Here is a 144179-nt window from a genome sequence, read left to right as displayed (position 1 = left end):
ATACTTCCATTAAAGCAGTGATTCTTCTCATGAGCTGAAATATATTTGATCCTCAGGAAACTACGGTTTGTGGGATCAGCAGGCTGCCATTGCTTGGGTACACAGAAACATCCGCTCATTTGGAGGCGACCCTGGCAACATCACCATCTTTGGGGAATCTGCAGGTGGAGCTAGTGTTAGCTTCCAGGTGAAAATACATTTCCACAGATATGTATATATACACACATATATCAAAATCCTTGGTTGTTCGAACCAGTGACCATATTTGGACAAGATTATAGAGTTTTGAGCTATAAACTCACACTGGCAACTTAGTTTGCAAGGAACTGAAGAAGCGAATTCCTGCACAAACTGTTTGCTAAAATAAAAACACTGTAAGCAGTACAGCAACATCACAGTCAACAGATCAAATTTAGTAATTTATGTTGAGGTGACACTTACAGCAGACCTAGACCTGGTTCTCACCCATCTGCTACAGTGGTTACAATTGTTGGCTTGCTATTTGCACTGGAAACCATAAAGTTGTTGCACAAGATCAGACTAAGTATTCTTCCTAACCTTCCACCCACAGACTCTCACTCCCCACAATAAAGGCATCATCAGGAGAGCCATCTCCCAGAGTGGAGTGGCACTTTGCCCCTGGGGAATCAACAAGAACCCTCGCAAGTTCGCTGAGGAGGTACATAGCAGCTTCTCTGGATATAATCACTCTTTCGGAACAAATAATAGGAATACAAAATCTGTGTAAACAGCTTTAACAATAGCACATAATTATTAATTTACACCCACTCTGCAGGTTGCTCAGAAGGTCAAGTGCCCAACTGATAACAGAATGGCTGCCTGTTTGAAGATGGCTGATCCTGGAGCCCTAACACTGGCAGGCACTATCAGTTTGTCCGGTTCACCCGATAGTAAGGATTACATTCCACACAGCCTACTTTACATTCTCATTTTAGACACGATGAAAGCTTTTCTGACAAGATTGCTCACAAAGTTCAATGGGATACAAGCAAATCCAACAGTTTAAACTATATGCTGGCTAACACAGTATATATAAAACAAAGTTTGTTCTGCATATAGTACATGTTCTAATTGTCTGCATTTCTCAGACCCCATTGTCTTCAACCTGATCCTGTCTCCTGTGATTGATGGGGACTTCTTGCCAGAAGATCCTTCCCACTTGTTCCACAATGCAGCTGAAATTGATTACATTGCTGGAGTCAATGACATGGACGGGCATATTTTCACTGCTTTAGATGTTCCGTCAATCAACTCAGATCTAATTAGCACCCCTATGTGAGTTTGAGCCATTTGATCAGTTGAAACAATAACAATGCCAACATGGATGTAACACTATATCAAACCTTAGGTGACAGTAAGGTGTTTTATCAGACCTTAATCCTCACTTTCGGATTTCAGTGACGATGTGAGGAGGCTCTTGGGAGCGTACACAAAGGAGAAGGGCACGGTTGGTCTGAACAATGCCTACTCCACCTATACTTCAAACTGGGGAAGCAATCCCAGCCAGGAGACCATCAAGAAAACCATTGTGGGAGTAGGAACGGACTACATCTTCCTGGTTCCTACACAGGCTGCCCTTTATCTACATGCTGACCATGCCACGTGAGAATATTATCTTGCAATACAGATGTCACAGTTTAATGAGATAATAGTGGTCTCAGTAAAATTTCATTCATATAAAGTAAATCCGTTGGGCATCTTTCTTTGCCTTTAGACAACAATTCTGAGGGCAAAAGAGCCAAACGGGACAGGCCAAAAAAAAAAAAAAAAAAAAAAAAAAAATTTCATTCATATAAATAATTACAGAAATGAAAGTCAAATAGTTTTTGTCAGTTGTGTAGTTATTGTCACATCAATGTTTTTTCTCATTAAAGAACTGGGCGCACCTACTCCTACCTCTTCTCTGAGCCCAACCGTATGGGTGGTCTTATCACACCCTACCCAAGCTGGATGGGAGCTGACCACGCTGACGACCTGCAGTACGTGTTTGGAAAGCCCTTTACCACACCACTTGGATACTGGCCAAGCCATCGCCATGTCTCCGGCGCCATGATCTCCTACTGGACCAACTTTGCCAAAACTGGGTATAATTCTGCAGACACAAACGATTGTCAGAGTATCACAGAAACCAAACAACTAAACCAAGTATTGAAATATAAATTAAGCTGCTGTATTTATGTTTTACTTTTTTCTTTTTATGTCCACAGAGATCCCAACAACGGAGGCTCAAGCGTGCCTGTTAACTGGCCAACGTTCACCAGAAGTGCACCAAAGTTCCTGGAGATCCATTCTGATATGAACAACAACTACGTGCAACAGAAAATGAGGATGCCTTACGTGAATTTCTGGACCAGGATCCTGCCCAGCCTTCCCACAGTTGTTTCAGAATAAGCATCATGTGCTGTCACCTGTGGATATGTGTAGACAAGTATTGCATCACTAGCTCATAAAAAAATAAATGGATAGCAGACAAAAATACTAATCTGTTGGGTTTATATGATCATGTGTTTGGATTTACAATATGACCAGGGGTGCACATAAGTGGTCCGCAGGTGTGCATTTTCTGTCAAAATAAAAGACGCGCACCAGATAAGAAGTTGCAACACGCGTTTGCGTACATAAGATTTTCTGGAGGAGGACAAACATTTGTTTAGAACTCTTAAAGATGTCCAAGAAGCAAGCTCCTTTACGTAATTACTTTGGTGTTCTTCCACCTCCAAAGAAATGTCAGAAGGAGTCCGAACTGCAAAAAGTATTCTCGGAAAAGGGGTTGCAGGAGGTGAGCTGGCTTCAAACAAATGATGAACGCACAGAGTTTTGGTGCAGAATATGCAGTGAAAAAACCACTCTAGCAGACAAAAACAGTGGTTATCGTTCCCACCAACTTGTACCCGAGTATACACACTATCTCACTCTGTCTCTCTCTCACACAGACACACACTGTGTAAATGCAAAAATTGTATAGTACAGGAATAATCAACAGTATTAACTGTATCATTCCAGTGCCATGAACAGCAATCTCAAACGGAAGTTGGGTGAAGTCCATTAACTACAGGTCTTCACTGTGGTCACTGTACCAAACCAGCACACTAATGAATAGAATTCCTCATTCAATAACTATTTCTAATGGACCAGCTTCTCGATATATCCTACATACATCAGTCCTTCCAAAAAACAAACTATTGTTGAATCTGAATGTCATCTTTCTGGCTTTGCACTCAGCAAAGTAATTGACAACATTACTCAAGTCCAAATTTCTAGTGGTATACTTATCTTGCACTCTTTTGTCCTATATGTAAATGTAATTTATAACTGCGCCAACAAACTACTTCATGATCCATTCACCAAAAAACAAATTGTTTCATAGTTGATGTCAAGAGGTTCATTGGGCTTTTCCACAAATGACAGTGTTAGACAGACAGTTAGGAAGTACATGTAATATACTTCCCACTATGCCCCAAACCATTAAAACTAGGGGTGTATGGCGTTATTTTTGTGCCATTATTCTGAGCGCATGTAAAAAACATTTGCAGGTGCACGTGTTGCATTTTGAGGAGAAATTTATTTTGAGTGAAGAAAAGCTAAATTTGAGTGAACAAAACTCGTTGCTGTGTGCAAAACATGTATTTCAGTGTTTGCTATTATCCATACACACAATAGCAGCCCCTCTCGCTCAGTTTTTGCATTTGCGCTCGCTCCCTTAATCGATGTAATCAACTTTAATTTAATGCAAGTGTAAAACAAATGCACAGAAATCAATTATTTTTCTACAATAATTAAATAGACTCAACATCTTTCTTCAACAGAACTGCAGACTGCACAGATGGTACCTTCCCAAAGGATAAAGTACTATAGCTTACTAGGATGTATATTAGACTTATTAGTTACTATATACAATAATGGATTTCTATACATTTAATCAGATGGCCACTTTTGTTGTAAAATTCAGATAATTATTTATTCAAAGTTTTTAAATGACATAACAAAGAAAAATATTTCTTTGTGCCCCCCTTTCCCTGTTAATGCCCAACCTGGCCCCTGCACAGTTACCAGCCGTCAGCTACGTAGAAAAGGATCCTGGTGTTATTTGTCTCTCAGAAACAGTTCATAACTTCATAACTTATCCATGTCACCTAAAAGGAAAACCTGTTTCTCCATCACCTGTTCAGCTGTGATGATTCAGTAAGGACATCTCCTGGTTTCATCTTCATGTTTCCCTCTCACCAGATGTCCAAACAGATATCATGACCAGCAGCTTTTACAGCTGTGGCTCCAGCAAACCTCAGCTGATACTAGAAAGTAATATTAAATACATTCTAACAACAGCTGATCATGCTTAAACGCGCTGCTGTTTATCCGCTGGTCTCCTCTTTCTAGCGCAAAGTGGGTGATAAACAAACAAGAAAGACGGGACTTGTGGCAGAAAAGCCGATCAGCTGATCATTGATCAGTTTCATGCTTGAAGTAATAACCGGAGAGGAAGGGGGAGTGAATGAGAGAAGTAGATGCAACTGCGCAGCAAAGACAAAAATGTCTATTTTTTAATTCTAGCTGAAGTACGGGACAAATCGCTTCCTTTTCACCTCAATACAGAACTCCGATGGCCAGTCCAGCTGGGGCTCAATATATCAGTTATCAGTTATTAAGCTTAACGTGGAAATACTATGCAAACATTCAGGGATGAACTTACACACTTGTTTTACTTCTCTGGGATAGTTTTCGCCGAGATGAAATGCCGCGTGTATGTAGCGTGTAGCGAAGCTCCAAATACTCCAACAGACCACCGACAGGTCTCGCAGACAACAGCCGCTCTATCACGTGACACATACTGCTCCGATGCGCCGAGCTGGGTTACGCCAAGTAGCGCGGTTTGTGAGGTGATTTTGTGATACTTCGGATCGGATTACATTTTTTATTTCTCTCTGATATCCGATCCAGTAATTTAGGTCAGTATCGGACCGATACCGATACGTAATATCGGATCGGTCCATCTCTATCACAAATATTAGATCTTGAAACCACATTATCAAAACAAAGATTTTTTTTTCTTTTAGGTATAACAGTTACATAATTGGTAAAATATACTATTTTGTGTTTTACCTGTCCCTTTCTCTCCTACACTACTGATAACTATTGGTCTCTCCCAGAGTCAGTGACCTAGTGGATACGGTACTTCCAGAATGAATGAAACAGGCATGACAGGAAAACAACAACAAAAAAAAAAATGGTAATGCGTACCGTATTTTTTGTACCACAAGGCACACCAGATTATAAGGTGCATTAAGCGAAACAAAACAGTCAGATAAGTCAAACTTTACTCAATTCATTCTTCTTGCTTCCTCCACTTCCGTACTATTGATTCATTAATGTTGAATTCTCTTGCAGCTGCTCTATTCCCATGTTGTTGCAGTGTATTAATGACTAACCTTGTATTGTGGATGGATTATCTCAGTTGTTCTCCCAACTGAAGTTTGGTCCGTTTACAGCATCTTACCATGCAACTGCATTTGTCCCTAACTATTGGGAACCCTTGGAACTTGGAAAAAAGTTAGCGTTCATCCTCCAGCTTTACTGTTTAGTAGAGGTGGGAATCACCATACATCCCACGATACGATATTATCACAATACTTAACGCACGATACGATATTATTGCAATTTTTAAAAATATTTTGCGATATTCAGAGTCTGTACATAAAGGTAAACTTTATCAATATTCATTTTATCTAATATCAAATTCTCGCACTCAGTCGTTCTCTCATTTCAGTAAGTTTTATTGTTGACAAACTTGAACGGTTTGTATTACAGTCTAGTCCAACTTAACTGAATGCAACCATCTGGTACAATTATAGCTATTCTGAACTATGCAATTTTGAAAACTATGCAGCCCATTCAGCAACTGAAGAATTTGAAAGTAAATTAAAACAAAATATAATTTTGCATTAAATAAAAAAGAAACTAGCAAGCTAACTTCTTGTTAACTTCTAACTCCGTTAAATTTAATAAATTCTGTTTTCATGGATCCCTGGCCTGTTAAACTTAATTGTTACACCTGGTAAAGCAGCAACGCTGATCATTTTATTAAAGGTGAAAGAATTTAGATGGTTTTTAACTCTCAGTGATGCTGCAGTGTTCGTTTGACTTTGGGACCTGAAACAGACGGAGTTTTGGACCCAGATTACTCCGCGAGGTTCCTGACTACAATAGCCGTAATGCTCCGTAGTCGTGTGCGATACTGCATATTTTGGTATTGAGCCGATACCAAGTAAATACGGACCTGTATCGCAGATACCAATACCAATACTTTTCAATAAATAAAGTGGGTGTGTTCTTGAATTGCTAAATCTCAATTAATTTTCATGACCTTCAGTGTTTTTTGTGTTTCCTTTTTATTATTAAATAGTTAAAACCCAGGACATAATTTAGACAAAGTTTATAATTGACCCTGTGCACGAGAAAATGCTAACTTCTAAATCATGTCCAAAACTCGAAAAATGGAAAGGTCGTGTTAAGTTACAAAGAGCAGAAGGTGGGAACACTCACCACTGTTGTGTCATAAAAAATCTAATGATCAATTTTGATGTTTAAAGCGTTTAGATCGATCAGTTGTTTACATCACTCAACACAAGCAGAACTGCATTACTGCAGCAGAAGACACATCATCCACATTCAGAAGCACATCTCTGTATAGTGTCAGTTATTATGATTTAAACAGGCAGCATTCAAACTACAGGTGAAGAATAGTCAAACCAGATGTTTCTCCCATTATGTCGATATCAGCTAGTCAAGTACACACCTACACAGCATGTTAACAAACCGTGAAAAAAGCCACACAAAAAATGAATGATTGCTGGTAACGGTTTCTATACATTAGTATTTACGAAGGGTATGTTGTGACTTACCTTCAAAATTACAGCGGTCCCTCGCTAATAACGCGGTTCACCTTTCACCTCGCTGTTTTGCAGTTTTTTAGTGCAAGTTTGCATGCTTACTTCTTTTCACGTCACATTGTGTCCCGCATCCTGATCGCTGCAGACGATCTCCTCCATGACGTCTCTCCTGTACAGTACAGAATCGCTGCATCGATCGCTAGCGGTGTGACTCTGAAGTGCAGTACTGTATGTCCACGATGTCCACCAAACGTTTTGCACCGTCAAAAAATAAAATTGGCTACGGGGAAAAAATATTGACAAGTCGATGAACATCATTTACGGATATATTGGGTAAATGCCCAAGACATCTATAGAAATGTAAATCGCTGTTTGATTCATTCATTTGCTTAACTTGTTTTGGACCGTAAACAGGGCGTGAATAGGACACCGGAAACAAAGCTCCCCACAGGAGTTTCCGCACCAGAAGTAGCATATGCTAACGTGCACATAGTCAATTAAATAGAAAATGCTTGTGACGGGGCGTGGCCTGCAATGCCACTGCAGGTGAGAAATACTCACCTGTACGGCATCTACAATCACGCCTTGAAGGCTTAAAACCTGTTTAAACTCAACTGAGAGCTAAAACTCAGCAGAGGGTTCAAAGCTGTGTGCCAGTGACTGAATATCAGCCGCTGATAAAGTGGGTTTGCCTATAAAGTGCTCTGTAGGGAAACAAGCACCAGCAGCTCTGCGCTCAGGAAACAAACCATATTTACATGTCTGTTTCACCTGCTCCTGTTCCATTTCTGTTTTGTCCTCATTCTCCATCTCCCTCTCTGTTCCTCTCTCTCTCCCTCTTTGTGCTGACAATCAAGCCAAACACCAACATCATCAAATATAAAGTTGAAAACAGGTTTTTAGGTTGATAAATATAAAAAAACATAATTGTTAACTTTAAGAGTAAAGAGAGAAACTATCTGTATTTCTTAATTGCACATGGCACCAAATTGTATTCAAAATTGAGCCACACTTATGGAGGTCCACAATTCTTTTCCTGGTGTTTTGGTTGACATCTCTTGATTTTCCCATGTCAAAGAAACAGGCTCTGTGTTTTGCCTTATATGCATCCACAGGTGTGCCACCAGTTTACTCACATGGACTCTACTAACCTATCAGAAGCTTCTTCAGCTCAGAATGGAATCGTCTGGAGTTTCTTATTAATTAACAACAAACTTGGTGTATATGTACTCCTACATTTGATGAAAGTGATAAAAAATAGACAGCTCTGTCTCTCTTTATTCTGACATTTAACTAATTCAAAAGATATTTCAATATTTATTTATCCAAAACAAAACAAGTTTACTCTAAATCAGGGGTCGGCAACCCTGGGCACGCGTGCCATAGTTGGCACGCAAAGGGTTAACTGATGGAACGCACAGCTGGACTGGCCATCGGGCATACCGGGCATTTGCTCGGTGGCCCGATGATTTTTATATATTTTTTGTAACGGTATAAACAATGAAAGGTGTTGGATTGGCCAGATGCTGGCCGGTGTGTAAAAATAACTCAGTTGTTTGGTAGTGGCATCGCGGAGCTTCCACAGATTCAGTAAAATTAACAAGTGGTGGAGGCCAGCACTTGGATGAGGGAGATTGGAGGCAGGAGGAGGAGAGACCCGAAGTGGGGCGGTCCGAGTGTCAGGTGAACTGAACTTCAGGTAAGAAGTTATGGCCTGCAGTCTATCTGGGTCAGATATAAACCAAGTTTAGGTGGAGTTTATTTTCGTTGTGCTGACTTTTTACAGCCAGTTACAATAACTCGTACTGCGTTCTAGCTAGCATGACGGAGTTTCTATACAGCTGGGTGGGTGCTACTATGTTACTGATAGTGAACTTTGTTTTATTCATAAGGTTAGTTAGTAGAGTTGCCAACCGTCCCGTAAAAAGACGGAATCGTCCTGCATTCAGAGAAATTATTGTGCGTTTCATGTTGAGCTGAGAGGGGACGCAGTTTGTCCCGGATTTCAGCTACAATGAAAAAAGACACAAAGGTGGAGTTATTCTTTGTCTTTGCTGCACAGCTGCCTCTTCTCCTCTCATTCTCTCCTGTTGCTACTTTAATCATGAAATTGATCAATGATCAGCTGATCAGCTTTTCTCTCTTGTTTGTTTATCGCTCACTTTGCGCCAGAAAGAGGAAATTGCTGGATGTCACGCTAAACAACAGCAGCACGTTTAAGCTTGATCAGCTGTTGTTAGAATTTATTTAATATTAATTTCTAGTATCAGCTGATGTTTGCTGGAGCCACAGCTGTAAAAGCTGCTGGTCATGATATCGGTTTGGATATGTGGTGAGAGGGAAACATGAAGATGAAACCAGGAGATGTCCTTACTGAATCATCAGAGCTGAACAGGTGATGGAGAAACAGGTTTACCTTTTAGGTGACATGGATGAGTTGAAGGGAAGTTATGAACTGTTTCTGAGAGACAAATAACACCAATATCATTTTCTAAGTAGCTGACAGCTGGTAACTGTGCAGGGGTGGGTCTAGCAAAGTTTTGCCAGGGGGCCAGGTGGGGTGGCGGCATTAACAGGGAAAGGGGGGCACAAAGAAATACAGCCCGGGCTGTTTTTTTGTCCCAGTCCAGCCCTGGGCACGACATGCACTGAATTAATCTGAGAAGGTGCATCACATCGCAAATCAGCTCGCATAGACACATTAGTTGTGCCTCTTCTTAATGACGGTATCTTAACTAACAACCCCAACTACCAGATTCAACTTGTAATTGGCTAAAAATAACTTAGCCTACTGGTGAGAGGGACGTTGCTAGCTTTCCACATTCTGACACTTCAAAGCTTCAGGAGCTTTCCGCTCAGCACAGCATCAGCACCACGGAAATACACGGATACATCCGTAGACTCGAGACACAATGCATTTTTGGGACTTTCAGGTGTATGGACCAATGTTTTATTTTCTGATCAAACCAGAAAGCTTTAATGAGCAGCTGGGTTTGTCTCGCATTAACTGGCTGGGTTAATGCCAGTTAATGCAACATCGAAGCAGCTAGAATCCACAGCTGTGCGTGTTCATGGAGCTTTCATTTTCACCTGCTGGACATCACTACCTGACAAGTTTAACTGTCTTCAGAACATTGCAGAGGCCTTATTGACAGTATTTGGCTCTACATATCTGTGTGAGCAAATTTTCTCTCACATGAGTGTCCTCAGGTCTGAATGCTGGACACTCGGAGACCTGTGTCTCTGAGTGGGAGACCAGAGATCACATTAACATGTGTGTCTCTGTATTAACAGACATGCCATATTGGCCCAGTTTATTTTTCTTATCATTCTTGGGAGGAGACCATAAATAGCATTTGTATTTTCTGTTGTACAATTCATTTGCTGTTATGGATAAAAAGTGTCTTTTTGTTTCAAAATAGCTGATAACTATTCGCTGATAACATCTTCGAACAAATATAATTCTATAAAGTAGTTCTATATAGTGTGTAAGTGCTAATATAGAGCGTTATTAAATTAATTGCTAATGCAATCATATGGCACACTGACCTCTGAGGAAAATTTAAATGGCACTCACCATCAGAAAGGTTGCCTACCCCTGCTCTAAATTGATGTTGTACAGTAAAAAAATGTTCTTGTGTTTTCCATAAAGTGTACGTAAATATCTGGTTTAAACTGTGAATATACTGCTGTGTATTGAAATTCCTCTTGTTTTGCATAGAAATATACTGAACAACATACGAAGCATAATATAGAAAATAACATCTACCAGAGTTTTTTCTTTGAAAGAAGCTCCTTATGTCCATTCTTGTATATCAGTACATTACTGAAACTGATTTATTTAGCCGTGGAGGGTAACAACTGAAAATATGAAATAAACACACGTAAGCTAAGACTCTCTAAAGAAGCAGCATTGTTGTTGATCGGCTTTTCATTTCGCCATTTGTTGATTCACTTGAACAAGTAACGTAATATGGGTCAAGTGATCAGTTTGATATCAATCTTTCGTGATACACCGTCATATTTACATTATTTGTACAGTATGAATGATTTGCTTTGGTACCTGGTCGAACTTCAGTTTTCCTCTGTCTGCCTGTCTCCACTTCTCCAACAGCAAACTCGCAGGCAGCAGCTCCCCCCGCCCCCTCGCTCAGTCGTTTAGTGTCTGAGCTCGGATCATACCAATATTAGGGGGGATTTACGCACAGTCGTAAATTCCCACAGTGTGCACTACAATATTGTGTGTAGTTTTTGTTTTATACAGTTGTCAGCCAGGCATCTAACTATGAAAAAATTACACTCCAAAAGACGCCAGGCTTCTGAAAAAACAACCCGGGCTTAAGCCCAGTAAGCCACCCCCCCCACCCCAGCTCCGCTACTGCTCCCAGCCCATTGTTCCCAGTGTTGCCTATATTTAGCGAGTTTTCAGACCCCTTTAGCGACTTTTTTTCTAAAAAGCGACTAGCAACAAATCTGGCGACATTTTCTGGTGTTATTGGAGACTTATTTATGACGACGTTTTGACGTGAAATGCTTATCGCTTTTACGCTAAATAAGCTGTGGTGCTGCCGTGGGCACCTCGCCAGTGCCAAAGCGCTCACGGACGGAGGATAGTCCTCCCCCAGCTGCTATCAGGGCACGAGACGTTCAAACCTATGCGTCCAAACTGCAAATTAAAGTGCGTATGAGTGAAGCCGCTGCTCCGCACTGACTGTAACGCAGTCAGTTCTTCTTTTACTGTGATGCTGTTTTGTGGATCACAAGGTTTAAAACTACTTATTAGTGATGTGCGATACCACTGATTTCCTTTCCGATCTGATACCAAGTAATTTTCAGGGTGGTATCGACGATACTGATCCGATACCGATACTTTGTACAAAAACGTCTTTTATTTATTGTATCTCAAATTATAGCATCATAATGATTGCAGGACATCAGATTACTTGTTCTTATCACTTAATGCAGAGTTCATCATATATAAATAAAAAAACTGAAGTTGTGGCTATCTGAACACCTTGCCTGCCTGCAGCACTAAAGGACTCCGTGAGAGACGTCTGTCTCGCCCTAGCAGCACCTGTCCCTCTCTTCTTCTTCAGTTCGCCTCAACATACGCTTGTCATATTCTGTGATATGATTTACTCTGAGGTGTTTGACAAGGTTAGTGATGTTGCCACAACCATACATGCCAACCCTCGCGATTTTTCCGGGAGAATACCGAATTTCAGTGCCCCTCCCAAAAATCTCCTGGAGCCACCATTCTCCCGAAATTTTCCCGATTTTCCACCCGGACAACAACATTGAAAAACCATATCGCAGAATTCATAGCGCGGCCCAGCCAATTCCAGTTTCCAACAACGGTGGCAGCTACTTAGTTTTAATATTACTCTTATTTCTCTTTCTGGGTCGCAAAAAACCTTTTAACATATTTACACAGAATGTAGCTGTGTAAACTTCAAATATCTGAGCCAACTGACACATTGTTTTCAATCCCCCGCGGGCTTTCGCTACTCGGGTTAAACATGATATATAAGTCACTTTGATAACTTAAAAATGTTATTGTTTGGCTTTTTCAGTGTTTTATTTGTTCGTGAGCAAATCAGTTTGGCTGAGATTAAAATTATTAGATTAGATTAAATTAAATTTAACTTTATTAATCCATCGGGTGTGTTCCTCCAGGGTTTTCACACAGCCGAATAAACATCAAACAGAAAACTAATTAAACAGAAGAGTTTACGCCAGTGTCCGGTTATATTTTAGATAGCAAGGAGCAGACGGCAGAGTTTCACTCCACCAATGGAGCCTGTGACGTACTACCCGGCTTTCTTTAGACCGCGAAGGGCGGGTCCTCAGGTGGAAGCAGCCTCTGAATTTGGACACCCCCGCTGTTTCCGGGCCGGCCAATAATAACGGTGACATTTAACATATTTTATCCGATAAATAAACCCTGTAAAAGGTACAGAAATGCCCCCCCCCCAAGCAGCCCTTTTGAATGTCTCCCTAGTATGGCCACAACACCTCACTCTTGGAGCACTTTTTTTGCCACATGTATAGCAAACCACGTCTCAGCTGTTTGTGGAGGTAAAATACGTCCGCACAATTACGCTCAGCCATTGTTGTGAGTGCGCGCCAGGGGGCGGCCAGACATTTATACAGCCGTATTTCACACATGACTATGAAAGGCGGAAGAGGAAGTAGTTCCTTTGAATGTAGACAATCCGAATGTTACAGTTTCTTTCCACTGTGTTGCTGTTAATGATAAACTACAAATTAACCCTAAATTATTCATTCAGGATCGATCCGCACACCACTACTACTTATAAACACACACACACAGTAACTCCACCAGAGTGCCAATTTCGGGTCACTTATGCCTGTCCAAGCCCGGGTAAAGGAGCAGGGTTGGAATTGTGACATTAAAAAACAATAATTGCTAAAAGAAATTTAATTTATAGTTCTAAATAAATTCTAAATGCATTTACAATGTTTTTACTCACTTCTTGTCTCTTCCACTATGTTATTTCTCTCTTCAACAACGTAGGTTAGATTAAATCACATTAGCATGACCAATTATGCAAATTAGGCAATGACGTCATTTAGCGACTTCTAGTGACTTTTAGGACAACCAATAGCAATTTTCCTTACTGAGGAGTTGGCAACACTGATTGTTCCTTCAGTGGTGCTAGTTTCAGTCATTATGAAGTTCAGCCTGTTTACAGCATCCTGCCATGCGATTGCATTTGCCCTGAACCTTCGGGAATCACGTTAACTTTTATTGAGTGGAAAAAAGTTAGCGTTCATCATCCAGCTTCACTGTTTATATTATGCTAACATAGCTATGTCGCTAGCGATCAAGTAGCACATCATTACATACCAGCTAGCCCGACTTCAGTAACCCTACAAACATCACTGCTGTTTAGTTTTCTGTCTTCATTTATGTTGGAAGTGATAGTAGAGCTGTACGTCTTAATTTGTGTGAATGTGTGGGTGAATGGGTGGATGACTGGATATGTAAAGCGATTTGGGGTCCTTAGGGACTAGTGAAGCGCTATATAAATACAGGCCATTTATCATTTACCAATTTGTTTCAGAAATCCCTCAGTAAGAACATGGTATGTTATATTTAGATGGAAACTAGCAAGCTAACTTACTGCTAACTTCTAACTCCGTTAAATTTCATAAATTCAGCTTTCATGGATGCCTAGATGTTAAACTTACTAGTTACACCTGGTAGAGCAGCAACGCGGATCATTTTATTACAGATGAAAGGATTTAGACAGTTTTTAACTCTCAGTGATGCGCTATATAAATACAGGCCATTTACCCTTTACCAATTTGTTTCAGAAATCCCTCAGTAAGAACATGGTATGTTATATTTAGATGGAAACTAGCAAGCTAACATACTGCTAACTTCTAACTCCGTTAAATGTCATAAATTCGGCTTTCATGGATGCCTAGATGTTAAACTTACTAGTTACACCTGGTAGAGCAGCAACGCGGATCATTTTATTACAGATGAAAGGATTTAAACAGTTTTTAACTCTCAGTGATGCCGCAGTGATCGAGTGACTTTGGGACCTGCAGCAGAGTTTGGGCCCAGACACGGCTAATGACATCAGACTTAACCCCTGGTTGTTCCTTAAAAAATGCACCCTTTCATGTTCCTAATGCTGGGCTTACACTGTGCGATTTTTTCAGTCGTGTTATTCAGCTTCTGCTCAAACTGTACGATTGACTTGCAGGGGTTGGAAGTTCGTAGGTCACGATGCAGGGTCTCACACTATACGGCCTGATGCGACCTGAGTGCTCACACTGTGCGTCCATAAAATGAAGGTTACAACAGAAATTCTGTCGCTTGCTCTCCCTTTCTGTCTTTCACTCACACAGACACGCACACCACCACCATCAACTTTGCTAAATTGCTAATGAAAAACATTGATCAGGCAGCTGTGATTGAGCAGCAGTGTAGATCCAACTATTTTCACAGTTGTTGTGGTCGTGATAATTTTGTGAAGCCACATCGAAAAGGCTCGGATGAGCTTGCCATAGTTCTACAAGTTGTGCCTCCATCGCTTGTGTCCAGATCACACGCTGCACTGCCGTGCTGCGCCGTCTTTTTCGCTGACATTTTTGTTTGCGTGTGCGCAGTGTGAGAAGCTGCGGTGACACCCTCACAACGGTCGCGAGGGATCAGGACCTGGTCGTGAGGTGTTAATCGCTTCTCGTTACCCCACGTATACTACACGATGCACGATGAAGGCCAAAATCGGGCCGATCGCCAAAACGACTCAAAAATCGTCTCAAAATGGGCCATAAATCGCACAGTGTAAGCCCAGCATAAGGCCACAAAACAGCCACGTTTGTGCTATAAAAATATTATATATTCATATTTTTTTCCACTTTAAATTAGTCAGTCTTTTAAAACTACTTCTCCCTGAAATATTCATATAAAGTTTAATTATATTTCGGAGGTTTTAACCCTTTAAATCCCAGTTTCGTTACATGAGCGCACTGGTTTTTTAGCTGAAAAAAGCGTAAATATTTTCCATAAAATACATTTGAAGTAATATTTGAGTGTTATTATAATTAGGCCTTAAGATGGTCCAAAGATTGGCACTAACATTCATTTTGATCCACTTTTATTTTTTTTTTTGCAGGAGCACATTTCAAAAAATGCACCCTTTCGTATCCGGTTAAGTCTGACATCACTAGCCGTGTCTGGGCCTAAACTCCGCTGCAGGTCCATATATCAAACGATCACTATGGCATTACTGAGAGTTGAAAAACTGTCTAAAGTCTTTCATCTTTAATAAAATGATCAGCGTTCTGCTCTACCAGGTGTAACAATTGAGTTTAGCATCCAGGCATCCATGAAAACGGAATTTATGACATTTAACGGAGTTAGAAGTTAGCAGGGAGTTAGCTCGCTAGCTTCTATCTAAATACAATATAGCATGTCCTGACTGCGGGGTTTTGGAAACAAATTAAAACGTACAGCTCTGTTATCACTTCCAGCATAAATGAAGACAGAAAACTAAACAGCAGTGACGTTTGTAGGGTTACTGAAGTTTGGCTAGCTGGTATATAATGATGTGCTATGTGACCGCTAGCGACACAGCTATGTTAGCATAATATAAACAAGCTAACTTTTTTCCCACTCGATAAAAGTTAACGTGAGTGTTCTCGGTGGTCAGGAACAAATGTAATCGCATGGCAGGATGCTGTAAAAGGACCAAACTTCAGCCAGGAGAACAACTGAGATAATCCATCCACAATACGAGGTTAGTCATTCATATACTGCTGCATGGACTGGGCTGTAATTACATCCTAAGGTTTTAAAAACTGAGCTTAAATAAATGATTAGCGGTAATAAAAGCAGAGGGAGGACAACAGTGATCACTGACTGTTTTAGGAGCTTTTTGAGATTAAATAGAAGAAAATACAAAACATTAAACATGTTAACAACACAAAAGCCATATTAAACGCAGATTACTTTAGGCCCGGAAGTAGGATTTGTCACGTCATCACTTAACAACCGGATTCTATAAGGCCACAAAACGGCCACGCCCCAAAAAGTGCTATAAAAATATTATATATTCATATTTTTTTCCACTTTAAATTAGTCAGTCTTTTAAAACTACTTCTCCCTGAAATATTCATATAAAGTTTTAATTATATTTCGGAGGTTTTAACCCTTTAAATCCCAGTTTCGTTACATGAGCACACTGGTTTTTTAGCTGAAAAAAAGGTAAATATTTTCCATAAAATACATTTGAAGTAATATTCGAGTGTTATTATAATTAGGCCTTAAAATGGTCCAAAGATTGGCACCAACATTCATTTTGATCCACTTTTTTTTTTTTTTTTGCAGGAGCACATTTCAAAAAATGCACCCTTTTGTGTTCCTAAGGCCACAAAACGGCCACGCCCCAAAAAGTGCTATAAAAATATTATATATTCATATTTTTTCCCACTTTAAATTAGTCAGCCTTTTAAAACTACTTCTCCCTCAAATATTCATATAAAGTTTTAATTATATTTCGGGGGATTTAACCCTTTAAATCCCAGTTTCGTTACATGAGCACACTGGTTTTTTAGCCGAAAAAAACAAAAAACCTAAATATTTTCCATAAAATAGATTTGAAGTAATATTCGATTGTTATTATAATTAGGCCTTTAGATGGTCCAAAGATTGGCACCAACCATTATTCTAACCAAGTACTGTTTTTTTCTAGGAGCACAGTAAATGTAATATAACGGTAATCATGTTTTCACATTTGCTTATGCTAACTGCTTATTACCACTTATTATTTACTTATTGCGTATTACCACTAAATGCGCGTTACATTGTTGTGTTCTAGAATAAAATATGAAAATAAAAATACAACATCACTTTGAACCAGAAAACATTTATTTTAGAACTTTAGAACAATGAACATATACTGTTTGGAATGGGGAAAGGTATGAGAGATATGAGATGTGAGAAAGAGTGAGAGATGGGAGTGTGGTGGTGGTGGGGCGGGTAGTCCTGCTCAGGTGGAACAGTTTTTGCAGATGGTCAGGCTGTGGTCCTTGCATGCGCCCTTTCCACATTTGCAGCAGGTGGTGACGACTCTTCTGTTTTCTGTGCAAAATTCGCATTGCCTCCTGCCCTTCGATTTGATGGCTGCAGAGGGGCCTGCAGAAGCAGCACCCTGCGCATGTTTGAGTAACTCTGCTAGGTGTGATGGGCGGGGAAGACGCTCTCTCTTCGCCATCTGCGGTTTAACTAACGTTTCTCCAACCTTCTCGATATACAACCTCCTCCTGTATGATTTGCCCTGCTGCCAGGCTGGGTCAACTGCGGTCCACAAGACGTAACCGTTGTAGTAAAGCGAGACGTCAATGACATGGTGGAAAAGGGCCAATGGCCACAGACTCGTTTGCCTACTACACGAGTAGGTGCCAACCACCTAATTAAAAAAAAAACAAAAAAACATTAAGCCTACGTATATTTTACACAAGAATATATGAGCAAGAATGAATAAATTCGTGCGCAACTGATGCGTAATGACACCTACCTGATCAAGTTTGTCGACACCTCCCTTGGATTTGTTATAATCCTTTATTATTTGGGGCTTTCTCTTTGGGTCACCACTTACGCCTGGAGTGCGGTGTTTTGTGCTCACCACCGTGTGCGTCATGGCAAAGGCGAAAATGGAGGAAAACACCTCTCTCTGCCTTGTCTGGAGCAGCTGTGGCGGAAACTCGGGTTTGTTTTTTCTAATGGTGCCAACCAGGGTCATTTTTCTCCTGAGCAGCTATTCTGACAGAGGAAAGGAAGTGAAAAAGTTGTCACATCTGATGACTTGTCCCTGGAGCCCCTCTGTCAGTTCCAGAACGACCCGCATCCCCTGGTTGACCTCAGCGCGTTCCCCAGCAGCTTTGCCTGTGCAGAGCTGCAGTCTCCAGGTGTATGACGTCGCAGACTGCCCATATTTTCAGACCATACTTCGCTGGCTTTTTGGGCATATACTGCCTGAAACCGCACCTCCCTTTGAACGGAACAAGTTCAAATGTCCTGGTCTGGGCAGAACATCATCTCGAGGCGGTGGGTCCACATATCCCAGATTTTACGAAATGGAGCAAATTTATTACCACGGCGTCTTGGTCTGGAAAGTTTATCATCAAATCGCAGAGCCCTGCTGATTTGATGAAATCTTTTCTGGGACATGGTAGCGCGAAAAACCATCTGCCCGGATTTCTCACTCCAGAGACTGAGCATAGATTCATTTTTGGAACGGTAAACACCGGCAAGAATCAGTAGTCCCACATAAGCGCGCAGTTCGTCTGTGTCCACATCTCTCCAGTATGCGATTGTGCGTCTCCCTTGGAGATTGGTCATTGACGCAATATGCAGCATAATTTCATCGGTAACAAACAGTGAAAAGCTGGATTGTGGGTCACTGATACGAGCGGTGGCATAATGAGTAGGTCCGGTGTGTCCCGTGGCTGCTGGAACATAGCGGAGCGTCTCGGCGTGTGTAGGAGACCACTTTATTCCGTTTTTTGCAATCCACACTGCTGGTGCTTCCTCCGTCTCTCCGCTCTCATTTTCAGACGACTCTGCTCCACATGAGTCGGAACCTGACTCCAGCTCCTCCGTTTCCTCCTCCGATGAAATCTCCGCGTCATCCCCAGAATCCTCGGCGGATGATGAGGAGCTATCCTCGGGGTCCAGGATCATTTTCAAAGCTTCCTCTGTGTTGCAGTGTCTTGCCATTGTGAAAATGACTACTCCCGCGCTTCTGCTCATTCTTATAACCACGGCTTTAGTGCAGCTGCATAAACAACCTGAGCTTGCAGACAAAATAAAGTCTAATTTGGCTTTGGGTTTTAGTGTTATATTTGATTTGTTTGTATTGCAGTGTGGACTTCAAAGGAGAAAAAAAGTTTGAAATTAGACGCACACTCTTTTATTCTGAGATTAGACACACCTTTATTTTTTTTAACACACACACATTGATAGTGACCCACGCTCATCATTTGAGCAGAAAGAAAATTTGCTGTAAATGTGGGATTTTCCAGCAGGCGCTAAATGTGAAACAATGGCGCCACCTGGTGGACATATAAAAACATTACAAGCCCGGGCTCCAAAGTGTCACCGTCACTTACAGGACTGCATTAACTTTAGTTAAAATAATCATGCAATGAAAAACAGCGTTTATAATGGTTTTCAATGGGGCACAAATCGACCACTAGGAACAATAGAGGATGTGTTTCTGTAGCTTAGCCACTGAAGCTAATTTAAGGAAATCAGACTGAAATTTTAAAAAAAAAACTTTTTTTTTTTTAGAAAATTTGGCTATATTCCATTCAACACAGTGCAAATGGCTTGGATTTGACAAATGCAAAAGCCACAAAATGGTCCCAGGAACTCTTAAAGACTGGATTTCACAGTTGCTCGCTTCCGGCCTACCCGGCTTTCGGAGGACCCGGCCCACTTAGACCGCGAAGGCCAGGTGCTCAGGTGGATGCAGCTTCTGAATTTGGGCAGCCCCGCTGTTTCCGGCTGGACAATAATAACGGTGACATTTAACTTACTTTATCCAATAAATAAAAAATGTAAAATTCAAGTTTTTGGTATATATATGTATATGTATACTACTCCCCCCCCCCCCCCCCCAACAGCCGTTTTGAATGGCTCCCTAATTCTGAGGTCTCAAGGTTGGCAAGTATGACTCAAACTAAAACTTAGCTTAGCCATAACTTAGCTTAGCTATATCTCCCACTAGGTAAAATGAGTGAACAGAAAATAACAAGAGCAATAAAATTGACAAACTATCCTTCTAAAACAGGAGATTTAATGTAACTCACCAATCTTGTGTACACACACTCTGAAAGAAACCACATCCACTGCCCCTAAGCATAATTTCTGCAAATTCACACTGATTCACACTGCCTCCATGAACACATTTCACATCCCAACAGAACATTACTCACAAAAACGACCGCGCCCTCTAGTGGCGAGGCAAACTGCATCACAGAATATCACATCTTCAGAATAACTAGTACTGGCAACGTCAGGGTCACGACATTTGTATATACTTGATATCTGATTGTACGGAAATTTGCGGAGGTGTAGACTCGAGTCACATGACTTGGACTCGAGTCAGACTCGAGTCATTAATTTTATGACTTTACTTGAAAAAAGGTTGTAAGACTTGTGACTTGACTTGGACTTTTACACCAGTGACTTGGGACTTGAATTGGACTTGAACCTGTTTACTTGAAAAGACTTGATATTTTACCCAAATCTAAAATTTAACATACATATTATATAAAAAGTGTGGACCATTAATTCACTTTATTCATTCATTCTTACCACACTCCGTATGTATGTGAGCGCGAGCTGTAGCACAGCCAATCAAATTAACCAGATTTACAAAAACAAAAACGCTCGAGCCAAAAATGCTCCCAAGAGTAATTTCTTTTGGCTACATAAACTACGAAGTAGTCAACAAAAAACGAAATGCAACATGCAAAACATGCAAGAAGAGAATTACAGACGGAGATGGAACAACTTCCAACTTTGTCCGACATTTGAAGTTGCATAAAGAACGGTAGGTGCTGCCTTTTTTTGCTACGATGAGATAGCGACTTAGCTAACTTCATCTTATTAGCAAATGTTCTCCGGGCTACGTTGATGATACTGTTTGGCTTTAACAGGTATGATATGTTTGTCATGCTATTTTAAATCCGGTCCTACAAGCGCATCCAAGAATAATATGCAACTTGTTAGCTCAGAATTGGTGAGCAGGGTCCGTTTCAGAAAGTGGGTTCTGTAGCTGTACTCAGGGAAGAGAGTTTCTCTCCGTCTCCTCCCCATCATTAACCCCGTAGATTTGACCCAGTTTAGACTGACAAATATTTATTTTACCATCACATCACAATTCAAAATCACTGTTTAATTTGCAATTAGTGTATGGTCGTGTTTAACTTTTGCAAGTCTGAGCCAGGGAAATTTTTTTTTGGTTAGAAAATCTGGCCCACCTTAGTGTGTAATTGAGTAGTCCTGCTATATATGGCCTTTTTCTTCTGTCATTTATGTCAATACATGAAATAAAATACTTTGATCTTATGTTATTAGCTGTTGTTTATTTGCAAAGGTCAGTTATTCTTAACAGGGATGCTAAACATTGCTTATTAGAACTGTATGCAGAGTTTTGAGAAAAGTGTTTTAATAAATATTGTTTATATATTTTTTATTTATATTTTTATTGTCTGAAAACTATGAGGGTTTAAGTGTTAATAGTTATTTATTATTATTAGGATCAACTTAATCAATCAATCAATCAATCAATCAGTCTTTATTTATAAAGCACTTTTCATACAAAAAATGTAGCACAAAGTGCTTTACATAGTTAAAAGCAGCCCACCCCACCCTCCAACTCACTCCCCGCACTCTCATTAACATAAATGATGTGAAAACACACATATCTCCCCCCACCCCCCCACACACACGCACACTTAAAGTCAAATGCAATTCATGAATGGCTGAAATGGAATTTCTGACATGAGTCTAATTGACTATGTGCACGAGAAAATGCTAACTTACTGGTTTGAGACCGGATGTGGGGTTGTGCATTTCCGGTAGCTTTACTTTGCGGTCAATCGCTACTGCGAAGATATACTCCAAAATCATGTCCAAAACTCGAAAACGTAAAGATTGCGTTAAGTTACAAAGACCAGAAGGTGGGAACACTCACCACTGTTGTGTCATAAAAAATCTAATGATCAATTTTGACGTCTAAAGAGTTTAGATCGATCAGTTGTTTACATCACTCAACACAAGCAGAACTGCATTACTGCAGCAGAAGACACATCATCCACATTCAGAAGCACATCTCTGTATAGTGTCAGTTATTATGATTTAAACAGGCAGCATTCAAACTACAGGTGAAGAATAGTCAAACCAGATGTTTCTCCCATTATGTCGAGATCAGCTAGTCAAGTACACACCTACACAGCATGTTAACAAACCGTGAAAAAAGCCACACAAAAAATGAATGATTGCTGGTAACGGTTTCTATACATTAGTATTTACGAAGGGTATGTTGTGACTTACCTTCAAAATTACAGCGGTCCCTCGCTAATAACGCGGTTCACCTTTCACCTCGCTGTTTCACGGATTTTTTAGTGCAAGTTTGCATGCTTATTTTTTTTTTTACGTCACATTGTTTCCTGCGTCCTGATCGCTGCAGACGATCTCCTCCGTGACGTCTCTCCTGTACAGTACAGAATCGCTGCATCGATCGCTAGCGGTGTGACTGAAGTGCAGTACTGTATGTCCACAAAACGTTTTGCACCGTCAAAAAATAAAATTGGCTACTTGATTTCACCTATCCCTGGTTATTTCTAGAACATAACACCCGCGATAAACGAGGGACAGCTGAGAAATATAACATTTGAATCCCTTTTCTCTTTTTCTCTGAGGCGCGGGGGAAAAATATCGACAAGTCGATGAACATCATTTACAGATATATTGGGTAAATGCCCAAGACATCTATAGAAATGTAAATCGCCACTTGATTCATTCGCTTAACTTGTTTTGGACCGTAAACAGGGCGCAAATAGGACACCGGAAACAAAGCTCCCCACAGGAGTTTCCGCACCGGAAGTAGCATATGCTAACGTGCACATAGTCAATATGCTTACCTCCATCAGATTTGAAGAATACCAGATGAAAAAGAGGATCACAAATGAACCTTAACAGCCTTTCATATCACAGTTTATGGACACTTGTGCCGGACAGTACAGCATGACTCATCCACAGCAGAAAGCTATCACGAATGCATTATTAAGTGACTTGATTATTGGTTGCAACCTGCCCCTTTGAATTTCAACCAGCATTCACTGTGTGCTTCCCCACTGAGCAAGGTGAGGAACATGATGATGATGGTGATCATCTTGACGACCCAGAGCTCTGGCATGACTTAACCTTGAAAGATCAGGAAACAGTAGGTGCTGCTATGGCAAAGACACAGCGCCTGCAGTGTTTTGCGCACACACTTCAGCTGGTGGTGAAAGATGGTTTGTCAGAGACCAAAGTGGCATCTCCTTCACTTTCAAAGTTATCTAAGCTCAGCTCTCTACTGCACACAAGCACAACATTCAAAGATGTGTTTGAAGCTGAATTTGGTGAACAGAAAGCGATCCCTGCAGCTGTAATCACAAGATGGAATTCAACACGGAGACAAGTGAAGGCAGTTATCCAATGTGAACATCTAAAACTCTGTGCTGTTCTTGAAATGGCTGGGCACAAGGAGTTATTATTCACAACACGAGAGTGGAACCTGTTGAAGGAGATGGTGGACATCTTGAAGCCTTTTGGAGAAGCAACAGATTTGACACAAGGTGAGAAAATAGTCACGATTAGTGCTGTTGTTCCATCCGTGCTGTCCCTCAATCACCACCTTGAGAAAGTGAAGCCTCAAGTCCGTTTCCTGAAAGGTCTGGTCAGGAGCCTTCAAGCATCTTTGAACAAAAGATTTCTTGGAATCTTTATCAATGTGCGAATGGCTAGAGCAGAAGATGGGATCACTGCCCCCTTTTCAGATCCAGTGTACCTTAAAGCAGCTGCTTTGGATCCAGCATTTTCTCTGTTGTGGGTGGAACACCATGTGTTGGGCAGTGTGACATAAAGACAGAGGTGACACAGAAAGTTAAAGGTAAAGATTGAATATAGTTTATATTTTTTCTGTATTTTTTTGTCTAAAATTGTAATAAAGGCTCTTTTGCTGTTGTTAATTTGTTTTGCCAGATCTGATCCTGCAAGATGCGGCAGATCCTGCAAAGTCAGAGCAACCTGTCACTCCTGGTGAGGAACACCAAGAGGCCTGTGAAGATGGAGGACTTTTTGCTGCTTACTGTAAGAGGCAGAAGAAGGATGTGGGGAAGAGTCCAGCTCTACAGCTAAGTCACTACCTGGATATTGCTGATGGACAGAACGCCCTCTTGTTCTGGGCAATGAACATGCAGACTCTTCCTTCTCTGTTTCATGTGGCCACCAGAGTTTTGGTAGTACCTGCATGTAGTGCTCCTGTGGAGCGAGTTTTCAGCTATGGTGGCATCATTCTACGGCCTCATCATGCACAAATGACTGACAGACTTTTGGCCAATTCGGTCTTTTGGAAATGCAATGCAGAATAGTTAATAGTTAACTGAAATAGTTAAAGTGCACATTCTTGCACATTCTTGTTCATTGTTCATATATATATATATATATATATATATATATATATATATATATATATATATATATATATATATATATATATATTAGATGAGAGAGAGAGGACAAGCTAATCACACTGCACTAAATTTACTGCGATGGTTCATTGTTTTGTACATAAGGAAATCTGCTTCTGCTTTTGCATTTTTCACTGAATGTTTGTTCTGTGAATTTGTAATTTAGAGGAAGACTGTTCTTCCAGCAAAGTTTAATTGACCTGTACAAGGTGCAATTTCAGAATTTGTTTGTGCATATTTTGTAAGTTACTTGTTTCATCAGGTGATGAGATAAATACAGATTTAAAAAAAAAGAGAGAACACATGGTCTATTATTTACACCTAACATATAACTGCAACATTGTTTTTACAAAAAAGACTTGAAAGGACTTGAAATTCAAAGTTTCGGACTTGGGACTTGACTTGAAAGTTGTCTGTCTTGACTTACGACTTGACTCTGACTTGCTTGACTTTACTTGAGACTTGACTTGTGACTTGAGGATAAAGACTTGAGACTTACTTGAGACTTGCAAAACAATGACTTGGTCCCACCTCTGGAAATTTGTATTGTCAAGGCTCCCAAATATGCTATGTCATTTCGTATATTAGATGGGAATCTGTGAGGACTGAGTAGGAACAAAGGCCCACCAACCAATACTAACAAGATCTAAGTTGTCACATATAATATAATTTGTTTTCTTGTAGTTAGTTTTAACTATAGGATCAGATCAGTGATATTTTGATTAAATCTAAAATCTTTATCATAGATGATCATCTTTAAATTATTTTCCCCAAGTCTTGGCAATGAGAGAACGTGAAAAATAATTGTTCTAAATTGCATGCATCATAAACTATTTCAGTTTATTCTTTTTTCAAAAAGCTTTTCTTCAAACTAGAACTTAACTACTGTTAAGATTGTTTGTAGCGTTGGGTCTCATCACCAGTGACGCCTCACTCAGAGGGTTAACTTGACTTTTGACATGATTCTTATTACAAAGGCCACTAGAGGGCGTTTACAACACACGAGTCTAATCATGTTTCAGATAACATTGTAGAATCCTGCCAATATAACATTTAAGTATAAATAAATTATTATTAATAAAAACATATTTAATGTTAATTATAATACACTCATACACTGGCACACATCAATTTACATAACAGAGGGGGAGATACTTTGTCTCTTGTCTTGTAGTCATGAAACATACATATATATGTACATATATGTATATGTGTTCGTGTGTGTGTGTGTGTGTGTGTGTGTGTGTGTGTGTGTGTGTGTGTGTGTGTGTAATTTTCTCATCTACACGCCAAACATAAAAAAGGATTGAAGGATTTAATGTTAAACATTAGTCCTCAAGAGAGAAAGTCGATTTCACTATGAAATGGCCATCCCACTTCTGCGTTTATGTACACTGTAGTCGGCCCGGGTGTGGCTTAAAAAAAAATGTTGGTCTGTGTCCAAAGTGCCCGGTGTTCGTTATAAAGTGACCGTGACAGTCTGCAAGTTAGAGACTCAGACATGTCCAACGCGAAGGCAGCTGCCGTCATCGGGCTGGGAGTGGGTGCAATGCTTATCACACAAGGTGGAGATCCGCTGGGCTCTGTGGACAGCTGGTACCCGATATGGAGCGAAATGGGCTTACGCGGTGCCCCAGCCCGGGCCTTCTTTTGCTTCTCCGTCGGTGTTCTTTTCTTCGCTATAGGCTGGCTGTACCGGCAGCTCTTCAGTCCTCTGGAACTGCTCAGGTCGCCCGAAGACGTGGGATACGTCGAGGAGGACGGTCGCACCAAAGCGCAGGCAGCCAACGACGCCAGGCGCAGGAGGAAAATCGGGGAGCTCCCACCGGTTTACCCAAACGGCTGGTACCGAGTCCTGGACTCACACATGCTGCAGAGGGGCGAGGTCAAAAGTGTGTCTATTCTAGGTACGATGCATAGTGGTGGTTGGATCACTGCTCTTAACAGGGAATAACAGAAGAAACACAGTTACGTTACAGTATATGGTGTGCAAATGCTAAGTAAAAGAAACAAAAAGCACCAGCAGTTGTAATTAGCAAAAAATAAATAAATCAGATGCTGGTATACGGGCAGGCTGACTAGACAACGTGTTTATTATCAGAGTTGCAGCAAGTTAAAGAGTCATTTAAAGCTGTAAACTTAAAATTAGGCTATATATGTGTTCAATAAAAGTTTGGGGGATATTAAATGTGTGCTAGCAGCTTACTTTGGACTTTGGAAATTGGACAATGATGTAATGACCCTTCGTGACTGTTAAAGTTTAACTCAAAGTTTGATTGAGTGATTAGACTGAGCTTTGTAGGCTTATATGTAGGCTTATTTTTACAGGTGTTTATTCGGCTATGCATACCTTTCAACAATATCAGAAATTCCATCTGCAGGGCTTTTCCACATAATTTATGGCTGACATAATTTTAATAATGGATAGTTGTTAATGGTTAGTTATTTTTGTCAAAACTGCATTTTTGAATGAGTAAACAAATTGCTGGTTGTTTTCTGGGTGCATGGTGAAAGTGTGGGGTACAGTATGGGGTAAAGTATAAATGCACCAAATTCAGTTTGCCCCCATCATGAGGGATAAGCTGAATTTCTTTTCAAGCAGTCAGGTAAGTGTTACAAGTGCCCGACACAGAATTATTTAAACTTTCATTCTCAGGTGTGTAAAAGAATAAGTGTGATACTTATTGAAGCACAGCAAGTAACATTATTGTCAGACCTTTTAGTTGTTTGCCACCTTTCCAGCAACCCAGATGTTTGCTATCTCATCCAGGTAGGACTGTTGCCAAGACAGACGAAACAAGCTCACATTACAATATTTTTGGAATTCAGGGAATGTAAAAGCATTTCAACACGTTGGCCAGGCCTTTGTTAAGAAAACGGTTGTGCATTATGGTGCTTAGTAACATTTTTTCTTTTACACAAAGGTTCAAGCTTCACCTGCATGTTTGGTTTGAAGGCGCCTTGGAGACACAGTGTTGCCATTACTGATGTTAATTACTTCACGGCAACATTAGTGCTTTGAAATAAGAGCTAGTTTCTTCATTAATTAATGCGTTAATAATTTTCTTGATTAGAGAATTAGAGAAGAAAACTTTAATGAATGCACATTTTCTAGAGCCTTAGGTTTGTTTTATAATTGTTTTTTATCATTCTGGTAACTTGCAAGAACTCTTCATTTGAATATCTAGTGTTTATTCTTTTTCTAATCCAACACTTGTTTATTATTACATCACATTTTATTATTAAGATCTGTCTTTAATGATAAGGTTTGATGTGTGAGCACTAGCTGACCCCTTTGATCTCCTGCATCAGGTTTTTCTGTGATCAACAACAAGACGGTCTCATCACTGATGGCCTAAAGTTTATGTGTATTGATTCAACCGCTGTTGTGTTTCACTTACAGATTTGTGCTTCTCATGTTGATATGTGGTGGGACTGTTTGATCTCTTCAGAGAGTTTCTTTGAGTTTGAGTTCAAAAGGGTTTCAAAGAGCCTGTCGGGCTTTTTAGGTTTCTGTCACATAGCTTTCAGTAAATGACAAACAAACAGTGTATGAGAGGATTTCACACCTGGAAAAGATATCCACCGGTAAAAAGTGAGACTTGCTCTTGTGGATTCAGCTCACAGTTGTAAATAACAGTCATCTTTTCATCAATTGCTCTTTAAGTGAGTTACACAAGTTAGCAACATACTGTAATCCTGTGTTCCTGCCCTGTCTGCAACACCCTTCATAAAGGAAAAGCAAACATCATCGAACAACAGTTGAGTTAGGCTGTTGTGCTACAAAAGTCTCCACCAACTGACTTCACCAAATACAACCTTTCACGTCAGTATACATTTTATTGGATCTTACAATCAGAGTTAGCAAAGCAATCTACTGGTCTTCACATCAAGGTGGAGCTGTAGTTTATTAATGCAATCTTCATTAATGTTCGTGGAGACCTTTTCATTTGTTTGTTCGTTCTGTATTTATAGAACGACTCATTTACTAGATCATTGCATTTTTAGATTTGTATGAGGGTTTGGCATTGTAGAAATACACCGTGCTCAAGGGCTAGGTATGTCCCAGGCCTGCGTGAGTGTGAAGGCAGGCGGACTGAGATGAACAAAAGAAAGCTATTTATTAAAGGCTGATGGCAGGATTGAACAAATGCAAAACACAGAGTACAAAGGAAACTGAAAACTACAACAACTTGAAACCTAAACGTGGAAACACACTAAGGCCAAGAAAACAATGAAGCTAGGAAACAAAGAGGGAGGAATAAAGCTGGAATCTCATATTTAAATGAGATTCAGATTTATTTCTCCCTCTAGAAACTAGAAAGTAAAAAAAAAAAATCAGCACCATAACAAAGCCACGTTATAGCAGCTACTATTTTCATTTCACGCCAATTTGAAACACCACCTGATATCAACCACCACAGACATTTTATACATTCCAATGCTGTCTGCTGTGATTTAACTAATCCCCTTACATCTGTTATATTTATCCTTTGTAAACATGTTTTATCAGAAGAGAGTGTCGCCTCTAGTTGAACTGCACCCAAAAGTGAACTGACATCATAGTTTCTATGACTGGCACTCTGTATATGTTTATGGGACTAGTAACTAAAAGGGATACCATAACACCAATATCAGAAATGATCAAACACGTTGTGACTGTGCAATTATTTTTTAACCCTGTCCATAACAGAGAATCACGTTACAAACTACAAGATGCATTTCCATCGCATTAGCTTGTATTGCTAGAATACTTAAATCCCAAGTCAATTTGCTGAACCAACTTAAATGCATTGCATTGCTAAAAAGATCATTAGAATTAATCCAGGTAAAGCACAAATTTGAAAAAGTTGTTGCACAAAAACAAAACGAAAATAACTGAGTTGAATGGCATTCCTTCAAAAAAGGGAATGAACTTTTATGTTTCACTGGAAAATACATCAAAACAATCATGACAGTTGAAAATAAAAATAAAACATTTTAAACTGTATAGTATAGTAAAAAAAGGCAATATTTTTAAAAACAGTATTTTGAAAAATTTTTGTTTTGAAAACACACATTGAAAGCTCACATGTCATAAGGAGCTCCATATTTTGATATTTGAATGATATAACTATAGCTTCAGATATGCTGATTCCCTAAAGCTGCCTTGAGGTTTATTTTGAAAATATTTCATTTCATTTGATTAACTGGGTGCCTTTATTTCGAAAAACAAACAACAACAACCAACACTATCTGGTACATTTAAATCATCTTTAAAAAACAAAAACACATTTTTTTCATGTCTATAACATAAGAAAAAGAAGCAATTGCAAGGTTTGCAAACATAAAGATATCAAAAAGCTGGAGGTAACGAGTGAAAGAGGCTTTGAAGAGAATTTGGAAAGTATATATGCTAAAAAAAGATAAGCAATTGAAAGGTTTTGTAGCTAAAAGTTTTCTCAAGTAGATGCATGTTGACTGATTGGTTTTTCTACACGTTGGGAATCTTACTGTGAGTACAAGTGTGGCAGGTTATTAGACCTCCTACACACTGCAAGTGTGATGCAGAGCAGTGGTTGCCAATTTGAGAAGTTGCCAGAAACCCACCAGGGTGTGTCAGCATGTTGGAAAACATAATAAGAAGCATACAGATTGTTTTTCTCTAGATAACATACACATTTCTCTACCCATAATTCACACTGGATATATTTTATTTTTCTAACTTCTCTTTTCCGCTTTCTTCCTCACTATATCTTCTAGGTTCAGTTCTCCCTGTAGCCCCTGACATTTTACTCCCCCAAATTCTTTTGACCCAAAAAAAGATTGGTACCCATTCAGGATCTGCATCCTGCTGTGTCTCCCTCCTAACTTTTCTCTGCAGTAATGCATTCACATATTAAATTCTGCTGAGTGTGTCTTTTCCACCGTGCAGTTCTCTGTAGTGTCGTTAAATTCTGCTCTCCCAACAGTCTGGGGGCAGCAGTGCAGTGCTGTGTCACCCTTCATCTGGATTATTTGGTGTCTCAGATTCTTTTAGTACCCTGACTAATCACTAGTAGAGCTTGCTCAGCTGTCACTCTATACTACAGTTGCTCAGCTTGCACCAACCTGAGTGCTGTCTGAGCACGACAGATCGAAAGCTCAGCTAAAAATCCAGCAAAGACAGTAGGAAGAGATCTTCTGATCTTGTGTCAATTTAGACATGCACCACAGGAAGCACTTTCCAAGAAGACCTCCACTAGGAACGCCATTTGACCATAATAGGTGTGCACCGTTCCATTTAAAATTTTGTGCCGCAGTAATTCTGATGCAACTGCATTTGATTTTGTTTCAACAAACAAAATAAAGCTCATCAGAATCATTTCAAAGATCATACAAATCTTCTATGGGTGGCATTAATTGTTAATGGAATAATTTAAGAAACACAAAGTTGTGCATTATAAAATGTAAAATCTGGCATAATAATTACTAATTCTGTGTATGGGTTGGGTTGTTTCTTGGAAAATTTGTGTGTTTCTTCGTTAATAAGTGCTGTCTATAATTAGCTATATTGCTCCAAGTAGGGCACTAAGGAACATACTAAGAAGCGGGGAAAAGGGAATATGCTGCAAAGAATGCACGTTTGTTTTTCCTTTCTCTTGAACTGTACAATAAATATGCAAACACTGGTCTGGTTTGGATAAAACTGTACAAAAACTACAGTTTGCACAGTACTGTTATCCACTATGGCCCATTAGTGACAGTTCACAAACCCAGTATTAAAACCTTTCTCTGCTTATAATCATAGGTGAGCAGGTGGCAGTGTTTCGGGGCCACGATGGAAAGGCCTATGTGGTGGATGCCTACTGCCCTCACCTGGGTGCCAACCTTGCTGTGGGTGGACGGGTGTTTGGGAACTGCATCGAGTGTCCATTTCATGGATGGCAGTTTCAGGGGGATAATGGTGTATGTGTGAAGATTCCCTATGCAGAAAAAGGTATTATAATATTGTTATGTCACAGTTCTAAGTAACCTTGAATGTTTGGATAATATGCTCGCTAAGAAACAAAAATCACTATTTTAGAAAACCTACATAAAGAAAGCAAGTTACTGAACATTTCATTGCGATTTGTAATGAGAAGACATTTAAAGCCTTCATAAATATTAGGTCCAAATCTGAAACTGATGGCAGTTTAATCTTCAGATGTGCATGAATATGCTTAGCCAATGGCTTAAAATATTATATAAACTTAGAAGTAAACAGACCAGGGTCAGATGTTATTGGTCAGTTATTAGTTATTGGATTGGATTGGTTATGATTATTGGTTATTGGATGTTATTGGTCAGATGTTAACTGACATGGGTGTAGGGCTGCTCGATTATGGCAAAAATGATAATCACGATTATTTTCACTGAAATTGAGATCACGATTATTTGACGATATTTATTTCGTCCGCCAGAGCTTATATTATTTTTTTACATGCTGTAGTGCCATTTGTGGGAGCATTTCAAGTTGCTATACATCAATACAACTGTTATAGCCCATATTTTAAAAATGTGTATGCATTAAGTCCATAGTAATTACATTAATTGCAAAAAAGTGCAATAAACTACAAAAAAATTGAAAATCGTTTTTGTTTTTACATATATTTCTACTTGGAGAAATTTAAGAGGCTTATCCCTCAAAACTTTAAATACAAAAAATTTGCAAAAAATAGTTTACAACAACAGGAAATTTATTTTGAGTGTCTTCATAGTTTTATTTTTGGAGATACAGCAATTTTTATATACTGCAGGAAAAACAAAAAAACAATCCTATGATGCAAATTTGCAAAGAATGTGCATGTGCATCAAAATAAACTATTTCCAGCAGTGCAATTCGAGTTCTAAGGCCTACAAGTAAAAAACTACATTTTCCGCAAAAACGACGTCACTTGCGATAGTTCGCGTTGGCGTCTTGTTCAATGTGGGAAGTTCATGATCAGATCGTCAAAGCGTGTTTCTGGAATATTATGTTTTTGTTCCTGCAAGCTCTTTTTATGCAATTTTTGCAAAGCTATATGTGGAAGGAAACCGTGACCGAGGACAAGCTGATGGCATAAGAAGTACGTACAACTCCTCTGGTTTCATATGGAAAAAAATTTATTGTGCTAGCTTAGCGTTCAGGTTCTACAGGGATTTAAAAATAGTTACACAAAATGAGCATGCTGCTCTGACCGGCTTTAAAGGTTTAACAATAACAATGTATTGAATAATGACTTTAAAAAATAATATAAAATAGTGTGCAAATACTGATAACAGCGCAAATGTTTGCAATATAAGAAATAAATGAAAAATGTGAACTTTGCAGTGTTGCTCTGTGGTGCAGCTACGACACCATAGCAAAGTTTACACACTGTGTCTACTTGATCCACGTCTGACTCCGCGAAGCCATAATGTTTCCACACCACTTAAGTTTTTTTTTTTTACCTCTCTTTTCAACCAACGGCAGTCACTCTCCTCTCCAAATAACTTCTGCTTAGCTTTCCGAGCTTCCCTCGGGTCCTCTTAATTGTTGTGACGCGTGTTCGAAATGCAGAGCAGTGCGCTTGATTTGCCACATGGAGCAGCGCGAGAGTAAAGCATGAGGGAGGGGCTAATAATCGGCTCAGTCATTTTTAATGATCGTTGAAAGCCCAGATCGTAATAGTGATTAAAATTCGATTAATTGAGCAGCCCTACATGGGTGTACAGAATAGAGTAAATCCTGATTAACCCTCTACTGCATAGCGTTGCCCTGAGGCAACAAACCACATTTACATGCCTTACGGTGGCCCTTCAAAAAAAAAAAACAACTTTTTTTTTTCAAACAATGCTACCAGGCACATCTCTTTCCAAGAAAATGATGAGTTGAAGGAGGTGTGACTTTGATTTGGGGGGGTAGGGCCCCTTTCTGCAAGCTGCACTACATGAGAGACATCTCCATTAGGAGGCAAGATAAAGATCACTATTTTACATGTTTATAGTGAAATAAATGTATATTAAAATATACTTGTATGTGCATGAATATGTTAAGAAGCATATTTGATTGTTTGTTCTATTTTTTTAAATCTATTTATACTGTAAAACTGTTCATTTTCATTCGTTGCCTCAAGGCAACACTGCGCAGTTAGCCCAATTTTTTTCAGGCAATATAATGCATTTGGATATGTGTGTAGAGATGTGTTTGTGTGCATTTATATGATCATAGTCAATGTTTTTTACTTTACAATCTACTCATAATTACAGGACATGGATGTAAAAACTTTTTATGCAAGGAAACCAAGGGAATGTGCACTTTCTGTCCTCAGAAAGTGAGGACAGTGAGCTTTCAGGGAGTGACAGTGAAGTAGAGGAGTGGATCCCTGAATGAGGTTTGAGGGACACTTAGGAGCTCAGGGGTCAGTGGTCAGTTGGTAAAGTAACTGTCTGTGTGTGTGTTAGTGCCCACATAGTAAGCAGGTCTGGCCAGGATCTGGTATCAAGCCGGCACTTTGAGTAATCTGGGAGAGTAGAAAAGCGCTACATAAAAATCAGTCCATTCACTATCTGAACAGAGTTTCGGCATGTTACTTTTGCACTGTTTTGCATGTTCTGGCACATGTTGTTATTGCATGGCTTGATTAAGGTACACATTATGCTGACATCTGGGGCCAGAGCTGAAACCGTTCTGGGCCAGCACAGGGCCAGCAGTGTGTCTACAACTGGCCCGTGGCTGCACATCACCTACAGATGGCCCACATACCGCAATGAATAACGGCCCTTTGGTGGCCCAGATCAGGTTTGCCAGAGGTAATCCACACATGGGCCAGCACAGAACGACCAGGGTGTCTGAAACTGGCCTTGTGCTGGCCCATGTGTGGGCCACCTCTGGCAAACTAGGTCTGGGCCACCAAAGGGCCGTCATTCTTTGCGGTATGTGGGCCATGTGTAAGCATATTGTGTGGGCCTGATCCCTGCCATACCAATATTGCTGTGTGGGTGTCAGTGTGTGTGGTCATGTATTACTTATTGTTGTGGGGACACAAATTTGTTTACACACTCATATTGTGAGGTCTCGCCTACTTTATGGGGACAAATTGCAAGGTAAATCATTCAATTTTAGGGTGAAGGCTTGAGTCAGGGTTAGGGTAAGGTTCAGGCAGGGACTTGTGATGGGTAGAGTCAGGATAAGTGTCCAGGAAATTAATGTAAGTTAATGTAACGTCCCCAAAAGTGATGGAAACACAACGTGTGTGCGCGCGCGCACGTGCATGGGGTTAGGGTCAAATGTTGGATGTATTTTGGTGTTTTATTGTTTTGTGAAATGTTTACATTGTTTATTTATGTGTTCATCCTTGTTGTACTAATACAACTTATTATAGAATAACTTGGCATTTTACTACCTTTGTTGCACAGTGTTGCCTTGAAGCAACAAACTAATATCTGTTTAGGGGGGGGCAGGGTGTCAAATTTTATGATTGATATATTATTAGGGATCCTAAAGCTCCCCCAAAATAGGGAGACATATTTTTTTCCCCCAAAATTAAAAAGTCATGCAGTAGAGGGTTAAAGGGGTTGTGATTTAGTCTGGGGTTTCATTTGTCCATCAGTGCCTGATTTTGCCAGCGTGCGCAGCTGGCCCAGCTGTGAGGTCAACAAGCAAATCTTGGTTTGGTTTCACTGTGATGGAGAAGGACCTCAGTGGATCGTCCCTGAGCAGCCGGAGATCACAAATGATGAGTGGGTCTATCGGGGAAGAACTGAGCATTTTATTAATGCTCATATACAGGTATGGTTCATACATCTGAGTGGAAATGTATGGAAACTTGTATCTTCTCTTGTATCTTCTCTGTTTGTCACCTATTAGAGATAGGTGACAAAAAGATATAAAGATATTAAAAATATAATGACATAATGTTTTTCAGTGGCAGAAGCAAGCTTCCATAAGGAATTCCAAGTCACTCTATAAATAAAATGTATGTTGTGACAAAAAACTAATCTATCTTCTAATGATTTGTATGTCAGTAGTGTACACTGTCTTTAGGGTAGTGTTTCTATATCCATCCGTACATCAGTTACCTTCAATTTAGCATCAGTTTCCTTTTCATGGTCACTCCTCACACACTGCAATGAACCATGCATTGTTGATATTTATTCAGATTGGTTCTGATCAGAAGCAAAGCTACAAGCTTTTCATCTCCCTAAAACAACACTTGTGCTAATACTAAGATATCTCTAGAGTATACTAAGGTGTCACGATCCTGGGTCTTATGACCCAGCGTTTTGGGTTTTAGTTCATTTTGATGTTTATAGTGTATGTTTAAGCTCATTAGGTTTTCTATGTTCATTTGCTTATTATATTCCCCTTGTGTTTTCAACCCTTGTGTTAAGTCTCCCTTATCCTTTATGTGTTTCACGTCTGTTTCTTATGTTGTTAAGTTCATGTAGTCATGTCAGTGTTTCATTGTTTCCTATTTTATTTTGAAAGAGGTCCTGTGCTTCTGTGTTTTGTTTTACTCTTCCCCTGTGGCGTCATTATGTCTACTGTGCCTTTCTGTCCCATGTTTCACGTCTCTATGGCTGTGTCCCAATTCAGGGTCTGCACGCTTGAAGTACGCGCACTACGCGTACTACGTACAGTGCGTACTATAAGTACGAGTAGTGCGGAAGTGAGAGGCTTGTGAAATGGGACGGTCTGGCCTTCGTTGCGCTGTTCAGGTTGCCTAGCAACCATGATACTAACCGCAAGAAACGCAAGATAGTATGACATAAATGAAGGAGAAAAAATGTTTTGTTGGTGATTCATTTTTGTCATGACATAACTTTGATTAGTTGAGTATCTGAGGCTGAGACCACGGGACTGTAAAACATGATTGTTGGGCTTCATTTCTGTACTGAACAGTCAGTTCAAGAGTAGTTAGTAAATAACAATTAGCTCTTGTTGTTCATGAGACTAAAGTCATCTCACTGTGGTAATGTAAATATAATATGACCAATATTATAGTATTGTCACATTATTATGATAAAAAAAAAAACACCCAGCACGCCCCTGCGGGCGGTTTATCCTTCAAGCTCGGGTCCTCTACCAGAGGCCTGGGAGCTTGAGGGTCCTGCGCAGTATCTTAGCTGTTCCCAGGACTGCGCTCTTCTGGACAGAGATCTCCGATGTTTTTCCCGGGATCTGCTGGAGCCACTCGCCTAGCTTGGGAGTCACCGCACCTAGTGCTCCGATTACCACGGGGACCACCGTTACCTTCACCCTCCACATCCTCTCGAGCTCTTCTCTGAGCCCTTGGTATTTCTCCAGCTTCTCGTGTTCCTTCTTCCTGATATTGCTGTCATTGGGAACCGCTACATTGATCACTACGGCCGTCTTCTTCTGTTTGTCTACCACCACTATGTCCGGTTGGTTAGCCACCACCATTTTGTCCGTCTGTATCTGGAAGTCCCACAGGATCTTAGCTCGGTCATTCTCCACCACCCTTGGGGGCATCTCCCATTTTGACCTCGGGACTTCTAGGTTATACTCGGCATATATATATATGTATATATATATATATATATATATATATATATATATATATATATATATATATATATAGAGGCTGAAAGTACAAACATCACTAATGTCACATAACTTTGCCGACATGTGGGCAACAGCAATGTTTTAATGTTCTTCGTTATTAAACATTCGCACATAAATAAGTGACGTCATATTGAGTACTTACTATTGACAGTTCACTCTTAGGCCGCTCCCTTCTGCCGTATTTTGCGGCAAAATTATCCACACCCACCGCCGCGCTATGAATTGTGGGATATATGGGACCACGAAGCGTGCACCGGACCACACTTGATATTTGGGGAAATCGACGGCGCATTTGAAGTATGCATTTGAAGTACACTTCGAATTGGGACAGCCGTCATTGCGTGGCGGTGACGTAATCACACTTAAAATGCGTACTTCAAGCGTGCAGACCCTGAATTGGGACACAGCCGTTGTTCTGTCTCCACAGTCGGCTAAGTTTACATGTTTTGAGTTCAGTCAGTGTGTTTCCTTTTTTACTTTTACAGTCTGTCCTATGTTAATGTTTCTAGTTTTGCTTCCCTTGTCTCATCCTGCGTAATTACTCCCAGCTGTGCTCTCCTCCTGTGGCTCATTATTTAAGCCCTGTGTTGTGTCAGTGTTACGTACTCCATCATAGCTGTGTTAGTCGCCCTGTGTTTTCATGTATGATTTAGTTGTAGTTTTCCCAATTTCTATTTGTTCTTTGTTTCCTTTCCAAGCCTGCAATAAAGCAGTGTTTTGAGTTCATTTTTGTCTCAGTGAGTTTTGCATTTGGGTCCTTCTCTTGCCTGCACACAGCCAAAACATGACAGCAAGGCATTTATGCATTTCATGCAGTATAGTCAATACATGTTCTTTCTTGCAATCTTTGAATATATTTAAGGGACTTTACATGTATCTTAGAAATCAACAGACAGAAACAATATACCACATGCTAGCATTTTATTTTTTTTGCTAATAACTAGTTGTCTTCTCTTCTGTGTAGGAGATTCCAGAAAATGCAGCGGACATAGCTCACTTGTCGCACCTTCACACTCCAAGCATGCTCAGTGGAGCAGATCTACGTTACACCAATAGCAAAATCTGGGAATTTGTGCAACATGACTGGAAGGTAAACTGGAAACACTAAACTAAATTTGATGTTCCCGTTATCCACTAAGGTGAATATGTTCGCTGTTATACCTGCAACTTTTGATTTTGACACTGTTTTTCACTGTGTGTCTTGAAGGTTGACTGGAAACCAGAGTCAGAGCCTAACAAGCATTGTTCTCAGATGTTTGTGAAACATGCACTTAGAGTGTTTGGATGCCACTGGCCTCTTCTGGATGTTTCTGTTGTGGCGAGACAGGTACAGTACACCAGGAATGCCATTTTTTAAACAATTCCCTATGATTGATTGTACATTAAACTGGCACAAATCACTGGTCTTGTCTATAAATTTTATTCAAACTAGATATAACCAAAATAAATCATGCTAGATCTGTAAGCGTCCTTTTAAATTGGATGAGAAGTACATTTCAACAATAAACATTATGTTTCACAGTGCAGTAACAGTACAGTTTGCTGTCGGCATTGTAACAAAACCGGGTTTGACAAAGCTTCCTGTAATCTCTAATGTCGAACATCACTGGCCTGATCAGCCTGAGAAAAATGGTCGTTTTTGCTTAAGCAAAAAACACAGCACAGTGTGACTTTTTGCCTTGCTGCGTGAGTAAAAAAATGATATGCAAGTGTAGCCTGAAACCACTAATTTCCCTAGGTTAACCACAAGGCTGCAGAGGGAGCTGGATCATTTACACGCAACACAAATGTTGGAAGCAGGATATGTTTACTGTGGCCAGCAGTGGGAGATCGGCAGCAATATAATATGAGAGGCAGGCATTATTGAGCTTAACCATGCATGTAAATGTGTTTTTCAAGCATTAATTTCTCATGAACAGACTGATGCTTTTTTGGCATTTAATTATCTGGAAATAAGGCTTGATGTTAAATGATGCAAAATACATTTTTACTACAGTAACTGCTAGTGAATCTGACTAAATGAATGAACCCTAAGTGTATAGATATGCTTATCAGGAAAAGTTGAAAACTTTAAATTGTGCTAATATTACATGTTTATCTTTCAGGTTGGCCCAGGAATAGTATTTCTGCTGTTTGACCAAACTTTCTTGGGCCGGGGTGTAATCATGCATTGTGTGACTCCTGTGGAGCCTCTGTTGCAGTGTGTCACTCACACCATTTTCTATCAGTCTAATATCCCACCTGTGGTGCCCAAGTTCATCCTCAAAGTGGAATGCATTCAGGTGCAGTACCATTATCTTTTATGATAACTATAACACAGGCTTGTTTACATATAATTTATGCTGCCATCATTTGACCCTTATCTATCTATCTGATAAATGGATTGGCTCTTATATGGCACTTTTCTGTTGTACTTGAGAACTCATTGAGGCTCATTTGCCCTTTAACACAAGCACTTGTTTCTATGTCAAAGTTCTTTCTATCTTACATTCATACTCCAATGAACACATCAGGAATAACATAGGTTTTAGCATTTTACTTTGGCAGGCAGACTGGAGCAACCAGGGATTCAACCACCAACCTTACAAATAGTAGATGAACTGCTCTAACTCACTAAGTTTAAGGCAGTATCATATAATGGCTTTTGCTGAAAGGCAAGCAAAGAAGATGATCCCCTCCCCCAAAATAGACACAAAACAAAACAGATCCAACACTGTTCCACTAACATGACAGATTGGAGCTGATTAAAACATATAGGATTTTTAATGATTTTGTCCTGGATGACTTTTATTATCTTCTATATCTTGCTGCACTGAGCCTTAATATCTTCAACTTTCCTCTACGTCACACATGTTAGCCAAAGTGATAAGAGACAACTTACCTGCACTTTGATTGCTTAGTAGCAAATGTTCCCTCTTGTTTTCACATGTGTGTGGACATGTGTATAATAATGTATAAGAACTAATAACTGATCTCACATCAGTGAAATGCAGCTCCTATCTCAGCTTCCCCAGCTGCAGTCTTTGATACTGGGTTACAAATCCCCCTGTGAAAATGACAGAAACTATATTTAAGTTGAGCTTCCAGAGACAGTAGGTACTTTTGGCCAAAAGATGGCAGTAACTTACAGGATGGATGCAAACAAGGAACGATTCTTTATAGGACCAAATACTAAATTGTAAGGTGAGAGATCGCTTTCCTTTTAGTTCACTTTTATTGTCCATTTTCTAGATTTCACTTGGCAAGCACTGCTTGCCTTGCATGCCCCACTTACTCTCATCTAACACCCATAGTTTGTTCAAACAAGGGTTTCCCCCCCATCTTTTAGTCAATGGGTGGGCTATTATTCACTGGTTTGTTCCATCACATTTAAACTTTTGTTGTTTATCTTTCATTTCATATATCAAAACTGCAATTTATTGCTATTTATTAGTGAGATATACCCCAGTGCTGCTCTAACTTGGAGAGATCACTGTGCACATTAACCTCCCACTCTGCCTTTGATTAAATTCAGCCTCCACATTATCACGAGAAGTAACACCACAGTCACGGATAAGGTGTGAATAATCCTCATTAAACCTGATAATTAGCTTGGTGATAAAGACACATAGTTGCACTTTAACAAGAAATAATAGTAGGCTCAAAATACTTTGGGAAAAGTTGTCTGGTTCTTAAAATGTCTAGACTTGTCCTCCATTAAGATTTTCTAAAAATATTCAGACAAAATACTTTGATTAGCTAGATACATAGTTTAATTAAAAACAAACACAAGATAAAGGAAGATGATTGCACAGTTTCATGTTCCAAGCTTATGTTTTTAGATTAAATTTTTTTTTCTCCACTTGGTATTGACAGCAGTGGAAGGGCGTTCTCACTGAAATGTCAGCAGCTGACGGAGTTACTATGGAGTGACATTTAATGAGCAGCACTTCACAAAGAAACCCCTGCTGATAAAGTATTGTAATTTAATGCAAAAAGACACCAGTATAGTTTTCATTATTTAATTCTTGTTATACTTCAGTGAAAATCTGTTCCTTTACAAATTGTATTCAGCTGGGCTGCTTCATTATCATCAAGGACAAGTTGGATATTGTTAAAAATAAAAATGTTTGAAGTAGGCTTAAAACTTTTACTGTATAAAAATCTTATAATTATGTTTGATATTTAGTGCTGTCCCGTGACTCTCTCTTGTTTTTGTTTTGTCTTCAGTTTGAGCGTGATGTGATGATCTGGAACAATAAGAAGTATGTCTCCAAGCCTCTTCTTGTAAAGGAAGATTCAGCCATCCAAAAACACAGGCGCTGGTTCAGTCAGTTCTACAGTGAGAACAGCCCACGGCTGCAGTACCAGCGTGACAAGTTGGACTTTTGACCTCCCCGAACCACAAGAGGAGATTTAAGCAGAGATTATCAGGTCAGAGTACATTAATCTGACGCTTTGGACGAAGGCGTTCACCAATCATTTGTATTTGTTGCTGATGAAAAGGGGAGCCAAGAAGCCTGGCAAGTTTAAGCAATTTAGATATGCATTTTTTTGTAAAGGACTCAAACCTTGTCTTGTTAAAGACCTCTTTTTGGGGTATTTTTGATGTGTGTAATTTTACTTTCCAGCCTTATAAAATGCCTGAAGTGCCACTGAGATTTCACAAACATCTAAACAACCAATACCCTGACACCAGAAATCCCCTATTGACTGTTTGATTGTCAAAACTGTTTTACTCTGCACCAGGCCAACTATCTATAACATAAACTGTGAAACATATACATAGATATCCCAATATTTGCTCTTGACTAAGGGACTTTCTCTGTTTTGTTGTTTTTTAGTCTGCCTGTAGTTTGAGATCATAGGAAAGGCTTCCTTCTTCTGCCTCAGAATGCAGTTATTACTTCTTCTCCCCTGTTATGCTCTTATGCCTCACACTGTAAATTTACATCTTTAATGTGTACTCAACCTTGGCTGTGTTTGACCTGCAGGTGTAAGAGCAGGCGTGTTTGTTTTTTAAATGATTTCTCAGGTTACTCAGCAGCCAGCTGACAACAGTCTCTTTGTTTCAGTGGTGTGACACGACAACTTAAAAGGACCATGCAACAATTTTTAAGTCTTATTTTATTTTATTTTATTTTTCAACCAAGAGGAAGCCTCTGAAGTTGGAGACGAAGGCAATGCAATGTGTCAACAACTGCAATACCTCTAGTGGCCACTTGAGGCTGGCTCCAAACATAATTCAATCCCTACAGACTCCTGTGTTGAAACCTTGTTTACAGCCTGATTAAAAAAAAAAAAAAGGTTTCTGCCTTTATTTTGTAGCACTTTAAGGTGTGTGCATTACACCTGTGTTGTCCATAGAAGCAACTTGCTAACCAACCTTGCTAGCATTAGCATTAAACTGAACTATCAGAGGTTCGATGAGATGACTCGAATTAGCTAAGGTGAAGCCAGGTAGACATCTAGCAGTTATGGTCACCTGTGTTCGCATAACATTAAGCCTCAGAACAAAAATATTTGCACCCTCCATACAGTTGTCATTAAGATGAATATTTGATAGAGACCAAAATAAAATTTAGCAACAGGCCAAAAGTATGTGTCATAAATCCAGGCATTTTAGCTTCAATGTCTATGGGAATCTATTTATTTTTGGAGCTCAGAATTGCAGGTTTTTACATTTTGTTCTACATTTCTTTGTCTTGGAAGCTGCTGCTTGAAAACAAATCAGTTTTTGGTCTGTGTGCTATTTCCCTTCAAAACAACACTACTTGCTCTGGCTACATATTTGCACAGTTTTCCAAGGTACTGCTTGTCCTGCTTAGTAGGACCCATGTCATCATCTGCTTGTTGGTTGTATGGCTACAAATGATTCTTTATGACTCCAGTTTTGTGAAATATTATGTCATTCATATGATGACTTGGTTCCCATAAACATCTGAGAAAACCTTACACCTACTAAATGCTCGTGCCAGAACTGCTGCTTGTTGTTTATTCCTGGACAGTTAGCATGCAGTCATTTTTTTCAGTGAGAGAGAAGAGGACAACAAACAGCTGTTAGACAAACACACGGAGGTGAAATGGAGCTCTGCAAGCAGCTCTGACCTTTTCCACCTACATGTGCTCATGTGATTCTTTGTTGATATGCAAATCATGATTATAGCAGGCATTGAAATATTCATTGTTTTTTTTTAAGAAAATAATTGTTCATATATATAATGCATTGCAAATGATGAAGTGATCATATCGGTGTGATTTGATAATTGCAATTTATAATGCACTGTCACAAATGCTTGCTGCTGCACATTTGTTTTAATGTGATAAGACACTGATGCTCAATTAAATTTAGGATATTTTTTAAGATTGTGAAAGCAGATAGCTCTAATACATAGAATGCTAATATTTATACTTATATTATATTATTATTATTATATTATATAGAATATTACACTTGGGTGTTTAATTAATCTGGGCATATGTTCCCAATGTAATCACTGATGACTGCAGTACTGTGAGGAGTCTTTACTACACACTATGGTGTTTAACTGTATAAAGGTTATAATAATGTCTTATTGCATTTGCCGATGTGGCTTTCTGCACTTTTAATTTCTGTTGGATTGCATTAGATGAGAGAAGACACATTTCAAAGCAAACAAGCAGCAATGTTAAAGCACAATAGTTGTTAAAATATCAGATAAACTGCTTCCTACCTTCTCAGTTTTAACATGTGCTTTGTGCCTGTCTAATCTGCAGATGTGATGTTTGTATAAATATGAAACTCATGCATTTGTGAACCGGCAAAAGCTTTCAGTTGCAGTGAATATGTTAGTATGTTAAATTGAGCATAATGCTGAAATGTTCACTGTTCTTCTTGGCCAGTGGCACTTCTCTGAGGTGCACATTATTTCTTAGCACTCCTTATCTGCGAATGTACTTTTCTTATCTCAGTTAGAGGTGGGAAAACTGTGTTGCTCTCCTTATACTAAAGCATTACATCAGTACTTGGCCCGCTTAGTGCAGGAAGAAAGTAGACTTGCCATAGTCGACTTTGTGCTAGAGCTGTGTTGCCTGTATTAAAATCTTATTAATGAAGGATGGCTGAAGCAAAAGTGTTTGACACTGAGGAGGAAGGTGTTATTACACTGGAAGAAGATCAACAGTCATCTACAGAGGAAGCTTATTTCAGAGAAGTATACAAATCCAACGGAGAAAAAACAGAAGATGTAAGCGACTCAGTGATAAAGCCTCTGCTTGGGTACAAACATCAGGACAGCAGTGACAAGAATCACAAAGCAGGCGCACAAACAGCGACAGATGGGACTGACCAAAAGACATCTGTTCCACAAGAGCTGGAATTGGCTGGCAGGGATCAGCCAGGCTGCAGTGAAAGTGTCAGGAGTTTGTGCAGTGACAGCAGTCGGCACGAGTGCCCCATCTGCAGCGAGCTGTTCGACTCGCGCGGCGATCACAGTGTCACCTTACTCAACTGCAACCACAAAATATGTCACCGCTGTACAGATGCCATCATGAGCCGGGCCAAGGACACCAGCCGGCTTCAGTGCCCCTTCTGTCGACAGACCACCCCTTTCCCTGAGTGGGAGATTTGGAGACTTCAGGAGGAGTCTTACAGTCACGGCACATATGAACCCGGACCGGCCCTCAGCATCAGTTCAGGTCCTGAACTTCAGCCTGCGCCAGCACCACTGTTATGTTGTTTCACTCTGGAGAGGCAGCTGGAGGCTGACACATGCAGAAATATATGCGGATACTGCTGTAACCCTTCCTGTCTGGTTGAAGTACTGAGAGCCAGGTACTTCCTGTGCTTCCTGCTCCTCCTACTGGTAATTCTGGGCTGTTTTCTGTACATGGTCCTCCCACTTAAAATGCTGTCCATATTTTAGATGAATGAGTTTTCCCACATTAACGAGGGAGCATGGACATTTATCTTTTCTTCTCCAGATTTCAGATGTCACCTGTTCCTGTTGATTGATAAACCTCACTTATTGTCTTCAAATTCATGGTGCACAGCTCTTTATTCTAAATAGATTTCCAATTTATAGATGGCACAAGTTCACTTGACTCCTAAATAATGTCAACTGGAGGTCTGCATGAAGAATTACGTTTTACCACTGTAATAGTTCATCTCAGCTTGTCAACCTCCTGACTCTTGTTTTCTTTGAAGAGTGACACAGCTTTGCAGGATTTGGTGCTACAGATAACAGAGGTTTGACTTTGAATCAAAACTCCTATCTTATCTTTCTGGGTCTCATATTGACCTATTTCTCATTACAACATCTAGGATGTTCTGTGCTGTTACTGCTGCATATTATTAGCAACAAAAAACCCAGCTTGATCTCCTTTCCAACTGCACATGAAGGAAACCTGTCCCTACAATTTAAGCCTGTTTTTCTTTTCTTTTTATTATTATGCTTTGTAGTAGATGTACTTGCACTCAAAGATTTGTTTCTATGTATCTGTGGAAAATGTGTGTATTATCTTGATTTTTCAAGTGAACTGTTAAAAAACAAAATAAAACCTTGCAGCAGTCGGTGTTTCAAACATCAGTTGTGATGTGCAAAAGTTTGTCCACCCAACTTTGTTTTTTTTAAACTTTGTACTTTTATCCTAACATTTTTTTTATCTTCCCTATCGTGTCCTGACTTTCACAGTTTCCATTACCTGGTATTTTTTCATAACATTTCAAACAGTGGAAAATGTCAGGCTGCCTCCTGAAATGGCTTTGACCCACTGAAACATGGACAGAGGGCATCTGGGGGTGTGCTGTAATGGACTGGACTGGCAGTTAAATGGAGCTTTTCTACGGTCACCACTCAAAGTAATCTAGACTACAAGCCTCATTCGATCATAGATTCATAAAGTGCTTTATTCTGTACACTTTAAGCACTTTGTCTGCCTCATATTCATGGGCACTGATGTAATGAAATGTGTAGAAGCTGGACAATTTTTGAGTCCTGTGAGTTCCCACATGGGACCAGTTGAAGAAAAACATGTTCTGCCCCAGAAGCAGGACCAGTGCTTTAGGATCTTTGTCACCACTCTGTCATATTCCTCAAAATGTTGCTCGACATTTTAAAGACGTTTTTACAGTGTGATTGGCTCATAAACTGTGTATAAAAGCTTGATGTTCCCTCTAAATCATAAAGGCAATGGCAAAGTGATTCCTTTGGTTGCAAAAAGGAAAGCAGTTTATAGATGTTTATGGAAAATTGTCCCTTCTGCTGAATAAATGTGTGATTTTATTGAAAAATGATCATTTTAGGTTATGAATTCAGTTTCTAGCTTCAAGTCTTAATTAATACAGCACGAATTTCATTTTCAAAATTATGGTACCGTATAAAGTAAATTAAATGTAGGTTATGTTTTGGAGCTACAATGTGATCAAGCATGTAATTGTGCTGTTTTTCAGTCAGATTCCCCTCTTACAAAACAGAAAAAAACTAAATTATAAGAGCTTAAATGCTCAGCTCAAGGTTTCAAAACAGGACTCACAAACCAGTAAGCACTGGCTATTTCAGATTTGTGCATGCAGTCTTTGGCTGGGCTGCAGGAGGTTGAAAGGAGTCCTTGTCATGTGGGAAGATACTTGTTATGCAGTAATTTTTAGGTGGGTGGCACATCAATAAGATTTGGCCATGATTACAAATTGCTATCCTCTTTGGGTGTCAGCCAAAATACAGTTCTCAAATGATGTCAAATGTTATAAAAAGCTACTTTCGGCTACTCCTTTTAATCATAAGGGCTTTACCACAATGGATAGCTTGACAGATAGTGTCACCTGCTTCAAAATGTATTATCATGTAATAAAGTTTTCCCTTGATTGATGTGTTTTTCCTTATAATTTACATGAAATAGCATATCTCTTTCTTCTCTTGAGTCTGTAATAACATGAATGCTTGTTTTCCTTATCCCGATTCTCTCCTGACTTGGTGGACTGTCTCCGTTTTAGAATCACAAATTTGGAGCAAGCAGGCCTCTCTAATGTGTAACAAAAACATTGATCCATATCGATCCAACTCTGAGCCCTCACACAGGGCTTTGCAGCATGTTAGGAGCAGAGCTGGAATCTAAAATTCGTAAGAGTCTCTGTGTTCTCTGCAGCATCAATGCTTCAGCTCGGCATCAGGACAAGCGAGCGAGCACCGAGTGGGCTCACACATCTATAATTTATGCAAGGACTTCACACTACATGAGAAACGCATCAGATAGGCAAGCATCCATCTGCAGATGACTCATTTAGGCGACCCATTTCAAAGGCCTCACTGGCTCTGTTTATATCAAAGAAACATCAGAGCAGGACCTATTTCACGTCTCGCTTCAATCAGATAATGTGGGCGCCATATTTAAAAGCGTCCAACTTCTACAGACAATTGTGTTCTGCAAAATGCTGCTCCATCACTTCTCATTTATGGTTCTTCGCAGCATTCAGCTTCGACATGTTCACGTCAGAGCAAATGTGTTCTGAAAAATGCTCTCGTGAAACACTGCCACACGGAGTCATGCGCTAAAGCATGTAGGAGTTCAAGTGCGACATCGGTTTCTGTCTTCCGCTTCATTTCCTCTTTATGGGTTTCATAAATGAGAGATTTGTCATTTAAAAGCACTTTGAAGATATAACGCGAGTATAGATGACACTATAGCAAGAAAGGTTCTATTCTCATAAGCGCGGCTGTAAGTGGCTGAAGATGGTCCTGGATTTGGTGTCATTTTTAGTTCTTTGTTGTATTATTGAGTTTGAGATTTTGACTGGGTTTTCTGTTATTTTAAGTGTTGATTCATATATTTGCTTGGTTGAATTGTGGGTTCAGATTTTGCTATCTTTGTAGAAATGTTGAGTTCTTGTGATGCTGTTAAGTCTTTCATTTCTCCTTTCATGTCATGGTTTTCCAGATTTTGTTTTGTAGTCTTGCATTTTGGCTCATGTTTTCATTCTTATTCTAGTACAATGAGGGTTCTGATTAAATGGAGTTGTAGATTCTTGTTTAGACTGTTTACTGTCCTAGTGTTAGTTTTCAATTTCTTGACTTTTATTTAGCTTCAGCTCCCTAAATTAAATTTTATTTCCCTCAGTTCCTTCCTCTATTTCTCTGTATGTCGCTTATTCTGATAGTTTTATCTGCAGCAATCTGTAAAAAATAAAAAATAGAAGAGGCTATGTCACACTTTGGGGCAGCAGTTCAGCCTGCGGTGCTGGTGACCTTGTCAAATTGATGCAGTTACTATATGAATGCAACACCATGAAATACCATCTAGAAAGTGTCAGATTGGCAACAGCTTCATTTTTCAACATGACAATGATCCCAAACTCGGATCACTGAATTGGTCATGGATTGGCCTCCCCAGTGGCTGGAGCTCGACATTTTTGAAGCAGTGTCCTGACAAGGCAGCCAATACCCAGAGAAGAGCTTCAATGTATTTTCGAACTTGTTAGAATTGTACAACCTGTGTCTTTCCCTTGTAAACTGTATTTCCATGTACATTTGCACGTTTCAATAAGCTGCTGCACCTATTTCCCATTTTACTTGCAAAATATACAGAAATAAGAGGTGACTCAAGACCTTTGCAGAGTATTTTACTTTGCATATTCACTTTGTATTTTACTCTCATACATAAATGAAAATGAAGTGGGAAGGTAAATAAGTAGAACATTTAATGAAAAATAAAAATGAATAAGGGATATCAACATATGTCACATTTTATTTTAATTGATGCCTAATTTATTTTACTGTTATATTTGTTGCATCTAATTAAATATTTATTTATTTATTTAGCAGTAGTTGTCCTCCTGTAACTCCTTTCGTGTATTCGTGTGATTTTAATGATAAGCATTTTTGTTTCATTCTGGCTTTAAAACAGACACATACACACACCCATATACGCACAAAATATCCTTTCCTCACAGTGCAGAGGACAGTGTTGGTGTTGTATGGGTCTGTGTTACATCTGTGTGGGTGGGTGGCTTAAAGTGTGAACTCGGGGAGTGTGTACATGTGCGTACACTTCCACGTGGATTTTCACATATGTGAGGAAAGCTTCATACTATGTTTAAACGCCTGTGATGCTCTTTGTGTGCTCGGCTGCATGCACTTCTTGCAATGGCCTCGCTGAGCTGGGGAGTCTTTATGAAACTGTGTTGAGCTGCTCCAGCAACACACAAAACAACTTGTTATATAATTGCTGCAGAGCAGACTTGTCCGGCTTTATTGATGTGTTAGCATTGTGGATGAGTGGGCTGGAAAAGAGACACAGGAGGGTTCATCTAATAAGAGGCCTTCATGCCATCAGGGCCGTACAATAAGTGGTGAGATTAACAGTAACTGGCTGTGGCAGCAACACCAAGACTGGAAGAATAATCATTAGATGTTTTGTTCAACGTTATTGTTTCTTTCAATTGTCAGTGCTTTGATCATTTGCTCTTAAATATGTGGCAGACACACTGAAAGCAGTATGCGGTCAGGCTTTTTGTTTACTCGCCTCAATTTGGAAAACGATGTCTGAAAATGGATCTGTCCAGGCTGAGCTCCAGAGGGACACTATGTACCAAAAATCCTGGACTCTAACACACTAGTCTGTCAATAATTCATAGTAATTCTCTTTTCTTGAAAGGTTTATGACTACAAAAAGATTTCTCCCTTTGGAGCTACGGTATTGATTTGTTACCTATGGGGATGTTTCCTTCCTCTGCCTCCAGTCATTTTTTTGTGGTTATTATTTTTTTTGCCACTATTTTTGTTAAAAATGTGTCACTGTTCAGTAATAACTAAAGATTTTTGGATTTTGGGAAACCCAAAGGATTTTAATTTGAAAAACATCCTATATTTTATAAAACATATATACATTGAGCTCCTGTTCTTTAAAGATTAATGTTGTTATGAAAGTTGTGTGAACTGAATAGCAACTGGGAATAGTGTGATGAAGAAACATGTTTCAAATTCGTTCAGAGTACTGCTTTGTGTGTACAGCAGTGTAAAGACTTATGTGGGTGTACATACACCTATCATCCACAACAATAAAACCACTAACAGGTAAAGATTGTAACACTAATCATGTCATTAAAAAGGCTACTGTGAATCCTTGGGTCATGGTATTTATATGGACCTTGATACATACCGCCCTTTAAACTTATTTTAAAAACCAACAAACAATATTAGAGAGAAAACCCCAAGGATCAGTCAATTCTCTACAAGCAAGCACAGGCACAGACCTCTGGCTCTGGGAGGGGCAGCCATCTGCTGTGGTTGGTGGGTGAGGGGAAAAGGAAAAGGAAAAAAAGGGACAGCACACAGGCTGACCACGAGCAACAGACTGGGTAAAATGCAAACTGCAGGAGAGAGCAGATAGAATTGAATGACATGCAATAGTGGCAGATAAATGCATACGCACTAAAACGTGGGAGTAGAGAAGAAATGCTCGGTGTATCATGGAAAGTCACCCAGCAGCCCGAGCCTGTAGCAGCATAAACAAGCTCAAGTCTAATCTTAAAAGCAGAGAGGGTCTTTCTCCTGAACCCAAACTGGATGCTGGTTCCACAGAAGGAGACATGATACCTGAAGGCTCTGCCTGCTATTTGCTATGATGACTCTAAGACATGAGGTCTCATCATTCAAGACTTTGCGCAGTAGAAGGATTTTAAAGTCAAACTGGGCTAGAGAAATGCAAAGAGACCAAAATGTTGACTTACACCATCTCAGTCTATAAAGGATCCCGTCCTCCTGCCGCCGATGTTTAACATCACGGGACGTTAGCTAATCAACAAACAAACAAAAAACACCCCCAAGGGTTAGACCAGTGGTTCCCAAACTTTTTTCGCTGGGCCCCCCTTTGTTTTACAAGAAAAATGTTCGCGCCCCCCCTCGCGCGCGTACGCACACACACGCACGCACAAATACATCCTCCAACAACACACACCCATATTTTGCTCATTTCACACCTCAAACATTTAGTAAACAATTAAGCAAATACAAGTAATCTGCAGGTAGTAAGAAAATAAACTACTAACTCTTTTACGCTATGTCCGCACCTACACCGGTATTTCTGAAAACGCAGCTGTTTAGTCCAGGGGCGATTTTAGCCATTTTGGGGGGTGCTTCAGCCAAAATTAATCAATGCACCCCCAAAGATTTCTTACTTTTTTTGACAATATTTGCTGTTTGTGTGACACACTACTAAAAATATAAAAAGCATACAGTACTGTACTTGTTTGAGACATAAGATTTTAACAACAAAAGTATAGATAACCCCCCCCCCCCTCCCAAAATGGTTTGTTCCAGCTCGCCTCTCCCCTACTCTGGCTCTAGCCTCTTGCTGCCAGAGCGATGGTGGCTTAGACGCAGCAGAGCGGAAGTGTAAGTGCCTGGCTTAAAACAGGACATATTAGCTGCATTTAACCTTCAGTTACTCTTTATATAGTTAGGTAGGAGTCAGACCATGTTTCTTTTTAGCTGAAAAACATTACACCAGGTAACCTGCAGTGTTGAAAACATGTTTTCCGACAATGTTTGCTACCCTACAATCCGTCCTGCTCTGTAGTAAATTCAGCGACATTTGACCGTCCTGTTGCTCCCATTGAAATGTATACAGCCTATTTAAAATCTAAAACTTGTCCGCAGCCTACTGTTGGTTACCACTGTCCTGTTTGAAATGGATACTAACTAGCTAACTGACTGAATGCCCCTTAACCTTATAACTCCTGTTGTGTGTGTGTTTGTGTGTAGAGACAGCCAGGTCCATAATGGATATAAGGAAGTTTTTTCAAAAAAAGGAGTCACATTCAGGTAAAAGTGTAAGATCAAATGATCCGTCAATCAAGAATAATGTTGGATCAGTGTTTCAATGTTTATATCTTTTATTAGATGTTCATGTGGTTATTTGCCTTTTGGTTGAAAGTACACTGAGAGGACTTTTAGCGATCTTAATAGAATTTTTTTCATATTAATGTAATTTTTCATCTAATTGAATACAATCTATTTGTGTATGATTGTCAGTCCAAAGAGGGAGCGAGGAAAGAGGGGAACGTGAGGACAAAGTACAAGGTCAGGAAGAACCAGGTAAGGAAACAGACAGGGAACAGTGACAGGCACAACAGAAACTATTAAACTGACAAAGAGAAAAAACCTGATTTTACTCACACAATCTGGAAGTTGTGTTCTCCCTATATTAAAGCTGCTATACAGAATCTGCAAAACAAACTGGGTTGAAACATTTTTGACCCTCTTTAACAACATTCCAACATAACATTATAATTGATTGGGGAGATTAAAATCAATGATATATTTTTATGTGGTTCAGCCACAACTCTACTAAAACCTCAGCCAGTAATAGGTAGGCCAACTTTTGGACCGTCCACTTGTCTGTATGACTGCCGCAGTACGTACGTGAGGAGCTGTAAAGAGAAGCAGAGTTCTCTGTTTATATTCTAAAAATGTTTTAAGCTTGTTTCAAAGATTCTGTACTGCAGCTTTAAATGTTTTCCAAAAGCACACACACACTTACCTTATCAGTGTTTCAGTGTGATACCACCTGAGAAAATGTCAAGCTCTCCTAAGTACCACTATGAAAGCATAAAACTCATAAATCTTACAACACAAAATTATTATTATTAAATTAGTAAAATTAGTATCTACAATAAAGATTTTTTCATACATTGTATACATTCTACCACAGGCTAAGTTGCCTCCATTTTTATAGTTTTATTAATATTTTGTAATAATTTATTTGTAATAATTTATTCTGTTTTGGGAGTTTATTTTTATGTATCTGTATTATATTATACATACACATTAAAAGTGAATCTCTGTCCAAAAAATGCACTCAGTTTACTTTTTACTCACTATGAGCATCACTCATTATTCTCCCCCAGTAATTAAGGTTAGGATTTTTTCTATTCCAATACATTCTTCTTTTGCAGCATTTAAATAACATTGATCAGATTTGATGGTTTTGTTACAGACTTTTCAAAAAAGTGTTTTGCTTTTCTTTCACAAATGTGGGGATTAAATTGTGTAAAATGTACAAAACAGTAATGTCATGTATTAAGATGAGGACCCAGGCACAGAGAGACTTGATGAATTTAAGAATCTTATGATTTAATAAAGAAATTTGCAGACTTGCACAGAAATGGTAAAATTATGATGACTGATAACGGAGATGAAGACAACAGACGATGAGGACAGGGAGGAACAGGGGTTTAAATGCACCAAGGAAACAGTCAGAGAGAACTTGGGACAACCTTTAAGGATGCAGGGACTGACAGAGACAGGTTTATCTTGCATGGCTGGGCAGCTCTCTGGGTGCTCAGCACCCCCAAAGTTCTGATCCTATAATCGCCCCTGGTTTCGTCCACACGTAAACGGCGTTTCGAATCACCGAAAACTGAGATTTTTTAAAACTCCTTTTTTGCTTTTACGTGTGGACGAGGAATACAGAGTTCGTCACGCAACGTCAAAGGTATGTGCCTTTTTTCACGTCACGTGCGCCACGTTATTGTTTACATGAGATGAATTGCAGAATGACAGATAGTCAGATTAACAGTATTTTGTCTCTATCTTCAGGTTTTACACTCTTACATATAAACACGCAGTTACTGTCCCTCCATTTAGAAAGGCAGAGGCGTCACTGTGTGATTATTTTACATGTAGTTGTTTTTTCCTGTGTAATAATATTCAACATTGCTATCAAGAAATTTTTCAAAAAATGCCTCTCTGTGCAAAATGGGTGTAAAAACATAAACAACTGTGGGATACTGTTTGTCTGTGATTTAGACAGGGGGAACAAATCGTGGCAAATAAATTATTACTGATGTTATTTGTATCCCGCTGTAACTTTACTGTATAAAGAGCTAACATCTCCAATATGTCAGGAGTAGTTAGTCGTTACAACAAGTGTTTGTGAACTAAAAATCAAGAATGTGGGATACTGTTTGTCCGTGATTTGAAGAGCCCAGCGCTGCTCCCGACAAAGGGAAAACCAATTCTGCAGGGGAGACCTACCTTGGCACTTGTGCAGGTGAAGCCAAAGGGAAGATTTGTTCCACCATATTTTCTAGTCTTTGGCTTAGAATGAAGTTGGTTTGGAAACATATTCTGCTATGCTTCATCTCCTGCTTTGCCTTTGTGTAGGCGCCCCGTGCTAGCAGTGTCCATGCCGCGCCCCCCCTGCAACGGTTCTGCGCCCCCCACACTTTGGGAAGGTCTGGGTTAGACTAATCTTTCTGTCAAACTCTTCTCTTGTTGCTCTTTTCCTCTCTTCCACTCTCTGTGTGAATGCATTTAAGTGAGTGAGCAGCTAACAACGCTTTTGTGTTTCAGGGGTGGGATTCCTCTTGGCTTCCTTCCATCCTTCGGTCCTGTTCACCCCGAGATGATGAGAACATCCATTTGTCATCGTCTCATTGTGCTGCTGATACTTAAGCTGAGGGAAGACATTCAGTTGTCGCCTGATCACTGATTAAGACCGTTAGTGATGTTAGTTCCCCATGTCCGTATTTTTGCTCTGTTTTTGACGGTGACTTACACTTGCCTGTTTTCTTCCTCTGTGCAGAAAATCCTGGTATGTTCCTGAGAAAGCATTTCAGAGAGACAATCTGTTGTGTAAAGAGTTAGTGAGGGACTTGAACCGTCACTAACTGGAAACCCTCATGTTTGCCTTTTGTTTCTGTTCATCTTGCTGTAAATAAACCTGAGTCACCCACTTTGAGTCCAACATCCTCCATAGTCCACAAAACAAATTACATTTGAAGGGTAAACCACTCTCTCTAGGGCCCAGTGGAGTTATGAATCCTCTGCAATCAATACCATGACATGAGTGACCCCTTGCTGGGCCAGAACCGTGGAGAATTTTGTGTCGTATAATGTTTATGTAAGCCAGTGTATGTAAGCCGACTACTGTAACCATTAAACTAGTTTTTTTTAACAACCCGAAACCATCAGTAGAATTAAAGAAGTTAAAGAAAATTAGAGCAGACGATGTTGTGACTTATTGCCCTTTGCCTTCTGTTGTTCAGCTGATATCTGTCCACTTATCTTCCCTAATTAAAGCAGACTAAATCATTCTCTCTTATGGCACTAGCAGCATGAAGCCTGCAGCTACAGCACACAGCTGTTTCAACTCTGCAACACAGTGTGTGGTATTGCAAGTGCTGGGTCTAATTTTGTGGTAAAAATCTACATTAGCATTCACTGTGTGCAGCTTGGAAGCGAGGATGGGCAATCAGATCCCAAAAAACTAAGTCTAGGACACATAAATGCAAAGAACTTGTCTAATATTCTTCCCCATGCCACAGCAAAAATGATGATAATAAAGACAAAAACTCTAGGAACTTCCTTCCACAGCCTTACCTTGTATGGAGTATTTCCCTCTCTTTATTGTAGCTGCATTTCCTTTTCTTTGTAGTAGTCTTCAACATTTTCCTGTCAAATGCGCAAAGCCTTTGACTTTGTGGTGACTCACAATGTCCCCTGTTGGTCATACTCTACTCTAACCTAAATGTGAGTGATGTTGACAGTCTTCTCTGCTTTCTTAGCAGCCATTGGATAAAAGTAAAGTGTCTTTACAGCAGATGCAAGTTTTCCAAACTTGAACCAATCAAAATGCGGGACACTGCCTCAGTTTGTGGGATGGGGGATGGGCAAGGGACAAATATGCAGGACAAATCCATGTAAACAGGGACACCTGCACACTCTAGGGACAGACAGCGGCTGGCAGCTTGGCTTTTACCCTACAATTGATTATCAGACTCCCAGAGGACCAATGAATATGTCTCCGTGCCTCAGGGATGTTCAGGTAGGATGATGGGAAATCTCTAATAATGGCTTTAATGTAATGGTGCATGGTCACATTCTTGGTGTATATGGGCGTTTTCAATTCAATTCAGATTTTTTTTATGTAGCACTAAATCACAACAACAGTTGCCTTAAGCTCTTTTCTACAGTAAGGCAAATAGCCTATGGTGTTCTGGAGAAAACCCCAACACTCAAAGGTCCACTGCTGCATAACTAAAGGATGATTCAGGGTTGCCTGATCCAGCCCTTACTATAAATCTTATAGAAAAGAAACGTTTTAAGTCTAATTCGAAAAGTAAGGAGGACACCTGTCTCCCAAATCTAAATAGGGAGCTTTGTGTTGCTAGTTTCATAAGCGTGTTCTGTGAATAGACCAGTATCCCGAGTGAGAGAAGCTTGATCAGAGATTGTTATGGTTGAGCGGTACATGTGAGCACCCAGAGAAAGGTGCAGCATATATATGCTGACAACATACAAGAACCTGCTCTATTAGGGTGCAGACCATCACTCTGATAAGCCCTCCAAGCTCTCAGAACAAGTTAAAGTTGGCTATAAAAGTCATCTTGTAGTTGCAACAGACTGACTAAGCTCAGCAAGCAACTGAAATGACCCACCCTGCAGTAGAGAGTAGGAATTGTGTCTGAGATGAAAGTGCGGTAGTTCAGAGACTCCATTTGATCCGACATGGACTACAACATACTTCAACTTAGCGTGGTCCCATATAGTCCCCGGAATTTCGCTGTCTAATTCCAGAACTCAGGTATCTTCATCCCGATATTCCAGGCAACAGGGTCTCATATAACCACGGCCGTGAAGCAGGATGGAGCAAGAATCAAGGTGAGGATCAGCTGTGGTGTCATGGAAGGACCTGGCTGTGGATGGACTGTGAGATGGTGCACAAGACCATGGAGAAACCAAGACCGTGGCATCTCTTGTGGAGCCAGGGTGACAGCCAGTGGGGTGGCAGGTTACATTGAGGAGCCTGGTCTAGTTAAATTGCCTCCAGTGTTCTTCAATGGAGACAGAGGCTTCTCATTAGTGCAGCAAAGTCCCAGTCAACTGGATGCTAAATTTGTTGATTAGCTGGCTGTCCTGGGAGCGCGGGCTGGAATCTGGACACTTTCTCCAGTACTTGCTCTTTCAGATTGTGGTCGCAGGCTTCACTTGCTAGGCAGTACTGCTCACTCGGTCTACTTTGGTTGTGGCATCCAGTGTGCTCCAGTTACAAGAGAGTCACCTTCTTGGTAGAGGGTGGCAAACCTTTGGTCCAGTTCGGTGACACAACAAAAATAAAACTGAGTTAAATGCCTGATTCTGTCTAGATCAGGACGCAGAACCTAATTTCCTGATTTAAAAACAACGATTGAAAAAGAAATGCTAAATTATTTATCTAGATTTAGAAAATAGAGTCCTACAAGACCCACTGTTAGACTAAAAGTACACCAACAGAACAACACACAAGCGCAGTAGTGAGACACACAATCTCTTTTTAAATTAACTTTGTGTAGGTTTGTAATACAACCTACACAAAGTTAAATTCATGCAACACCTTTCTCCATTCGTTTTTTATTAGAACTACTGGTAAACATGTGTCAGGTTTCCTGCGAAATTGAACCGTCATGCCTAATATCCCCTTTGTCAGTGCACATTGTTAAAGTTATAAAAGAAAACAGTCAGATCATACTTGAGAGGAGCTCACTTTGGAAGGAGAACAGCCTGCAGCTGATGAATGTTGATTTCTTTCAGCCTTGTGATTAATTTATCAGCTCACTGCGAGCAGAGAGACACCACAGTGTTTCAGTGATTTAGAATTCGGAGCACTGTTCAAACACTGGCCTCATTTCAAAACACCTTTTTTTTTTCCTACGTAGGAATTGTTAATACCGGGAATAAACGCATGTACTCTCAGGGGAAATATTGAAATAGTATCCAGCTTATTATGATATTAAAAATAAAATGATAAACTGATGTTTGACCATTTGAATCCTTCCGATTAAATATCCTCTTTTTAATCTTTTTCTTTTCATTTTGGTGTTAATGACCGTTTTGTTACAGAAAGATATTTTGACGTTTCCTGCAGTGATGAATAAACTCATTGTCTCACTGCTTTCCATTAAAAAAAAATTGAGAGAACATTTCCTCCGTGTGAAGCTCTCCGCTGCGTGCAAGCGCGTGTGCGTTGTAAAAGCCAGTTTCCTAGGTAACCAGGAGGTTGATTCTGCTCGTGTCTTCAGCTGCAGGGAAGCAAACAGTTTCATCAACAGAGGGGTCAGATATAATGCAACATCCACAATATCTACAGTGTGTTTCTTTTACTTCGCCTCTGCAGACACACACACACACGCACACACACACACACACTCTATCCTTTACAAACACACTTCTCTCTCTCTCTCTCACACACACACACACACACACACACACACACACACGTACAAAAATTAGAGAAACAAGACAGGCGAGTCATCTTCTGCAGAAGAGTGACGGGCTATGACTGATGATGCCGACATCCTGTGTGATTAATGAGCTGCTCACGGAGGTCGGTCCAGTTTACGAGAGAGAGCAGTATGAGAAATCAGGCTCTCTTTCCAGTTCCAGTTCCGGGGGGGCATGACTACTGTTATACTAAAAAGACAAACGCCTTCCCTCCTCCCTTCTGACCATTTCAAATTTTATGCACCAGCAAAGCCCACAACGCTGATATAATTTTTTTTGCAGCCCATTCATACTGCTCCTGCCTTTCGTGTCCTGTTATGACAAACATGATGATCGAGTGTGTTTTTAACAAGTGATTACATGTATTTTTCATAGGATTAGCTTCTTCGCCGGCATCATTAGTAGCTGAAGCAGCAGCAGCAGCACAGCACGCCAACGCGCAAAACTCCGGAGCAGGGAACCGATACAGCGGGAGCGCGCACCACAGGCGCGCATGCACAGCTGTCAGGACCAAGGACAGCAGCAGCAGCAGCAGCCGCTCAGCCCGGAGCAACCAGCGCGCCACGCATCGGTGCTGAGTTCGGAGAAAGCGCACGGGAACAGAGGCTGGAGAGAGCGATACTCGCCCCGGAGAGGAAGCCGTAAAAGCGTGGGCTATGGTTTAAGTCTTTGTGGCTGCCACTAGAAGGTTTTGCAGCTCCTCAAAGGAGAGCAAAGAAGGTGGACAATGCGGGTTAGATGTCCCCGGTTGACAGCCTGTCTCTAACATGATCATGCACATTCCTCCGCATTGCATATAACCAAACCACCTTTTTTTGGACAAAGTCTTCCTCTTCCTTTTTTGGCCTCCCTCCCTCGCTATCACCGCCCACCTGGATTGTGCCTGCAGTCGCGCATTCAACTGGCTGAGCTGTCCAGAAGCTGGTCGAGCCGACCCGCCACCGGGGAGAAAAGCGACCGGGCTGCGCTGTGCTGTTTGGTGGTCCACACGATGCGTCTGTTTCTGCTGGCGGTGCTCTTCTCGTGCTCCTGCGCGCGGGCCGGCTGCGAGCCGAAGATCGTGAACATCGGGGCCGTCCTGAGCCAGAAGAGATACGAGCAGGTCTTCAAAGATGCCGTGACCCAGGCCAACCAAGTCTATGGCAGGGACAAATTCAAGCTGACCGCCATCTCCGTAACGCATAAATCCAACGCGATCCAGATGGCTCTCTCCGTCTGCGAGGACCTCATCTCCAGTCAGGTACAGTTTACTGCCAATGGGCTCTAGTTGCCTTATTCATATCTTTTAGTATATTTGCCACGAGCTAAATGCCAAGTCCACCTACCTAAAGATAGTTGCATCCGGGTGTCTTTGAGGGACTGCTTCTTAACAGAGAAAGTTTGTGCTTTCGGTGAAATTGCTTACATTTCAGAAGCATCTTTGTTTTTTCACCTTTGCACCGTTGAAGGGATTGGTTGTCATAACTAGCTTATTAGTCTCAAATTCTGAATTAAACCTAGACAGACTATTTTATTAGATCTTCAGCTGCAGAATATCTATCAAGCAGGAACATGTTAATGTAGGGGCAGGAAGTTAGACTACATATTATGCTGGCCTTCTGTTGTTCCATTTGGCACTATTCCACACTTTAACTCACATTTTAGTTCACTTTGTATAATACACTGATCCCTCTACAGCTCCATCTGTTTTCCAGAAATCCAAAAATAGGCTGTGGTTTGGGGCAATAACTCGGATGAGAGGGCAATTGTACTTTATAGGACACCCAGCTGCAGAACAACTCAACTGCAAAGGAACCAGTCAGGAGTGAAAATGTGCAATATGTAATTTGTGATTAATGGCTTGGCTCTGACCGTGCGTGTTGCATGATGAGTGAACATTTTGGAAAAAGGAGGCTGGAATGGTTTGAGGTAACAGTTTAGTATGTTTGGTGGATAATGACCTCAGTTCCTCTGATAGTGATCCGAAGCATGGGTGGCATGAGAAACTGTCTTTGTAAGGTATACTAGGAGGAGGCGCATGTTAAGAATGACCTGAAATGTGAATTATCTTGGAGATTCACGCCATTTGTGCTGCAGATGTAGCCAGCAAAACATATGTCATAAGTAATACATGATTAGAGAGTGTGTGCCTTTGAGAGTTGAAGCATGCTGACAAATGCACCGACCATCCTCTCGTGGTGATGCTCAACACAGCTTTTAAAAAGCGCCAACATTATGTCACAGCATGTTGAGGCGTGAAGTCCCTCTTGCTCTCACTCTTCTTTCTCCCACACACATAATTAAGCTTTATAAAAAAAAAAGAAAAAAAACACCCACAGCTTCAGTGTTGCTTTCATGTCCCTGGTCCTCTGCTTAATACAACGAGTCTAAGAGACACAGGCTTGTAGGAATAAAACCATCATATTCTGTCTCTGTCATACAAAGTAAGAGTGTACAATCCACCCACACGAGATTCTAAAGACAACACCAACAATGTTCTCTGTGTCCCCCGTGAACTTAAGGGACATTAAACTGATTTACAGTGATTTATTGGGGATATTGTTTACCTTAACTACCTGCCTAGCCCCTTAAAAGACCGCATTATGTTAAAAATTTCAGGTTCACACTTGTTCACCATATACATCCTCACAATGTGAATGTGTATGAAGAGCAATAGTCACACACACACACACACACACACACACACACACACACACACACACACACACACACACACACACACCTCTTGTGAATGAGACTAAATCACACTTGAATTGGACAGAAAGTCTATCGAAGGTGTAATCTGATGAGATCCGTAGGTGCTAGCAGTCACAGAGGAGGGAAGACTGTGGCAGATGGAAGAGTAGATGCCTGGGAGCAGTCCTTGGAAGATAGACCTCATTTTTGACCCAACCATACGGACTCCTCATATCCAATAATCCATTCCCGCACAGCCATGCCAACTTTATTCCCCTTCATCCACATCTCCGGGGCATTTCTCAAATCGATTCTCACATAAATTCATCCTTTTACTTGAGTAGTTGGTCAGCTTGGGCTCACTTTTTGCAGGAATAAGACAGCACAAATTAATATTAGTCTGCCAGCCCACACAGTGAGCATCATCTCAAGGAGAAGTTTCTTTTTTGTTTTTTTGCTTCTCTCTATTTTTTGTTATAGATGTGGTTGCCCCTGGCTACAATTTATGTCTAGATTCAAGGTTCACTGAATGAATAATGAGTATATTGTATGTTAGGCACACAGAAGTTTCATTCAAGCTAAAAAAAATAAAAATAAATAAAAACCCTGATGTTGCCGCCAAGGCTTAATTGCTGGCTCTGTCTAGTGGACAGCTTCCCCAGGGCTATATATGCTCACTGGCCTCCAATGTCCTAGATTCTGTGAAGCAATCAGTTTGTGATCAGTGATTAATTCCAAATAAAAACTGAAATGAAAAGACTTTAACACAATTCCTGCATTTTAATTTAGTCTTAAAGGGAAACTGCACATCAAATTGCACAAGGATGGAGACATACACTTTTTCCTATTCAGTAACACACACACACACACACACACACACACACACACACACACACACACACACACACACACACACACACACACACACACACACAAAGCCACAAACTGAAAACACTTGTGTGGAGCTGCTTAAAGTGACAAAAACTAAATTTGAAAACTGGCCTCTTTCTAAAAACTATGACCCAGTTACTCAAAAAAAGTTTGAATGTTGGAGCTTTTTTCTTTTCACTGAACTACACTGTCAACTGCATTACTATGCAAAAGAAGGACTGCATCTCTTGCATGCTGAAAGGCTCACACTTTTGATGTCATCAGTGGCTTCCACCTGCTTTCTTTAGGTGGTTGGCGCCATTATGCTCAAGAGAAGGCAGACCCAGACCCAGAGGCTGGGCAACTCACATCTAAACAAGACCTGGGAGAAGATGTGTGTGTTTGATTTTGGAGGACACTGTGTCTTTAAGGGTCTGTAAAAATAGACTGTATATCAAAGATGGATGACGCCACCTGGACATCAACTATTGATTTTTTTTTCAAGCCTAAGTATTGGTATTTTGTGCCACAAGTATGTAACTTTAAGCCTTAATGTAATTTGAACAGGTCTCTTATTAAATATTGCGACTCAACCCCCTATCCTAAAGATTTTGGTATCTCTAAAGGCAAAGACCAAAATATTTTTTATAACAAACTGTAAAATAGTCTTTTCTCCCAGATGCACCGATTCACTTTTACTGTATAAAAAGGTGAATAAAACCATTGTGACTTCTGGCATTTGTTAGTGAAAAGATGAAGTTCATCATGAAGCTGATGGATACTGCACGCAAAAAGGAAAGACACTTACCAATCACATGATAAAACGTATCATACGTTATCCTTGTTTTTTAAACCCTTTAAGACCTAACCTAGAACCAAGTCTGCCAGAGCTTATCTTTATATTTTTACATGCTTTAGTGACATTTTTGGGAGTATTTCAAGTTACTATACATCAATACAACCATTATATCCCAAATGTTAATAATATTTATGCATTAAGTCCATAGCAACGACACAAAAAAGCAAAAAAAAAAAATGCAATAAACTATAAAAGAAAAATTGAAAATGTTTTTTTAACACATATTTCTAGTTAGAGACATTTCAGAGGGATATCCCTCAAAACTGTAAATGCAAAAAAGTTGCACAAAATAGTTTTCAACCACAGGAAATTTATTTTGAGTGTCTTCATAGTTTTATTTTTGAGATACACCCATTTTTATATACTGCAGGAAAAATGAAAATAAATATTGTAATGCAAATTTGCAAAAAACAAACATCATTTGCATCAAAATATACTATTTCCAACAGTGTAATTTGAGTTCTAAGCATCCCAGAAACTATCAGAAAGGCATAAACTCAAACAGGAATTTTAAAAACACCAGCATATCTTTGTAAATGCCATATAAGACAAAAACTACATTTTCCACAAAAATTACGTCACTTCCGGTTTTGGGCAGACATGCGATAGTTCTGTGACAGCTCTGACCTCTATTCCAACGTAGGAAGTGCTATAAACAGCTGATTGGATCGGCAAAGTGTGTTTCTGGAATATAATGTTTGTATTGCTGCAAGTGCTTTTTATGCAATTTTTGTAAAGCCATATGTGGAAGGAAACCGTGACCGGGGACAAGATGAGTGTATAAGATATAAGTACAACTCCTAAGGTTTTATATGCAAAAAAAATTATTGTGCTAGCTTATGGCTTATGAGGTTGCAATTCTACCAGGCTTTAAAAATAGCTGCGCAAAACGGAGGCTGTCCACTCTGACCAGCCATAAAGGGTTACCTGGAACCATGTTTTAAATAATTTTTTCATTGAGATATATTTAGCTTGGCTTCTTTGTACAACAGGAAGCATCACTCCCTCTTGGCCATTAAAAGATTGGAAATTTAAGACACCTGGTGTGTCTTCACTTTTCGGACCTGAAAGCTACTTCCATCTTTAATATACAGCTTTTAAAGAAAGAAAGAAAGATAGAAACTGCTGCCCCCAACATCTATCGGAGTAGGATGAGTGGTCTTAACATTTTATCTTAATGGCAGTGTCAAAATGACAAAGGGTCCTTCTTCTGTATCTCTGCAGGTCTATGCTATCCTGGTGAGTCACCCTCCCCAGTCCAATGACCACCTAACCCCGACGCCTGTCTCTTACACGGCAGGCTTCTACCGCATCCCTGTGGTGGGGCTCACCACCCGCATGTCCATCTACTCAGACAAGGTGAGTGATGGATGTGAGAGATGTAAAAGGAGACAGAGAGAAAGAGGGAAACAGGAAAAACAGGAAGAGCGTGAACACAGAGTGGAGGAATAAGAAGCTCCCCTGGGGCATCTTCAGAGGCTTCCTAGATTAAACGTCCCATCAGTGTCCATTAGGGGAGCTGTGATTAAATGGGTTTCCAGCTGAAATTTGAAAGAGCATCATTAATAATGCCTCCGACCTGACTTGTGTTTTTAAGAAGCACAAGCAACCAAAATGAAACTAAAGCAATCACATAAATGCCAAAGACATGAATTGAGTGTTTAAAGTGACACAGTCCATAATCTCCCAAAATAAGGGAAATGAGAGGCATTCAATTCAGAGATTTAGATAGGCCTGGGGGAGATGTGAGGAAGGAAGATCAAGGAAAGGGATTCCATATTGTTGTACATGATATTTATCCATTGTGTTTGCTTTTGTTCACTGCCACAAAACATCTTAAATATGTGGTGCATGATTTGTCTAGAACAGATTGAGCAGCTAAAATGAACAGCATACAAAACCATATCCCAGATCACCAAAAGTATGTGGACACTCAATTAAAGCTATCCAGATGTAGAGACTTGCAGCATCTTCAAATAATCCTGTTTTTGCATTCAAGTCTTTATTTTGATGGCTAAGGCTCTTCACTTTTATTTGTGCCCCTACTTTTAAAAAAAAATTATTTATTTGTTTAAAACTCCTGGTGCAGACTCTGGACTCTCAGCCAGAACATAGTAGTAACTTCAGACTCCACTCAGTCTCAGAGATCCTCTTTTTCCCAAGTGGCTAATTACTTCCTTTATTGATATTCTTCAAAAGAGGAGAATTTTGGGGATGCAGCGCATGTCCACTGCATACTGGATTACTTTTGGGTACACTGTGTATACTTACAGTCTTATGTTGCAATCAATGAGACCATTGGAAATTTAGCTGTTATGTAGTTCTACATGATACATTTTTTTTTATCTTGTGCACACGGGATAATTATCATGTTGTCAGAATATGATTTAATATTATTTCCACTTGATAACAAACAGATTTTAAAAAACTAATCATGCATCTTTGCTGATCACCTTATTTTCTGCTCAATGCTCCTCAGAGTATCCACCTGTCCTTTCTGCGGACAGTCCCTCCCTACTCTCACCAGGCGCACGTGTGGTTCGACCTAATGCGCGAGTTCAACTGGAACCACATCATCCTGATAGTGAGCGACGACCACGAGGGCCGGGCTGCTCAAAAGAGGCTCGAGACCCTCTTGGAGGAAAGAGAAACAAAGGTGAGATGCTCTGGCTCCCGGCCTCCTAGCCTCCTCCCCCGTCCCCTCGAGTGTATGAGCATGAGCGTGCGAGTGTTTAAGGCTTTTAAACCTCAAAGGTCTTCTATGTATGTGACTGTTTTCCTTTCTGTTGTGTGGCCACATCTCTTTCTCACCATTGTGTAAACATTGGCTAACATTCCTAGAGACATTACCAGCGTTTAATGTGGTCTAATCTTACAAAAGTTTGTATGTTTATTTGCTCATCTTCACTTTGCTTTTCTCCATAGTCCAAATTATCCAGTGTCTTTCCACATTGGGAGCCAAATAGTGGAATTTAACATGGGGCTTTGCAAACCATCACAGATTTAACTGTTTCACTGGAGTCAGGTGTTTCTTTGCAGGCTTTGTTACTGCACACAGAGGGCTTTCCTTTATTGCAACCTGCTACTTCATGTTTGGAAGATAAGAGGATTTATTTTTTTCTTTTTAGCGCTGATGCTTCCATTTTAAGTATTGCTCTGGGCTGTGTATATGGGTCAGTGAAATGCTGATCTTTGAGCCAAAACAGACTTGAGACTGTGATGATGTGTGCCCTTTGGGGCAAAGAGAGTTAGATGGCTAGAAAGATGAAGAAAAAAACAAAACAACTGCATCTATTTCATCCATTTAATAAGATGAAATCACGTTGCGATGCATTTTCTCTTTGTACTCTGCGTTGCTTGTCCCTCTCTGGGGCTCTTTTGCTGTAATTGTGTGGCAGAGTGAAATGAGTCCTGATTCGGAGACTTAATTAAATCAGAAGATGAAGAGACACTGGGTATGACACACACCCGAGGCAATTTTGCAGAAGGCAGCTACGGTTAAAGCAAAGCTGCTTAAATGAAGCGACCGGGATCGGCGTCAGACACCAATCGGAAAAAAAACACTCTCGATTGTGAAACTGCAGCTGCGCACTTTGAACCATAACCAGTGACAGTCAGATGGTGGAGATGTGACTCACATCCTGCACTGGAAAAGATAAATTTGTATATTAAAAGCCTGTGCAAGTGCAAAGTCTTCGTTTGGATCTCAGAATGAACCCATCTGTGCATTCAGCTCATTCAGTCCCATAAAGCTGAGCGAAGTGGCAGCGACTCTCTCTGCTGATGAGAGCCTCTACCGGTAATTATGAATATATTTAGTCCTCACTGCAGTGCCAGTTTGAGAGTTTCTGGGCCCTGAGAAGGATTTGTTTGAGAATCTTTCCAAAAACATGCAGAGATAATTACACTGAAACCAGTGCAGAGCAGCATAAGACAAGTCCTGTATACTGCTAATGACTGTTTTCGCCATATCCAAAGGCTGATGTATGTCTTTCAGCTGTGCCGTAGCGCTCAGCTGCTGTCGATAAACCATAAAAAATTAACGAATCCTGCTGTCACACTGGCATCATCCTTCATTACCACGAGCAAATCCTCTATAGTTTGTTTTGAGTCAGTCCAACATACACTCATCTATACACTACTGGGTAATGCCTGTTAATCCATAGCTGAAAATAGCCGTGAACAAATGGTTAATCTGGACTAACATTTTCTCAACACTACAGATTCCAGCTCTTCCACTAAATTACTGCAGCTTTTCTTTCTTAAATGAAGCATTAAATAGGAAGAAATATGCAAGAGGCTTAGAGCCACACGCATGTGGAGAAGTTGGAAAGCTTTAAAAGGCACGCTGATGTAGTTCTGGCTATGCTGAGAAAATATTAAACAACAGAAGCCTTAATATCTTAAAATGCAACATGATTTTCATAAAATGTCACAAAAGAAGAATCAAAACTTGGTCCCCAGCTGACAGGACAGTTGGGGTTTTACGCTTGGCAGTGTGACAAAATCCGGGAGTGTAACCTTCATACTCTTAAATGACGAGAAAAGAAATGTCAGAGAGCAGCTGCTCAGCTCACTTTCCCCTCGGCTCTGACATCCCGTGTGTCACTTAACAAAATAATCATGATAAAAAAATCTTTTTCACTACCAAACCAGCTTTTTCTTTATAGATTTGTCTGGATGTCATATCTCCAAATGCTTTAGGTGATGCTGAAGGATTTCATTTTGTCTCAGGTAGACCACGCTCTAATTAAAACTGAGAAATGTTGCTCTTGCTAATCACCTTGTTGTGCTGCATAAACTCAGTGACAGGCAAGATGGAGTATTTTTAGCTCCGTGGTAAGTCTTTAGCGAGGTCACACAGTCACAGGGGGGCTGTCACCACCAGTGAAAAGGCGCTGGACACAGTGGACTTAGCCAGAGAGCAAATGTGGCCAACACAAAGTGAAATATTAATGCCTGGCTGCAGATACAAAAATAGAGTGCTCAGAAAAACTCAGGGGATAAAGACAAAGTCCTTTTTTTCTGGAAGGCTTCAGAGAGGGTTTCTACTTGAATTAGATGCAAAAAATTCTCAGTTTATGATAAATTTCCAACTCGATTTTTGCCTTTATAGTTGATAGGATACAGAGAGAAATGCCACTGCCAGGAGCTGAAGATCAAACACCATTACCGTAAGGTTTCTGGGACACTTTTGTAACATTACTTTGAAATAAATTTAGTGATCTGTCACCACTGATGATAATTCCAGATATTCCAAATATTAGGTAGAAGATCCTTTTGCAAAAATACAATTTATATACACTCACTGGCCACTTTATCACATAGAACCTAACAAAGTGGCCAGTGAATACCACAATTCACCTTGATGCTGATTGTTGCAGGCAGCTCCTTTGAGTTTTTTATAAGGAACAACTTACTAGTAATGGTTTGAACCCCTTTTGTTCTTCAGAACTGCCTAAATTCTTCATGACATAGATTCAACAAGGTGTTAGAAATATGCCCAAATCATTATACCACCACTGTCAGTCTGAGCCTTTGACACAAGGCAGGATGGATCCATGCTTCCATGTTCTTTATGCCAAATTCAGACCCTACCACCTGAATGTAGCAGCAGAAATCGAGACTCCAGACCAGGCAACACATTTGATTCGCTTTCTTGATGCTCGTCTGTATAGCTTGGTTGTAATAAGCGATTGTTTGAGTTACTGTTTCCTTCTTATTAGCTTGAAGCAGTCTGGCCATTCCTCTCTGACCTCAGACATTAAAAAGGCATAAGCCCCCAGAAAACTGCTGCTCACTGGATATTTGCTCTTTGTTAGAAATGGTTGGGCGGTAAAATCTCAGTAGGTCAGCAGTTTCTGAAACACTCATTTCTTCCTCGTTCTGATGCTCAGTTTGAACTTCAGTGGGTCATCTTGACCATGTTTAGATGCCTAAATGGAGTTTCTTGATGACTGGCTGGGTAAATATTTGCTGTTGAACAGGTCTATGCAATGAAGTGGCTGGAGAAACATCTATGTGTTGTTTTTATAAAATAGAAACATTCTTTTCCTTTGTTTTTTGTTCTTATTCTCCCATTAGCATCCAACAGTTCTCATATCTATATCATATATGATAATTTTTTATGGGCTTTTTATTCTTTTGGAACACAACAGCATCCACACAGAGGTGTTTAACATTTGTTTGTTTGTTTGTTTATGTGAATAAAAGATTTACTAGGCAGCATCTGTTGTCAGTTTGCTGAATAGTGCATTGATGCACAGTCAGCCTGAACTTTGCAAACGGGGGAGTGCGGACCAGAGTGCACTGAGGTGTGAGCTCTGAATCCAGGCAGCTGTGAAAGAAACCCTGTGATGCAGAAACACGCAGTTTGCTATTTTACTGCAAAATGGCTTCTAAACTCAGCCTGGACTCCCAAGTGGCTCCTCTCGCAGGATACAGAACAGGACCAGAGTCTGAAATGGTGACACCTCAAGTGTTAGATAGCCTGAATGTAATTAAACGTGCATAGGAATCCCCTATCGGATTGCTCTGTCTCGCTTTCACAACACATTATTTTTGTTAGTACTGTGCTACATGCTTTAGGTGTCAATCAAGCTGAAAATGCCACAAAAAACAAAATGCTGCAGATGGAATGTGAATGTTTTTTGTGAAGATTTATTACTTAATTTGTAGACCAAGAGCTTTCTGGACCTGCCCTACAGCACCACCACTCACACTTTATTAACTCTGATTCAGCTCTGTGGGAAACCTTTGTTTCCTTTGTGCAATAAATTTTGAAAACAAGAGCTTGCTACAAAGTCAGACACTTTTATTGAGTGCTATATTTTTATTTTTCTAACATTCCCAGTTTAGACAGTCACCCTCAAAGACTGCCGAGAATTAGTCTGTATAGTGCCAAGTTGGGACAGAAGTTTTCCGGATTTGCTGGATTTTTACGGGGTAAAAAATGACTGCGTGTTAGCAGTTGATGTTGAATTACTGCTGTTACTGCTTGCAAACTGCAGCCAAGCTTTTAATGATTGTGTCTGAGGATGCTAAGTATAGAACGAGCTTCTGAAGATGATGTTGAATGAGCAGATGGTTTTGTGGAGTAGCAGTTTCTTTTGCAAGTGCGCCATACTGCGAAAAATTTAATGAGCTCTTTGTGTTTTTGTTAAGAGGCCAAAAAAGTGATCACAGAGAGCTGATTTTTAAGGCGTGCTGGAAATCTGATCACTCTCCTTGACACTTATGTTTGCCTATGCGGCTGGATTATCACTAATAATTGATGCATCACATGCACAGTACATGTAAATGCTGTATATACTTAATATCTGTTTTTAATAAGAGGACATAATCTCAGCATGATTGCAAGTGGTCATCTCTGATGTTTTTGCAAGCCCCACTGTTAAAGATCCCAATTTGAAGCAGAAAAGTGGAGATTTGTTGGAATGCTTTACTGCCCTCCATTTTCAACTGTTTATAATATTTTTCTGTGTCTGCATATTTTCTCTGTGCACATTACTCATCAGAATAAAAAAAGGAACTATGAAAACCTCGACCAACTGTCCTATGACAACAAGCGAGGACCTAAGGTATATTTGCATGGTCAATGCACGCCGCCCACCAACTTTCCAAACGTAGCAACTAGAAACCAGACCAAACCAGTCACCAGCCGACCCAGAAATGTCCCTCTCTTGGTAGCACGTGTTTTCTTTAATTTTTACTTTGAGACATTTCCCTATGATTTAAATGAAGAATGATTTTGTTGTGAAAAAAAATCTATAATTTTTTAACATAAAAAAAAATCAGTGGCCAGCGCCTCGCTTTTATCATTTTTCATTTTTTCCTTCAGTAAAGGAATGCATGTACTCAGAACACACACACTCACACACACAAAAAAAGTTTGCAACTCCATTCCTTTGTGGAGAACCGGTAGTGTGGGACAAAACCGTTTCCCAGATGCTACTTCCTCCTGTTCTGTAGCACTTCCCCAGTTTTCAGCAGTTTTTTTGTTGGGGGAAAACGTCCCTCTCACCCCCCTTCACCTGTTTTTAGTTACTGGTTGCATTGACCTTCTTCTTTCCCCCTACCTAACACATGCACGTCCTTCTTTGGAGCCTTGATAACCCTCAGTTTGCATGCGAACAAATGCAAAAGTTTTTTTATTTTTTTAGTTCAGCCGGTTCCCCTGGATCGCTTTCCTTTTTATATCTCTGTCTCTCGTTTTCAAACAAAATCGGCCAAGCTCAAACCAACAAGGTAAAGAGGCAGCATGGTGTCTGAGGTAGGGGAAAGTAGCTGGCTTGACCTTCCTTATGCCCCAATCACAGGCAGAGAAAGTCCTCCAGTTCAGCCAGGAGACTAACTTAACTGCTCTGCTGCTGGAGGCGAAAGAGCTGGAGGCCCGAGTCATCATCCTGTCCGCCAGGTGAGGTGTTTTAGTTATTTATTTTTTAAATAAATAACATACATATATTTATAGACCTTCTGGAGAGTGCTTCAAAGGTTTCGGCTGCACTAATATGGAAAGTTGTAGAAGTCCTGCAGCTCTATATTGAGCTTTGTATTTACTTGTACTTACATTTCTGCATTTCAGAGGAAAATAATTCAAATGTATTGTATTTTCATAGAAATGTGTCTATGAATAGAATATACACTTAGATTTCTTTTTGATGTAAGTAATCATACACGATTGATAGTGATGGATTCTGACACAGGGCATCAATGTGTCCAAAGCCTGACATCAGTTTTTGTCATTTCACTCAGTATAAGAATAATATAGCTTGAAGTAAATATTGTAAAAGTGAATGCAATATCTAAAATATGAGTGGGTTTTTTCTTTTAAATTAAAATGTGGGTAAAGTCAGCCTTAGGGTTTTTTGTCATCAAGTTACAAATATGTAAAGATCTTGTGTGTTTAGCAACTTTATGATAAACGTGTCTCCCTTATATGAAATTATGTTTTGGGGATTTTAAGAATATAAAGCAGAGGATTCTCTGCAGTACAGAGTTGTGTGTTTTGGGGCCTTTTTTAGCTTTCATAATTGGCTGCCCGGGATGATATGATGATTTCTGAAAAAATCTGGGATACCAGTTTAGCTCACGTGGTTGAACAGGTGACCATGGTTTCAAGTGTGACTCCAGGTCTTTTGCTTTCACCATTTTCCTCTCTAACTCTTCACTATTCTATCAAATAAAGACGTAAATATCCCCCCGAAAATGACAAAAAACTGAAATGATAAACCTTCATCAATAGAAAGCCATTTCTTCAGACTAAATCATAAAATGCTGTGCAGACTAGAGAGCTTCATACTGTTTTCAAGGAAAATGAACTTGCATAAGTGTCCATCCATCCATTTTCTTCCACTTATTCAATTCAGGGTTGTGAGGGAACTGGAGCCTATTGCAGCTGTCATGGAGCATGAAGTGGGGTTCACCCTTCACAGGTTGCCAGTCTGTCGCAGGGCTACAGCTAAATGTATCGTAACAATTTACTATGCGACATGTACACAATTGGAAGACAGTTATTGGCTAGATTAAGGGAGAAATGACCTAAAGATATTTATTACAAACCAGAATTACAAACTTTGTCTAAACCCTTAAAATTTAAAAGCAACAATTACATTTTCTTCGGTTTTGTCCTATAATGACTCACGATGATCTATTTTTAATGAAAAGTTTTTAATTAAAAATCCATGAGTGTCAAAACTTTAAATTAATAATCTTTTATATCATCATGGCTGACTTTGTTTCTAATGCTCGGAAAAGCCGTCAGGTTGGATTTTGTTTAGTATTTTTTGTGATTCATGTCACTGCTCCTGTTTTGGTTACTTGAAAGCCTCGACAGACTCGCATATCAGATCAGCATCATCTGCTGGTTAAAACAATCAATTGTCTTTTATTGATTTAATTTTAACAAATTCCAGTGAGGAGGACGCTGCCGCAGTGTACAGGGCTGCCCGTTTCCTCAACATGACGGGCTCCGGCTACGTGTGGCTGGTGGGCGAGCGTGAGATGTCGGGTAAAGCCCTGAGTGAGGCGCCAGACGGTACGTTCATCCAGCTTAGATCACTGGGAATGCACCAGTTTACCTCGGCTTTACTAAGAGGCCGAGCATAACACACACAGGATTAGAAAGATTAACCATTTATCGATGGGTTTATTACATGATTATTTGTATTACTGCTTGTTTCGTGTTGAGCATTTAAACGTTTAAGCATTCTTTGTTTAAAGGTTTAAATGTGGTGTGTACACTCAGTTTTTACTTTAAATGTGTGTGTATCCTGGCTCATCCAAGGCTAAATTCACTGTGCTAATCTGCCATATTAACATCCTGGTCTCTAATGAATTATAAAGGGAGAGTTTTGCAACAGATAACTGATAGAATGGTAAGCCACAACAGTCTTTTTGTATGTATTCGTGGATATTTTTGCACATGTCTCACAGGTCACGGTATTTTATCACTTTCTGGTCACAAATGTCGACCGTTTCTCCCCCAGGCACTCAAACACAAGCAATCCCCGCAGAGCATTTGTTGTCCTGTCCGTGTCCAGTCTCTTCCACCTGCACTGCAGCTTCTTTTAGGAGCCTGCAAGACTGATGGACCTGGTTGCAATCAGAAAACTTAGCTGAAGTTGGATTGTTGCTTGGTTTAAAAGTAGGCCTGGTGGTATTTTTGTTTAGCGAGAACACAAATAATATGTGTGCCTGTGCTGAGTCCTCAAACTTTTGCCAGAAGGGCTGAAAAATATAAATCCAACTTCAAGGGACTCCTTGCACATGCTGCGAAAAGGTCATCGGTGACAACATCAGAAAAATGATCCACTTATTTCTGCTGTCTTTTATGAGACACTCTTATTGAACTTACCCCTCCCAGTGGATCAGAGCTGGATCAAGCAGCTGATGTCTGACCTTTTTTCAGGATGTTTAAACTGGAGGCCCTATAAGTTTTTTTCCACTTTGTGCATTGCAAAAGGCTCCTGAGAGAGTGTGCCTTGCTCAGGAAGGTGATTATCTTTATGTTGTTGGAATGCTCTCAGGTCTAATCGGCCTCCAGCTCATCAACGGGAAGAATGAGTCTGCCCACATCAATGACGCAGTGGCTGTGGTAGCTCAGTCCATACAGGAGCTATTTGAGAAGGAGAATATCACAGAGCCTCCAAGGGGATGTGTGGGCAACACTAACATTTGGAAAACAGGACCCCTTTTTAAACGGTAAGCTTGGCACAGAAGCTTTGCATGTTTCATGGTTTTAAAATAATCCTTTTTTTAATCTTATACAATATATGGCCCAAATGTTTCGGCTCCTCTACCACTTCCATCTAAAGCAAATTACAACTGATTGGCTTTCCCTTTGTAAACAAAAGGTTTGAACAGCAGGTGGTGGGGCTTTTAGGATACCATACAAACCTATTTAGTTAAAAAAAACTTTTTTTTAAACTAAATAGGTTTTAATCATAAATACTGTGGCTTCTTCATTAGAAATCTTTAATATGAGCAGCTATTATTACAACAGTGTAGACATATGACAGAAAATGTCATATAAAAAATGTCTCAATTAAAAATAATTGGAAAATTAAGATATGTTAGAATTTCCATTATTGTGATAAAGGGCAAAAACATATTAGACATGCTCAGGTTTAATTACTGAAACAGGCCTGCAATATAAATAAGTTGTATGCTGCATTGCAGTCATTTCCCCCCCATTGTTGACAGTTTTAACAGATTCATCAGATTTATCAGGTTTTCCTGAATGTACCATAAACCTTGTATTTGTTATTTCCAAACGAAGCCAGTGAGTTTCAGCTGACCCACTTAGAGCAGCTTCGAGGCAGCATAACAAAATATAAAGCGCTGCTTCCAAACAAATGCAACAGCAAGTATTGTCAGCACTCAGCAACCACAGCTCTGCCTTTCGTTAACAAGAGATGTGGTGAATCAATTTTATTTATTTTTTGCTTCGTGCACTGAATTAAGAGCCCTACACTGAGCAATTTACAATAAAATACACTGTTACACTAACATGAGATGACGCACAATGGCCTTACATGGGCACATTTGCACTGATTCACACAGATAACAGTTTTCATGTGCTTGCCACAGGGTGCTGATGTCATCTAAATATCCCGAGGGTCTCACAGGGCGTGTGGAGTTCAATGACGACGGAGATAGAAAATACGCCCACTACAGTATACTGAACTATCAGAAGTCCAGACTCATCCAAGTTGGCATATACAATGGGACGCAGGTACACAAAGGCACCTACAGATGTCCATTCCCTGTTTTATACTCACAAACCATGTGTGGATTTTGTCTTGCCCACATACAGAATCATCTGTTTTTTATTTATTGTGGGTGGGTGGGAGTCAGTTTTCTATCTATACCACATACCAGGTAATGTACATCTACTCCGCATATCTGTGAGCCTTTGCATAAAAAAGGCAGTTCAACAAATGCTCTTTTCTATTAGAGGGATATTTCAGATTCTTTTACTCATCATATGATGACAATATTGGTAAATGTAGCACAAATGTCATTCAGAACTCCTGGATGCAATGAGGGCAAGAAGAGAAAGTGGCAAGATTATAAAATCAGTCTTTCTTTTTTTCAATCCTGCTTGCATTGCATGAAATGGGAAATACAACCAATCATGAACCCCAAGTATGCAACAGAAACCGATAAAGAGGAAATATTTCACTCATTTACCATTTTGCAAAGCACACAATAAACTTCCAAGTACATTTTTTAGCGCTGGCTGCTCATTTACTCACCATGAAAATAAAGGTTTTAGTACATTTTATTAAACTTTAGTGAGGAAATTAAACAAACACAGCCCTTGTTTTGGCTCTAAATGTACTCTTCAATCTTCCACTGATCCAGTTTGGGTTCACGGGTGAGCAGGAGCCTACACCAGCTGTCACAGGGCAACAGGCAGGTTACCAGTCTATTGCAGGGCTAACACAGAGAGACAGGCAACCATTCACATTTTTGGCAATATTAGAGTTGTCAATTAACCGAACATGGATGTCTCTGGACTATAGGAAGAAGCCAAGTACCCATAGAGAACAATCTCCATTTAGAAAGGCACTAGGCGGCACATTCAAGCTCAGGACCTTCATGCTGTGAGTCAATGGTGCTAACCACCAAACCACCATCCTGCTCTGGTCCACTAACGATGTATCCATCTGCGAGAGTGCCAGCCTCACTAATATCACCAGAATAGAGCTGTTGTGCAGTTTTAATCAAATCCAAGCCCAATCAGAGTGTACTAAATGTAACAAATTCAGTTTCTGATTCTAATTTTACTGCTTGTTCTTTGAAAATCCCTGCAGTTTGTAGCAAGTAGACTAAGGTGTAGCATGTGACTTACTTCCCATTACCGCTAATCCAACCCTTCTGTAAAATGGAAGCTGTTTTATAAGCCTTGCTTCCATCCCACTCTATTTTAGCTAATGGTGGATATTCAACTCAGCCAGGCAGCCGATAAAGGCTGCAAGGATCAGCTCTTCTAAGCTCTTCAGTTATTTGGCGACAGGTGGAAAAGTAATAATTTCATGAAACCCTGTATCATACAAAAGTCAGAGGTTGATGCAATAAATAAACTGCTGAGCTGTGGTTATGTAAAGCTGACTCATTAGTGATGCTCACCCACAGTGCTGAAGCCTCATCAGCAGCAGGCCTTCTGTCAGCACTCACCTATAATACTGTATATGTGTGTGTGGCATCGCTACAGGTGGTAATGAACAATCAGCGGAAGATTATCTGGCCCGGAGGAGAGACTGAGAAACCACAGGGCTTCCAGATGTCCACTCGACTAAAAGTAAGACACCTTCACTTTGCTGCTGCAATGTGGCACTCATGTCTACACGGATAGACTGCGGACCTGAGCCGAAATACTCGTGTTGGACAGTGTGCTAACATCTCTCTCTTGCAGGGAAGCTAATCTGTGTTCTTAAAGCAGAACTGACATATTTGCTGTGACTTTTATCTCTTCACTTCTGTCTTAGGCCTCGAGAGAAGCTCATCTGTATCCTTGTTTATTATTTTTACTTTCACCTGTCCATCCTTGCACATCTATATGTTTTGGTGATGTGTAATGTATGTTTTTCTCCTAAAGCAGATGCATCTCCAACTCCGTGATAAACAGCTTTCTGTCCCGTCTGTTGTAGATAGTGACAATACACCAGGAGCCATTTGTGTATGTGAAACCCACTCTGCCTGACGGTACTTGCAAGGAGGAAATGACATTAAATGGAGTCTTAATTAAAAAGGTTATCTGCACTGGGCCCAATGAGACCATCCCAGGTAACACATCAGGGACGTTTACATTATCACTGTGCTTCTAGCGCACCCGCCAAACATCCACCGGAGATGCATACATATATATGCAGCAGGTATCTATATATGTATGCATGTAGCCATTCAGACTGAGTGATTGTTGGGATGCTGGCACACACCTGGTCTGTGTGCAATGAGGCTGTGTGAGGTTGTCTGCAGTGTATCAGTGTGTCATGCATTCTGTGCAGTCTACATGCGCCGCCTTTGGATTCAAAAAAGCAAAAACAAAAAGAAACCAACAACAAATGAACCAGTTTCCACCAGGTTGTGCATAACTTCCAAATGTTGCTGTTTTCGTTACAGGACGCCCAATCGTACCCCAGTGTTGTTATGGATTTTGTATTGACCTCCTGATAAAGCTGGCTATGACCATGAACTTCACCTATGAGGTGCATCTGGTGGCTGATGGAAAATTTGGAACTCAGGAGCGGGTGAGTTTCACATTAAGATCCATGGTTGGTGTATTTTGGCTCACAAGAAGAATATATTTTCCATCTACAGTCATTTAAATCTGGTGGCATGCCTTTATTTTGGGACTTTCCTGTAGTTCCACATGAATGTGTTTAAAAATCACTCAGATCTAAAAAGGAGATCATTAGCTCAAGGCAGCAAAATTATACAAATTTCCAGTTGTCAACTACCAATGAGTAGTTGCCTACCAGTTGCAGAGTGGCCTGCAAGCCACCAAGCACTTCCAAGGTCACCAGGTTCAATATGGTTTTGAGTATTTGTCTTTTTGGATGGCGTTTAATGCTTTTGTTAATCGTTTTTTATGAGTCACACTTACTTCACAGGCTCAGAGAACTTGACTCACATTGTCTGTCCTGTCTTCTAAATAATTCAGAAGACAAAGGGAGTAGAGTGCCATTTAAATTTAATCATGTTTATTCTTGACTCGAGTCCAGCTGTTTTACTGCGATCCAGCCTTCTGCTGCACATCCTTCAGCTTTCCAGCTGCTTTTTTTTCTTATTGATTGCCATCTTTGGATCAGATCACTTATATATGAGTCGTAGCTGTCTTGTTGCCAGATTGTGTTTTTACTGCACCGCTGCCAAATCTGTTCTGTGATCCATGAAAATGGAACACATACAAACTGTACATACCACCACTTGTGTGCTGAAGATTTTTTTTTGTGGTTGTTGTTTTGGCAAGGTTTGTTCATTTTTTATGAACCCCTCCTGGGAAAGAGTTGGGTTTTGTGCAGATAAAATAGGACACATGCCCTGCTAGGATCAGCTATATATAACCTAACCTTGTATTGCTCAAGCAGCACACCGTCATGAGTGCACAGAAACTAGCCTGTGACTTATCTTTGTAACCAGTCCAGTCTTTGGTTTCTCTGTTTACATTCTCAACAGATTGCATTACTTTTCCGGGAATCTGCTAATCATCAACTACAATACTATAGAAATATGTTAACAATGAGCTATCAGCAAATATTATTGTATAATATAAAAAAATGTAAGCTATCTTATTTAATAATAGCGGCAATGTTACTATTAAACTGCACTGGCTTATTTAAGATGAAGCTACTACAGGCCTACATGAGGTGCGACTTATGTGTCTATTAATTCTGATGTGCAATAGAAAATGTAATCATTACATTTTTATAACCCAAGGGCATCTTCTTTTGTTCCTGTTAAATGCTTGTAAATGACGCTCAATTTTACTTCCATCTAGGAATCTTTTTTTTTCAGTTCAACAAGGAAATAAATTAGTGTGCTAATAACACTTTATAGCCTGAGGACATTTTGAATGGAATCACACCATTTTGAGTCAAATCATGCATCATTTGGAAGAACAGAGCCTCAAAATATACAATAATAAACCATTTGAGAATCACAACAATTATAAATGTATACTACAGTGCATAGCACTTGGTAAAACAGTAGTTTCTTGCCTTTTTCAGGCATCTCTCTGAGCATATGTTTGTTCATTAAGTATGTACTGTAATGCACATTGTTTTTAAAGGCAATAGTCAATCATACAACATATTCCTAAGCTTTTAATAACTGTAGTGAAATGCATTGCTATGAATTGTAAAATTATGCTCTAATATTAAGAAGTCTAAAAATGGCCAACACATTTTATACCAACACAAAAGTCATATTATGTCCTTCATGCCTGTCCGTATTATTTTTGTGACAAAAGAAATTGGTGCAAAGATTTTCAGGTGTCCCTGTGAAAATATTCACCCTTCTAATGGGTCTTTAGCCCCAAATCTCAAGAGCACAATCCACTGTATATAGGTGACCTGAATTAGAAAGGACATAAAACAGATTTAATCACCTCCTATTACCATTCTAGTATGTTCAGTGCAGATTTCATGTATCATTGCATGTTTATTTTTAGAGCATTAATTCTTATTTGTCACATATTAAACAAGGATGATCTCTTGAAATTGAGTCCTTCCCAAAACGGGAGCGTGAGGCTGTAACATGTCGCAGAAGCCGTAAGAACTGCAAGAAAGCAAAAAGAGAAGAAACTAGATACGCTGAACTGAAAACCTGCAACCTTCTGAAACCTGAAACTCTGTTCTTTAGGCAAAGCAAGAACACGCTGTTCTATATTTTTGACGTTTACTTGGTTTAACCCAAATCCTTAAATCCTGAAGCAAATCTGTGGTCTAGACAACAGCAGGGCTAAAGCTGATTCAGATTCTCAACTTTCTCAACTCCTTCCATTTTGGGACTCCAGGTCAACAACAGTAACAAGAAGGAGTGGAACGGCATGATGGGCGAGCTCCTGGGAGGCCTGGCTGACATGATTGTAGCTCCGCTGACTATAAACAATGAGCGAGCCCAGTACATCGAGTTCTCCAAACCCTTTAAATATCAAGGCCTCACTATCCTCGTTAAAAAGGTAAGCAGGATATTTGGTACTTAGACCTATGACTAGGGGAGATGCATCTATTGCTTACTTGTGCATCTGTTCATTTATGTAAAAATATAATGAAGCAGAGACAGAGATTGTATGGCTTCAAGAGAGATACATTTTAATACAATTTGCTCAGCTGTGGCACAAAAAGGTAGTAGAGGTGGTTTCAAGATACCATCTATATTATTTGTATACCAGGTTAATGACAACACGACAAAGAACTACGTAGCTGCAATTTAAAGTGGTGGATGGGGATCAAATCACCCCTGACAGTTTGGAAAAATATTGATTTGATCCGTTAACTTTAATTTCCATAGGTTATTAAAATCTCTAAGTGGACAAAGACCTAGAGGGAATATGAGGTGATGCAGTATCAGTTAGCCATTGCCTCTACCATCTTTCTTTGAAAGAAATGAATGCCATCTGGGAAGGATTAGCCATGGATTACACATCTCAAACAAGTGTTAAGATAATGCGTTCTCATTTTCTGTCCTTGCAGATTTTCGCAGACACAGAAATGAGCCTGAAACAGTAAAAAAGACACAACTGTGTTCAGATATAAATAACACTGGTTAAAATGTTAAAGGCATGGAAACAGTCAAACTTATTTTATCTCATTTGCCAGGTTTAAACCTATTTGATGTATGTGAGTGCATAATAACCTGCACTGTTGTGTAAAAGACACCCTTTATTTTTGATCTTGCATTTTGCACTCTGCATTTTAGTCAGAGGTGTTGGGGATTTTGCCAAAGATGGAATCGAATTATGAATGCAGAAAAATACCATCAGGTTTTGACTCATCATGCATTAGCATGTCGAAAGTGTGTCTTCATTTTCCCAAACACACTGCCAATGCATCAAAAGCATATCCACTGAAGCAGTGTAGGATCATTTTGACAGAGAATAGAACAAAAGGCAGCCAACATCCAAAGAAAAGCGTTGAATGTCCTTCAATAACCCTGAAGAACTATTCCTGAAGACTACTTAAAGAAAGTACAAGAAAGTTATCAAAGCAGTCATGCAAATATTGACTTGAAGTTTACAATATTTGTACAGTTTCTGATTTTGCTTCTGTTTTTATCTGTACATGTTTCCCATTTTCCTAGCTGAATATAAAGAAATGAGGGATGGCTCAAGACTTTTGCACATTACTCATAAAAAGACCTAAATTTTTTTTACCCATAGTACATTTTGAAAAAATTTACATTTAACAGACCACACAGTTACAGAACATATGAGCATATAAGTTTTTTCTTGCTAGAATCCTACTTCAGTGCAATATGGAAGGTCATGGGTCTTTGTCAGTAAAAAGACTGTAAAACCTGACAATGAGCCAGACCAATGGTTCCATAAAATTCTAAAAGAATTCATTATCAATCGATAATCAACTGCCTGTATCTGTTTTCAGGAAATTCCTCGCAGTACACTGGACTCGTTTATGCAGCCGTTCCAAAGCACGCTGTGGCTGCTGGTGGGTCTTTCGGTGCATGTGGTGGCGGTGATGCTTTACCTACTAGACCGGTTCAGGTACAAGGGGGGCCTGTATGTGTATTCATGTATCCATATGTGTATGAACGACTGTGTGTGTGAAGTACATGCTTGTGTGTGTGTGTACATGGACTCCTGAGCACTGCAGATCTTCCCTCGATGTGGACAGCAAGGCAGACAGAGGTGAAGATTGGTTCCAGTCATCCCACAGCTCTGTGCCACCGTCTTCACCCTGTTTTCTTTCTGAGGACTTTGTCTTGCTTCGCCCACTCATGTTCAGTTTTCCTCCCTTTTTTGGGGAATCACTGGGTTTTTCACATTCAGCAAGTTGTTGGACATTTCTCATTTTATATCTTCTGCAACCCTCCCAATTTCTTCCCATAGCCCGTTTGGGAGATTTAAAGTAAATAGTGAAGAAGAAGAAGAAGATGCCCTCACCTTATCATCTGCCATGTGGTTCTCCTGGGGAGTATTGTTGAACTCTGGTATAGGAGAAGGTGAGTCATACCCAGTTGTTGAATTTTCTCTTTCCCACAGAGCTCCTGGATGATGTCTTCTAGTCTTTGAACAGTTTTGCATTTGTAAAAGGATTGATATCAAGTGTCTGTGTGGCTCCAGATATCCAGCTGCTACTGTCATATTTTTCTTTGAAAACGACAAAGAAAAAAGAAAAAAAAGAAAAGCTGGTACAGCTTGTAACAGTTTTGTTATCTTATTTGATTTTCTGTCAAGTGTTTCCTTTTCATGATATTTTATGAGTTTTATATATGTATATAAAAAAGCTACTTTTGCAAGGCTCCCTTTAGGAGAGCCATCTCTTTAAGATTTTGTACTCATAAACAAACTGATCTATCCTCATAAACTTAAAATGAAACCATTAAAAATCTATAGGACTGGGTGCCAGTTTGTAGAAACCATGTCGCTGCGCCATCTTGAATACAGTGGAAATAAATACTGTCCCCGATGTTGTTCTAATTGCTTATTGTCAGCAGGTTAGACACACAACCCTGTTGTCTCCCGACTATTGTTTAGCTAGCTAAACAATAGTTGTTGCTTATTGGCTAATATTATGCCAGCTTATGTTTGGTTCAAGTGTTTTAAAAATCACACTTCCCCTCTAAGAAACAGTTTGATTAAATTCTCACATGTTATTTAAGTTTATCCACTAAGTGTTTGAGTCCAGCAATGTTAGAGCCCCTCCAAAGAAAGTTTTAGTTACACTAGCTAACAAAAGCTAACAGAGGCTAATAGTGGCTAACAGCAGCAACATCAGAAGCACTTACTGACTGAAAAGTTCAGGATATCTTCAACCACTCGACACAGTATCGCTGTCATGAGTCAGAAATTATGTTCACAGACTCATCGACTTATATGAGAATCCTTTCACAAAGTTTTACATCCACGTCAACATGAGTGCTTCTTACAGCATTTGACAGCACTCACTCCAGAAGAATGACAGCCAGAGTTTTTGAGATGATTGTGGGCTAAAATTGTAAAACTACTGCAAAATATTTAATTGACACATATCCTTTTTTTAATTCCTGATTTATTGGTGAGTGTGGATATTATTAAAATATGTTTATATCGTGTACAAAAATGTAGCAGAAAACAGTAGCAAAGACGCACCCGCCTAGTGAGATCATTATGGGAAAATGCAGAGTGCTCTGGCTGATATTAGGAATATCCACTTCACTGCCATCACACAGATCCAAAATCAGACAAAATCTATCTGGAACTAATAGTGTAAAAACGTTATTTAATTTTTTTTTTCATATTCTATACGAGTATCCAGTATATATGACAGAAAAAATAAGCTGAAATTGACAGTTACTGAGATGAAAACTCAAAACTTGGACTCACCACACAGGTGCACCACGTAGCTTCTCAGCGAGAATCCTGGGCATGGTGTGGGCTGGTTTTGCCATGATCATTGTGGCTTCCTATACTGCCAATCTGGCTGCCTTCCTGGTGTTGGACCGGCCTGAGGAGCGCATCACCGGTATCAATGACCCACGGGTATGTGAAACAAGGAGCTTATTACTACACATTACCTTTTTTCAATCATATTAACAAATATATAGACTGATTGATTTTATTCTTACTTATTGTTCATCAGATTGTGCTTTTCCTTGTCTCTTTATGCAGCTGAGAAACCCATCAGACAAGTTCATCTACGCCACAGTGAAACAAAGCTCAGTGGATATCTACTTCCGGCGGCAGGTGGAGCTTAGCACCATGTACCGCCACATGGAGAAGCACAACTATGAGAGTGCCGCCGAGGCTATCCAGGCCGTGCGTGACAAGTGAGTCTCGGCCAGGCCGGGCCGACCAGAGTACGTGTCGGCCGGCTGTTCGACCTATCAAGCACGTAGACCAGGGCTATTCCAGTTAACTCTAGGGGAGGGACATGGACCTCCGGATCAGGTGGAAGTGGTAGGCTTTACTGCGACATTCGCCCTGATTCAGGCCCATCGCCCAGCCAAGGCAGGTTTCCAGGGACAGCAGCAGGAGTGGACGTGTCAACAGCACTGACAACAGTGTGAGGTTGAGCTAACATTGAGTCGAAGAGCCCCCTTTTTCAGGTTGTACCCAGACGAACATCTTTGAGATTGGGGGAATCCAATGGGGGACGCGCCCTCACCCATCTGGCATTGGATTTCATTTGGGACATAAGCAGCGGTAGAGATTGCTGGTAAACGCTGACTGACACACACGATGTGGTGTGAGAGAGAGAGAAGGGTGGGAGCCGTAAATGTGTATGTAAATCATTGTACTGTTGCACCGTAACCCCCTCCTTCCCCTTCCTCCCCACTTCCTCCTCCTCCTCCCTCCCCCTGCCCCCACAGCAAGCTGCATGCTTTCATCTGGGACTCTGCGGTGCTGGAGTTTGAAGCCTCGCAGAAGTGCGACCTGGTGACCACGGGAGAGCTGTTTTTCCGTTCGGGCTTTGGCATAGGCATGCGCAAGGACAGCCCCTGGAAACAGAATGTGTCCCTGGCCATTCTCAGGTCTGTCCCAGCCGAAGCTGCATTACTCGTATGACCTTTTTTTTTTCTTTTTTTTTTTCTTATCAATATGATTTCATGGTCACATATTGACCCTTTATAGCCATCCAATACATTGCCTTATGTCACATCTTTGTATCTCCCCTTTCCTGCCCTGTTTGTCTGGTTGTCTCTTGTCAAGTGTATCACTGTTTGTCAGTACACGTGTCTGTACAGCTGTCTGTGCTTCATCTGTGTTGCTAGCTGGGAGTAAGCGGCTCAAACATTCGGTCATTTGCGGCATTCATTAACTCTGTTACCTCTCTCCCCACTACCCCCAACCCCCTGCAGTTCTCATGAGAACGGCTTCATGGAAGACCTAGATAAAACCTGGGTGAGATACCAGGAGTGTGACTCAAGGAGCAATGCCCCAGCCACACTCACCTTTGAAAACATGGCAGGTATGGTCCTTATGGCGTAGAGAAAGCGTTAAAAGTGATTGGACAAAAACTGCAGTGGTAAGGTACTGTAGCCCTTTTTTGTCCAATACCTTTACAAAATCGTTGTTTTAGTGTCAGCGTGGTGCTCTGTGGGTAGTGTGCCGTACAGTATCTTGTCCTGTGATTTCGTGCGGTTGTGGTTCTCTATTAATATTGTGTAGTTTGCAGCAGTCGTCGTCAGTAGGAGCTGGTTGAGAAAGGAGGGCGACCACTGAGCATGACAGTCAGACCATGCGTTCATGCTTAGTGGGAGCGGGGGAGATGTAGACAGGAAACTCATGCATCCCTGTGTCTGCTCTGTTTCTGTTCATGTGTCCCTCCTTCACAGGGGTATTCATGCTGGTGGCTGGAGGAATAGCAGCAGGGATCTTCCTCATCTTCATTGAAATTGCCTATAAGCGCCATAAAGACGCCCGCAGGAAGCAGATGCAGCTGGCCTTTGCGGCCGTCAATGTCTGGAGGAAGAACTTGCAGGTAGGATTGATACCCTGCATCCACTGAAGGTGGAAGGGTCAAAACTGGGGTGGAAGAGAGCCAGAAAAACCTCCCTCGAATGAGGGTTGATTTCTGTTTCTCAACCCATCTGAGAACTTTGGGGTTTTTTTTAAGTAGTGATCAAACCAGCAGATCACCATACAAGAAACAGTGATCTCTGATGCCTACATATAATGTAAGGCATGCTGAGTGGCCACCCTGTGGGTTTACACAGTTCCCTGAGGCCAAATGCACCCGTGTCTCTTGTGTGTGTGCCTGCAGGATAGTAAGGAGACTTCTGGAAGTCAAGCGGTGGCTGGAACTCCCTCTTTAGTATGTAGTAGAGCCATTTCCACCGTCATGTCACCTCTCGTTCTTGGCGTAACAATAAGATAATTAGAGATTCTCTCACACAATAAATCTCCAAATGAAAACTCTCCACTACCCACGTCCATGGCATGAACCAGTAGTTCTAAGCTGCTGCTGTGGCGCTATATTCTTCATAAGGTCATATGATTTGTACATGGAAATCCAGCAGAAAAAACAAATTCCCTGCCAGAAACATTGAAAAAACATTATTGACAATGAATACTCTAAGGTTGATGCATTTTGCTCGCGACCCCATTGATTTCCTTCTCTCTGGCAGCAAAACTAACAGCAGCCAAAAGCTGATAAGACAAATAGAGCATAAAGAGTCAAATCAATGCCCTGGCACAATCATACGGCAGTGACCGTTCCACAATTGTCAGCATAAGTGAAATGTGCAATGCTGCAGCGCACAGTGTGTCTCCTTATCCACCGCAGTGTTCATGATGCAGACACCAAGCAAGAACTTAAAATCTCGCATGGCAAAGGCTTCGTGCAACATTGCCTGAACAGGCATCAATCTAAAGGCTCAGTTCACTCAAATATAATTTTATAAGTCCTTATTTTCATACTTGCTCTAGTGGTATCTAACTATACAGCTAACTTAGATTCATTTTCAGGGGTTTTCAGAAACATTCACGTAATTAAAAAAAACAATAAATGGAACTTCTTTGCAGTTTAAAGTCATTTTCATGGCCAGATACCACTATGAACATTTTTGTTTTTTGTTTTTTTTGAATGAACTGACCATCTGAGCTATAATCAAGCGATAAGTTCCTTTGCTCAGCCAGTGAAGAACATGATTTCCCCTGCACTCTGATGCAATCAGTGCTGCTTTGAAGGTACAGGGTTTCCACATTTGATGGCCAATCACAGCCTGAGTCTGTGATGTGGCTGTGGCAGTTTGTCTGCTGTGTCTCTCTTGAACCAAGTGAAATGAGACAGCAGGGCTGGAGGAAGGTACAGTATAATTATCACAAGTGCCTGTCAGCAAATCAATGTCCTTCTAAAAGTGTCTACCATCAAACTGATAGCTGTATGTAACTGTCGTATGTGTCCTCATATAGCTGTACATATAGATGTAGGCGCATACAGCAGATGAATGCATGCAGGGGGGCGTCACTGAGAAAGGAGAGGGACACACTAAACTGCCCGCAGACTAATGTAATTTATATCCATGTCAGTGATGATCATGCCAATTTCTCTGCATCACTAAACAAAGATGGCTCATGCTTGCTCATCTTGCTCATTCACCATCACTCTGGGCCCAAAAGCTAAAATTGCTAGACACACATTGCTCTAACTATAGCTATTACAATGGCGCCTTACGCAAGAAGCGCTGAGAGGACCCATGAAGTAAGGCTAATCAAATCTGCTTTGCATGAAAATTATTCAGGATCTTATTCACACTGTTTAGGTACGCTGATTTGATTACTCACAGTGATCTAAATTTCTGAAATTAAAAATGATAGCTTGGTTTTCCAGGGTACAAACTCAATCTAAGATCACAGTTTATGTGGCCTCTTCCTTCTCTAGTACAGCAATCACTAAAACCTCGATACCCATTACTGGCATCGTTTCGACTGCTTCCATGTGTGTTTTTTGTTATTATGTGCTTTTAAATGCCTCAGGTTGTATTATGCAAAGCAATGTGCAGGACTGTGCACCCAAATGCCTTCAAACAGAGGTTTAACTTCAGAGAAAGTGCACTTCTGAGTAAATCTGTTCACAAAGTAAAATCCTCACTAGTTGCCACCTTTGCATTATCTCTGCACCCAGTTATTTTTAAAAGCTAAAAGCTCTCAAACAAGAAGTTCATTAGGTGTCACGCCACCATGGCATTGGTTTTGCAGACTTTTACTAAGAAAGAAAAGTGCATGTGTGTAGGTTGCCCAGGATTGTAAAACTTTAAAAGCTGTAGCAACATACATGATGAGTGAGTAAAGGGTCTTTGGAGTAAAATTTATTTTTAGTTTTTTGAGTTCTATAATGAGAAATGCTAGTTTACTGGGGCATTTCCTACTTTTACCTAATTTAGCTAATGCACATGCATTTTGGTGTGTGAGAGCTTTTTATTTGGTTGCCGATGGTGCCTAAATGATATTAAGGCTTAACTGTCCCTTTTAAATAAAGGCATGATATATAGTAATGGGCCGAAGTGTCCGCTTATTCCATTATTCAATTTATAGAAAGAAAATCTTAGTATAAACAGAACCAGTATGACTTTAAAGTAAAAGTAGTTGTGCCTTTCAAAGTATGTTGGTTGGAGGGGAAAAGAATTAAGCCAAACCGATAAAGAAATAACCTAAATAGCAAACACAATTAATAAGTATACGTGTTACACAGTCATCTATCTGTCACTTTACCATAGCTGACTGTGAATAAATCGCCTAAGGGTGCGACCACTCGAGTGCAACGATTGCTATAATTTATGTAGGGTGTGTAAGTAATAACTCATCTTCATCTTTAATAAAAGCTGTCAGTTACATTAGGACTGGGGCAGGGTTAGGGTTAGTGAAAGGCTGCTGCTGATCCACTCTCTCTGTTCTCTTTTTTAGAGGTGGACAATGTAGCTACAATGTGAACATTTATATTATAAAAAAGTTACATTGTGTTCCATTACTAAGAGACTACACATGTGGCTTCTACATCTGTCTTTTCAAACAGATGTTACTTAGAAGTGCACTGTCTGAACCAGATTGAACCTGATGATAGTTTGGGATGAAAACAAAGCGTCAGAAAGTCTGCTGCGTGACGATAACAGTGATGTTGTATAATGATGCTGGACTATGACAGCTCACATCTGTTTCCAACGGGAAACACGCAGCCGATGTACACGGTGCAATTCCCATGCCGCTCTTCATCTGATGGTCCAGCATGCCCTGCATGGCCGGGACTGTGCACACGCAGCGCCTCATCAGGGCTCTGGATGGCCGGGCTTCACTCCTGCAGTCTAACATGTGTAAGAAAAGGGGAAAGTAAAGATTAAACGAACACCTGACGTCACTTGGGCATTGATTTTTCTGAACCAAGACCAATACGCACGCTGACTTTAACCATTTACTAACACGAGATGTCATCTTCCAACAGGAAAAAGATATTTTTTGCACTAAAATCGAACGGTGCCGTGCACCAATCACTCTTCTGCCAGCTTTCATCTATCCTGCACATGAGATAATACCTGCTCGCCACCTGATATTATGTCATCAGGGGGTTGAGAGAGTGCTGGTTGGCGGGGTGATGGTGGAACAAACGTGCCCTGAAAGAGCCTAGTCATGTGACCTGATGAAAAAGGATGAACTGCGGGGCCAGTGCTGGCCAGGATTGATTTGTCGTGCTATTTGTTTTGTGTTACTTAATCTATGTTCCCCCTTTTATTCCTTCCCTCCATCCATAAAACGATTTGGCATGTTGAAATTCACACCACACTGCCCCGCCCACCCCAAGGGCCTCCCTTGCTGCTACTAATCTGTCATCCTCCACTTATACTATACTCTTTTTTTTTTTATTAGAAGTAGCATCTTTTAGCTTTCATTTGCTCAGTTAATTATGAATTTATCATTTAAACACTGACTTTTGTTTTTGCACTTTAATTTCAGTAGAAAACAGGCTTTTTCGTTGCTCTAGTAGACAACCATTCCTTCTTATTTTTACCTTTATGCTCTCCATCTCATCCCATTCCCTGGTGTGTGGGGTGAATTTCCATTATACCCCTTAAAGGTATAATGACGTTAAATGGGCTTTAATTACTGACTTATGTCGCTGTTGTTTTCCTTCTATGCATCCAATACTGTAGCTTTTTTATTATTATTATTATTATTTTTAACTTTTTATACCTGCCTGGCTTTGGATGTGAATGTTTGCTTTGCTAGTTTTGGGATTTTTTATCTGCCATTTTTGGTTCCCTTGGCTTTTGCTTAAGGATATTCTTTAAAGTAATAACAATCCAAGTGGATGGACATTTATTTTATTTTTCTTTTCTCCCCCTATGCAGCCCTCTTCCTCTGTAGAGACTCAGGATGTAAGAATACCTTAATATGAGTTCTTAATATGAGTTCTTTTTTTATTGTTGCACACAGACATCCAGTAATTGTGCTGAGAATAGCTGTGGGGCACTCTGATGGTATGAGGGAGCGAGGGCACCAAATTGGCTCACCATGTTGTAAGAATACGGTTAATAGTGCTTCTTTTTCTTTATGTTTTTATTTTATTTTGATAGGTACGCATTTGAAGATGTTACCTGTGTGTTACTGAGTAAGAGTAGATTGAAGATTAATCATGTGCTGAGATAAAGAAGTGGCAGCTTTAAAGTGTGTGTGCACTCACACAATAGCGAGTGTACGGGTAGACTATTTTAGATGGTTTAAAACCTAGGTATCACACCCACTGACATCTTTACTAGTCATCACTCATTCCAGTGCATTTCTAGGGCCAACTGAGTGTGTTTCTAGAGGACTACTGTGCCATCTTGTGCAGTCCAAGTGTGATTATGTTGCATAAAATGTAGACAAATGCCCTCATATCAGACTGAACAGACTTTGTTCACTTTCACATCTAACAAGCTTTATCCCCTTCTTTCTCCCTCTTTTACATTTCCAAATGGTGTAGTGTTTTTCACAAGGACCCTCCCAGTAATTAGTCTATTAAAAACATAAGGTAATCTATTGGGGTGGCAGTGGTTTTGGTGGTGGTGGGTAGAGAGAAAACGGGTGAGACTGAAACCACGGTTATCACCCCAGCCATAGGACATGAATAATGTTTCTACATATATTTATTTTAGGATAGGAAAAGTGGTAGAGCAGAGCCCGACCCCAAAAAGAAAGCCTCTTTTAGGTCCATCAGTACCACCCTGGCCTCCAGCATCAAGAGACGTAGGTCCTCCAAAGACACGGTAAGGAGACGGAAGAAGCGACACCTTCCCTTGTTTATTCTTTCCTCTCTTTCCTCTTCTCCTCCTCTGTCTCTGCTTCCATCTCTTTGTCTTTCGCTGTCCTCTCTGCCCCCATCCCCATATCTGACCTCAAAAGAGTCCCATGTTCCACTCACTCATTTCCACACGGCTCCGCTGGCCTCTGCCACGTGTCTGTCCCTTCACCATCGATCAACCATTACCATTTAGCTCTTATGGTTCCTCTACAGCATAGAGGGCATCAGTGCAGGATCTCAGGTCAGGCCAGGCCAGGAGCTGGGCTCTGAATTTGGAAAGGGAGCGTCCCAAGTGTCCAGGATTTGGGGGAAAAGGGGGGAAGGATTTAATGGGATTAGTGTCTTCTGGAGGAAGGGGCGCGACAAAAGCAAGCAGTCTGCCAGTGGTGTTTTGTCTTGGGCTGCTCTTCCTCCCTGCCTCTGGTTTGGACGTGGATTCTGTCCGTATTTGGTGGTGATGGTGGTGGTGGCACTGTGGTACGTGTGTGCGTGAGTGTACCGTATGCGAGCGTGTCTGTTTATACGTTTCTGTTCATGTCCTGTCGTTTTGACTGCCTGATCCTTCGTATATCCATTGTTTCTTTGCACCAATCCTGCACTTCCTCTGTTTGGGTTTCAGCCGCTGTTGGTTTGCTTATGGTTTGAAAAGCATGCGCTGGTGTTCTGTCATTTTTTTATTCCCAAAACCCTTTTTTAAAATTTAAGGTGACGTCCAGCCCTCCCGAGAAGAAAACTAATGTGTTGTCATATTTTTCGGTGTGTCTATTTCAGGATTCCACTCATGGATTTCTATTAATCAATTTACTTTTTTGCATTATCATATTTTGTTTGTCATAATTCTTGTTTTATTTCCAGTGTCCTTGTGGTCCGAACTGTGCATGCCTTTTGCAGGGTATATTTTCAGGTCGTGAAGACAGTCGACTTTAAGTTTTACATATTGTTTTTATTGTGCTAAAAACTCTGTGAAGCCTTAGACTCTCACTGTGTTGTGATGCAAGAATAAATACAAGCTACTGCCCCCCCCCCCCCCCCCCCCCCATTCTTTTTATATCACTCCTTTGCTGCAGCACAATGAGAGTGTCAGGTTTTCTGCATTCCTTCACAGTTCGGTTGAAAGGCCCTGCTCATTGCGGTTTGGAGATTGCACTACACAAGCTTGGATCGCGCTGACAAACCGGTGACCCACGGTCATTTGTGCCCAGCTGATCTGCCAGTCATAGCTGGTTGTTAACCAAATCTGGGCTTTATAAAAGAATGGCAATAATTTGTGGAGATAGCCTTCATAGCCTTTTGCACTAACACTATGCTTTGAATGTGTTTCTCTGGAGAAATGTAGCCTATGGCAGCAAAGATAACAGCTTGCAACATTTAAAAAAAAGTTACGATTTGATTTTCTGTTTCTCCTTTCTTTCTCTTCTGTTAACTATCTGTTGTTGTTTTTTTGTTTTGTTTTGTTTTTTTAACGGATGTTTCAGCAATGAAGCCAAGCACCTTTACTCTTCCCCGGCGTTTTTCCAATAGAATTTCTTTCATTTTTTGAGAAGAAGAGCGGGATCGCCACTGCCACTTTGTCTGTATGAGGTTTCGGATGCTGGTTTGGGAGCCCTATTGGGGGAAGAAAATGTCTCAAAGTGTAAAATGAAACAGGATTTAGTGTAATTACAAAAGATGCTCCAACTGAAAGACCTACCATCTTCAGTCTTTGACCATTATTTTTGATTTTATATAAATGTTCTTCTTTTCTATTAATGGATATCAATGGACTTGAGTGTCAGTGTCCCTCACCCACATGCCACACTGCTCCTCTCTCCCTCTACAAGCATGCTAATTACTTTAACTGTCATAGATGTAGTAACCGTAGAAGTAGTAATACTCTTTGTAGCTGTTCCATATATGACAAAAAACCCCAACAAAAAAACGTCATCTTAGTTGTGCTGAATAAGTAGCTTTTAACTGTGGTTGTGATGTCAGTGAAGTGTTTCTCTTTTGCTGGTCCACTTGACCCCAGTAGGGTGCGCTGTTAGCAGGCCCTCAAGGTACAAGACATGTGGAGACCCAAATGGGGGCTGTAAGCTATGTGATGATGCAACTTGCGGGTCAAGGAGATGAGGGACATCCACTCTGACTCCTATTTATTACCTTAAAATAAAAAGCAACAATTTTCCCATTCAGTCTGGATGCCCCCACATCTGTCAGCATGTTAGTTGCATCATACCAACTTCTGAAACTCACATGCTTGAATGTATCGGCTCTATCGGCTTAAAACGAGAGGTGCTTAAATCAAAAAAAGTGACAAATGAGACGGGTACACCTTCCCTGTTTTGGTTCTGAATGTCATTAATGTGCAGTAGTAATGTGCTTAATGTAAAAAGAAAAGATGCTTTCCTGCATGCTTTGCAACACAGCACTGTGAGTCAGAATTTTGATTGGCATGTTGGAAATTAGCTGAATTATAAAGGACATAATGCAGTTACTCCACCCAATCTCACTGTGTTTCAAAACATGAAGCAATTCTACAAAAACAACATGTTCTGCAAACTCGATTTATGATGTATAAAGCGGATTCTGTAATGTAGGATTTCTGTGTTTCTATGTAAAAGATAACATTTTAAAAAATGGCTTACTGCTGCCAAAAGCACTAAAAACAACCCACTCAAACGAAGCATATGCATGGATATGGGATCTTGCCTCCCCTCTCAGCATTGTAGAAGCCTATAATTCAACATATTCTGCTCTTAAAGAAGCACAGTGATGCAGGGATTGGACGTAAGAGTCGGACACAGCAGCACTTGTGCAATCAGCCCAAAATTCATGTTCTCCTCTTGAGCTAAATATAGAGAAGCTGCCTGTCTGCATGCACACAGATGACTGTGGGGGTGATAAATGAGCTGCCCATTTTATCCATGGCAGGAAGTTATCACCCAGTCATGTTGCTGAGGCAAAAAATAAATTAAAAAAATAAATGACTGCTGTTGTCAAGACTCTCGGGATCTTACGTCAGCTCCAAAACTAGCCCACCCCAGGCACAAACTGTTCTACAAAAATTCAGACTTTAAAGAAAATGACACAAAATTAAAGTCTGCCTGAGAGGGGTTAGAGCAACATCCAGCTTCTGCAGAACACAGTTGTTCCCTAAATTAAAATTAATATTTAGACAATGCTAGGACAACAACAACATCGGCAACAAAAGGGACACTAAATTTTGTCAAGAAATGACACCCTGTTATGTGTCTCTCTTCCTCCGCCCTGTTTTTCTTCACCTCTGCAGCAGTACCCACCCACTGACGTCACGGGCCAACTCAACTTGTCTGACCCGTCTGTCAGCACAGTGGTGTAAACGGAGAGGGCGACAATGAGGTTCACTCCCCAAGGAGAGGAGGAGAGGAAGCCAAAACCGAAGCTTTTATTTCACCGCCTGCCAGCGGAGCTTTTGAGGAAACTGCTTGCTGAGGAACTGGCTGAAAACACTCAACTTGCACCTTTCTTTTTCTTTTATCTTTTTTTTTTAAAGACGAAATGACTTTAATGTTCGTAGGGTCCCTGAGCATGCACAGAAGAACCCATCCGACATATACAATCTTTTCCTTCTGTATATTATTACCTAACTTATTTAACGTTGTTTTGTCCCTTTAATTGCACACATTTACTTAATGTTTGATGTTTTCCAATTTCCCAAGCAGCTTTATAGCTTTTAGCAAGCCAGGTTAGTTCGGCTAAGTTTATGGATGAACCAGTTTGGCTGCGAGTATTGTACTGGACATTTCACTTCCACTTAGGGCCTAGAAGTCACAATATTTAATATTTCTTAACAACATATACTGCAATACAAAATGGTCTGTAAGCTCCGATGGAGGTCAAGTATTTTTTAATAGGACATACCTGTGTTTTTATCCACACTAATAATGGCACTACAGAAGGCAGTTGGCTAACCATGTCAACCAGAGAAGATGATGAAGGCATGGGTGTGCTTGGGCAAGGGTATACATCAGCTTCTGGAGATGAACAAATTGAACCTTTCCCCACTTTTATTTTGCACTAACCTCAAAATTTGCATGTGTTTCTATTTTTAACAACAATTCAAGTTTGAAGTATTTAGCTTTACTACTATTTATAGCACGACATATGCAGGTGATATAAGAAATCACATCCTACTTAATTAGTTAAATACTAGTGGTGTCTTTCATATTCAGCCATATTTGAGACAGTTGGCTGTGAGCCATGCTGCTGTTTTGGGACGCCCTCTCTCTTCCTCTCTCCTGCCGCCGCCACTGCAGTCTTTCTCATTTCCAGTCTCCAAGGGGTTGCATCAAAGGGCCAGGTTTTTCACCCAACCAGCACTCGGTCTTTCATGCAAAACCTCCTCCCCTGTGCAGCGCCGGAGAACTTTTACACGAAGGAAGCCGAGTGAATTTGAAAGCTTCGCTCAGCTTGCAAGCACATGTGCAGGTTTGGTTAGATGCAAAAACAGGCCGTTTCCCAATTTCTGGAGATGAGAAACCACTGCTCTGAAGAAAACTGTAACATTCTTTCTGGTGTATGGCACTGCATAGCACTTTATGATGAGGAGTCTCCCCAAACTGTATTTAAACAAAACACCGATTCCCAAAACAGAACGACAGTCATACTGTAAAGTATCTTACCGGTTTCCTTTTTAATTTGCTTTATTGAGAAAAAACAGAGCAGGATCTACAAAGTCTTTATAGGATTAAATGATTTTAATTTGAGCAAAGAGGTTGCTTCTGATCTCATTCAGACCTGTGCATGCTTATGTGTTATTATTAATGCTTTAGTTTGGATGCGTGCTGTTGCCATGTACAGTTAGCTGAGCCGTGAGGAGCACTTAAAGTTGAATGAAATGTAAATAGAGTCTGGCTCTGTGTAGATGAGGTTCATGAGCTCGTACAATGACTGCAGCTGGGAATGTCTTATACTATAGTTACACAAACACAAAACAGGTGTGATACACAGGCATGCATCAACACACACATATACACATGCATATACGCGCGCACACACACACACACACACACACACACACACACGCACACAAACATTAAGGGAAGGTTCACTTGTTTTTCTTACCTTTTCCAGTGACGATCTTGCATTGAATCATGTTGTTTATACACCTGTAAATAAAATACACTTACATTGTCATGTCTAATGAATCCTTTGCTTTAATATGCTAAATATAGGGCTCCAACTAACAACTATTTCTCTCGTCAATGTCAAGTAATTCTTTCAGTTAATTGATGACATCTACACAATGTCATATAATCAAGGCAAGCAAAAAAAGTACAAATAGGGCTACAGCCACTCCATGCAGGTCTGTGAAAAACTTAGTGTATCATTACTGCAGCCATAGAAATTAAGAGTGAAAGTAGGAGACATATGCTGCTAATCAAATTCACTTGATTAACTGATTGTCAGAAAATTTTGGCAGTTCTATAAACGCAGATGTTTTGGCAATTTGATGGTTTTAAGCATCCAGATGTGTAAACACAATACTACAGTCTTCTCAGGAGTGGGCCTCCCAACAAATTCACTTCAAGGTCTGACCGTGCGATGCTCAGAGAAACCGCAAAACATCCAAGAACTACATCTCAGACTCTACAGGTCTCATTTAGCATGATAAATGTTAACATTCACAAGTGCAAAGGTAGAAAAAAGACTAAACAAATTTAAAATGGTAGCATAACCCAGGTTCACACAGTTCCATCTGAACTATCCACAAGATTCCTGGAACTATGTCCTCCAGACAGATGAGACTACAGTAGAAATGTCTGGCCATAATGCACAGAACCACATTTGCAGTAAACAAAACACAGCATATCAGCACACACACTTCATATTAAATGCCAAGCACGGTGGTGGAGGGGTGATGATTTGGGCTTCTTTTTCATACACACCCATCTGAGCTTCTTGCACATGACTGCAAGAATCTAATAACTCCTCTGTATACCACAGTGATCTAGAGTCAAACCTGAGGCCACCTGTCCAACTAGCCAAGTCTAGTGATATAGGTTAAAGTTTGTGAATCCCCATAGCTTTGTTTCTGTTGTCTACATTTAGACTGTATAGTTGTCTGCTGCTTTTACTCATTGTTATAAAAGTATAATGCAAAGCAAAGGTGTGTCTGAAGTACTTTTTACATGTTCTCCTCAGCTGCTTCTCAGTTTGGTCCCAACTGAAATATCTCAAAAAACAGCCATAAAATCTTTGTAGATATTAACCATAGTACATTTCTGCATTGTAACATGGATCTCATTCGCAGGTCAACATGACAGCAGTATTGCTGTGAGTATATTAGCATGATTAGTAACATTATCGATTAGTTCAGAAGGAGTCTGCTAGCCAACTTGTTTTAGTTGCATCTGTTAGTTGACATATTTAGTTATTTTGGTTAATAAGATAAGATAACCTTTATTAGTCCCACACGTGGGAAATTTGTTAAATTTGTTAAATATCCACAAGGGTTATGAAACCAGCTTTTAGCTTTTCCTCTAAAACTCTCAGTAGAGTTACTCATATAAAATAGCTGATTTAAACTTGTATTTCACAGCAGCTTTCCTAATGTAAGGGTTAATAATTTGACATTTCAGCAGCTGTAATTATACCACTGTTTTCTTGGATGAAGCATAGCGCTAACATCAAAATCACATTAAGTGTAATCTGAAATTTAATTATGAGCGTCATCTTTGGTCATATCTCAGCTGTCACTATTAATTAATGCAAATGTTGCAGAAGCAGGAGGTGAGATATTTGTCTTGGTGCACTGACTTTCTGTCCTAATCACAGCAGACAGTCTGTCAGAGTCGTTATAATGCTCAGCCATCAACCAACAAGCAGATTTCAAGTCCTGAGATGAGACCACTGTATGTACACAATATGTTTTGGGATTTGTGCTCAGGACATTTGCAGGTTTGCTTTTAATATGCAGTGCAGTCATGCAGTTTTATAAAGGTATGTAAGTCAATTATTTCACACATACATACAAAGTGTTGAAATTGTATTTTATACTTTTTCAGCGTAATTTTAAATATAAGGTCCAAATTAATGTCAGTGGAAGTGAGGCTGAAAAAGCAAAATAGCCTTGTAAGACAGACCAAAACCTTTAAGATCTGCCAAATCAACAATCTAATATATATACTCTTAAAAACTTTGGATACACTGGCCACGTCAGCAACACTGAGGGGCCTGAACGACCACAGAAGACAACCTAAGTGCATGATGACCGATTTTTTCCGATGGTTAAGAAAAACACCATCAAAACATCAACCAAGTCAAGAACACACTCAAGGAGGTAGGAGTTTTTTTGTCAAGGGCTACAAGCAAAAGATGCCTCATGTGAATATAAAAGCATTTATAATAAGGTGAAACCCAACAGTTACATTAAAGAACAGGAAGGCAGATTAGACTTTACCAAAAAGAAACATCTAAAAGAGCCTGCATAGCCCTAAAACTAAGTCTTTGGATGGATGGAAGGAGGAATGAATATATCTACACTGAACAAAAATATAAACGCAACACTTTTGTTTTTGCTCCCATTTTTCACGAGCTGAACTTAAAGAAAGATCTGAAACATTTTCTACAAACACAAAGGACCCATTACTATCAAATACTGTTCACAAATCTGTGTTAGTGAGAACTTCAGGTTTGCCGAGATAATCCATCCTACCTCACAGGTGTGGCATGTCGAGGTGCTGATTAGACAGCATGAACATTGCACAGGTGTGCCTTAGACTGCCCACAATAAAAGGCCACTCTGAAATATGCAGCTTGATCACACAGCACAATGCTACAGATGCCGCAAAACCAGTCAGTATCTGCTGTGGCCACCATTTGCCTCACACAGTGCAACACATAGATGTGTTGCACTGTGTGAGGCAAATGGTGTGCAATGGGCATAGAGTTGATCAGGTTGTTGATTGTGGGCAGTGGAATGTTGGTCCACTCCTCTTCAATACTTGTGCAAAGTTGCTGAATATTGGCAGGAAGTGGAACACGCTGTCATATACGCCGAGCCGAGTGTCCCAAACATGCTCAATGGGTGACATGTCTGGTGAGTATGCTGGCCATGCAAGAACTGGGATGTTTTCAGCTTCCAAGGAATTGTGTACAGATCCTTGCAATATGGGGGAGGCCCATATTATCATGCTGTAACAGGAGGTTATGGTCATGAATAAAACGCACAACCATGGTCCTCAGGATCTCAACACGGTATCTCTGTGCATTCAAAATGCCAACAATAAAATGCACTCGTGTTCATTGTCCATAACCCCACCGGCACCATGGGCCACTCAGTCCACAACATTGACGTCAGCAAACTGCTCATCCACATGACGCAACACAAGCTGTCTGCCATCTGCCCTGAACAGTAAAAACATCTGTCAACAGAACACCTCTCCAACGTGCCAGATGCCATTGAATGTGAGCATTTGTCCACTCAAGTTGGTTAAAGTGATGAACTGCAGTCAGGTCTAGACCCTGATGAGGACCACGAGCATGCAGATGAGCTTCCCTGACACGGTTTCTGACAGTTTTTGCAGAAATTCTTTTATGCAAACCGATTGTTGCTGCAGCTGTCTGGGTGGCTGGCCTCCACCTGGTCGACCATCCTGGAGGTGAACATGCTGGATGTGGAGGTCCTGGGCTGGTGTGGTTACATGTGGTCTGCAATTGTGAGGCTGGTTGGATGTACAGCCAAATTCTCTTAAACGCCTTTGAAGATGGCTTATGGCAGAGAAATGAACATTCATTTCACAGGCAACTGTTCTGGTAGACATTCCTGCAGTCAGCATGCCAATTGCATGCTCCCTCAAAAGCTGTGACATCTGTAGCATTGTGCTGTGTGATCAAACTGCATATTTCAGAGTGGCCTTTTATTGTGGGCAGTCTAAGGCACACCTGTGCAATGTTCATGCTGTCTAATCAGCACCTCGACATGCCACACCTGTGAGGTAGGATGGATTATCTCGGCAAACCTGAAGTTCTCACTAACACAGATTTAGACAGATTTGTGAACAGTATTTGATAGTAATGGGTCCTTTGTGTTTGTAGAAAACGTTTCAGATCTTTAAGTTCAGCTCATGAAAAATGGGAGCAAAAACAAAAGTGTTGCGTTTATATTTTTGTTCAGTGTACTTAAAGTAGTAATTATTTTGTTATACATAATAATAATGATAGCTGACTTCCAGATGCTGTTCGTGCTGGCTCACTGTCACACTGCCCTGCTTTACTGAGACATCTGAATAGAACAGACCCATTGTTGTCATTATTGGCGACACTAGTGCTTTTTCGACTGCAGCAAATTATACTGACTGCTGTGAAAAAGGCCTGTGACACAAGGTTTAGATGAACAGCAATAACCTTTTAGTTTATGGGAGACAAAAACTCTTAAGGTATGTAACAGGATTCAAGCAAACAGACAACAGGGCATGCAAAAACAAGCCTAAGTTTCCAGAAAATTGGAAAGAAATGACTTATACGCACAAAACATGCTATGGCCTGCTGTCATGTGTGTGAAAAGAACTGGCTCCAGAAGGAGATGTCTGGAAAGTCACGCCATCTGGATTATTTATGCTTAGGCCCAGAGGTTAATAACGTTTTGTCGTACAACCTATGCTACAACCTGGAGTTGTGAAATAAGGAAATCTTGGAAATGACCCAGGTAAGCTTTGACAACAGATATATCATGGGAACTATAAAGGATTTTGAAAAGTCTAAAATCCTCTCCTTAGAGTGCCATTTAGTGTAACCAAATGCTGAATAAGAAAAAATTGTATCTTCCTGTCACTTGAAGCACAATGTCTTATTGTTATTCACTTTAATTCTTTTTCCACCTTGTATAGGCCAATATCACATACAGAGGGTCAAAGAGTCTCTGTATGTGATATAGAGAAAAAAAAACATAGTAAAACACAAGGTGATGGTGCTTGTCACATGTCCTGGTCATATCGTTTTGTTGCCACCTCCTCCTTCAGCAGGAACTTGATACATGGTTAAGGTTACCATGTGAATCTCTTTTTCTGTTTTTGTTTTCTTTTTACCTTCTCTAGTCTGACTTCTCCCAGTATCTCCGAACCTTTGCTGGTTACAAAGAAGGTCAAGGTCAAACGCTTAGACAACCTAGGTACCCACGTCCCCTGAGGTTTAGTATATTGCTGTGAAGTTTGAAGACATTCCATAAAAATATTAATAATAATATTGTAAAAATTTTCCTGAGTTGCACATTTGGTGTGACCTTGACGTGATTTCTACCAAAATTAAATCAGTTTGAGATGTTACTGGTATCTACCAACACACAAAATTTGAAAACAATATTTTACAAACTGTGAGTCTGTTGGGTCTGTGTTTCCACAAGCCCCGCTAGTTTAGAAACGTATTCTCATTAATGACAAAAACAAGACGAACATCTTTTACTTGCTAGCAAGGGAAGTCTTTGCTCAAGAACCAGCTCTTGGAGCTCACGCTCCTAACCTGACTCCAGCCCAAAGTCCTTCAAAAGAGCAGCTGTCCCCGTAGCTATTTATTAACAAACTGTTACAATACACATCACAGCAAAAGCACCTCCCCTCGTAAGACCCCTCTTGATTACAAAGACCAAGAGGGGTATGTGTATGTATGAGTAAGCACCTATATGCATGTGCAAGAACGTGTGTGTGTGTGTGTGTATGTGTGTGTGACCTCCTGCTGACCAAAAGGGTCATAAAAGCAGGAAGAAACATCACAAGAAACAGATCTTTCAGATAGGATGTTTCTGCAATAAAACCTCCCCCAGCACAGAGTGGCTGGAGAGGTGTTCGGGATCAAAGGAATGTCTTGATCCTACTGCTTGAACCAAGACTGGACAAATTTAATAACATAATGACAAGATTCAACAATTAGACTTAACAGAGTCCCAGACTGCTAACAAACAGACAGAGAGACAAATGGACAGAACTGATTACATACCCTTTGAGGGAAGAAAACCAATATCTGTTCATTTTCTCATATCTGTCATTTAGGCCTCGATGGTCTTGGCTCATTATCGACGTTAGACAGGCATACATTTATTACCAGCGGCTTAATCACTCTATTTGTGAATGTGTTGGGAAAGCAAGGAATCAAGGCTGGACTGGGACAAAAAATCGGCCCGGGCATTTTGACTAGAGACCGGCCCACCAGGATAAAGATTGAAAATGTGACGTCATTCAGGGATAAAACCGCAAAGGATTCTGGGAACTTGTGGCAAGAGGTACTAGCGCACGCAGGCTTTCAATTGAACTCAGTTACACAGCGATAAAAAGAAACCCAAAAAATGGCAAGAAGCTGTTGTATTATTATTAACTGCAATAGCCGGTCGCATGACAGCCACAGGAAGTCGACGGGTAAAGAGATCGTTTTTTTTTTTTTATCGGATTACGTCGTTGAAGTGAAATTTTTTAAGCCATGTTTCCGAAGTAAGAGCCGATGGATGGTCTGGATATACCAAATATAACGTCTCAGAACACTCCAGCTCACATGTTAGTCTGCTCCAGGCATTCCCACAAAGGTCAGAGTTTTGTAGTAGTTAATACGTCATTTTTCTTAACATAATTGGTGATATAGGTTACAAGCAAGTCTGGCGCTGAACAGAAATTGTCGCGCTATGCTCCTTTATTTATTGTGCATAAATAGTGAATTGTTCTGACACAATATTGCGTTTCGCTTCTGTTATTACCATGGTACACTGACAAAAACATATACTTTTATTCACAGGATAAAACAGTTGTTTTGTATCACTAATTGTCCAGTGCGATTACAGCATACAATATTATTGTCACTGCTACATTTCTGTAATGCTACTGTAACCGGTTTCTGCTTCATCCCGCTGCAACAGTTCGGCCCAAACAGACTCCTCGACTCTGCGTTGTGTAGTGTTTTTAAAAAGACAAGGAGTCTCTGATCGATCGTTGCCACTTTATTTCCTGAATGGAAACAACGGTGTATTATCAGTGCACAGGCTCGCCACACACCACTCCGCACAGCACACTACGGCAGAACATCTCATTAGCATTCCGCTTTAGCATACAGTTTCACACATTAATAAACAAATGAAAAGTACATCAAACTGGTGTTGGACATGTGTCCACTAAGCACTTATTACACTCGGTGCTCGTCAGCTAATCAAACATGTTTTATGTGTCTGTACTACTTAGCTATATTGTGTGCGGAACAATACAACTCACCTCTCGTATGGCTCGTACGGCAGACTGGCAGCGATTACTGCAGCCAGCCACACCGAGAGGGGGGCGCTGTTTCCCCATTACACTGATATTTGTGGCAAGTGGAATAATACCACATAAACACTGTTACACTACCAGAAATTATTTCCACTACTAATTAATTACCGTTGAGCTTAAAGGTCCTATTAATAAACTGTTAATGAATGTGTATTTATGAAGACGATTTGTGAGACTGGTAAACTTATGATATGTACAATAGTCTTTCGTTCTACACGGTGCGTTTCAAGGTCCTGTACCCATCTGTCGGTAAACTGTACCTGGGCTTGTTGCAGTGACCTGAAGTTACTAAAGTTCATGAGTGTATGCACTCACTCCAAGAAGCGTATAATTATAAATCTGAGCGTGGTGAAAGTTGGGCAGCACGCTGACGTCTTTTGTCCACTCATAAGGGTCTGACCCTTTCACTCCTTTGATTTTTTCCTCGTATCTTTTCTTTGTCTTTTCGTCGAGTCTGTCTTTGTACGGACCGGCATTATTCTCCTTTTGTTTTGTACATTCCTTTTTTGTGCGGCAAAGAAAAAAAAAGAAGGTATTGGAACCGGAGAATGAACGTTTTGCGGTGCTGCAAATGTTTGCATTTGATGCGGTACTTGGATTGTTTTGCCACGAGTTCCCGGCATGCAATGCGCGAAAATCACGTGATTGCTAAAGAAGGGGGCGGGTGCAGCCAGCCTCCTCGGCTGTAATTGGTCCAGCCCAGAGTCGATCATGACCAATTGGCCAATCCAACACCTTTCATTATATATACCCTTCCTAAAAAAAGAAAAAAAAAAAAACATCGGCCCATAAAAACAAAAAATCGCCAGCGGCCCACCGGGCAAATGCCCGGTATGCCCGATGGCCAGTCCAGCTATGCAAGGAATGGAAAGATAATGGTATTTTATTATTTGTCACAATGGCAATAAATGTGCCATGTCTATTGATGTGAAGTCACTAGAAGGGAGGGAATGATTTAGCTTTGTGATACATTATATGCATTAAAGTGCTGCATTTATTCCATGTGCCATTTACATCTCACGTCTTCCTGAAGACAGATAAACTCATATGGAATATTGACAGTGAATGATGCAGCAATAACAATTTGTGCTATGAGTGATAATGTGGAGAGATGATATTCAGAAACTCTTTCAAAATAACTCATTATGTATTCTGCTAAATTTAGAGCTTGTCAAAAAAAAAAAAAGGATTTCAGCAAAAAATAGACTTTAAAAAAGCACTTGTACAAACAAAGTATAGGCCTCTGGTGAAAAGACATCATTCAGCAGAGAACAATTTGCAAGTCGGGTTTAAGGCTGCACCTATTCAAATGCAAATACTAGTTGAAAACAACCAGCTCTGCAGCTCTTCAGTCCAGAAACTAGGATTTCTGTCAGTTTAAACCACCCAGTTCCATTCATGATTAAATAATTATGAATCATATGTTTTCCTTTCTGTGTTGAATTAACAATAAAGTGCCTGAGCAGCAATTAGTCAGTAGCTCCACCCAAGCTAACTGCTGAATATAAATGAACAGCAGGCCACTCCATTCTTTGCAGCTCTGGCCATGGCAAAACATTTTTCCTTCCATGGTTCGAGTAGCCTTGGAGCCATTCCCATTCAGTAGAGGCACATTGAAAAGGACTTGGCTGGCATTTAAATTCAGGTCTGACTTTGCTTTCTCAAGTAAAATACAATACAGGACACAAGGCAATGTAGCAGATGAAGAATATAGTGGACTTATTTGCATCTAATCTGGGCTCATTTTGGCATTTATGGCAGTTGTGGAACTGGTAAATATGTGTCTTGAGCCAGATTTGATATGAGCTACAGCAGGCGCAAGTGTTGACATCTGGCTTTGGTAAGGTGGACCTTTGGCTGAGCTGCAGCGGCGAGACTCACCTTGAGTCAACATGATCGGTCAAGATATCTGTCTGGTGGTAAAGACATAAGAGACCTATCGAGGCAAAATCGTGGAGTTATACAGATTCTTGGATTGAGACAGGATATAATAGATGCTGACGTAGTGACGTTTGAGAAGGTTTAAAAGTGTGATAAATGCAGATAAAAATAGACAGTACAACTTCCACTCCACTTCTTCTTTGTGACGATATACACTCACAGGACACTTTATTAGGTACACCTGGCTTGTACTGGGTTGGCTCCTTTTTGCCTTCAGAATGGCTTAATTCTAGAAATGGAATTCATAGATTGCATAGGTAGAAACATAGAAACATTCCTCAGAGATTTGGGACCATTTGACAGAGTATCACACAGTTGCTGCCGATTTATTAGTGGCTCATCCACTTTGTATTTTTCATTATGACAAATATCCACATGACTGACATGATACCTAAGGTGTTTTGCATTCACTGATCTAAATACAGGTGACAAAGGGAAAACTAAGATATCTTTACTTTGCGTTCCTTTGATAACGAGCTCCCAGTCTCTTGATCCAATATTCTTCCACACAGTATTCCTTTTTTTGTTCTTTTGTTGGTGGTGGTACGAAGCACTACTCACTGATTTTAAGTTGGGTTGACATCTGGTGAAAGGCAAATCTGGAGCTCTATCAGCAGTGAAGAAATGTTTGATTGTACACTAAGACAGGTGAATTTTATCTACATATATTTGGACAGACATGCTATTTTTCTGATATATTTACCAAAACATATTCATGTTGCAAATTCATGTTGATAAATCACAGAGAGGCGAAACTAAAAACAGACTGCAACTTAAGACAAAAGCAACATTTTTCAAATTTACATACATTTGGAAACTTCATAGGTTTGACACTGCAGCTTTATTATTATGATAAGAATAAAATGCCTTATTGGGGAAAAAAACGCATAAATAACTTTTTTCAATAACTAACCTTTTCACATATTACGTAATATACTTCCTTATAAGCTTGCACTTGTAGCTGTTGCTCTCTTGGTGTGACGTATACCGGGTTGCGTGTTCTCAATTAATCATCAGTAAATCATTCGAATGATTTACACATGGGCACACCGCCTGATCTGGAAACAAATCCAGCATGCACTGTTCGGATTGGGTAGCTAAAGACTCCTTTTCTCCTGGATGTCTCACTTCTGTAGTGTTTTTTAACTACTCCTCCGGTTATCTGGCAGCCAGCCATTTCTCCCAGTTGGACGCTATTACAGTAGGTAGGCGCTTGAGTGTCCTGCAGGCGCAGAGAGGAGTTGCGTTTCACGCTTTCGCTTCATGGCTCAGCGGTCTGCTCACCTTGTCCCGATCGCGCTGCTGGTGTTTGGACTTGCCGGAATCCTCCTCCTTACTATTTCCACCGAGAATGTTCAGGAGGAACCTGAGCTCAGGGTAAGGTCGGATCGGTGCGCGTCAGTGTGTTGTGCGAAGGGTGTGAAACAGGTGGTACATTTAAAAAAAAAAAATTAAATAAATAAAATTAAAAAAAATTAAATGTGGGACCAGGGAATTCGAGGACATTAGCCTTGATACCTGGATGTAACAGCCAGTGACTACTCTTGTTTATTGTCCGGATTAAGCTCTGTTTTATGTTTAATTATGGCCCCATATTTTGAATTTACATTTTATATTATGCTTAATTTTTCTAGCCCAATAGGGCCGTGTCAGTAGCAAGTGGCTTGCTGCAGAGCCATTCAACACCAAATTCTGTTACTGCTGATCCCTCATTTTTGTGTCACCAGCTTAATATCCCATGGTTCCCTTTTATAATGTAGCTCCCCTTCCACCCAGCAATAACGTGGGAATCCAGTCTGAGAAAGCAAGCACAAAGGTTTTCTTCTACTTTTTTTCCGAGGAGACAAATGCAACAGTGCGTTGAAAGGACTGAACAGACAATTAGAGCGTCTCGTGTTTTGTTTGCCATGTGTTGGGATTCCTCACAGCCGAGTGCACAGCAGTAATGAAGAATTATTATTAGGGGTGATTAGGAACATGTCTGTACATTGTTGCCGTTCACCTGCAGCACTGATATGAGACGCGTGTGGTCCCTTCCCTTTGCATTGTCGGTCACATGGGTTCCCGGGTGGGCAGATTTCAGCACACTCTCCAGATTCCTTTATTTTCAGAAGGCATTGAAGCTGTAATGATTTGATATTTATTGATCCACAGCAGCACAACGCAGACCTGCAACTGAGCTCAGAATTGAAATCTGTCTGGCTGCATAAACTTTTCCTTTAAATGTCTATACTACAAAGCATTTTACAAACAGCTGTGAGCATATACTGTAGCATAAAGCATGATCCTAAAATTATGATGAAGCACAGCTGAATCTGTGTTAATGTTACAAGTTCAGGATAACTTGTAGCACCCACACTGTAAAAAAAAAAAAAAAAAAAAAAAAAAAAAAATTCCAAATATAATTTGACTCCATTGTTTTGGCTTCTTAGAATTACAAATTATAGGCATTTTTTTTTCCAGAATTTCATACTTAAGCCTCTTATTACTCCGTTTCCAAAAAGCTGGGATGCTGTTTGCTTGTCTTCAAATCACTCTAACCATATATTGAAATGTCATACCACGTATGCAGTTGTGAAACATTTATGCGTCGCAAAGATCATTTCATTAAAGTAACCCGTGATGGGTCTTGGTCTTGTGACATGCAGGCATATAAGATGATGTCTGAAGTTCTGTTTCTGCAGATACTAATTGTTTGGCTTGCACAAACAAGTAGAGTAAAAACAATTGTAACACAGCAGTTTATATGGCAGGCAGCACAACTGGAGTGTATGAAGTGCATTTAACTAAAAGTAAGGAAAATGATTAAAATGTATTTTAGTTGATGCTTTATGCTATTAAAGTCTTACTCCTCAATTTATGGATTTTACACTCAGGTCATTCCATTTGAAATCTGCAAATTTTTACAACTTTTTCTGTTCATCTCTTATTTTCCCTAAAAATACAAATCCAGAATAAAAACTGGCTGAAAAAAGTATTTAAAAACAAAAAACAAAAACGTAAGCATTTTATCTCATCTCGTTTTTTGTGTGCAGGCCTGTTGTTGTTGTTGTTTGTTTTTTACTCTTGTTTTTGTGTTGAAGTGTGTAGCTCAAATTGTAGCTCCTGATTCATTTAAAAACCAGTTAAAATTCAGGTTTATCTTTCATAGTATGTGTGACATTAATTTTCAACCATTACCTCAGATTTGTGGGGCAACAGGATGCCTTTTAAGTTAATATATAAAAGTATTTAAGAGCTGAAGCTAAACTTTTACAGAAATTATTCTGTGTCCAAACTTTGGTTTGTTGTTCGGAGAGGGTCAAGCAGATGGTCCATGTTGATTTTTAGATGAAATGACTCATTTAAAATAATGATTTTCATTAGCCTTGAACTTGTTCATTTTTTTCTCATAGGGCCAAAACTTTGTATTATTTAAGCAGTGTGGATTGATGTAGTATTTGCATTGCACAACTCCATTAAGAGGACTCCACAGACAAACACAAAACTGATTTAAAATAAAATAAAAATGTATTATGGATACTGAGATATTTTATACATGTGCAGGGGGAGAGAGAGGATACTTAAAGGAGCTGCCAGGTAGGAAAACAGATGCAGAAATCAGAGGCAGTTCATGGATGAAGGACATGCAGAGAGTTAGTGTGACCGGGGAGGGTGCTACAGATGGGGTGAGATGGAGGCAGATGTGGCAACCCCCTAAAGGAAGCAGCTAAAAGAAGACGAAAACATGTTAGGACATCAAAGTCCTATTTTATAAAGATCTTATACTGCTGGATTAGTAGTTGAATCACTGTTTTCAAAGCAAACATGTGATCTTGTACAATATAAAATCCATAAGGCTCTTTTGATTGCCAGTTGACCTCATTTCTAGCCAGATGGTGAAGGTCACATCGCCACGATCCTTAAAGTCATTTTTGCTACTCTGCTATATTAACTTGAGGTCTGTTTCAAAGCGGTTGCCACAAAAATCTTTGTAAAGGGTGGAAAAAATGTATTTTCACTGCTTTTTCTCCTGAATTTCCCTTCTCTGTAGTATGGGATTGTCCTGGATGCTGGATCCTCACACACATCTTTATACATATACAAGTGGCCAGCAAATAAGCAAAATGGCACAGCCGTGGTCACCCAGCATAGCAAATGTCATGCTGAGGGTAGGTATCATAAGTAGCACTTCCCACACCAAAAACATTGGTAGAGTTTTGCTTGAAAAACAAAGGGTGCTTACAGCAACAAATATTTGCAGGAAATCGTGCAGACTTGTTTGACACATACGTTCATTTGAAGTTGGTGCAGTTCGTTTAGACAAATGGAAAAGTTATGTATATGCAAAAGTTGTATAGCATATGGACAATAGATGCTCAAAGTTTGAATGGTAATTAAAACATCAATGAAATTGAAGGCATTTTGGGGGGGGGGGGTTCTCTTTCTTTCGCTCTTTCTTTCGCTCTTTCTTTCTTTCGCAATTTTTACACACAAACCTTGGGAGAAGGAGGTCAGGATATTGTTTTGTTTTTTTTTTGTCCGCAGCTGTTCTTTCCCACACAGCAGGAAATAGTCTGCCTAAGATTCATTCACGGTATTGAGTGATCTAATGAGAAGTAGCCTTTATTGTGCTAACAAAGAAGACTAACCAGTTTCAACATAACTTTATACATTCATTATAAATGAACTACTCTTAAGTTAAACCTATTAGGTGTAGTTCATCACATTATTTCATAACAATATACATGCAGTTTACCTTTCATCTAATGGAAGAGTACTCTCATTACACCACATAGTAATTTATATACTTGGTTGATAATTGAGAAATAGTGGAAATCTTAATGACGAGTTGGTTGTGGGAAAGTCTGCATGGAGTTTTTTCTGAATGAGTCATTTTTATTGCATCACTGCACTGATGTCAAAGCAAATGTTTGCCTAGCAACAGTCAGGATCGAGTCAGAGTTGAGCTTTGTGGTTTGCCACTCCTGCCCTGTAAAAGGCTTTTATTCCTGTGTTAAACAACTTTTCCCCCCTTGTCATTCATGAGCACGGTGTTTATGCTGACATGTTTCATAATAAAACGATCCTAAGAAAGGATTTGTAGATGGATGTCTTGAGGAGGAAATATGCGTTCTTATTTAAATATAAAGTGTTTTTCCCAAATCATTTTTTTTTCTGAGTTAATGCAGATAACTTGCTTTAATATTACTTATTCTGTGACTTTAGATAACGTTAATATTTTAAAATTTCACACACAATTCAGCAGATTTTCATACAGCTGGCTGGGAAGCTGGGATAGTAGTTGGATTCTTTTGTATTGCAGCACCACAAGGATATGGGTCACAATTGCTAACACTGATTTTTGTGAATATTACACCAAGTTGATTATGTTATCAAACAGATTTTGTTTGTTCGACATGTTCATCATTCGCTCAGGTGAAGGAATTGCAAGTTATGCAGGTCAACCGGGAGCAGCAGGGCAAAGCTTAGAAGCATGTCTGGATCACGCAGTGAAGAGCATCCCAAAAGACAAGCACCAGCTCACACCTGTGTACCTGGGAGCCACAGCCGGCATGAGGCTTCTGCAGTAAGTCGTGTCTGTTTTGTTTCCATGTGTTTTAGTTATGCATCACCTTAATTTTGATCCTGTTCCAAGTAAATCTTGTAATAATGCTAAAATGGCAATCCATACTGGCCTTTTTAACCGGCTTACACATTCATTAAACAAGATGAATCTCATGGAGATGAATGTGTTGGGAATATAATTATTTCTGTGCCAAATATAGCAAGTTTCTACAGTGCAGAGAAAAGTGAAAAAAGCTAAATGTTGTTTAAGAGTTCTCAGAATAGCTGTTGCACTGTTTGTTGTAATGACTCCACTGGACAAACCTAACCAGCTTCATGATATGTTTGACTCCTGGATAATAGACTAAGAGGTCCTGCTTCAGAAAATGAGGTATCCACCAAAAATGGTCTCCCCTAGATTCAGTTTCTCTCTTGCAAATTTCTTACCATCATAACGTGTTTTCTGTAAAAGAGCTGCTTAAATGTAATCCTTCATTTAAGACTGTTTTAGCCAGATTATTTTAGCGGCAACCCTTGTTGCATTGAATGGTCTGAGGATGAAAAAATATAAACACGAGGAATAAGCAGTGATTGCAAATTTCATAGGGCTGAAGTCACATGTTTCAGGATAATTTGGCTGTGTTATGTTATTTTAAAATAAGGAAATTACCTTAAAAGTGTTTGTAGCCACCTGCAAGCACTTAAGCCTCTCCTCCCTCTGCATTTCTTATTGGAAAGACAAACACATCTGAGGGTCTCTCAAAACCTGTAGATCCCCTCAATATCCACACACTGAAGTTCACAGAGAATTGATTGGACAGTGTAAAGTTGTTTTATGTGTTGATCTCTAGTATCCTGAGCAGGATATGTTTTACATTTGTACCAGTTCTATTGTGCCTGGTGGAGGGCATGCAGCAATGGGGTCAAACCAAAGTCTATAAAGTTAAGAGCATTGAGTGGGGATGGTGACGGGGCATTCAGACATGTAGATAAAATTGAAGGTATGAGTGTTGAAAATGCAAAGCATTATCGAGAAGAGTTTAAATGTATTCAAATATTTGGTTTAGTGGCTTAACGTTGCCTGCAGACAGGAATCCATCTTTTTATTTTCAGTTCAGCCAGCAAAACTGCCTGATTGGGTTTAGGCAGCTATCAAGTATGGATTTAAACATCTGGAAGAAGGCCTCCTGTCCTTGTATGTGTACCATAACTCAATCAAATATGCAGCGGAAAACAGCTGGACAGTCACTCAGTCTAACTTGCATGCGTGCGTAAATCATTTGATTCTTGCAAATGTGTTTTAAAAGCTGTTTTGTCACAAATGCATTTCCATACACAAATACACCACCTCATTTTATAGTTTGAGCTGTTTTGTTTGTGGGTTTTACTGACGAGTATCAGCATGAATGTTTACTAAAATGTTTTTCATGTAGCACTGACACTAAACTTTAATGTGACACACAATCTTGACTTCAGCTTATTCTAAACTCTAATAATAATAATAATAATAATAATAATAATAATAATAATAATAATAATAATAATAATAATAATAATAATAATAATAATAATCATCATCATCCTTTAATTTAAATTTACTGGGAGATCTAAAGACCTCATAAGGATGACTTATAGCTTGGAAAATATCTGGAAAAGATTTCATATAATTTAAATGTTAGTTTTGACTTTAATCTGTTCTTTAGTTCCTGTCTGCATATTTGTCTCATGCAGAGGTAATGAACAGATTAAAAATAAATAAATAAAAAATCATAATGTTCTATAGTACTTCTAGTAACTTTATTATTTAATTTCTTCTTTGCCTTTTCTGTTATGAAGCAATTAAGTAAATGTAAATCTTTGGTGGGCATTTCTGCTCCCCTGGCCTTATGTTTGACACCCCTGATTTGCAGTTTTAAAACTTGTGCCTGAAGCTTACAGCAGAAGGTTTTTGTTTTTTTTTTCTTTTTTTTTTTTTTTTAAATAATGAAGTGTTCATAATTATCATCATGATCATCATTCTTCCTAATGATTTGCTGAAAGTCTTATCACTAAAAATCTTGATTATATTTGTTTTTATTTGTTTTTCCTTGTTCAGTTTATCTAGTCCAGAGCTGTCCACTCAGATTCTGAAGGAAGTGGGACAAAAAATCCAGTCCTACCCTTTCGACTACCGGGGAGCAGCCATACTGAGTGGCAAAGAAGAGGGGGCATATGGATGGGTCACAGTTAACTATCTCTCAGAGAACTTTATTAAGGTATCCAAGTGTGTAAATGTGAAAATCAGTAGGAATCTGCAATACTATTTATGAGGAGACTAGAAGTCAGTTATTGCTGTCACTGTGAAACTTCACCAGCAAATTGATAACATTATGAGAGCGTTTGTATTGCAAGTTTTCTGAAAATGGCTTTATATATTCAGTAAGGCATTAGTTTAATTTGTAAATACTTTTCCAAAACAGAGATGCAAACATTGGATGAAGCCAGGTTTTTGTGACTGTTCCTTTGCAGTATGGCTTTGAGGGGCACTGGTTCAGCCCCAGCAGACCGACAGTGGGAGCTCTCGATCTGGGTGGCGCGTCCACGCAGATAACATTTGCTACTCAGGAAAAAATTGAGAACAAAGACGATCTGATGAAGCTGCGCCTTTATGGTCATGAGTATACTCTGTACACACACAGCTTCCTGTGCTATGGGAAGGACCAGTTCCTCATGACACTGCTGGCTCATATAATGAAGGTAGTGTAACGTGACACTTAAATCACAAGAAAAGCTCAAAAGAAAAATCCTGTCCACAAAATGACTGTTTTTCAGGATTTTACATCAATTACTTTTATACATGAACTAATCAATTTATCCAAAACAAGATTCATCCCAAACCTAACCAGTCACTAGGCCTAACCAAATGTTAGATCTTGCCACAAAAACACAGAATGACTACAGGGAGCAAAGAATAGAGCTGAGATGTTGCTGCTGCCAGAACCAGACTTTCTAAGCAGCACCAGGAATGTTGCAGCGGAGCCAATCAGCAAAATGCTGAGATTTAGAGAATGTCACTTAGTTATTCTTCTAACCACAGTGTAAAAAAAAAACAAAAAAAAAAAAACACTTGGGTAATAATGCGAACACAGACGGCCAAATACATAAATGATGAAGAAGGGGACAGGCCCAGTGATTCTGAAACTCTTTTTCTGAAATCGCCACTTCAGGTTCTCCCTGGCTTCAGTCTAATATGATGCGTAGTATTAGACTTTAGCTTTGTAACACAGAAATGTTCACTCCTATAATAGAATAACGTAAGTGTAGGTATGTGGCTTTAAAACTGGCACATTAAAATGAGTTACTAGGAACTCCATTCAGTAAATGTCAGCTGCAAGTTAAGGTAGAAACATGCAGCTATGTAGAGAGGAACATATCTAACTATACTGATGTATTTTTAAGGTCAACTTCTCCAATAAAATCACCAGTATAATGTATATAAGATCATTGTACTCAATGTTTCCTCTTCCTCAGTCTCAGGGTTACCCTCAGTCTGTCACTCACCCCTGCTATCCTGCAGACCACAGCAGGACGGTGAAGCTCAGCAGTATACTCGACTCTCCATGTACAGTAAAGTACAAACCCAGCTCCTACGACCCTCATGCTTCTGTGACAGTACATGGCAGCGGACACTATGAATACTGTCTGGGTAACGTGTCTGAAGTCTTCTCCTTCAACAGCTGTCCCTTCTCCCAGTGCTCATTTGACAAAGTCTTCCAACCAAATGTCACCGGAGGTTTCATGGTAAGAGAAGCAGAACAAATGCTTTCTTGAACTTAAAGCTCAGCCTGTATGTCAAAGGTGCCGCCACAATCCCAGATTTCTTTTCACAAAACTTTAATGTTTTAAAGCTGCTATACTGTTTCTGAAAGTAACATCATTGCAGACCACACTATACATTCAAGATTGTTCCTGTCCATGCTGTCATAAGCACAGGTCTGTTTATCAAGGGTAGTTGAATATTAACATTTGCTTTCCTCCTGAACAGTGACACCTTTTCTCAGGTGTAGTTTGGTAATCAAATTACACCTGCCCTACATGCCAAGTCATTCTAACCTCGAACATCACCAGATGTTTTGAGTCTCATCCTCTCTCACATTAAGACGGGCCTCCCCGCTGATCAACCTACAACAATTTGCATATCAAGCAAACATGTCAACGGAGGATGCAGTCATCATAGCTCTCCACAACTAAATCTGGAAAACTCCAGTGTAAGAATGCTGCTGTAGGTTTCGTGAGTAACAGATCCCAGAATATCAGGGTGGGAGATCGCTCTTATCCTGAACACTGGCACATCACAGAGGTGTGTTGTCAAATTTACTGATCATGCCACCATAGCAGGACTAATATCAGAATGGTGAAACCGCCTACATAGAGGTGGTATGTAATCTCAGATTGGTGTTATCGCTCTCACCTGGACTGAAACGCTGCATAAACCAAGGAAACAATAGTGGACTATCTCCAGCAGACCAGCTTCTACCAGTGAGCCGTCAAGTCTTGTTTCAAAACAAAAAAAATTATATTTATATTGGTCCTTTTTTTTTTTTTTTTTTTTTTTTTTTTTTGCTTCAAACCTAGAGCTGCTAAACAATGTTTTATTATTTTGTGAACAATCATGGTAGAGATGTCTTCTAAAATGATTCCTATGTGACCTCCTCACAAATCTTACACATTTTGAAGGAGTTTTGATCTTTGCAAAGAGACATTGCTGCTGAGTTTTTCAAAGGCATCATTTGTGTTTGGCTTTTGCCTTTTTAGATACCCCATAGTTCTATTCAAGAGAAGGCATGTCGCACTAACGCGATCTTGAGTGGAACGCATTTATATTCTATCCAGGGTGAGCTACCATTTAACTGTACTGGTGGTAAGTGCATATAAATCAAAACATATCTTGAAGTTCCATCCACACAGGATGACCCTGATGGTTGGCCACTAGTATTAATTCCAGGCTCCGGTTGCCTGGGTAACCCTCTATTGCGTTTCCTACTGTGTCAGAGGTCAATCAACTCTGCAGTTGCTTGACGTTGCTGAATATAGTTAACTTTACACGGTTGCCTTTCAACATGGCTAACTTTTATTTGATTGTTGTGCTGTAGCTGTATCACTTTTTACATACAAGCTTTTTTCTTTTCCCTTTTCTGTTTTCAGGCTTTCTCTGCTTTCTTCTATGTTCACTCATTCCTTCAACAAGTCACTGGCATAACTGCTAGCTCTCCTTCGGAACTACAGGATGTGACCAAAAAAGTGTGCAGCATGAGTTTCACCCAAGTAATCACCTTTTCTATTCATGCTTTACTTATCCAGAACATCTGTTTCTGGCAGCATGTGAAAATATTTATTGTATTTTTCCAGATGATGCTTCTCGCTCCAGAGCAAAAGTCCCGTTTGCATTACTACTGTGCTGCCTCTGTGTTTCTCAATACTCTCATGTTGAGAGGATATGGCTTCAATGACACAACATTCCCACACATTTCTTTCCAGAAGAAGGTGATTATTATCTCTTTCCAGTTAAAAACAAAACATGTCAATGCTCCATTGCAAATGGATGGGAGTTGATCCAAATATATTCACATCATTATGTTGCTGACCCTGCAGGTTGCTGACACCATGGTGGGTTGGGCTCTGGGCTACATGCTGAGTTTAAGCAATTTGTTGCCAGCAGAGCAACTGGAGCTGAGAAAGGCCCTGACCCCAGGAGTGTGGGGATCCCTCATCTTTCTTTTTGTCATGCTCCTTGCCGCAGTGCTTTCCTTCTACTTATTTAGAGTTTATAATGGACAGAATAAGAAAAGAGGCAGTGAAAGCACAATTTAGCTAAGAAATGATGTCAGGTTTTTGTTTTGTTTTTTATTTTGCTCTGAACACTGACCCGACAAGGAAGATTTGGAGCAAGATTTAAGTTTTAATTTAAGCATATTCTCTGTTATATAATACCATAGTTTGCTTTTGAATTTTTTTTTTACACCAATTGGCTTATTTTTAACTAGTGCTAAATGTAAACTGTGGTTTGTTCATTGACTGCAAAAGTTTTAACATGACATATACAAAATGTTTTGACTTTAACATGTTTATACAGTTTGCTGCTTTAACCTATAATTCAGTGGTATGTATAAAATGAGTGAAACCACTGCATTAACTTGCTGTGAATGTAAACTACTTTAAAGCTGACAGTGAGTACTCTGACTTTAGTTTGAAAAACAATGCCAACGTGAAAGTGCCTTAAAAGTGCATCTTTTTTAATGGCCAGCAGGTGGCAACTCGCTCAAAAACACTGGAAGTCTACTGGAAAATGGCCCTCGGCTTCCTTTACTCTGACCTCAGCGAACCCAGTTTTTGATGCAAGTTTCAAGTCATGCTGAATAAAATATTAAATGCATTTTGTGAATATCTGCTGCTATTTGACTCAGAAAGGCATTTGACCACAGATATTATCCAATGACCTACTGTAGGTGGGCAGCAGTTGTCCTTTGCTTCTCTGTCAAATCCACCCTTCACTTGGCACTAGGGCTGAAACCGAAGATGGCAGCACTGCATGTACAAGGATGCCAGCTGCCGTTAAACTCCGAAGAAGAAGAAGAAGCTGTGTCCCAGAATTCATAATGCGGCCCTGCTTAGTTTACAACAATGGTGACAGCTAGTTCATCTTAATATTACTCTTATTATTCTTTCTGGGTCACAAAATAAATGTTTAACAGATTTTCAGGCGAGAATGTAGCTGTATAAACCTCAAATATCTGCTCAGTTTATCAAGACACCACATATTTTCAAAAGCGCTCCAACGTTTTTGGAGACGTCTGTTACCCACCAGCTCGATAGTCAGCCGGGGGCAAGGCTCACTAGAGCCCGTGAGAACACCGGACTCCCGGCAAATAGTTTTCAAACTCACCACAGTCTTTCACTATATATATATACAATATATATAAGTCACTTAGATAACTTAAAAGTGTTATTGTTTGGCTTTTTTTTTTTTTTTTTTTTTTTGTATTTTATTTGTTCCTGAGTAAATCGGTTTGGCTGAGATTAAAGTTATTGTTTTTACACAGCTGAATAAACATCAAGCAGACAACTGATTATCAGAAGTGTGAGGTGCTCGAGAATATACTCCGGTGTCCTGTTATGTTTTAGATAGCAAGGAGTTTATTAAACTTCACCGAAACTATCATCTTGTTTTATTTTTAGTTAGCACACACCTTAAACACTTAAAGCTGTAAGCTAATGATAGTTATATAAGAGCAGATGCATGCTGGTGCAATAAGCTGTACGTTTTACGTCCAATGGATGCATAATCTGATTAGTCGACTAATTGCAAAAATAATCGTTTGTGGCAGCCCTACTTGGCACCAACATGAACAGCAAGATTGCAACGATGAAAACATAACAGGACTTGTATACAGACTCAAATAGATTCATAGGCTCAGATCTTTTAATAAGTGCCGCTGTAGATTTTACAGTGCCAGTTGGCTTGACCAGGCTACGCCACAGCCTGTTAAGAAAATCGACGAATCGCAATATAAGCTCAACCAATTCTTGTTTTTTAAAGTCCTTAAGGATATACGCTTTGCAATCATTGCGCCCTGGAAAAAAGAAGTGTAAAGAACTCTATGGTCACCAAATCACATGACATTCATGCTCATGAGTGTATGTAAACATTTGACCACAAATATATATTGATATTTGATATAACATTTGTTTATAACTAGAATTATGAAATAATATCATTATCTTTCACATGATATGTTTTCTACCCCAAATTTAAACCCTCTGCATTTTTGTATGTTTTTTGTTCTGATCAATGACTGTAGAAAAAAAGTCATTGCCCTTTAAAATATTCATTTGGACTGCAGATACCAAAATGCATTTCTTTTTTCCGGTATGTTTGAACTGCCTTCAGAATAAAATTAAGTTTTAAAACATTTCTAATAAGGAATTTTCACAGTTTCTTCCATAGCTTTTCCATGAACAGCAAGAAATAAAACAATGAAAAGATTACACATCATAAGACGTATGGAATATCTGTATGTTTATTATTATTATTAATGGTGGCGATAGTAAGTCGTAGTATTATTTATTTCGAAGGGTCATACCGGAAGTTAACTTGATTTTGCCGGCTAGCTGTATTATGGCGGTGCTAGAAGGAACTAGATGATGTCTTTTATTTTGCAATGATTTATAGCTTTTGCATTCCCGTCCAGATTACAATATAGAGATATAAATGTGTTACTTCCGTATTAGTTTCTACGCATAGACACGAAGCTTGTTTGGAAAATCCGAGCGTTACGCTTGCTTTGCTAGTGTGCTCCTTGAGAAGTTTAGACATGTGCACACAGACGAAGGCGGCTGCTCTCATGGCCAACATACCGCAGGCAGACATCGACCCTTCCGGAGTATTTAAGTACGTCTTGATCCGTGTTCATAGCCGAGAGGAGGGGGACGACTCGGAGGTGGATATAGTCCGAGGATACGGCTGGGCTGAGTACCACGGTGAGTAAGGACAACGCTCAGAGCGCTCTGTTTTAAGCGTAAAATACACCTCCATCTGCACCTGGACGCACCAGAGATGTACCCCCGAGATCAAACAAACAAACAAACAGATGACCCAGCTTTGCTTCTGTCCTAATACTGACTCATCTCGAGGACCTGTCTCCCACCTCCGTGTTGTTCTTGATTGTCCTCCTACCCTCGCCATACCTACAGACTGTATGTAAACGATGGACATAAACAGTTGCCCTCCCAGTGGCTGTTTTGTTGTGGCCATAGTCAGAATTCATCCAAAGCTTTAACAACCTGTCATTAAAAACATGGCCGCAGGTCATTGCACAACATGGATAGCATGCTGTTAAATAACATACGCTTGATCAGCATCACTTGTGAGATATTTTGTTTGTTTTTAATGATGATTGGACAGTGCATTGCTCTGAATTGTAGGACAGCATTATTCCCTGTCCTTTCACGAAGGACAGTGACCAGTGTATCTCCTGCTAAATGAGATGATAAAGGGAGGGACCATGTTGCAAATAATAATATTACTTATAACCAGCTTAATTAACCCCATCTAGATGGGACTGGCAAAAGAGAGAACCCAAATAAGTTCATATAAACACAGTTATACTGTTGTCACAAGACGCACTCTAACAATTGTGCCCATTGATGATGAGGTCAGAGATTGGTCTAAAGTAAAAGATTTTCATGTCATTTCTCAAGTGGTGCATTAAAAAATTTATTATTTTGAGTTTCATAATAATTTGAATCTGCCTCCCCATAGTTTCCTGTTCTACCTCCGCATATAACCAACATTAGGATGTGTCTAGGTGTCCACAGGTGTGCGCACATGATTTCTTCCCTGAACTTATGTTCACTTTGAAATCAGTGTGTGTGTGTGTGTGTGTGTGTGTGTGTGTGTGTGTGAGAGAGAGAGAGAGAATGAAGCAATGACTCTGATCCATCATAAGGAAAGATAAGTTTTTGTCAGTGCAAAACAGGGTATAGTAAATGCAAGAGAGACAGGTGAGATATTTTAAAAGGGAAAAAACAGACAAACTGGACCTGAAAATATCTTAAAAGTTTATTTTGTGACCCAGAAAGAGTAAATGGCCTGTATTTGTATAGCGCTTTTCTATTCCCTAAGAACCCCAAAGCGAGTAAGTAGAAGTAATAAGAGTAATATTAAAACTAAAAGGAGGACGCATTTGTCGGCTGCATTCGGAGTCTACGAATTTGGACAGCCTTTGGTGCATCGCTGTGACGTAATCCGTCTACACATGCGGCCTCAGGAGGATGCAGCCCATGAATTTGGACACCCCCTATATCCCTGTCCCATCCTGATCACGCCAAAAATAATCTTAACATGTTCAATTTAGCTGCTTCCAGCTAGGCCTCCCCTATTTTTTTTTTTTAAGTTTTGTTTTTTTCTTTTTTCTTTTTTTGCTACTTCACTCAATCCTATCAATCAATCAATTTATTTATAAGCACATTTAAAAACAACACAGGTTGACCAAAGTGCTGTACGTAGTAAAAAAAAGTAAAAAGCATCACTCTGTGTTCCACCCTCTTCTTAATGTCTACCACAGCCATCCCAGTCCTTTTTGCATATCCACCACCATCTATCGTTCAACATTTCTCTCCTTAACACCTTATCGCCTCTGTTCCTGCATGTCCACTGAAGTCTACTTTAATATCCACTCACGCCCTCCTTCAGAATCACGCCTTCAATTTCCAGCTTCAAACTCATAATCCTGTCTGACAGTCTTCACCTCCACAACATTCTTCATATACTCTTGTCAAGATTACCTCTACTCTATTTTACTTCATATCTACACCATAGTAGAACTATCTCGATCCACCTCCAATGCTTCTGGCCTCGCTTCCGTTCCAGCTGTTTTTCTGCACACACAATATATCTACTAATCTTCCCCCATTCATAAATGCTCTCTGTTTACCAGACAGTTTCTACACTTAAAGTCCCTGCTCTCTCCTTCACACTCCTAATTTTCCTTCAGTCTCGCTGCCTCCTAACATGCCTTCTCCCTTTCCTTTTCCTTTGTCTTTGGCCAACACAAGGCAAAGTTTCAGCACAGTTTCTAAGGTCAGCCTGTTGGCCAGCAGCATCATTTTTACTTCTTTTTTTTGTCAGGGTAATATCTTATCTACTACTACTCTAAATTGCTATTCTAATATAAATATGTATAATTTATATGGATTTCTTTCTATTCAACACAATTCATAATATAAATATTAAATGGAAAAAGTAAAATGTATAGACTTTGTTTCTATTACCCAGTTATTAGTAAGTACATTAAGCAAACATTACTAAGAAATGAACAAAGAATTTCTGTGTGGCTCAAGCACACGGCCACAATATGCTCAAATATCCCTCATGCCACAGATAAAGTGCGGCCTAGAGAATCCACATTTCCCCAACCAGTCAAAAGATCTGTAGACTTTATGCATGGCTCTGCCCCTATCCCCTACCCAACCTCCACCTTTCCTCCGCTTTGTCTCTTTTATATTGTGGAGGAGGAATTATCACCACCTCCAGCCTGTCGTTGATAGCTCTGTGCAGACCATACATTAAGGCCTCACCGTGCCTGCGCTTTCTCCTCAGGCTCAGCTTTTCACTTTTTCACAGTTTTGACCTTTTCTCCTCCCTATGAGCTGCACGACGAGCTTGTTGTGCTCCTTGTTTCTATAGGGGAAGCAAAGACACTGTTTTACATCTAATGTATATTTTACATGTCTGTGCACTCATTGACCGACTGCCTCATTTTGGCTTTGGAATTTTGTAATGAAGGGATGTTTATGTAATCCGTTGGTGCTTATTATGTAGTATTGGTACACAATATGGAGCGGCACAAAATATTATAAACACTGTATAATAACAGGCAGCCTTCAGGATAACCGCAGACTTTATGAATGCAATACTGATGGCTTTGCATTTAGTAATGACAGGTCTGTGCTGCTCTCTGCTGGACAACACTGAAAGCACAGTACATGCAATTTTATTTAACAGCTGACCAACCTCATGAAACTCAATGAACACTGTATGGACACATCCACATACCAAGCAGGCATTTGAAATTATAAATAAAACTCCAGTTACAAACTCTAAGTCACCAAGCTATATTTTCTAAGGCAATAATTCATACTTTGATGTAGAAAATATTCCAAAAACTTTGTTTCTGAGTTGTATCCATCCTTTTCCCAGCTGACATCTATGAGAAGGTAGCAGAGGAGCTGGAAAGGGACGGGCACTTGGACTGTGAGTGTATAGGAGGAGGGAGAATCAAACATGACCCCCAGGCCAAGAAGATCCATGTCTACGGATACTCCATGGTGGGTGATTCTGATCTGTAAATACTGAGAAAGTATGAATACAATGATGGTTTTTGGGTTTTTTTAGTGGTTTAAATCAAATGTTATTTCATCTTTCTGATGAAACACTGATGTGTCTTTTTTGATCACAGGGATTCGGAAGAGCAAACCATGCAGTGACCACTGAGAAACTCAAGGTTCGGTATCCAGACTATGAGGTGACCTGGGATAATGAAGGCTACTGAAATAAACTTTAAACAGCTTCTACTTAATTCCCTGTAACCCTGGACTGATGTATTTTTTTTGTAACCCTTCGTTATCAGGCTAAACACATTTAGGATTTTTCTTTTTATTAATACAACAGCTTTAAGTTTTCACCTTCCTTCCTTGTGTAAAACATAACAGCTTTTCATAGTGTAGCTAATAATTTAATGAATTTGTCATGTGGAAACATTTAAAATAAATGACTGCCTGCGCTGGCTTTGCAGATTACCGCCTCTCCTTCACTGACTCGTTTTAGAGTCATGATCCCTCATAAATTTCTTTGGAAATTTAAGTTACAAAGCAAATCTTACAAGTTTTGATGTGGGGTTTTATTGTGAAATGTGTGCTTATATTATGTGCCTCTTTCCTGCAGAGCAGAAAAATGACAACACCCCATCTCTTTGCTTATCTTACTTTTTACAGCAGCTATGGTCCAGATTCCAGCGTGCTGTAAACTGTTGATTAAAATGGGCACAGTTGCTAGATAAAAGTAAATGAACTTGATGCTCCTGATTACTACCATTGTGCTGAAGTATTCTGAAATGATTCTGACATTCTGACATATAGGATCCAATATTTATAATATATACCCAAAAATCCAATATTCTGATATATCATCTGATATTTACCCAGTGTGCGTAGCACAGGTATTTCTCTCGATTTCTGACAGGTTTACAAAATGACTTGCATTTTTTTAAGCAATATAACTGAAAATAAGTGACTGAGATCATAAGTTCATCAGGAACATATTCACTGAGGTCAGGTCAGATTTAACAAGCCAATTTTCCCATAGACTTCCATAAGCCTGGAAGTGTTTGCAACCAAGGCTATTGCCATCTGTTGGCTTTTTAATTATCAGATATATGCTAATTAGTGCTTGTAGAGACTAATAAAATACTAGAATTTCACTCAACAAAACTGAAGAACAAACGTCTTGGGTAAGTTGTATCACACATAAAGACACATTATTAGTCAGATTATTCCATTAAAATGCTTCAAAATGGGCCAACACCACAAACACAGTGGAGATGAGCTCAGTGACTCAGTAGGGAGGTCAGGCAGTTGGCAGTTCTCAATCAACTGCAAATTTCTCTAAATCCATGACCTAACAGAATTGAGGGTTTGTTTGTTTGTTTGTTTGTTTTGTAAATTAAGCATGTCATACTTTATGGCTTTATGGGGAAAAAATGTTTACAAAATGAACACTGAATAAGACTTAAACTAGTGACTGAGGCCATAAGCTTATCAGGAATAGGTTTACTGCATTCATAAAGCAGGTGAACTAAAGCAAGGTGGCCCCTTGCTGCCATAACAAACAATACTGGTTTAATGCTGTTCCACACTGGCTTCCATTTTCAGATTTGGAAACTATGTATAACTTTTCTATACAGCATATGATCCACAGCATATTTATGCCAGGACAGAAACCTGACAACACATTTTTTATTCTACATATGTTCAAACAGTACCTGAAACACAATTCACAATGTATAACATGTGTTAGAAAATACATATTAATAATCAGTAAAGATAACTGTGGATAAAAATGCATTCAAATGTTTAATTTAAAATAGACAGTCATGTAAAAAAAAAGAAAAAGACATTTTTCACAGGGCTCTAATGCAGTTCTGTGAAGGACTAAGTATCCTTACGGCTTCCATGGTAAGTAGCAGCTAGGTGCTCCTAATCTGATGCAATTGATTAATTGATCATCACTAAGTGTGAGCATCTCTTCCAAGAAGATTTAGCATTTTCCCGGTCGGAGCTTTCAAGTGTTAACACAGCGCCACGTTCTTCCCAAGAGTGGGCACCTCAGTAAATTCGACCCAAGGTCAGACCGTGCAACGCTCAGAGAAATATAAAACAAACCCAACAGCTACAACTTAGACTCAACAGACCTCAGTTAACATGTTAAATGTAACAACTGTAAAAAGAACATGTATGGTTTCTTTGGAAGGATTGCCCCGGCGTGCCATGGTCTCTTAAAAGAACATGGCAGCACATCTTATATTTGCAAAATTGCACGTAAACACACCACAAGTCTTCAGGACCTTACTCAACCAAAGTAGAGATGTTTGGTCATAATGTGCGGTGCCACATTTGAAGAAAACCAAACATGGCTAATGGCAAATGCCTTATACCAACTGCCACGCATGGTGGTGGAGGGGTGATGATTTGGGCTTGTTTCAGAGCCACAGGATCCGGGCACCTCTCCTGTCACTGAGTCAACCGTGAGCGCCTTTGAATACCAATGGATTCTAGAATGCAGTGTTATAAACTGCACCTATTAATAAAGACAAAGATAAATGAATCTACTGAGGTAATGATGTTGGAGTAATGCATGCGTGACTTAAAGCAGGATGCTGCCCATGTTTCTGTCTTAAATACCTATGCAGCATGACTGAGGTAAGCTAAAATCGCTTCCGTAAACTGCACTTTGCATCTGCTTTGCTCTGCATTTCTATATCCGCCAAGTAAATGAGCAATGTCCGGACATCCGCCATCGTTTGTAGGAGATTATTTTATAATTGTTGGCTGCTGTTGCATGATGGGTGATTTTAAAGTCCAACTGTTATCTCTCATGCACAGAGAAGAGGTCAGAGTCAACAATAAAGTCTCTGCAGGTTGTCGGCAAACCTTCAGATTGATGTGGTGCAAGAAGGGAGAAAAAGAAGATGTTTCATGTGAGGAGCTTAGCGCTCATTCTGCTGTGGGCTCTGCAGTGGGGTAAGAAAACCTTCAATTAGCACCATTATTGCTGCACATAATTAAAATCTAACTATTCCAAACTGAACTTGTGCAGCCCTGCTACACATAGATTGAAATAATGTCTTGACAAGTCAGTTGATTTTGGATTTTTTAATCAAGCCACAGTCAGTAAAAAACTAAAAAATTAGTATTTGATAAAGAAGCCACAAGCAGTTGAAAGATTTTCTCTTTCATCTCAGTCTCAGATGCACAACTGTTGTTGCTATGGAGGTTTTTGCTATCTTTGGGAATTTAGGCAACCTGGCATTTGTTTTCCATCTGATAATTAAAGATCCACAGACAGAACAGACATGTTGTCTTTTAATAGGAAAGGCTACAGTTATTTTTTGCAGTCCATAGTGATCATTGGTCTGATTTTTGACCATCTCATACACCCTTGATCAGCAAGTGTAATTTCACAGGACAAAAGAAAAAAAAAAGAATTTTGTGTTTCATATTCTTATCCAGCTGCTGGCTCTTCAGCTCAGTCGTGTCAAGCTCCTGGGGGGAAATGTAACTTTGTGCAAGACTGTCCAGACTGGAGTGATGAGCAAGGCTGTGGTAAGTTTTAAAAATGTAATTTAGTCCCATCTATAATCGGATTTTTATTTTATTTTTTTGCCATTTCTTGTCAGATTTGTCTCAAAAACTGGAAAATGCTTCAGTGCTGAGTATGCTGAATATTGTATTTATTGTATTTAGGACAGTGCATGATATTGAACATAAATGTAAAAAAAATTACATGAATGTAAACATACCAGATTATAGCCAAGGGCTAATTTCCATCTGTTGTCCTTAAGCATAAAATGTGATTATATGATTAGCATCACCCATAGATTTGACTTGACTATATCAATGTGATCATGTTACATGATCATTATGGTCTCATTAAGCTTCTGTGTTTTATTGACATTCTGAAAGGGGAATTTTAACTAATTTTGAGATGCTGGTCACTTATGTTCAAATAAAACAATCATCATATTTAAGATAAAAATTAAAAGACCCTGATTTTGCATCTGTGACATCTGCTTGCTACGGGAAAACTTAGCGGTTTCTAAGGTTTGGTCACAATTTCTAGATTTTATACCTACACAGCAGGAAAATTTTACTCCAAATTATGGTAGGGTAAATAGTTTTCTTAGTGGAAGACCTCTCCTGTAATACACAGTATTATAACAACTGAATGCTCTGTCACCCCTGTGAAAGGCTACAATGGAAAGGGGTTTGTGTGTGACTTTGAGGATGAAGGAATGTGTGGATGGGCTGACACGTCGCCCAGTGCACAATACAAATGGGAGAGACATCAGAGAGGGGAAACAGTGCCTGACAGTGGACCGTCCACCGATTACACCACCGGCACAGCCATAGGTATTGTACAGTCTTTTTTATTGTCATGTTTATAGTCAAAGCTGTATTATTGCAAGTATTTTGGAGAGTCATCCTGCATTAAACTGGAATGGTAATATCTTAAAATGTTCTAATCAATATGTCTTTTTACAAAGGTTGGTTCATGGGAATCAGTGCAGTGAATGAAGACTTGCTCCACACTGCAGTTTTAATCTCTCCAGAGATTAATCAGTCTTCAACAACGTGTCGCCTTCGCCTCAGATACTTCCTGTGGGACTCGGGTAATGATGGCAAATAACTGCATGTCATATATTTAGATAACCAGGTTTTTTCCTCTCCGTCTCTCTCTGTTAGTCCTGTTTTTGGTCATAACAAGCCCTACCTTTAAAAATGTACAATGTTTCTTTAACAATCTTTAAAGATAAAATGTATTCCCCCTGCAGCTGTCGTGCTAATGAATACTTTAATGTTTACTTTTTACTGTAGGTAACACCGGTCTGGGATCTACGCCCTTGTGGGCATCTGTCCTCTACCCAGGTGGTGAAGAGGCTGTTGTTTGGCGTCCTGAGGCCTCCAGTGTTCGTGCCTGGAGGGAAGCTCTCATCTTTCTGGGCCGGATTCCCTCAACTTTTCAAATCCGTCTTCACTCGCTGCGGTCAGTGGGACAAAGAGGAGATGTGGCCATAGACCAGCTGGAGTTTCTAGACTGTGCTCTTCCCTGTAAGCCCCTCAAAAGATCCCATTTGTCCCTGCCTTTTTTCAAGTCCTTGCAGAGTGTTTTACAATCAATTAATTCCAGTAAACTGATTCATAAGTGATAGTTTTTTATTTTCTCTTGATCATCAGCACCAGTCCCCGGGGGAAACTGTTCAGCAGGGATGGTGAAGTGTAACAACGAGGCCTGTGTGGAGGAGCGCCATCTCTGTGATGGCAGCGATGACTGTGGTGATGGATCTGATGAGCTCAACTGCAGTGAGAAATCTAATTTCACCTGAATCCCATAATAAATATGTAGGAATATTTTAGTCACAATACAAAGTAATAAAATTGGTGGGGAAAACAGACTTATTGTTCACAAAAGTTCAATCAAATTAAAAAAATGTCTGCAAATGTCACTGGAAGTACGTTCAGACACAGCTATAGTCCCAGTCGATGCGCCGGTGTGTACAAGCGTATTTTACATGGTGGTGTAGCACCACCATGTATTTTGATCAGTGTGCTAAAACCACTTTTGTAGTCCTAACCATCAGCTGACCTAACCAAAAATGTCATCATCATATCATCAGTGAATGACACGCGGCTCTTTGCTCTTGAATAGGACACCTGTGCACAGGGTCCTTTGTCCCTTTTAGCAGAAGTGACATAGAGTAATAGGCCTGTGCAATTAATACAAATTAAAACGTAATTACAATTATAATTTCAAGCATGTGTGAAAATATTGCTAAGATGCATTTGTTTTTTCTATGGCACTTCTTTGTTTATTGTTATCAAGCTAAAACTCCAAACTCAGTCTCCAACAGTGTGTGGCAGGTTTAGTTCAGATTGGAAGACAGACTGACTTTTGTCAACAGGAATAATAAAACGTGGTTAAAATAATAAAACTGACAAGGAACAACAAATCCAAATCCATTGTCAGTACGATTTAAAATAATCATGAGTGCCTTGGGTTGCAAAAAGAAGATGTGTTATTATATAAGGCAGTGGAAAAGCGGTTCTTGTGTATTTTGCTCAGTTGCCTCAGAATAAACATTCCTGTAGAAGCGACTCATATCAATATCATCTTTTAGCTTTTGTAAGAAATGCTGAAATCAGAATGAATCATCTTACATTAAATATCTTTGTCAAAAGGAGCTTTTTATTGGTAAGGACCAAACTGTCTTCATGTTAATATTTTAAGCAAAATTACTCCCAACAAAGTGCTGCGGCTGGAATGGCTGCCATGTTTCCCAGTAACAAAAAACCTGATTTTGTACTCAGTACTTTGTAAAACAGAGTTTGCTTGAAGGAGGTTGCTTGTGATCGAGAGGCAACACAGGTATTGGGCAAAGATCGGTATGTATTTTTAAATAATATTTATAAACCAGGTTTAAGGCTTTAAAAAAGTTGCCACGATGACCATGTCCATCTTTTATGGACAGTACACTTCATGATGATGACTATTTGTTCCGTCTTTGTTTGTTGCGTCCCCAGCTCAATATGAGTCCTGTGACTTTGAGGAAGGCCTGTGCATTTGGGACCTAAGGTCAATTTCATCATTGAAATGGGTAAGGACAAATCAGACACAGATCACCAACACAGATCCTCTGAAAGGACCAGGCAGAGATCATTCTAGTAACTCAGCATCAGGTATGATATTCAGACAAATCAGAAGACCCTTTTGTATTTTTGATACTGAAGCTATCCTATTACTCCTTACTGCTAGTATTTGAAATGCTTTTGTATTAGAAATAAAAGGCAGATTTAAAAAAATACTATGTCATTGTTTTTATTTCAGGTCATTTTCTCTATGTTACGGTCCCTGATGAGGGTCTCAAAGGGGACTGGGCCTCCTTCCAAAGTCACTCTCTTGAACCCACCAACAGTTCACATCCTTGTAAGGTGAGTCCAAAACTGATGCCTTCGTTCTTCAGCGGCTTTTACTTTTACTGTTTCACAGTAGTCTGAAACATTCAAATGCTTTGAAAAGGTAAAAATGTGGAAAATGTTATTCACAAATTGAATTAACAGTCACATAAGGGTTATTGTTTTTTTTAAAGTATACTTTCTTATTTTAAAAAAAAAGGGGGGGGGGGGGGGGGGGGGAGGAGGGCAGGGATAGCTCAGTAGGTAGAGTCGTGGCCCCATGATCGGAAGGTCGGTGGTTTGAATCCACTGAACGCCTACCCTGAGGTACCCCTGAGCAAGGTACCGTCCCTACACACTGCTCCTCGGGCACCCAATGGCTGCCCACTGCTTCACTGAGTGAATGGGTTAAATGCAGAGAGTAATTTCCCCACGGGGATCAATAAAGTACACTTTCTTTCTTTCTTAAATTCCTGGAGAGAAAAGCATTTTTTCATCCCTCATCTTTAAATTAAAATTGTTAACAATAATTTGAATTCAATTCCTAATTTCACGAGTTTACTGCACCTGCCTGTTGTAGATGGTGATGTACACTCACCAGTTTGGGCCGAGGTCGGGGGGTTTGACGGTGTTGGTTGCAGATAAATATATCTACCCAGTGTGGGAAAGAGGTGGCTCTCTAGGTGATCTCTGGGTAAAGGCAGAGGTGGAGATTGTCACCAACGTCACTTTCCAGGTAAGTGCCTCTCACAGGTGAATTAATAACCGTAATAGGGAAGCTGGGCTTCACCCATTCCAACTCTAAAATAGGGATATTGATGGGTTACGACTACAAATCTTAAAAAAAACAAACCCTGAATAGCAAAGAAGTTATTACATAAGGTAAAGATCAGTAAAATTAGGTTTTTGTAAGTAGGTAAAGTTTACAGAATCAGTTAAGTCTGGCCACAGAAATTCATGTAGCTCGGAGGTGCGATGATTTGATAAGAGATGATTCATCCAAGCCACTACAGTAATCTATGTAATGTTTACTGCTAATACTGAGATTGGTGTTTTGGTGAGCCAATTAAGGATAGCTGGGAGTCATCGTTTAATCAAACACTTTTCCACACAGAAAACTTTAAATTCTTAATACATGAACATTATGAAATAGTTCAGAGGGAAGTTGATGTTGTGAAGGCAACAGTGGTTAAATTTTAACTTTAAGCTTAAATAATTAAAATATGAGGGAAAATATTTTTACCTTTTCACATATACTTTAATTTACTTTAACGGAAATGATGGTGATTATTCAGTTCAGTTCAATTCCATGTAATATACCAAAAGCCGCTTTATATCATAATGTAAAGACCCTGCAATACTGGGTCTCCATGTACCTATGTAATTAATGCACACAAATCCATATATATATTTTTTTTTTTCATTATTGTTCTACTAATATATATAAGAAATATATCATAATATAATATATTTAAAAAATAACATTTAAATGTAAACATTTAAAATGAATATAACATCGCCTAAAAAGCAAACAACAACATTTTATAGATCGCATTAAACCAAAGCTTCTCAGCTCTAGCGTACAGCTTCTACATGCGCATAAATAATCGAAAATCAAAAGTTTCTGACTTTAAAATAAAAAACATTTGAGATCTGAATGTAATACTCAATAGAAAGAAAAGAACAGTTTACATGCGACAAATGAAGAATAAAAGAAAAGAAAACATCTCTTTTAATTTGAGTTTACGTGACTACTAAATGTAATTTAGTATTTTTGTACTCACAAAATTCAAAAATCCAGCAGCTTGGAAATAAGCGATTTAGTTGTTGTTGGGCTTTGTTTTTTTGTTTTTTTACCTCTTTTATAGTGTAACTGATGAGAATTTTAGTTGAAATATAAAATAGCTAATCTGCTCTTTTGAATTATTTTCTCCCTATAGATCCTGATTATGGCAGCAATCAGAAACTTTGCATATGGAGGTATCGCGATTGACAGCATTGTTTTGTCTCCCGAATGCCGCTTATCAAGCAGTAAGCTTCTTAATTGTCTTAACTTTGAGAAAAAACATCTGCAGGGAATAAGTATAAACATCTTGTGTCGTTGAATGACTCTTGCTCATCTATGGAAGTATTATCTCTTCCATAGATAATACTTCTGTTGAAACATTCCCTGGTCCCCCTAAAAATCCATGTGCTGAACCGGATAAGTTGTGTGATTTTCATATTGACTGTGAAGGAGCAGAGGATGAAGCTAAATGTGGTGAGTGTATTCATCCTGCTTATTCGGTTTGACTTTTTTAAAATGGTCTGCAAAGTTTTAAATTATTATAAGACTTTTGATTTTATGAAATGAAGTGATGCTGATTCCAGCAGGGTGTTCCTAAACTTAACCCAACTCTATTAATAATAGCTATTTTATTTCAAGAAGAAGGTTAATATACTTAAAAGAGTCTGCTGGTAAATAATTAACTTGTATTTTACACAATTTCATTGCTAATTTTCAAAAATAAATTAAGTAGGTTGTGTTTATTGCTTTGGTTGCTCCTAAACTTTACAAGTAATGTCTCATGCATGGAACATGTAATATACAAGGTTATTGCTGATTATGGTTGCATTTTTAATCACTGCTGTTAACTGCTGTTTCTTCAAAAACCTCTTCTGCAGGTGATTTCTCTTACTCTCAGGGCAGCTCTGGGTGGACTGACACCAGTCTTGGGGGTCAAGGTTGGGTACTATATCAAAATTCCACAGCCCAGGGTACAGACAGCTCTTTCTGGTATTCATTTATTTATTTGTTTAGTGCTAATTTCATAGTACAATTTATTCCCATGGGTCTATTTTCATCTGTCAGAGGAGTTTCTGTATGTAGCCAAAGCTCCAGGCCAGCAGCTGACTGAAGCCCAAACACGGACCCCCCTCCTAGGCCCCACTGGTCCCAATTGTAGCATGAGCTTTGATTATGCACTAACTGGGAAACCCAGTTATATTGGTAAGTTGTTGCCCTGCAAATCTTTTTATTCTTTCCAGAACACAAACTTGGTATGCTGTAAATAACCCCGGTTGCATCTTTCTGCTGCAGGTGATCTGTCCGTCAGAGTGATCGACAGCTCAATGGGCACGGGGCCTAAATTGTGGGAGTTTAATGGGAAGACTGGACCAGAGGCAGAGAATTGGCAACACGCTGACATACTCATTGGATTCAGGAAAAATCGATTCCAGGTCAGCTTAACTTTAGTCTTGCTGCTCAGGTATTTATCATTTTGCTCAACTAAAGAGATACAACTCCTCTTCTCATTGGCTGACTCTCATAAACAGAAAATTTGAATAGTAGCTGGGTGGGGCTTCTGTGCCACTTTGATGATATCAGCTTTCAGTGAGGTCATCATACAAAGCCCGAGATTAAACATGACCTCATTATTTAAAATATTTACCTTGTTTAACATGAGTGCCCATCGCTCTAACAGTACACATGACATGAGCTATATTATTATATTTTTAACTTCAGTCTGAAAACTATAGTCAAAAGAAAAGAGAGTTTTGGGAGGTTTAAGCAACACACTCTATAGGAAATCTGCCAATGGCACATTCAGAGGAAGTATAAGCTGAACCATCTGCTCATGGATTTGAGATCAGCTGATCTGACACAATTGATGTTGAGTTTCACTTTGTGGCTTGACTAAGCTAATGCTATGCTATTTGTTTTTCTGTAACACAAAATCAAACAATGAAACAGTTAAAATATTATTTAACTCATTAGACCGCTTTGTTTTATCTTCACCAGCTTGCTTTTGAAGCTCACGCTAAGAAACTTTGTCAGTGCTCCAAGATTAAAGTGAAAAATGTCCAATTTAGTGACTGTCATGTTGACTATTATCCATGGTCTCCAACAGGTAACTTTAATATCTACTTATAATTTACATAATTTATGATGCTCAGTTTAAAGTTTTTCCAGTAAATTGTCTAGCACTTGCTTAAACCAACCAGTTTTGTGTGTGTTTGCCCAGGATTGTCATGTAACTTTGAAGAAGGACTGTGTGGATGGTATCAGGACAGCAGCGACAACTTTGACTGGACAATGCTCAGTGGGATGGACCATACTATCAGTGTTGGTAAGCTCATTTCAAATAAATTAATCTAGCATTTTATACAGGCTTTTAATCAGGGAGCATCTCAGATGTACATACTTTTAAATCCTTTCCACAGACTCACTCTCTCTATTAGAAAACCCTCAGTGTGGTTTGGTGCAGGTGTAATGCTCTTAACTGCTGTCAGTAATGATTGGTCCTTGTTAATTGATTTTTTCAGCTGACATTTAGGATGTTATTCTTGTCACAAAGCTGAGAGATGTTTCTTTGCTATAAACTCCTTTCAGTCCCTGTCGATAAATGATGGAAAGCACAGTAAAAGTACTTTGTAATAATTTAATGTAATTTCTTTTGAATAGTTGCCATAAATATAATACAAGTTTGAAAGTGAAGATACTAATTTTGCTAAGCATTATGTCATTGGTATTATACTGTGTCAGTGTCTGATGCCGACCTGTCTGTCTGTTGATGTTCAGGCAGAAGCCTTGTCGTGGACATGAGGAGTCCATACCTGCACGGTTTGTTTGGACGCTTAATTTCCTTTCCACAGTCACCGGGTCCTAAAGATTACTGCCTTTACTTCTTCTACAAAGTCTATGGGCCAAATGCAGGTGATGATAATTTGACTAAAAGAATTTAATATGTAAATTTAGAATGAAAGATTGTTTCTTCAGTAAAAAAAGAAAAACAAACCTTTAACTAGAAATCTCTGATAATTTTCTTCCAGGTACTCTGAATGTGAAGCTAATAGATAACAAAGGTTTTGAGATGGTCCTGTGGACCCACAGTGGAGCTCGTGGAAATGTTTGGCATGAAGCACAATGCCCAGTACCGCACCAGATCTCAAAATTTCATGTATGTAATGACTGCACACAGCACCAGTGAAATTACTAAAACAAGGAAATCCATCCTTTTTTCTTCAGCACTTATCCAACTGAGGGTCATGGGTACTGTAGCCTATCCCAGCTGACACAAAGTGAAACTGATTTTAAACAAATGGTTTGAGTTTTTGGAGAAACTTTGCCCACTTGTGGTAAAACAAAACATCATTGCAGCTGTAAGGGAGTAGATGCCCTTCACAGGTAGACCTATCCTGCCTGCCGCTGGTTTAAAATGCAGCACTGACGCTTTTTGCTTTTATGAAAAATAAAGACCACATCTCCCTTTAACTCATCACTGAGTACAAGTGAAGTGCAGAAATTATTTTGGTCAGTTTTTTAACAGCTGAACCTCTCTTCACCTCCAAAGATCTTAAATATGTATAACGACCCACAATTTTTCTTTATCATTTTTACCATGATGCCATGCCCACTTATGCCAGCTTTCTGTCTTATGTTTGTATTTTTTGTTGCTTGTGCATGTTTTTATTAATTTACTTCTGTCTGCTTATTTATGCTTATGTTTCATCTGAAACATAGATATCAAGTTTCTGTCAATGACATTGTCCAGTATTTGTTGTTTTAAAATCCCCTGTACACATTAATTAACTTGGCTTTTTAATAGGAATAGTTAATAACATCTTCCTTCTCTTCCAATTCATCAACAGCTGATGTTTGAAGCCGTTCGCTCTGGCTATGATGGACTCATTGCCATTGACGATGTGGCATTCTTGGAGGGTCCCTGTACCAACCCAAGGATGTGTTCCTTTGAAGGCCAACAGTGTGGGTACACCAGCTCTAGTAAAGATCAGTGGCTCCACCGTAGCGGATACACATCCACATCAAATGGGCCCAAATTTGATCACACCCTGGAGACTGAACAGGGTGAGAAACACCCCTGCTGTTTAACATTAGAATATACATGCAGGAGACTGAGAAATTGAGAATTGTGTTCATGCGCTGTATGGTCTCTATCCAGGTTTCTACATGGTTGTTAACACTGGAGCAAGCATCCTTCCCTCAGGTAGCACTGCAGTCCTCACCTCATCTGTTCGCCAAGGAACTACCCGTACTGAGTGTCTAAATTTCTGGTATCACATGGGAGGAGTGAATCCAGGTGGGCCAGCTTCACAGAGGAAAACACAGACACACACATAAAGTTAAACTAATGGAGTGTGTCCCATAGGTTCTCTTACAGTGTATATGAAGCCAGTGAAGGGAGAGCGGGTCAAGCTATTTACAAACAACCTGAATCAAGGAGATGTGTGGCGTCATGGCTATGGCAACATTTCGAGCTCCCTTGAGGACTGGCAGGTAAGTGTGAAGGCAGATACAGACTTTTTAAGCCACTTTTAATGTGATTAATTTATCCTTCACATAAAATAAACTACTCATTTAATAAACTCATTTATCTAAAAATATGAACATGTGTGAATTCAATTTTCAGCAGTCTGCCTGAGTCACTCACACTCTCCGCTCTCTCTATACTGTGCAAAAATTTCGAGCCATCTCACTGTCATCCCATCAGCAAAGAACCAATTTTAGTTTGCATTTCTAGACACATCATTTGTTCCACTTTCTTTAGCTGAATAACACATAACACACATAACACAGTTTGAAAGGCATAAAACAGTCATTTTACACCAACAAAGTGATTCCCATAATGCCATTAGCTGAAAACTTTGGCATGGTGTGCACTATGCACTTAAAAAATCTGAGGAAACCAGATAAGTATCTACAGCAGGTGTATCTGTGAGCTATGAACTTAATTAATAGGGAAAAAAATCATTATCTGATTGGCAACAGCTTCATTTTTCAGCATGCTAATGATCCCAGACACACTGTCAATGCAGTAAAAGCATATCTGTGTCATGACGCTGTGTGTGGCAGGCAGGTTAGGACCCAAATGTAGGACTGAACTTAACAGCTTTATTTCTGGAAAATACAAATAACTAAATCTAAGTAACTTAACTGACCGGTTCTCCTAGAAACATACACTGCAGGCACTGAACAAACGGGGCAAACAGCAAGAGGGAGATCATCACAAGGAGCACAAAAAGACACAGACAATATATATACATGAAGGAATCAGGGCAGAGAGGAAACACCTGGGGAACACGGCTGGATTATAATCTAACTGGCAAGACAGGGGAACAAACACTGAGACGTGACTGACTAAACAGAGAGAGAGCAAGAGACACATTGAAAATATATAACTACAGAATTATGACTATACATGGGGCATGGAACAGAGGGGAGGCTTGACAACAGAAATGTAAAGACTAGATAAGAAAACTAAGGTGACCTAAGAATACAAATGTTAAACAGAAGGCTAACAACTATAATAACCAAAACAAGGAACAGAATCTTAACCTCAGAATATTAAATAAACCAAAATCAAAAGTCCAAACACAGAAACGATGGGTCACAGACCCGTGACAATGACAATCTGGATAGAAAAACACACAGTGGAACACTATCAATCATGGTTCAACCTCCCTAAATCCAGGACCTCAGCATTTCTGAAGCAATGTGGGATCATTTTGACAGAGAATTTGGAGAAAAACGAAGGCAGATCCAAGAAAGCCAAGAAATAACTTTTAATTTCCTTCAAGATGCCTGGAGAACTATCCCTGAAAACTACTTAAAGAGATTACTGAGGGTCTGTGTGGAAGAATAAAGGTGGTCATATCAAATAATGGCTTTCAATTAGAATTCTACAAATTGTGTTTTTGTGTTGTACAGTGAATCTTCATGCAACTACTTCAGGTTTTCATAGCAAAAAACAAAGAAATGAGTGGTGCCTCAAGACTTTTGCACAGTAGCTTTTGATCTAAGGACTTTGTGCCCGCTGTTCAAAGCTTATTTTGTGGTAATTTTCTTCTGCAGTTGGAATTTGAGGTTGTCGGAGCTGGAGGGAAAGACACTTGCATTGCAATCGATGACATCTTTCTTTCACATTATCCCTGTGAAAATCAAGGTTTGTACTGACATGCCTCATCAAGATTGAAATCACTACAGATTTTAAGACTGCAGTAAAAGCAGCACGCAGCTCTATGTATCTAGATACTTTTCCTCATGGGCTTTAACCAAGGATCCCGCTAAGACTTTAAGACTACAGTAAAAATGACTTAAAAATATTACATTCTTTAGACATATTTTTGTTTGTCTTCCATTTTGTGCTGCATATTTAAAATTGTGGCTTCAGTGTGTCTGTACTACTCTGTGGTTACACTATGCTGAGTTAGAACAGGTTTTTTTTAAGTCTGAGGCTGGATGATGCTCTTAAAGGCTAGAGAAGTCTTTTACTCACCACTGGCCACAGGCCAAAGAAAATAATGCACTTAGTGTTGCACTCCTGCGGTGAGTGAAACCACAATTGCCTACAGTACCACCTAGAGAAGGTGTAAGCCAATTTGCACTGGTGTATTTTTATGTCTTTAACCCACTAAAATAAAGGCCTTATATTAGTTTTCAAAAACTACTCCGAGTACATGACTACCTCCTTTATAATATTTTATCCTACTCAATATTGCACAATTATAGCGTAATATTTATTTTGTTAGATTCCCCAGGTTCCAAGTGTAGTATGGAGAGAGGCATGTGCAGCTGGAGCAACACTCAGAACATGACCATAGACAAACTGGACTGGGAGCTGACGAGTGCAGAGATGGAACGTCACTACCCAATCCCACTTGACGACCACACTTTGGGCACAGAAAAAGGTAAAACCAGAGAGAAACAAACAACTAGACAGCTGGCGGATGCTGCAAAGTCACACTTCTTATCTTCTTTTTCAAAACACCCTTCTTTTCTTTTCTGCAAGGTCACTTCCTGTTCTTTCCAAGCAGCAATCGGACAGAAGTGAGTCAAAACGCTCTACTGCTGAGCCCTCACCTGCCCCCTACTAAGGGCACCTGCCTGAAGTTCTGGGTCTATAAAAGCCAGTCATGTAAGAAAGAAAAAACATATTCAATTTATGTCAGTTTTGAATGCATTTACCTGTAAATATTTTTAACCTTTTTTATGAATGACTTCAGCGGACTGCCAGCTAAAAGTATGGAGACTCTCCGAAGGTCGTTTCAACCCGCTGGCTGAGACCGAACTTGTTGGACTGTGGAAACGTTTTGACATCGACATCACATCTACTGAGAAATACCAGGTCAGGCTCACTTTTATAATGGCTGAATACACTTAGTGACTTGCTGTTGTATGTAAGCATGTACGACCTACTGCAATCTCTGCTGTCATCTTACTTTTCCTGTAAACAGATTGTTTTTGAAGGCGTCAAAGGTACAGCAGGTGTGGTAGCTCTGGATGACATCGAATACACTATCGGGATCAACTGTGCTAACAAAGTCACAGATCCAATAAAACGTATGAGCAGAACTCCCAGATTTCTATTCAAACTATTGCAGACTGTATTAGAGGTTTTTAATGTTTCTGCACAATGTGCATGCTCAGATTCAGTGCTGAGAAATTTAAAAAGCAGCAGTCACTGCTAAGATGGTTTTTTTTAAATAAAATAAAATTTCCTAACTGACAAAGTGAATTTAGAACTAATATGCTTTTAATAATATTCAGTTTTTCAGCACTTTTTTTTAACCATTCAACCATTTGACTGAATTTCTAACTACAATGTAAAGTTTGGCTTCACTACATTAATGAGACAAATACTAAATGTTTCCCATCTGTGCTGCAGCCTCCCCAAACCGAAACAATGCAGGAGGGATCGCGGCGTCTGTGATTGTGGTCCTTCTGCTCATCGGCACGTTGGTCGGCCTGCTGGTTTTCTACCTGCGAACACGACAGACATCACCTTCCTCATTTGTTGCTGGTTTCACTAATGAGTCTTATGACACAGACCTCACAGTGAGTAAATCTGACATTCAGACCCTTAAGAACACTTGTCAGAAAGCAAAAGGACAAAAGCATTGCCCATATGATCAAAAATGCTGATTTTTACCTTAATGTGTCTTAATTAATCACTAATAATTAATTAGAGTTCACTTCAGCAGGACCATGTTACAGTTCCGCAGACCCAAAACCCAGATGGCAGCTGGTTTCAATAATGTCTCTGTGAGTATTTAATATGACATTTGCTGTTTGATTTCCAATCCCTATAAGAGGCAGCTTTATAGACTTTTCTGCCACCAGATGGTAGAAATAAACTCCAGAATACTTCATATAAACTAGCACTTAAACACCAGAGACAAAGTAACATGGTACCTGCTGAAGTCCTATCTGTCGCCACCTGTTAAATCTCTCATTCATACATTTTCTTACCAAAGTGCTGATTCACTGGGTTTTGGCTTCAGAGGCTGTACATGAACATAAAAAAAATTTTTATAGGCTTCTTTATTTCATGTTTGAATTTCATAAATATGTTAATAAATCATGAAATTAATGGTCAAAATAACGGAAAATAGAAGTTATCTTTCATGTAGCAGTTTATCCAAAATTGACATTTTCACTTCACAACAGTCTGACCTTTTTATGTTTTTGCAGGTCTCTTGTAACACCAGAGAAATGGAGGTGGAATGAGACTCAAGGTACAAAGGTTCTGCCACCCAAAGGTGGTTTGTTGAAAAAAGGTGATATCACAGCAGGAGAACTACTTATGTCACCCATACATCACACACACAATATGCAAGCATAGCTCACACACTGACCAACCAAGCTAAGCCTAATTGGTGAAGATACCTCAGATCAGATGTGACTCTGGCTGTGGATGGAAAGAAGACAAAAGGAGGTCTAATGTGTTTTGGATGAAAATGAACTTTCTCTAAATCAAGACTGGGCACAGCCCATGAATGACAGAAATGGCTGTAAGTAGATCCTTTTAGGTGTCTCAGAAACCTCGAACAGTTATAAGTTAATTTTAAGTGCAAGCAGCAGAAAGATTTCAGTAGTTTAAGCCCCCTTTTTATCTTCTAAAATGGGCACTCCTATTTTAGATAAAATAATTTGCTAGTTGTGGGAATAAATACTCAGCATATGGAAAAGTAATATAACTTTGTCTGTTCATAAGTTTTTTTTTCCCAGCTTCAGCCTAGAGACTACATGTTTATAACAGAATAAATGGGCCACTGGAGTTTGAAACTATTAGAGTTTATCAGAACCCTTGAGTTGCAATATGTAAGTGGAGTCCAATTCATATTAGGGACATAAACTCTTAATTTGTTGTTCAAAAAGAAGGAAAGTTGTGGACAAAAGAGAAAAGACTGTAAACACGCAGGTTATAGCCTTGAGAAAGTTGCATTTAAGTGGACGCTGAGGTGCGCTAGTGTTTGTAAAGATTGTTAGAGTAATGCAATGTTTTAGATGTACTGAAGGGTTAATTTTACTCTGTTTTAAAACAAGCTGTGATTGAGCTCTGGTAATAAATAATGATGACTACTGCAAGACCAGTGTTTTTTTTCTCTGATCCCAGATAGTACTTCTGGTGTATGCAGGAAGTAGGTCTAAAGATTTTTTCTGAAATCATATTAAAAAAAAACCTATAATTTATTTAAAGATTTGAGTAGTGAATTACCTGTTAATTATAAATTAATCAATAAGCAGTAGAAAATATAAAAGAGTAAATCGGTCATCTGAATAGCTAGCCAAAAGTACGGCTAACTGACAACATTGTTAGCTTCTAAAAGTATAGGTAAATAGTTGTTGGCAGGTTGTATGTAGAAGCTAATGAAATAGCTTGCTAAACAACTGAAAAAGACTGTGAAACCTAGCTAAAATTATGAGTAAAATATATCTAAAACAAAAATGTCTACCTTGATATGTGCAGCTAAATATTAGCAGCTGAATTGTTAGCGAACAGAGTAACAGTTGAAATACAAGTTTTAATGAACACAATTTTTGATAACAGTATATTTATTACTTGAAATAGAAAGGTGAAAGTAGCTAGCAGTGAAGTTGTTAGCTAACAGTGTTGATTAATAGTGAAACTGCATGGATATACACTTTGTTTGGTACACCTGTTGAACTGCTTGTTGACACAAAAATCTTATCAGCCAGCCGCTGCACCAACTTGAGGCATTTAGGTATGGAGATGGCAACCTGCTGAAGTCCAGACCAAGCATCACAATCAGGAAGAAAGGTGATTTAAGTGACTTTGAATGTTGCATGGTCATTGGTACGAGATGGGCCTCCTGCTGATCTGCTAGGATTTTCCCACACAAGCATCTCAGTGGTTTAGAGATAATGGTTATATATATATATATATATATATATATATATATATATATATATATATATATATATACGTACATACATACATACATGTGGGGCAAAAAAGTATTTAGTCAGCCACCGATTGTGCACGTTCCCCCACCTAAAATGATGACAGAGGTCAGTAATTTGCACCAGAGGTACACTTCAACTGTGAGAGACAGAATGTGAAAAAAAAAAATCCATGAATCCACATGGTAGGATTTGTAAAGAATTTATTCATAAATCAGGGTGGAAAATAAGTATTTGGTTAATAACAAAAATACAACTCAATACTTTGTAACATAACCTTTGTTGGCAATAACAGAGGTCAAACGTCTACTATAGGTCTTTACCAGGTTTGCACACACAGTAGCTGGTATTTTGGCCCATTCCTCCATGCAGATCTTCTCGAGAGCAGTGATGTTTTGGGGCTGTCGCCGAGCAACACGGACTGTCAACTCCCGCCACAGATTTTTTATGGGGTTGAAGTCTGGAGACTGGCTAGGCCACTCCAGGACTTTCAAATGCTTCTTACGGAGCCACTCCTTTGTTGCCCGGGCGGTGTGTTTTGGATCATTGTCATGTTGGAAGACCCAGCCTCGTTTCATCTTCAAAGTTCTCACTGATGGAAGGAGGTTTTGGCTCAAAATCTCACAATACATGGCCCCATTCATTCTGTCCTTAACACGGATCAGTCGTCCTGTTCCCTTGGCAGAAAAACAGCCCCATAGCATGATGTTTCCACCCCCATGCTTCACAGTAGGTATGGTGTTCTTGGGATGCAACTCAGTATTCTTCTTCCTCCAAACATGACGAGTTGAGTTTATACCAAATAGTTCTACTTTGGTTTCATCTGACCACATGACATTCTCCCAATCCTCTGCTGTATCATCCATGTGCTCTCTGGCAAACTTCAGACGGGCCTGGACATGCACTGGCTTCAGCAGCGGAACACGTCTGGCACTGCGGGATTTGATTCCCTGCCGTTGTAGTGTGTTGCTGATGGTGACCTTTGTTACTTTGGTCCCAGCTCTCTGCAGGTCATTCACCAGGTCCCCCCGTGTGGTTCTGGGATCTTTGCTCACCGTTCTCATGATCATTTTGACCCCACGGGATGAGATCTTGCGTGGAGCCCCAGATCGAGGGAGATTATCAGTGGTCTTGTATGTCTTCCATTTTCTGATGATTGCTCCCACAGTTGATTTTTTCACACCAAGCTGCTTGCCTATTGTAGATTCACTCTTCCCAGTCTGGTGCAGGTCTACAATACTTTTCCTGGTGTCGTTCGAAAGCTCTTTGGTCTTGGCCATGGCGGAGTTTGGAGTCTGACTGTTTGAGGCTGTGGACAGGTGTCTTTTATACAGATGATGAGTTCAAACAGGTGCCATTCATACAGGTAACGAGTGGGGGACAGAAAAGCTTCTTACAGAAGATGTTACAGGTCTGTGAGAGCCAGAGATTTTCCTTGTTTGAGGTGACCAAATACTTATTTTCCACCCTGATTTACGAATAAATTCTTTACAAATCTTACCATGTGAATTCATGGATTTTTTTTTCACATTCTGTCTCTCACAGTTGAAGTGTACCTCTGGTGCAAATTACTGACCTCTATCATCATTTTAAGTGGGGGAACTTGCACAATCGGTGGCTGACTAAATACTTTTTTGCCCCACTGTATATATATATATATATATATATATATACATATATATATATATATATACGTATATACATATATATATATATATATATATATATACGTATATACATATATATATATATATACGTATATACGTATATATATATATATATATACGTATATATATATATATACGTATATACATATATATATATACGTATATATATGTATATGTATATATATGTATATATATATATACATAGAGAGAGAGAAGGGAATTCTCTTGGTGAAATTCTGTTGTTAATGTCAAGGGTCAGAGGAAAATAACCATACTGCTTCAAGCTAATAGGAAGGCAACCAAGGTATGCAGTAAAGCATCTCTGAACACACGACACATCAAACCTTAGGGCAGATGGGCTACGGCGGCAGGAGATCACACCAGGTGGCACATCTGACAGCTAAAGACAGGAGACAGAGGCTACAGTTTACATAGGCTTACCAAAATTGAACAACAAAAGATTGGAAAAATGTTGCCTGAGTGATGAGTCTTGCTGTTTATTTGTTTATTTATAAGGAACCCCATTAGCTTCCACAACAGTGGTTGCTGGTCTTCCTGGGGCCCAAACCGTCAAATACTACCGAATAAAATGTTACACAATGAGTTGGATGCAAAATATCCACATAATTTGGCTCTTACATCCACAATAAGGTTTTACAATTCTGAAAATATAAGCATGTAAATATTAAAAAATATAAAAAACACTCAAACAAAATACACAATTTCCATTACAAGTGACATTACCCTCTTACAATATTTACAAATAAATTAAAAACTGCCTAAATAGGCTTTTAGGTGATTTTTAAAATTATGAATAGAAGCCAATTCTCTAATTGCACAAGGCAACTTATTCCAGTAAGTTTTTCAAAAAGTTACTTTTAACTCGAGGAGTTACTAAATTGTGGTTAGTTGAGAATCGTGTAGCATGATTATGTATTTCATCTGGATACTGCAACTGAGCATAAAAAAGTGCGGTGTGTTTACCAGTATT

At 39.7% G+C, this 144179-nt stretch overlaps 6 protein-coding genes and 1 long non-coding RNA gene across 15 annotated transcripts in view; all 7 read left to right on the top strand.

The window, feature by feature from the left end:
- The window catches only part of LOC101475080 (bile salt-activated lipase), a 5651-nt gene extending 3148 nt beyond the window's left edge, over positions 1–2503 (top strand). Inside the window, exons 5-11 of the mRNA XM_004538437.5 lie at positions 57–187; positions 572–679; positions 797–911; positions 1110–1296; positions 1420–1623; positions 1896–2105; positions 2229–2503. Coding sequence (XP_004538494.3) covers positions 57–187; positions 572–679; positions 797–911; positions 1110–1296; positions 1420–1623; positions 1896–2105; positions 2229–2412 — 1139 coding nt within the window. The 3' untranslated portion in view covers positions 2413–2503. The remainder of the gene's footprint in view (positions 1–56; positions 188–571; positions 680–796; positions 912–1109; positions 1297–1419; positions 1624–1895; positions 2106–2228) is intronic.
- A 23610-nt stretch (positions 2504–26113) lies between these two features.
- Positions 26114–44322, top strand: zgc:92275 (cholesterol 7-desaturase nvd). Its single transcript, XM_004538438.5, has 7 exons — positions 26114–26602; positions 31465–31653; positions 35267–35445; positions 38207–38332; positions 38450–38569; positions 39348–39524; positions 41452–44322. The coding sequence occupies exons 1-7, from the start codon at positions 26197–26199 to the stop codon at positions 41611–41613; spliced, it is 1359 nt and encodes a 452-aa protein (XP_004538495.2). The 5' UTR covers positions 26114–26196; the 3' UTR covers positions 41614–44322.
- Positions 44323–51548: 7226 nt separating this feature from the next.
- On the top strand, positions 51549–55169 carry LOC143419481 (uncharacterized). 3 transcript variants are annotated; one of them, XR_013099472.1, is made up of 7 exons: positions 51549–51587; positions 51957–52016; positions 52227–52289; positions 54180–54246; positions 54360–54430; positions 54549–54695; positions 54781–55169. It is a non-coding gene; the product is annotated as an uncharacterized LOC143419481 (long non-coding RNA). The 3 variants fall into 3 exon arrangements; XR_013099471.1 differs by having other exon boundaries at positions 54549–55169; XR_013099473.1 differs by lacking the exon at positions 54180–54246 and having other exon boundaries at positions 54549–55169.
- Positions 55170–58642: 3473 nt separating this feature from the next.
- On the top strand, positions 58643–95954 carry grin1a (glutamate receptor, ionotropic, N-methyl D-aspartate 1a). 5 transcript variants are annotated; one of them, XM_012916926.3, is made up of 22 exons: positions 58643–59697; positions 64087–64221; positions 65342–65518; positions 70380–70442; positions 71181–71278; positions 72777–72898; positions 73890–74064; positions 74953–75097; positions 76583–76669; positions 77019–77154; positions 77491–77618; positions 79886–80050; positions 81474–81592; positions 81938–82050; positions 83421–83569; positions 83699–83856; positions 84400–84561; positions 84889–84998; positions 85366–85511; positions 89872–89898; positions 90658–90768; positions 94072–95954. In XM_012916926.3, exons 1-22 carry the CDS (start codon positions 59449–59451, stop codon positions 94138–94140), a joined length of 2844 nt encoding a protein of 947 aa, XP_012772380.1. In that variant the 5' UTR covers positions 58643–59448; the 3' UTR covers positions 94141–95954. The 5 variants fall into 5 exon arrangements, with proteins under 5 accessions (XP_012772380.1, XP_012772385.1, XP_076742430.1 ...); XM_012916931.5 differs by lacking the exon at positions 70380–70442; XM_076886315.1 differs by lacking the exon at positions 94072–95954 and having other exon boundaries at positions 58644–59697; positions 90486–90751.
- A 10041-nt stretch (positions 95955–105995) lies between these two features.
- entpd2b (ectonucleoside triphosphate diphosphohydrolase 2b) lies at positions 105996–116963 on the top strand. The gene is made up of 9 exons (XM_004538449.5): positions 105996–106381; positions 109038–109155; positions 110423–110573; positions 112647–112806; positions 113060–113287; positions 114062–114331; positions 115736–115855; positions 115940–116074; positions 116183–116963. The coding sequence occupies exons 1-9, from the start codon at positions 106268–106270 to the stop codon at positions 116399–116401; spliced, it is 1515 nt and encodes a 504-aa protein (XP_004538506.2). The 5' UTR covers positions 105996–106267; the 3' UTR covers positions 116402–116963.
- Positions 116964–118676: 1713 nt separating this feature from the next.
- phpt1 (phosphohistidine phosphatase 1) lies at positions 118677–122884 on the top strand. The gene is made up of 3 exons (XM_004538450.3): positions 118677–119068; positions 122289–122416; positions 122548–122884. Exons 1-3 carry the CDS (start codon positions 118903–118905, stop codon positions 122638–122640), a joined length of 387 nt encoding a protein of 128 aa, XP_004538507.1. The 5' UTR covers positions 118677–118902; the 3' UTR covers positions 122641–122884.
- Positions 122885–122991: 107 nt separating this feature from the next.
- On the top strand, positions 122992–140684 carry mamdc4 (MAM domain containing 4). 3 transcript variants are annotated; one of them, XM_014407236.3, is made up of 29 exons: positions 122992–125386; positions 125876–125968; positions 126614–126775; positions 126910–127035; positions 127241–127474; positions 127601–127726; positions 128945–129100; positions 129249–129352; positions 129897–130052; positions 131257–131347; positions 131463–131576; positions 131981–132073; positions 132168–132305; positions 132396–132535; positions 133098–133206; positions 133321–133425; positions 133878–134012; positions 134129–134256; positions 134948–135164; positions 135259–135396; positions 135466–135593; positions 137169–137259; positions 137846–138004; positions 138106–138231; positions 138320–138441; positions 138551–138656; positions 138982–139151; positions 139298–139358; positions 139788–140684. In XM_014407236.3, exons 1-28 carry the CDS (start codon positions 125335–125337, stop codon positions 139349–139351), a joined length of 3573 nt encoding a protein of 1190 aa, XP_014262722.3. In that variant the 5' UTR covers positions 122992–125334; the 3' UTR covers positions 139352–139358; positions 139788–140684. The 3 variants fall into 3 exon arrangements, with proteins under 3 accessions (XP_014262722.3, XP_023007950.3, XP_004538509.3); XM_023152182.3 differs by having other exon boundaries at positions 139295–139358; XM_004538452.4 differs by lacking the exon at positions 139298–139358.
- Positions 140685–144179: the final 3495 nt, after the last annotated feature.

This window comes from Maylandia zebra, linkage group LG7, assembly GCF_041146795.1.
Source record: "Maylandia zebra isolate NMK-2024a linkage group LG7, Mzebra_GT3a, whole genome shotgun sequence".
NCBI lineage: Eukaryota > Metazoa > Chordata > Actinopteri > Cichliformes > Cichlidae > Maylandia > Maylandia zebra.
The sequence above is the reverse complement of the archived record's forward strand: the minus strand, read 5'-3'. Positions and strand labels throughout refer to the sequence as shown.

Coding starts and splice junctions, on each gene's coding strand:
- zgc:92275 (XM_004538438.5), top strand. CDS start 26,197: ATGTCCAACGCGAAGGCAGCTGCCGTCATCGGGCTGGGAGTGGGTGCA. Junction 26,603..31,464: donor CAAAAGTGTGTCTATTCTAG/GTACGATGCATA, acceptor TTATAATCATAG/GTGAGCAGGTGGCAGTGTTT. Junction 38,333..38,449: donor TTGTGCAACATGACTGGAAG/GTAAACTGGAAA, acceptor TGTGTCTTGAAG/GTTGACTGGAAACCAGAGTC.
- grin1a (XM_012916926.3), top strand. CDS start 59,449: ATGCGTCTGTTTCTGCTGGCGGTGCTCTTCTCGTGCTCCTGCGCGCGG. Junction 64,222..65,341: donor TGTCCATCTACTCAGACAAG/GTGAGTGATGGA, acceptor AATGCTCCTCAG/AGTATCCACCTGTCCTTTCT. Junction 84,999..85,365: donor CACCTTTGAAAACATGGCAG/GTATGGTCCTTA, acceptor CCTCCTTCACAG/GGGTATTCATGCTGGTGGCT.
- entpd2b (XM_004538449.5), top strand. CDS start 106,268: ATGGCTCAGCGGTCTGCTCACCTTGTCCCGATCGCGCTGCTGGTGTTT. Junction 106,382..109,037: donor AGGAGGAACCTGAGCTCAGG/GTAAGGTCGGAT, acceptor CCTTCTCTGTAG/TATGGGATTGTCCTGGATGC. Junction 110,574..112,646: donor GCCGGCATGAGGCTTCTGCA/GTAAGTCGTGTC, acceptor TTCCTTGTTCAG/TTTATCTAGTCCAGAGCTGT.
- phpt1 (XM_004538450.3), top strand. CDS start 118,903: ATGTGCACACAGACGAAGGCGGCTGCTCTCATGGCCAACATACCGCAG. Junction 119,069..122,288: donor CGGCTGGGCTGAGTACCACG/GTGAGTAAGGAC, acceptor TCCTTTTCCCAG/CTGACATCTATGAGAAGGTA. Junction 122,417..122,547: donor ATGTCTACGGATACTCCATG/GTGGGTGATTCT, acceptor TTTTGATCACAG/GGATTCGGAAGAGCAAACCA.
- mamdc4 (XM_023152182.3), top strand. CDS start 125,335: ATGTTTCATGTGAGGAGCTTAGCGCTCATTCTGCTGTGGGCTCTGCAG. Junction 129,101..129,248: donor TTCTAGTAACTCAGCATCAG/GTATGATATTCA, acceptor TTTTTATTTCAG/GTCATTTTCTCTATGTTACG. Junction 132,536..133,097: donor TCAGGAAAAATCGATTCCAG/GTCAGCTTAACT, acceptor TATCTTCACCAG/CTTGCTTTTGAAGCTCACGC.